General features: G+C 42.0%; 1 protein-coding gene across 1 annotated transcript; it reads left to right on the forward strand.

Annotated features, from left to right (window-relative positions):
* Positions 1 to 15,105: 15,105 nt before the first annotated feature.
* On the forward strand, positions 15,106 to 87,740 carry LOC311241748 (uncharacterized protein). Its single transcript, XM_084330644.1, has 3 exons — positions 15,106 to 15,349; positions 87,073 to 87,258; positions 87,567 to 87,740. Exons 1-3 carry the CDS (start codon positions 15,160 to 15,162, stop codon positions 87,593 to 87,595), a joined length of 405 nt encoding a protein of 134 aa, XP_084186770.1. The 5' UTR covers positions 15,106 to 15,159; the 3' UTR covers positions 87,596 to 87,740.
* The last annotated feature ends 56,439 nt before the right edge of the window (positions 87,741 to 144,179 follow it).

The following is a 144,179-nucleotide window of genomic DNA, read 5'->3' on the forward strand; positions in this document are numbered from 1 at the left end:
GGCTGTCCTAACTGGGGTGGGTAGTTCATTCCACCATTGTGGGGCAAGGACTGAGAATAGGCGACTTCTCTTTGATGACCCTCCCGGAGCTTGGATAGGAGTAGGTCTGAGGCGGCCAGAAGATGCAGAGCGTAGGGGTCTTGAGGGTGTGTAGTTAGAGACCATTGACCGGAGGTAGGCGGGAGCAGTTCCCTTTGCCGCACGGTATGCTAGGTCGAGGGCCTTGAAGCGGATTCGTGCAGCAATGGGGAGCCAGTGCAGGTCCCTAAGAAGTGGGGTGACATGGGCCGACTTCGGTAGGTTTGAGATCAGGCGGGCCGCTGCATTCTGAATGAGTTGAAGAGGCTTAGTGGCAGTGGCCGGGAGGCCAGCGAACAGTGCGTTGCAGTAGTCGAGGCGGGAGATGACTGTTGATTGGACGAGGAGTTGGGTGGCTTCTTTTGTCAGGAAGGGGCGTATCCTTCTGACGTTGCTCAGGAGGAATCGGCAGGTTCTGGTTGTCGTGTTACCTTGTAGCCAAATAATAACAGTTAGTAATAGGGTTGGTTGGGTAGTGGGTACCTTTCACATTTGAATCGATACCGGTACCCAGTGATGTACCTGAACGCGTTCAATGAACGATCGATCGTTCATGAACCCGTTCATATTTTGGGCGAACGTGAACTGAGCGTACGGTATTTCCGCTAGATAAACGTAATTGAGAACGCGTTCATTCTCAGCGCTGTATAACGCCGTTCAAAAGTGCGTTAATTCTCAGCACTGTATTATACCGGCGTTCAAAAGTGTGCCAGATTTCATATGCCTTACAGCCGAAAACCCAGTTAAAACACACCGTAAATAGGCTTCAAAATAATGCGGAAAACCACCCAATCTGACAACAGCAAGCTGCCTGTGACGCAGGTGATGCAGACCAGAGAAAGACTTTCATCTTGTTTACATCAGGGTCCCCCATTTTCAATTCAAAACTACAACATACAAGCAAAACTGTACATTGGAATATCGATAACCTTACTTGGTCCCAAGAAGCGGGTCTCGTGTATTATTGGGTTAGGACATTTACTGTGCATTTACAGGGGCCAGTTTCGAATTGCAGTCTCCCGTAGGTGCTCTTTGAGAGTGGTTTTGAAAGTGGGTAGTGATTCACATTCCTTTACAGCTTTGGGTAGGGCGTTCCACATTGATGTGGCATAATTGCGTGTTTAGTCCCTTGTGTTTAGTCCCTTGTTTGAGCCGAATCTGGGTTTAACATGATTTGTTGAGCTCCCTCTGGTGTTGTGGTCGTGGTATTCACTGACTTTTGGGAAGTATTTTGACATGTACATGGGTACCTTAGTCGTATAGTGTATCTTGTAGACCAGGCCCATTGCAAGTTGCTGTACTCTGTCGTCTACTCTAAGCCATCCTAGGTAGTCAAAGTGGGCAGGGGTGAGGTGGGTTCTAGGAGTAAGGTCCAGTAGTAGTCTGACCAGTTTGTTTTGTGATGTTTGTAATCTTGTTTTTAGTGCCTTTGAGGTGCTTTGGTACCATGAGGTGCAAGCATAGTCGTAGTACCCTTGAATGAGTGCTCCTGCCAGAGTCTTCAGGGTATTCTTGTTTACCAGAGAGGAGATCCGGTACAGGAATCTAGTTCGTTGGTTGACTTTTTTTTATTATATTGGATGCCATTTTGTCACAGGAAAGAGAGTCAGAGTCAGACTGTACGGCGTCGGCGTATGAGCATTTAAAAGAGTTTAACGTTAAAGGGGAACTCCAACATTTTGGGAAATTAGCTTATTTAACATCTTCCCTGGAGTTAGACAAGAAGATACATACCTTTTTGTCTCTGTGCGTGCATTTAGCTTTGGGAACAGACGCTCCGTTAGCATAGCTTAGCTTCATCACTGGAAGTGAGGCAGATCCGGAGCCTTACAGTGTATAGTTTGATTGATTGATTGAAAAGTTTATTAACAGATTGCAGAATACACTGCAAATACAACTCCAAAACATTCATGTAAACATGTTGTGACCTGTGTATGCACCACGTGGAGAAATAAAAAATTATTGAATTAGACAATTACGTTTTATAAGCAAATATACTCTGAACTATTTTTTTGACCAACCACTACTCTATGAGCGCAGCCAGTGATTTCAACGTGACGCCGTGTGTGTTTACATTCTCATTCATTCAAAAGATCCAAACCGATTGAAGTTTATGGATACCATGACTTGAAATCCTCTTACCTTGATGATTAAAAGCCTCCCCAATTTAGAAAACAGTAATCCAATGGCTGGTATTGTTATATACCGGACGCTCTGAGCTAACCGGAGCTAACACAGACCAGGATCGCAAAGCATATATAATGACTTCCTTTCTGGGGTTGTCAAAATAAAAGTGCAACGTTTATAGCAGCGGAAAACGTTTATTTTGTACATTATCTAACGTTAACACGAACCTAAACTAACGTTACAACTAACCTAAAGTTAGTTTAGGTTTGTGTTAACGTTAGATAATGTACAAAATAAACTTCTTTATATTTTTTTGATTTTTTAGTTGACTTTGCTAAGGTTAAAATATTATTGTATCTGTGAGGTGTACGACCAGTTTGATTGAGAAATTACTATGGGCATATGTGTGTATAGAAACCCACAACGGGGGACTGTGGTATAATTTCAGTTTCAAACTGCTATGAGTCTTGATTTCCCACAAGGTCGACCGCTACAGGGAGAATTGAACTGTAAGAATCAGTGCACACACCCTAGCCAGACTCATGCTGTTCTTAAAATATAGTGTTAAGTAATTATAAATTGGCAAAGCTAAAGACAAGATACCAATAAGAATCTATAAAGTAAGCAAAACCCATACCAGGGACTGGATAATTGGTCATGACATTTGTTAGTGAATACTGCTGTGGGCCTCTGGTCCTCTGAAAACAACAGGTTACCATAGGGCACACTGTATTTAAATATAGGCAGTGATTCTGGCCTTCCTGAGACAAAAGGAATACCGCCTTCAGGCTGCCTTGGGCTTGCCAGGTAAACAATAAAAGACAGTAGACTATTGATTAACTATTCTCCCCCGCTCTCTGTTACAGTCAGAGCTATAGAAATCTTTGGAGCCCTTTGGTTAGTTGAACAATGGGGCTGTCACGGACTCCTAACATTAGAAGTGATTACTTCCCCCAGCTGCAGAAAACACATTCCAAGCAGACCATCTACTCCAGGGCTTCAAAGAGCTACTGGTGGCTGAAATCACAGAGCAAAATGTCTGTAAGATGGCCCCTCCTAGCCTGGCAAAAGCCAGGAAACTAGTTCTGGTTTAAAACGTAGTTATAATGGTATTAGACATTTGAACTATACAGGAAAATAACCATAAAGTAGATATCTTTTACTTCTGGTCAGTTGAAAACAACGTAGGCTGTTTTTAGACCCTTTAAAGTATATGTTAGATAAAATAACCAAATTGGAGTAAAGACAGAATGGTGGAAATAAACTAAACATAAGAGAAATAGTAAAATAACCTTTTACTTGAAATATAGAAAGATAGATTCCTTTGTTCTTGTTAAAACTAGAGAATGGGGCTAAATTAGGTATTTAGAAAGCCACAGACTTCTGGAAAAGACTTGAATTAACTGTTTAAGTTAAGTATTAACTAATCCTTAATCTTTTAGTTAGTAAAATCAAATGCTGTATACTTTAACGCTAAAACTCCAGAACAGTACTTTTGTTCTTAAAAATAGAAGGACTGCCTCTTTAAGAAGCAAGATGGCCGCCGACCCTAATTCAAAATGGCCGCTATGAGCTTTAGCCAATCAGGACGTAGAGCTCCGCCCCCTGACGAACTAGGCCGGCGTTCGCTCAGGGGCGGGATTTAACCTTTAAAAACCGGCTGCACAAGGGCAGACAGGAAGAAGCTCTTGGAAACATTGTATGCACAAGTCAACCGGAGGAAGGACCTGCCTGAAGACGCTGAGGACGAGAACAAGAATTCCTTTGTTGCCCTGACAACAAAGAAATCAACAACCTACGCCATTGAAGATTATTATTCTTTAACTACTTTTTATTAGTCTATCAGTGGCTGGTGGCATAGTACCGGGTACACTAATATCATTGCACATTCATTTGATTGAACCAGAGTATTCGTGTACTTTTTGACTTTGAAATAAACCAGCTCTGGGAAATAGAAACCTCTCATTTGATTCCTTTCCTCCGCCGTGCAACAACAGTGATTTTGGTAACAGACTTAGGGCTATAGAACACAACGCAATAGAGTAGATTATATGATCAGGAAGCTCTATTTCTGATACGCTAGCATAGCCACAAGCTAGCGGCAACATTAATTCATTTACACTAACACACAGTGCACATAAATATTATCTGCAGGCTGCATTAGCAGCCAGCAGCCAACGTGATGCATTACATTGTGTTTATAATGTGACATAGCCAAGTTAACAACGTTGCAATCCCTTAATTAAGTCTCTAAACAATTCGACTAGCTAACGTTAGCCATTAGCAAAGAACACTAGCCTAGCCACAAGCTAGCGGCAACAATAATTCATTTACACTAACACAATGCACATAAATATTATCTGCAGGCTGCATTAGCAGCCAACGTGATACATTACATTGTGTTTATAATGTGACATAGCCAAGTTAACAACGTTGCAATCCCTTAATTAAGTCTCTAAACAATTCGACTAGCTAACGTTAGCCATTAGCAAAGAACGCTAGCCTAGCCACAAGCTAGCGGCAACAATAATTAATTTACACTAACACACCGTGCACATAAATATTATCTGCAGGCTGCATTAGCAGCCAGCAGCCAACGTGATACATTACATTGTGTTTATAATGTGACATAGCCAAGTTAACAACGTTGCAATCCCTTAATCAAGTCTACTACAAGTATGTATTGTTCTCTAAACAGTTAGCTAACGTTAGCATCCAGGCTAATCAGGCTTTCGTTTTACAAACACTACAACTTACTTTTTTCTGATCCAGGTGCATAAGTCCACTTCTTCATGTTGCTCAGTTGCTGGTTTATACTTTGGTCATAATGTTGGCGCAAAGTTTAATTTAGCCTACTGTGTGTTGTACTAGCTACAAGTTAGCTTGCCTTCACTGTCCAAGAAGGCATGTTCACGTCAACTACAACTACACTAGTCTTCAACTGAGATAATAAAAAAGGAGATATCATCCAGTTCACAACAATAAGTGAACAAGTGAATAAAGATCTTAAAATATGAATGATATTGACCATTATCTTCTGAGAGAAAGGTCAAGTCAGGCGAGTGAAGCTCGGCGGCAGGATTTAACCCACAGTCCACCGAGCATCAGTACCCCGGCTGAAAGTAATTCAAGCACATCAGAGAACTTGGAACCAAGTCAATTGCAACCTTCTTTGGAGCTGAAAGAAGAGCATCGAGGGGTAAAAGCAGAGGGGGGCACACCTGGGACGCCAGGTGTTGCCGTTGAGCCCTTCGGAGGTGTCGTGGGCCTGTCAACGAAACACCAATGAAGGAGGGTGCCCACCTGAAGACCCCAGTGAAGCTTTTACCCCTACCCCATTCAAAAAAGTGCTGATTATCTAAGGGATTGTAATATCTAGTCCTATAAGCTCAACTGATAAACTGGAGAAATCCAGTGACTGCTGTGAAAGTGCAGCTGACAACAAGGGAAAGACCATGTGACGGCTTGGAAAGACAGCTGACAGGAAGGAAAGACCCCAACGGGGCTGTCATGGACTAGCTATCCATGATGGCAGGCTCCGTCGCTTAATTAAGTGCACAAAAGCCACCCCTCATTGCTACGAAAAGTCTAAAGAGAAAAACACCCCTAGAGTCTGCGAGAGCGGGGGCGGAAGATGACTCATCGGCTGACCACCCGGTAACTGACTCTGGAACGACGACGAACCAGATAATTGGCACATCAACTGAAGGACAGGAGCACAGAGTATGTAGCTGTGGCTGGTCCAAGGTAACATCCATCAGAGGCCTACGAATACATCAAGGCCGGATGAAGTGCTTGAAGAAAGTGAGGCCGGGATCTCGCATTGACCATTATCTTCTGAGAGAAAGGTCAAGTCAGGCGAGTGAAGCTCGGCGGCAGGATTTAACCCACAGTCCACCGAGCATCAGTACCCCGGCTGAAAGTAATTCAAGCACATCAGAGAACTTGGAACCAAGTCAATTGCAACCTTCTTTGGAGCTGAAAGAAGAGCATCGAGGGGTAAAAGCAGAGGGGGGCACACCTGGGACGCCAGGTGTTGCCGTTGAGCCCTTCGGAGGTGTCGTGGGCCTGTCAACGAAACACCAATGAAGGAGGGTGCCCACCTGAAGACCCCAGTGAAGCTTTTACCCCTACCCCATTCAAAAAAGTGCTGATTATCTAAGGGATTGTAATATCTAGTCCTATAAGCTCAACATTAGGCAAATTAATGTTCTTCTTCAGGCAAAATGCACACATGAGATGATGGAACACAACTTTGACTAGAACACTGACGCCAGCCCAGCTGCAGTTCTGCATGTATTTTACCAGGCAGACTCTGATTGGATTTGCAAGGCTGCCAATCATTCAACCTCTGTGTATTGGATGTCAAGGGCTGTCAATCATTAAATCCTCCATTCAATGGCAAGAGTTTAACTGCACAGTCCGTGCTTAGATGAAGTTAATAGCCTATTTTGATTGGCTGTTATTTATTATTTATTTAACAATGGGTCAACCTGTGAAGTATTCTGCACGAATAATTACTGCAGGCAATACGGCAGTGCAGGCCTGCTCAGAGCTGTCAATTTTGGCCATTTTTGAAGAAAAAAAATCACTGGAATTTTTTTTACAGAGGAAAACATTTATAATAAAAAAATAATAATAATAATAAAAAAAAAAATATATATATATATATATAGGTATATGTAAATTAATAATAATTATGAATTATGAGTGAATTTGTATTTCACGTGTTGTCATCAAGTGTGGTCACCAACCCGTCGATCTTGATCGACTGGTCGATCTTTGAGACTGTCCCTGTAGATCTTTCCATGAAAATTAATTTTTTTTTTTTTTTTTTTTTAGATCTTACCCTGAGAGTCCACATTACAGTTCTACCTTTGTTTTGATGTGAAAAGTGATGCTGCACTTAGCACTGACTGAGAAAGTACACATACAGTTCTACTTTTGTTTTGATGTGAAAATGATGCTGCACTTAGCACTGACTGCACTTAGCACTGACTGCACTTAGCACTGACTGAGAAAGTACACATTACAGTTCTACTTTTGTTTTGATGGGAAAAGTGATGCTGCAATTAGCACTGACTGAGAAAGTAAACATTACAGTTCTACTTTATAAAATGCTAATTGTAAATATGTTTGTCAATGTTAATAATATGAGAAAGTCCACATTACAGTTCTACTTTTGTTTTGATGTGAAAAGTGATGCTGCATAAGATGACTGCAATTAGCACTGACTGAGAAAGTACATAATAGTTCTACTTTGACGTTTTAATGTTGGACCAAAGCATTGCATGTAATTAGAATACAGGCAAATAAAAGTAATTTAGTTTAAAGTACAATCTTGGCTGTCTTTTTCTCTCAACGCTTCAATAGGTAGATCTTGCCTTCACCAAAAAAAAAAGGGTGATCTTGGGCTTAAAAAGGTTGGTGACCACTGTCATAGAGAAACCTCCACTGGTATGTCGTGTATGTCATAAATGTCATGATGAATTGAAAATGGGGGACCCTGATGTAAACAAGATGAAAGTCTTTCTCTGGGCCTCGTTCCCCATACCTGGCTAACTGAGTTAGCCGGATAATTTTCAGCATAGCTTGACTTAAGCCAGACATTTCCATTCCCCGACGTCGGATTTTCTAAATCGCCATGGTAACAGATCAGAAAGTTTGAACCTGGTCGAGGGCAGGGTTAAGTTCAGTTAGCTGGATGAACCATGGCCACCAGGGGCGTTTTTAGGGTTAGAAAACATTGGGGGCTTCAGCCCAGGGGGGTGGAGCCCCCCCCCCCCTTTATTTTTATTTTTTTCACACAGAAATACGCAATTTTAGAGTAATTAGAGACGAATACTGAAGAACTAGATCCGAGTTTTTTAAAGTGAGGTCCAGGTCCATGAGAGGGATATGGGCAGTCCCCATAGAAAATTCAAAGTTAACACGACCAAATCATCAGTTTCTTATTTATTTATTTATTTATTTAACCTTTATTTAGCCAGATAAAACATTGATATGGTCCAAGAGGCCCCAATGAGGGTACAAATATACATATATACACATATATATACATACATACATACATACATACATACATACATACATACATACATACATACATACATACATACATACATACATACATACATATATATATATATATACATATATATACATATACATACATTACATACACACATATATACCAATAACAAAATAAAAACACAGTTAAGAATCATACACATAAGCAAATAAACAAACAAACATTATGCACAGCCTATGTACAAAAGAAATAAACAGTTAATCTCTAGAGGTAAACGGTACTCTATCCCCCCTCCCTCACAGTGAGCTGTGGTGTTCCACAAGGAAGCATACTAGGACCGCTACTCTTCCTAATTTATGCAAATGACATGTCGTCAGCCTGTGACTGCAACTTGTTCCTGTTTGCGGACGACTCAGCCCTGCTGGTCTCTGACAAGAACAAATTGCAGGTTGAAAAAACCCTCAGCACGGAACTAGGCAAAATCTGCATATGGCTCGCTGATAACAAACTATCATTACACATGGGCAAAACAGAGTCCATTCTCTTCGGTTCAAATAACAAACTCAGCAAGACCGACGGATTCTCAGTTACAGTGGGTGACAATATTGTCACAAGGAAAGACGAAATTACCTACCTGGGTTCCATCCTAGAGGCAAATCTTTCCTGTGACAAAATGGCATCCAATGTAATAAAAAAAGTCAACCAACGAACTAGATTCTTGTACCGGATCTCCTCTCTGGTAAACAAGAATACCCTGAAGACTCTGGCAGGAGCACTCATTCAAGGGTACTATGACTATGCGTGCACCTCATGGTACCAAAGCACCTCAAAGGCGCTTAAAACAAAATTACAAACATCACAAAACAAACTGGTCAGACTACTACTTGACCTGAACCCCAGAACCCACCTCACCCCTGCCCACTTTGCCAACCTAGGATGGCTTAGAGTAGACGACAGAGTACAGCAACTTGCAATGGGCCTGGTCTACAAGATACACTATACGACCGGGGTGCCCATGTACATGTCAAAATACTTCCCAAAGGTCAGTGAATACCACAACCAATACCACAACCACTACTACTACCACTACTCCTAGAACCCACCTCACCCCTGCCCACTTCGACAACCTAGGATGGCTTAGAGTAGACGACAGAGTACAACAACTTGCAATGGGCCTGGTCTACAAGATACACTACACGACCAAGGTACCCATGTACATGTCAAAATACTTCCCAAAGGTCAGTGAATACCACGATCACAACACCAGAGGGAGCTCCACAAATCATGTCAAACCCAGATTCGGCTCAAATAAGGGACTAAACACGTTTCGCAATTATGCCACATCAATGTGGAACGCCCTACCCAAAGCTGTAAAGGAATGTGGATCACTACCCACTTTCAAAACCTCTCTCAAGGGACACCTACGGGAGACTGCAATTCAACACTGGCCCCTGTAAATATCCTAACCCAATCATTCCAACCCCCTCCAATGTACAGTCATTTACCTAGTATGGTTTTGTCAATAGTTCAATGTACAATTGTGTTTGTTTGTACAGTGTCTCCTCCCCCCCCCCCTCAATGTACAGTGTTACTTGTTTATACAGTGTGCCCCCCGCCCCCCCCCCAACCACCTCCAATGTAAATTACCCAGTATGGTTGTCAATATCCCAATGTACCCAACCCCCCCCACCCAACCTCCAATGTACAGTTTCTACGTCAAATGTATATACTCCCTTTTCTTGACTCCTTCTGTATCACAAACAGTACTGTATTTGCAAATCTGGTATGTCATAAATGTATAGATGTAGCAGTACTGACTATCTGTATGTCATGTATGTCATATATGTCTATATGAATTGAAAATGGGGGACCCTGATGGAAACAAGACAAACGTCTTTCTCAGGTCTGCATCCCCTTAACAATTGTATGTATTGAGCCGTACTGTATTGTACCCATTCTGCAATCTGTTAAATAAAGTTTTCATTCATTCATTCACCAGAGGAAGCTCAACAAATCATGTTAAACCCAGATTCGGCTCAAACAAGGGACTAAACACGTTTCGCAATTATGCCACAACAATGTGGAACGCCCTACCCAAAGCTGTAAAGGAATGTGAATCCCTGCCCACATTCAAAACCGCTCTTAAAGAGCACCTACGGGAGGCTGCAATTCGAAACTGGCCACCGTAAATGCCCTAAACCCCCACCACCTCCTAATAGACAGTCTCCTCCCCACCGCATGTATATATTCCCTCCCCGCCGTATGTATATTTCCCTCCCACCCACCCACCCCCTCCTAATGTACAGTCCCCTCCCCATCATATGTATATACTCTGTCAGGATCTAGGGGTAACAGTACTGTATATTTGAATACCGCTTATGTCACAAATGTATCAGTACTAAATACCTATATGTCCCTATGCCATAAATGTCATGTATGTTGTGTATGTCATAAATGTCTATATGAATTGAAAATGGGGGACCCTGATGGAAACAAGACAAACGTCTTTCTCAGGTCTGCATCCCCTTAACAATTGTATGTATTGAGCCGTACTGTATTGTACCCATTCTGCAATCTGTTAAATAAAGTTTTCATTCATTCATTCATTCATTCAGTCTTTACAGTTTTCTTCGATTGCATAAACACTCAAATCAAAAGTATTACACAATTATCAAAACCTTACACTCAAGGAGCAAAACATAGGCCCAGATTTGCACCCCTATAAGCACAAAGTCAGCCTCACACTTTTTGCAAAACAATACACACAGTGATTTGCAAAACACTAAACACACTTGCATTACACTACACATAGAATGTCAAATTACCACACATATGAGCCAATTGGTTAAACACAGCAATCAGATGCACAAACACACCATTGCTTAATTGTAGATACACCAATCAGGTTTAAGCACTATAAAAATGCAGCAGGTGAGTTCACCTGCCTTCAACCAAAACGGAAGGAGAGTGAAGTACTGTACAGAGAACGTGAAAATATACAATACATTCACCAAACACTACACAAGACAACCAATGATGCAGACTGATGAAAATATAAATGTTCTCTCCATATACCCAATTCAGTCAACATGTCAACATGGAGAATCGCAACAAAATAATCTCTTGCCAGATCCAGCTAGGCAAAGAGATTATGTCTAGTATTTTCTGTACTCTATTTAAATGTTATCTTTTTTGTTTTTGTTTTACTGTAATTTTAACCTGTACTGGATACAGTATTTTATGTTTGTCTGATATTTACTGAGCTTACTGTGTTATGCACACTGTAGTAGCATGAAAACTGGGACATGTTTTGTTGTGATTCTCCATGTTGAAATGTTGACTGATTTGGTTATATGGAGAGAAAATTGATATTTTTGTCAGTCTGCATCATTGATTTGGGTATATGGAGAGAATATTTTTTTTCATCAGTCTGCATCATTGATTTGGGTATATGTAGATAAATAAATTATATTTTCATCAGTCTACAGCATTGGTCTTGTGTACTGTAGTCACTGAGAAGTAGAATTGCTAAATGTGTTTTAGGTTAAGCACAGCAGTGTGTAACTGGTTCAAACAGAATTAAGTCATATGAAACGTGTGTTTCATATGGTAACAAAGTGTAGTTTTTATAAATTAGTGTATAGTTTGTGTTTAATTTAGCAAAGGATCTGAGGTGTTCTGACAGTGTCACACGTTATTGTGATATTGTAACTGGGATTAAAATATATGAGGAGATGCGCTGTTTGATGGATTTGATGACGTGACGTGACTTGATAAATTGAATGAGCCTTTGACGTTTTTGATGAATGAATTTGAGAAAATGCATTTATCTTTTCAAGCACTGTTATCTGATGATGAACATGAGGTGTCACTGGTATAAACCAAATGGTAATCAATTCAATGCATGTATGGATTAGGTCCGAAACAGATTAAAACCTGATTAATAGTGTAACTGCAAGCCTCTCTTTGGAAACCATGTATTTATATAGTACATAATACCTAAGCACATACAGTACAGATATCCTCATAATATAATTCGTATCAATTAGATATACTATTTGGGCTTGTTTTTATCCTTATTCTGAAAGAGTTGAACTAATTATTTTCGCTAGCAAGATCTCATTTGATTATTCATTCCATAAGCCTACTGCCAGCAGGCACATTTAAAGAAATATAATCTGATTGATTGGGGTAATGAGGGACTTAAAATTAGCCTATAGATTATGCATTTATTCTCCACTTGCACAAACTGAAAGTAGCCATTTCCGGCTGACTTCCGGTTGCCAATGGCACTTCCTGTCCCATCCAAATACATTGGTTTTAGCTACTTTTCTCCCCTTATTTAAACAACTTTGTCGTCACAGAGAGGCAATGAAACGTTTGTATTATTATAGTATAGAATGTATTTAATAAGCAAACGTTTGTCAGCAGGGTTTTTGGGCTGTATTTCATGTAAAAACGTTTACTGTTAGTTTCCTTGCTCAGCCAGCATTAGCTAACCGAAGCTAGTGGTTAAACAGGCCGGATTAGCTTTGAGCTAACTATCTTTCCCGACCCATGTATTCATTCCATTCTAAACATAACGTTAGTTGTTCAAAACATTACCCGTCTATATAATTTGTTCCTCAACGTTATATAGACGGGTCATGTTTTGTAAACTAACGTTATGTTTAGAATGTAATGAATACAAGGAAACTAACAGTAAACGTTTTTACATGAAATACAGCCCAAAAACCATGCTGACAAACGTTTGCTTATTAAATACATTCTATACTATAATAATACAAACGTTTCATTGCCTCTCTGTGACGACAAAGTTGTTTAAATAAGGGGAGAAAAGTAGCTAAAACCAATGTATTTGGATGGGACAGGAAGTGCCATTGGCAACCGGAAGTCAGCCGGAAATGGCTACTTTCAGATTGTGCAAGTGGAGAATTGAGCCGTACTGCATTGTACCCATTCTGCAATCTGTTAATAAAGTTTTAAATCAATCAATCAATCAATGCCGTTAGAAGATCAGGATTTCTGCGATCGACACCTGCTGTCTTTTCAGCTGAGGCGGCCGCGCGCAATTATCCTGAGTCTCAAGTCTGGTTCAAATGAACGAGACTGAATCCACCTTCGAGGAACAGGAACATCCCGGATTCAAACATCGGGTTAATTGAATCTGGATAATGGGACTTTTGATCGACTTAGTTGAACCAGGTACGGGGAATAGGGCCCTGGTCTGCATCCCCTTAACAATTGTGTGTATTGAGCCGTACTGTATTGTACCCATTCTGCAATCTGTTGATAAAGTTTTCAATCAATCAACTGTAATCAGTACTGTTTTTTTGGATCTTTAAACCTAATTTATGTAAAGTAAAACCTAATTTTCAGGTTTTCAAGAAAGAAATTGAGCTATACATTAATACAATAACTTCAACAACAAACTAAAAAGCTATGAAGACTGGAACTATGCTCCCAATTTAATGTTTTCATATAATCTATTTTCGTTTTATCTTGACTCCTGGCGTGGTTGTGTTTATTTTTTCTTTTATGTGTTGATTTGTCTTTTTATTTTCCTATGTGTATGTTTTCTTTTTACTGATACTGTATTGTCCTGTTAAAATAATTTTTATTTTTTAAGTTTTTGAATTACTACTGAATGCACAACATTTTCTGTATCCATGTTGGTGCACCGGTTGAGAGAGTCAACAGCTTTAAGTACCTCGGAGCCTACATATCCGAGGACTTGACATGGACCACACACATTGACAGTGTTGTGAAGAAGGCACGACAACGCCTCTACTTCCTCAGGCGCCTAAGGAAGTTCCAAGTCAGCCAGAAGATCCTTAAGAACTTCTACTCATGTACAATAGAGAGCATCTTGACCGGCAACATCACCTCCTGGTTTGGGAATAGCACTGCACAAGACCGAAGCAGACTACAAAGAGTGACACGTTCAGCCGAACGCACAATTGGAGGGGGGCTCCCCACCCTCCAGAACATTTACTACAAGCGTTGCAAGGGCAAGGCTAAGAGAATCATTAAAGACTCCAGTCACCCGAGCAACTGCCTCTTTGAACTGCTGCGGTCAGGCAAGCGATACCGGAGTCTCAAGGCGAGCACAGAAAGACTCAGAAGAAGCTTCTATCCCCAGGCCATCAGGCTGCTAAACGAACAATGAATGAACACTACACAACACCAACCACCAAACGCACATAGCACACACATCCACACGCACACACTCACTTTAAACAAACACACTGTAGCACCCACTCCACACACTTTATAGCACACACCCACTTTAAACAAACACACTGTAGCACCCACTCCCCACACTTTATATTTATGGATGAAGGATTGCACTACAACTCGTACACCTTACTGTAAATTGTACCTAAAATTGTACCTCATCCCATTTCTGCTTTGCACTAGATAGTACTGTACATTAGTACACTGCATAGTATTGTGTATTGTATATTATATGGTAACTCAGAACATTGTACATATGTCTATACCGAACACTGTGACCTCATTTTTCTTCTTCTAAATTCATGCTATATTATGTTATTATGTTATTTGATACTATCTTGTCTAGCACAGTCTCTGGAGCGTAACAGTAAGAAGCATTTTGTATGAAAGTATTCTGTACTTCTGTATGACAACTATTAAAGAACTTGAACTTGAACTTGAACTTTATTTACTTGGTAATCTAAACGGTTCGTGTTTTACTCCAGTCCAGCAGGCGGCGAGAGCGGCTCCTTCGACACACAGACCCACAGACCAGCACGTGGTCAGAGACCATCTTTGACTTGGCTCTCGTTGATTCGACAGCAAAGAGGCTGGACGAGTTCAAGCAAAGGAACCGTGTGGCTAAACTACAGTCAACAATCATTCATGTCAATACGGCGTCGGTGTGATATATACATGAACTGATCATGTCTAAAACTCGACTCACGTTATTGAGGACACTTGTCACAGAGCGACTATCCGCGGCTGTAGAGCTCATTTTAACTTCTGCAGAAAGAACCACGTTAGGATTCTACAGGGACGTTTCCCCCAAGGAGCACAAACTGCAGACTGCTGTCGAACGGAGACCACTGAACATGCTGCAGTCTGGCGGAACAGGTGAGTCATTTACATGTATTTTAGTTTTATTACACTTCTTTTGTAGATATTACAGCCTGTGAATCGGGAGTGTGAAAATGGGGGACCCTGATGGAAACAAGACAAACGTCTTTCTCAGGTCTGCATCCCCTTAACAATTGTATGTATTGAGCCGTACTGTATTGTACCCATTCTGCAATCTGTTAAATAAAGTTTTCATTCATTCATTCATTCATTCATTCATTCATTCATTCATTCATTCAGTGTGATGCCACAACCCAGCCAGGGCCATACATTACCTACAATTACAGTTTGTTAGCAACGTAGCTCATCTTTTGCTCGACATTACATTAGATTAGATTAAAATGTATTGTCACCATCCAACACAAGTACAGTAGCTACAACGAATCTAACCAGAGTGCAAATGTAATAATAATATAATATAATAAAATAAAAACACAAGATACTCTTAACAGGAGCACTCATTCAAGGGTACTACTACTTGTTCTTGTTCGCGGACGACTCAGCCCTGCTGGTCTCTGACTAGAACAAGTTACAGGTTGAAAAAACCCTCAGCTCAGAACTCGGCAGAATCTGCACCTGGCTTGCTGATAACAAACTATCATTACACCTGGGTAAAACAGAGTCCATTCTCTTCGGATCAAATAACAAACTCAGCAAGACCGAGGCTTCTCAGTTACAGTGGGTGACAATATTGTCACAAGGAAAGACGAAATTACATACCTAGGTTCCATCCTAGAGGCAAATCTTTCCTGTGACAAAATGGCATCCAATGTAATAAAAAAAAAGTCAACCAACAAACTAGATTCTTGTACCGGATCTCCTCTCTGGTAAACAAGAATACCCTGAAGACTCTGGCAGGAGCACTCATTCAAGGGTACTACGACTATGCTTGCACCTCATGGTACCAAAGCACCTCAAAGGCCCTAAAAACAAGATTACAAACTAGAGCTGCCGCGGTATTGATATTTTCCTTACCGCACGAATTTGCGAAATATTTCCTACCGCCGCGGTTATTACCGCACAGTGCGCACAAAAAAAAAAAAAAGTTTGAATGCATTTTTTATTTTTTTTAGTAGTCTACTCTTATAGCCTGCCTCTAGTCTAATGGCGCTTTTCCACTGCATAGTACCTACTCGACTCGACCCGCTTTAGGCACCTGGTACTTCGTTCCTTTTCCACTGCAGCCAGGTACTACTCCGTTTGTCTCCGTGTGGGGATGCAGGCGGGGCCGCTCGCTTGTGTACACTGAAAGCTCCGTGGGCATAGATGTCCGAGGGCTTGCAGCAAGCCAGAGTTTAACACAGTTTCAATCAATCAATCAATCAATCAATCAATAACAACATTAACCAGACTCTCGTTGCGTCTATTCTGCCAAAGCTAACGTTACCTCTCATTGTGTATTCTACCAAGCAAACCCGGGTTTAACGTTACCTCTCGTGTATATCGGCTGACGGTAGTATTAGGCTAATAACAACAACAAACTTAACACATCAGCGATCTTGTTGTGACACTAAACTCTCCGCTCGGTGGTAAATTGGGTTGGGTTTTGTTTCATCAATAAATAAGGCAGAATACACAGTGAATCCATTCTTTTTTGTTTATTGCACTTGGTTCTGTCGCAAACAAATCCTGAATGAAATGCATCCTTAGCGAGGCAGTAAAGATGGCGGCGTTCTGTTTTCGTTCAGAGGCTACAAAGTGTGACGCGTCTCTCTTCTGACCAGTCAGTGGTCTGCAATGTTTCACATGACTTTTCTGGTACCACTTCTACCCAATAGGGTCGCTTGGAACCGAGTAGGGTATATCTGCAGAGCCGCAAGCCAACTTTATTATTATGATAAAAACAGCGGTGACGCGGTATTCAGCCTAACTCTGCGGTGAGCGTGATGCAACAGCGATACCGCGGTAATGCGGTTATCGCGGCAGCTCTATTACAAACATCTCAAAACAAACTGGTCAGACTACTGCTTGATCTGACTCCTAGAACCCACCTCACCCCTGCCCACTTTGACAACCTATGGATAGCTTAGAGTAGACGACAGAGTACAGCAACTTGCAATGGGCCTGGTCTAAGATACACTACACACCACTAAGGTACCCATGTGCATGTCGAAATACTTCCCAAAGGTCAGTGAATACCACAACCACAACACCAGAGGGAGTTCCACAAATTATGTCCAACCCAGATTCGGCTCAAACAAGGGACTAAACACGTTTTGCAATTATGCCACACCAATGTGGAACGCCCTACCCACAGCTGTAATGGAATGTGAATCACTACCTTCAAAACCGCTCTCAAAGAGCACCTACGGGAGGCTGCAATTAGAAACTGGCCCCGTAAAGGTCTGAACCCCCCTCCTAATGTACAGTTCCCTCCCCCTCGTATGATTTTTTTTTTTTTTTTTTTTCGTGTCTTACATACAGGTGTATGCCCAGCTCATATGGGCTTACAAGACACATAACAATAAGTATATAATAATATACTTGACCAATTATTTGACAAATGACATATAGACCAAGATGGCCACAAGAAAAAGAAAATACAAGAAAATACAAGAAAAATTAATAACACAAGCTGTACGCAATGTATGTAAACAAAGAAACAAGAGGAATTCAAATACAATTATATAGGATATAGTGTGTTTTGTCTCAAGTGCCATGCTTTCTCCAAAAATCCTGCAAAACTGAAGATGTCCTCCACAAAAAAACAACTCAACATACAACTCTCAGATTGCCAAAACAAATCTGGATTTACAATTTGAATTTTCTCAAATAAAGCCCTGCTCAAAGCGGTGTACAAAGCGCAATAACACTCCCAGATCACATAGAACACACAACCGCTCCTCCTCAGGTTTACCTTGGAATCTACCCACTTCCACAGCCAATGGCAGGGTGCCAGACCTCAGCTGGGCAGGCAGAGACCTCCGTCTTCTCTTTAAGTTTAACATATGTATATATTTACTGTTAGGATCTGTTTAACAGTACTGTATATTTGCATATCTTGTATGTCCCGACCCAAATGTAACAGTACTGTATATCTGTATGTCCAGGGAGCGAAATTAAATGTTTAATGTTCCTCAAATTAAAGGCGGGCAACGAAATAGTCATGTGAAAACCGATCGAATAACATGATCCAATTCTTAGCGGAGTTCTCACTCGCTGTCTCAAGCACACAGACATGCAACGCGCTGCTCCTCCCTCCTCCAGCCCCTCCCAACCCCATGTAAACAGAGAGGCTAGAGTCGGGCCGGGCAGTCTGCTGACCAGCGTTTCCGTTAGAACATATTCGTGCCGGTCTGGGTGTCCTGCAAGATTTCTATCCCCGGACATATTCGAGAAATTCCGGTCAGCCTGGTTTTCCTTTTTACCGGCTGAATGCCACCATCGGCGCCAATGTTAACGTTAATATCGCCTAATCTATGTTTTAAATTATGGCTATGTGTCTAATCTGCCCATCGCATTATCAAAGACTATTTTCCAGTCAGTGCTGTCAAGGCTGTTTATCGCGTCGTTTCCGTTTCAGAGCAGTTAGAAAAGCCCCCGTTTTCAGATAAAAAAACAGCTCATTCTGGAGCATTCTATGAAAATCGTCTTTTAGTGGAATATTCCACAACGTTGATATTCGTCGGCCTTTTTATGAATCGTTTTCAAATAAACGCTAGATGATCAATATTATACGTGCACGCAAGCACATTCGGGCCGCGCACGGATAATCGCTCCGTTCATTTCCTCTCTGACTTTTACAGTGAAACCGAAAGAAGACATTTCACAAAACAGTTTATAACTTCATCAAACTTACTCTGATTATCCTAACACTGATAACATAGAGTCCTTACCTGACATCAGATGGTATCCAACTGGTATATTCCAATTCCTGATCACCATTCGAAAAAATCGATACGTGTATGGATCCAACGCGATACTGTAGAACTCCATGATCAGCGGGGATCTGAGGTTCCAGAATGAACTGTGGTAACCCCGGCTGGATCAGTGAACTGGAAAATGTGGATATAATGTCGCACCTCAGCCAGGAGAATTAAACTTTCCACTCGGGCCTGAACGCTCGACATTTCTGTTTCTGTTTTCTTTCACCACGGCATCAGCGGTCTCTGTGACTTCAAGTTCAGAAGACTCATCTTCGTTGTCATTATTATTAGACCTGCTTGTGCTTGGTTTCATGAAATATTTGTTAAGCTTAGCTTGTTTGGCCATCTCTCTCTCTCGCTCGTATACCTGTTTGTCGTTATGGTGGCCAGGCAGGCTCAAAAAAAGAAAGAAAAAAAGATTCACATCCGAGCGGCGCCATCCGCGCTTTATCAGAGTGAAGCAACAATGAAACAAAATGTAATGATTGTTTTCGTTCATCGCATAGGCTATTTAATTTTAGCCTATTTTAATACAATTCAAATAATAAAATTGTGCTTAGAGAAATTATTTTCACCGGACATTATGACCGGAGAGATTTAAATATTCGGACTTCAACATATTTTGCCGGTCAAATACCGGTAATTACCGGCTAACGGAAACGCTGCTGCTGACTGCTCTAACGTTAGCTACCGTTACAAAATGACCCAGTCAACTATTCACTTTTAGTTTAATACTGAGGCATTGTCCGTTATCTAGCCGGCTAGCTACTGATAGCTCCCGATATCAACAAATGCTCCAGCAAGTCTAGTAGTGCATAATACCTCCGTTGGATAGGTAGCTACCTAGTACACGTTAGCTCCAGTAGGGTCCAGCTGCAGCGCCGGAGAATCCTTGCTGGAGCTGGAGGCTACTCGAGTATACACACAGACAGTGGAGCTGTTTGCAGATGGCGAGCATTTTGACTTGTTGCGTGGTGGCGATACCGTTAGCTACCGTTACAAAATGACCCAGTCAACTATTCACTTAGTTTAATACATGAGGCATTGTGTAACGTTATCCAGCCGGCTAGCTACTGATAGCTCCCCACATCAACAAATGCTCCAGCAATAGTCCAGTGCATAATACCTCCGTTGGCTAGGTAGCTCACTAGTCACTACGAAATGTCGCAGTAAACTAAATAGTTCACTGAGGCGTTGTCCCAACGCCATCCAGCAGTAGCTACAGAAAGCTCCTGACATCAATGTCCTACAACAACAACATGCGTATTCGAGTCCCTGGCTTACATCGCATGAATAGGGTCCAGCTGTAGCTCAGGAGAATCCTTTTGCATGCTGAATGTAGCGTTTAGGGTCCAGCTGCAGCGCCGGAGAATCCTTGCTGGAGCTGGAGGCCACTCGAGTATACACACAGACAGTGGAGCTGTTTGCAGACAGCGAGGTGGTGATGTCTCGCAGATAACACAATCACAAGTATGATTATATAATATATATATTTTATTAAAAAAAAAGTTTTTTATATAAAATGATAATACTTTTTTTTTATCAAAAAAAGTTGGCAGGTAAGAAATATGCTTGGCGGGTAGATTCTTCCCATCTACCCGCCACTGGCCGGTGAGTCAAAAAGTAAATTTCGCTCCCTGTGTATGTCATGTATATGTCATAAATGTCATGATTAGATTAGATGATTAGATTAGATTATTATATCTGTATGTTGTGTGTCATAAATGTGGGGACCCTGATGTAAACAAGACGAAAGTCTTTCTCTGGTCTGCATCCCCTTAACAATTGTGTGTATTGAGCTGTACTGTACTCTGTACCCATTCTGCAATCTGTTAAATTAAAGTTTTCTATTCAATCAAATTCAATCAACCCAATCTGCTTACCAAACAGTGCAAACACCTATGCTACTCATAGTGGTCAAATAAAAAGATCACGTGTGTGTGTGCTCAACAGTTAGTTCCAGCGTCCAAGACCCACCCCCTAGGGATGGGAATTGATAGGATTTTATCGATTCGATTATTTATCGATACCTGATCAATTTATAATTTAAATAAATAAATTGGAAATGCAACAGAACTAAGCTGGTTAGAATAACAACATGCAACTTGACATTTCTGATTGTCATTTATTGTTGAGCCCCCATGTCAGGGGCGACAGTGGCTCGGGAGGTAGAGCAGTCGTCTGGCAATCCGGAGGTTCCCGGTTCGATTCCCGCTCCTCCCGGGCAGTGTGTCCTTGAGCAAGACACTTAACCCCTAACTGCTCCCGATGAGTAGGTTAGCACCTTGCATGGTTGCCTCCGCCATCGTTGTGTGAATGTGAGTGATTGGGTAAAATGTAAGGAACAAATTGTAAAGCGCTTTGGATAAAAGCGCTATATAAAAAAGCAGCCATTTACCATGTCAGAAAAATACAAAAACTGTAAAAAATAAAACATTAACTATAGCCTACACTTAAATAAAATAATGTATTTGAGATTCTCTTAAAATGTTTTTTTTTTTTATTCTTAAACTAATTTAATCTATTGAATAACAGGTCGTTATTCCTCTGACTTCTGTCTCACACACACACACACCAGGGTTTCCGTTAGAAAAAATTGTTGCCGGTCTCCGTGACCTGCAAGATTTCAATCTACCGGACAAATGAGATTAATTCCGGTCATAGTTTATTGAGCTTTAAAACAATTGATAGGCAGGCTATATAAAGAATGTCATGTAGATTTATAATATTATTACTTAAAACTAGACTACTTTTGCGTATACAGTCATTAATATATTCCAAATAAAATAAGTCCCTCGATACTCCGTGCTGCTGCTGACTTGAAATAAAATAGACCGTGTATGTGGGCAGTCGGTCCGACACTAAACAGCAGTCTGTTATAATCACATTTTTATGAGCTAACAAATTCCGTTATATTGGACATTTGTATTAATTATATCAAGCGAAGAACTGAGAAATTTGGCAGAGAGACGGCAACATTATCGTGGGTTTGCGTGATGTATATCTCCACCTCCCAACGACTTGGTGCTGGTCATAATGTCCGGTGAAAACAACTCCCTCCAAGCACAACTTGACCACCCGAACCGTACCAAAACAGGCCAAAATTAAATAGCCCATGCGACGAACGATTCATTACATTCGTTTCATCGTTGCTCCACCAAGCAGCCGGTCCAACAATATCAGCGCGAGCCGGCCGCAGTTAGTTTGCAAGAAGCATCCAGCTGCAGACCCGCAGAGCAGCTTTCCAGGTCTGGGGACCGCACTGTGCCAGCAAAGCTGGTGGGTTCTGTGGGTCTGCAGCTGCATGCCTTCCGCAAATCCAGCAGCAAGCTCTCACTGACACAGCGTCGTCATTACCAGACCGGCTGCTTGGCGATGCAACGACAACAAACGCAATGATTGTTTCGTTCATCGCATAGGCCACCCAACTCCAGCCCATCCAAATACAATTCAAATAATCAAACTGTGCCCAGAGGGAACTATTTTCACCGGACACTATGACCGGAGAGATTAAATTTGTCGGACTTCAACAGATTTTGCCAGTCAAATACCGGTAATTACCGGCTAACGGAAACGCTGACACACACACACAAACACACAACACACAACACACACACACAGAGCTCCCTCCCCGGGCCCCTGATCTGTAAGGTTTTGGCTTGTGTTGCTACACGGACACATTTGTATGTTGCACCATGGTACTTCCTGTCTCACAGAGTAGACTAGTAAACAAACACTCCGTCTCTTATTATATGTGAACTAAAGAGTACAAGGTTTACACAACAGCCCCCACCCGCTGTTTTATTGTATTTGTACCTGTACTGTCCGCTGTCGGCTGTTTATCTCTCTCTGAGAGCTTGATTAACTAGCGTTAGCTCCGCGGCTAATTTTAGCTCACCCTGAACTAAATCAATGACTAGGTTCTAAAGCATTCAAGTAGTTTTCACTGCACATAGAAGTAGCCAAACAGCGGGAGCATTTCGGGAACATATTACCAAAACCCAGGCAATTTCGAGCCCTTAAGGAATCAAATAGAGTCTGCCATGGCTACATTAGCTAGCGTTAGCTCACGTTACCTAGCGTTAGCTCCGCGGCAAATTTTAGCTCACCCTGAACTAAATCAATGACTAGGTTCTAAAGCATTCAAGTAGTTTTCACTGCACATAGAAGTAGAGCTGCCGCGATTACCGCATTACCGCGGTATCGCTGTTACATCACGGCCACCGCAGAGTAGGCTGAATACCGCGTCACCGCTGTTTTTTATAATAATAATAATAAATTACCCTCCTCTCGTTGGGCTTGCGGCTCTGCAGATATACCCTACTTCTCTATCGAGGTTCCAAGCGACCCTATTGGGTACCAGAAAAGTCACGTGAAACATTGCAGACCACTGATTGGTCAGAAGAGAGACGCGTCACACGTTTTTTACGTCCTGAATGTCAGCTCATCACAACACTGCTAATAACGTTAGCTTTAACTCTCCGCCGGAGTGGACTACCATCGCTCTTCAGGAGTACTAAACGAGACAATGATTTTACTGTCTGCAACGAATGTTATAATAAAAGCCCTTCGTTCTATACACTTGTCTGATTGAAAACTTTATTAACAGACAACTCAGCACGCTCTGAGCAAAGAAAGGAACTGAGATATGAATAGAGTATTGCTTGCCTTGCTATCGTCCGGTAAATACGCTGATGTTATTGAACGTATAACTATATAATGTTAATGCCACAAAACGAATGCCTTTATTATAAAGTAGTAACTTTATAGTAATAATAATAAGAAAGGGTCGGGGGGGTAACCAGCCCTGCCCGCGACACCGAGTGAACTGCGCACGACCAGAGTTTCACTTTCAATAACTAATGCGTGCTTGCCGAATCCCAAACAATATTCATGCTGCAAAGTCATCCTCTAAAGATAGACATTTAGACTAGAGGCAGGCTATATGCTATAAAGAGTAGACTACTACTAAAAAAAAATGCATTCAAATTTTTTTTTTACATTTTTTGTGTGCGTGCGGTAATAACCGCGCGGTAGGAAATATTTTGCAAATTTGTGCGGTAAGGAAAACAGCAATACCGCGGCAGCTCTACATAGAAGTAGCCAAACAGCGGGAGCATTTCGGGAGCATATGACCAAAACCCAGGCAATTTCGAGCCCTTAAGGAATCAAATAGAGTCTGCCATGGCTACATGCTAACGTTATTGCGCAACTGTAGGAAAAACCTGGCAGCGATAAGGGAATCGAAAGTCATGGGAGCCACACGGTTCCAGGCATCGGCCAATTAGGTTTTCGATTCCCATCCCTACCACCCCCTCCATGCTAGCTCCCCCTTTCCCATGATATCCACATGTCGAACCTATGTTATCATTATGTAAAAAATAAAACAATTCCTAATACCAATGTCACACATGAAACGGCAACAACGGAGAAGAAAAGGAATACTCTTAGTCTTAGCCTTAGTTTACTTTGGCCCCCAGCTGACATTATTTCTCCTCAACCAAATCCACTGACTGCCTTTCAATGCTTCTTCTGACATCTCAGAATCCCCAACTTCCACCTGACAACTAGGGATGCACCGATATGAAAATTTGCCACCGATACCGATTGTTCAACTAACACCGATACCGATATCTGTGGCAATTTTCTTTTTTAATTTTTTTATTTTTTTTTTTTATTCTTTTTCCCCCTCCATTTTCCTCCGATTTTCTCCCATCCCAATGTTAGTCGTATGCCAATTCCCAATCCCCTTCCTGGTCGCTGCGCACTTACCCCCCACAGTCAGATCATCTGGGAGAGTGGAGGCTATCACGTGCTTCCTCCGACACACGTCCAGCCAATCAACCGCTTCTTTTCACCTGGCAGCGCGGATCCTCCCTGAGAGGGCGTAGCGTGTGGAAGGATCACACTATCCCACTCGGGTCCTATCCGCGCTTAGCAGGCGCCCCGACCGAACTGTAGGAGTCGCTGTTTACAACGACCCGGACCCACCCCGCCAGTTTCTCCCACCCTCTAATACAGCCAATTGTATTAGTGTGAACGGCCAGCCAAGCTGGTGACAACCCCGGAGCTGTGAGCTGGATTCGAACAGGTGAATCCAGCTCACAGCTCCGGGGTTGGTGTCGAACGCAATCTCCCCTACGCCACCTAACCGCCCACTTTTTAAATATCTTTTAAATATATATATTTTTTTGTAATATATATATATATTTTTTATGAAACTACTGTATATTTGTCTTACAAATTGTGCTCACCGATATGAACATAGGCCTCTTTACTTACTTAAAAAAAGGAAACATCAAGAAATAGCACTATCTCTCTCCCAGTATGTTTCGCAGGGCTGCAGCTAGATACTAGTTCTCCCAGCATGGTCTACCTGCTGGGCTGCAGCTAGATACTATTGTCTCAACCAATGCCAATTACGTCACACACCGCTTGCACCCGCCTCTGCTGTTACCACCAATCGGCAAGCTCGTATACGTTTTTTTTTTTTTTTTTTTAACTTTGACCAGTCAGCTGGTTCTTTTAGCGTTTATCGCTTTTTCTGGTCAAGCATGACCGACAGAAACAGGTTGAATGGGGTATAGATCGGGGGAAAGACACTCTGAGAAAATACGGCGAGTCCGGGAGTCGAACTCGTGTACCCCAGATCCGTGACGCGCACGGTTGTCCCCAACGCCGAAATAGCGTCCGAGGTACGCGGTGAGCTACTGGAGCTCCCCAGTCGTATACATTTTTTACTTCTGCTTTTGTCCGCCATTGATTTTGACGAGAGGTTTTCTAGAACAACAACACGGCGCGGCCGACGTTTAGCTTTTAGCTCCACAGGATGACTTAAATGAGGCATAATGATTTTACTGCAACTAATGTTATAATAAAACAAAGCCTTTCTATACATGTGTCTGATTGAAAACGTTATTAACAGATTGCAGAATGGGTAAAACTCAGGGCTCTGTGAGCAACGGAAGGAACTGAGCTAGTATGAACGCTTGCTACGTTCGGTAAATAATATGCTGATGTTATTGAACGTGTAACACTAACTATATAACGTTAATGCCACAAAACGAATGCCTTGTTAATCATAAGTAGTAACTTTGATGCAGTAGCTTGTGTGTGTGTGTGTGTGTGTGTGGGGGGGACTGGGGACGGCGTTGTGCAGGTCGCAAGTGAACTTTTTTTTGTCTTGACTTGACGCTACACAAATTGATGGATATTTATCGGCTACTGCCATCGGCATATTCGAGCTGATAGGCCGATTGCAGTCAACAAGGCACTTAGTCAGATTGCAGTCAACAAGGCCGATACCGATACCCGACCGATGCATCGGTGCACCCCTACTGACAACCCCTGTCTTTCCATCCTCACTGTTCAGTTTCTGCTGCTAAGTCTGCATATCTCATTTTCTCCATTTCATATGCTTCCTCCACTGAATCCTACCAAGGCATGGTCAATTCTATGAAATACCGCTGCACTGATAATGGTAATATACAATGTACAGGTGATTAAACTGGATCTAAAATATATAAATGAGTAATAGTGCTAATTAGATGTACAGAGTTGTAGTATTATGTACAGTGATACCTGTATAAAGACACTATGCTAGTAAGCAGGGCTGGGCGATATGACGATATTATATAAATATCGGGTACAGTTCATTAACGATACACTTTTTAAACGTATCGTGGATATCGTGATGTTTTGCCCAAGAGGATTGTGTCGCGTCAATCTGGTCCACACGTTGAAACTTTTGAACAGCGCCGCCCCACACACACTACTGCATCAAAGTTACTACTTATGATAACAAAGGCATTCGTTTTGTGGCATTAACGTTACACGTTACACGTTCAATAATAACATCAGCGTATTTACATAGCAACGTCAGAGGTCGACCTAGATATAGCAAGCATTAGTCGTTCATATCTCAGCCCGTGCTGACTCAGTTGTGCCCATTCTGTGGTCTGTTAATAAAGTTTTCAATCAGACCGATGTATGGAAAGGCTTTTATTATAACATCCGTTGCAGTAAAATCATTATGCCTCCAGTCGTTTAGTCGTCCTGCGGAGCTAAAAGCTAAACGTCGGCCGCGGGGCGGGGGAGCTACCATTGTTGTTGTCATTGAGCTCTCCAATGGCGGAAGTAAAAAATTTATATGCGCTTGCCGATTGGTGCTAAGAACAGCAGGGCGGGTGCAAGCCGTGTGACGTAATTGGCAGACTCGACTGTCAATCAAAATGATTCTGTTTGCCGTCTGAATGAATGAAAACGTTATTAACAGATTGCAGCATGGGTACAATACAGTACAGCTCAATACAACAACAGTGGACTGGAGGATTCAGACCAGAGAGACTTTCGTCTTGTTTACATCAGGGTCCCCCATTTTCAATTTATCATATTTCATATCTAAATCATATAATATCTCATTGCTAAATATATGCAATATATAATCTAATAATCCAATAATCTTTTTTTTTGGATCAAATTTTTATTATTATTCACATGAAACAAGACAACACATTAACCACAATCACAATACATAGAACTTCACAAGAAAATAACAAAAACAATAATAATAATACAGACTAACAATTATACAGACAAGAGAAAAGAAAACAGAGTTCAACCTTCTAAATTTTAATTCCAAGGGGTACTATCTAATAAATGGTCTTTCCCAGTGTTCAGCCCTGATTCCCGGCCGTGTGATCCTATATTAATAAAACGTACATCTCCAATCCACCACAAGGACCATTTTTTGCGAACACGACCCGAAAACAGAGCAATGAACCTTCATGAAAAAACAAAAACCTGTAGAGGTGTTCCATAGACTCGCAGAGACCGTGTAAAAGTGGCCAAACAGTGAAGAAATAGTTAAATAGTTAAATAGCTGCCCCCCCATAATATCCCCAGCTAAACTCAAGATGACAAGACAAAAGACAAGACAGACAAAAACATTTCCTCCTCCCCCTCCCAAGAGACCGCCGGACTCACCCGAACACGCACCCCAACCCCGCTCAGCCGCACACTGCGGTCTTTACCTTCTCAGCTGCTGCGAACCACAGGTCAATTCCAGCCTGCCCCACCCCAATCACCCGGGCTGTGGATATCTCAAGATAAATCACATCCAATAGAGTTAGGGACCAGTTAATCATTGTAAGTTTCTCAGGCTCCTTCCATCTCATTGCTATTAGCTTCTTCGCTGCTGTGACGCCCGCTAGGACAACCCTTTTCAGTTGTACGGACGCGGGTAGTGTCGTTATATCGTTCAGGAGTAGCGTAACAGCTGTGAATGGGATAGTTAAGCCACACAGATCTGAAAGTTTGTCCGTTATTGACCTCCAGAAGCGGGCCACTGGTGGGCAATCCCAATACATATGCATATAAGTGCCAGTGGCCTTTTGAGAGCACAAAGTACACCGAGAGTCGGTTATCAGTCCCATAGCATACAGCTTCCTAGGTGTAAGATAGGTCCTATGAATATAATTAAAATTAATTTGCTGGTGATTGGGGTTGCGGGAAGATAATGCCACATTTGCCCAAACATCATCCCAGTCAAACTCGGGGTCCAACTCCGGGATATCCACACGCCAGATTGTATCCAATGATACATTTTTATACGTGGATTGAATTAAGAGCGTATAAAAGTCGGAGACAAACCCTCTGGATGTCGTCCTGTCCACTATGAGCCTGAGGAAGGGGTGTGGGTGCAAGGCTTGAGCCCACGGTACGCCATGCGCCCTCAGTGCTGACCTTAGTTGAAGGTAAAGAAAGAAGGACTCGCCGGGAAGATCATAAAATTCTCTTAAGTCCTGAAACGCACGGAGGCCGTTCTTATCATAAATATCCTCCAGAGTATGCACTCCCCTCCTTTGCCATTGAGGAATATTAACCGGCTTGTGTCCAACAAGTAATTGCTGGTTATTAAAAATTGGAGAGTCCAGGTGCCAAGGGCATTTAACCCCACACGACCTCTGTACATTACGCCACGTTTGGATCACGTGAGTTATGATCGGTCCATACCTCAGCCGGCATTTCGAAATAGAGACAGTGGAGTACACTACATCCTGCAATCTTAGCGGAGATACCGCCGCCGCTTCTAAGGAGCGCCACGATACAGCCTCTACAGGGTCTAGCCAGCACATCAGAGGTCTCAGTGAAAAGGACCAGAAATAAAGTTTAAAATCAGGGATTGCGAGGCCCCCATCTTGTTTTCTACGTTGAGTAGTAGCCCTTTTGATTCTCGGGCGTTTGTTATTCCGGATAAACTTAGATACCATCGATTGTACCTTGCGCCAGTGGTCTATTGGAGGGGGCAGGGGGAGCATTGAGCTAATAAAATTTATCCTAGGCAGGATGTTCATTTTGATTATGGAAGCCCGGGCTTGTAAGGAGTTAGGAAGGGACGACCACCTGTCTAGATCCTGGCGTATTTTATCATAAGTACCTGTGAAGTTGTACTTAGTAGTTTGGTTCAGCGTGGGGAATATCTCTATGCCCAAGTATTTAAAATGTTCTACTATGGGGATATCAGCTGGTAGTCGTACCGCCTTGGCCAGTTCATTAAGAGGTAGGCAGGCTGATTTGTTCCAGTTAATCTTAAAACCTGACAATTTACTTTATTTCCTCAATAATTTTGTGGCCGACCGGGAGGGGTCGTCCATGAAAATCAGCAGGTCATCCGCATAGAGAGCAATTTTGTGTGGAGTATTGTTGACCATTATGGGGACGATGTCCTCCGATTGCCTAATAAATTGGGCCAAAGGTTCGAGGGAAAGCGCGAACAGTCCCGGGCTCAGAGGGCACCCCTGTCTAGAAGATCTGGAGACTGGAAAGAGTGTGGAACAGTATCATCGCAGACGGCGAGGCATACAGGACTTTAATCATATGAATAAAACTCTTTCCAAGACCCATGACCTCAAGTACCTTCCACAGGTATGACCACTCAAGTCTGTCAAACGCCTTCATGGCATCCAAAGACAGAACTGTGGACGGAGTTGTATTGTCTTTACTGTTATCGATTACATGCAACAGCCTCCTAAGATTATCTGCAGCCAGACGCCCCGGGATAAAACCAGTTTGATCGCAGTGTACCAATACAGACATAAATCTCTGCAGGCGACGGGCCAGCACCTTGGCAAACACCTTTAAATCGGCCCCGAGAAGACTCAAGGGTCTATAGCTACCACAATCATTGGGATCTTTGTCCTTCTTGAGAAGTAAAGAAATCAACGCCATATTGACATCTCTTGAGAACTCCCCTTGTTCGATAGCGTAATTGATCATATCGAGCATCAATGGACCCAGTTGGTCCCAGAAAGCTAAATACACTTCGGGTGGAATACCATCCCAGCCTGGTGCCTTACCCCTCTGCATTTCAACAATCGTCTCCCTCAATTCTACGAGAGTAATCGGTCTCCCCAGTTCCTTGGCCTCTTCCTCAGAAATGTGGGGTATCTCAAGCCCGCCAATGAACGATTCAAATTTAGAGTCATCAAGATTACCCTCTGAGCTATATAACTGTGAGTAAAACTCTTTAAAAGTGTCATTGATCTTCTTCGAATCAGTAGTGACTGCACCCTGGCTCGTTCTAATCGAGGGGATATCCGAGAAATGATCATTTGAGCGTATTTTCATTGCCAATAGATGGCTAGGTCTGGAGCCGTGAAAATAGCAATTTTGTCTTGTCCTATGTATCAAGAACTCAGACTGTTGTTTAAGTATGGAGTTTATTTCTTTTTTGACTATCTTACGTTGTGTGTTTAGTCGTTCATTATAGTTAGTTTGCAAGGATGCGTATAGGTCCGCATATAATGATTCCAGTCCTTCTAGCTTTTTTGACCGGGATTTTCGCAAATTGGAGGCAAATAGTGTGACATGACCCCTGATAAATCCTTTCAATGCGTTCCACAGGACCCTGGGGTCTTCTACTGTGCCAACGTTGATCTGCAAAAATTCAGCTAGTTTAATCCTGAACTCAGAACAGAAGTCATCGTTCTTTAGCAAGGTCGAATTAAAACGCCATCTGGGAGCTCTTGCGGAGAGCCTGCCAAAGGTTGCCGTAAGGAAAATCCCCTTGTGGTCTGAGAGCCAAGGGAACCAATGAGACATCGAAACTATCAAACATATTAGGGGACGCGAATGCATAGTCAATTCGAGAGAAGCTTTTGTGTCTGGCTGACAGGTGAGAGTAATCTTTGAGGGTGGGGTTGCATAAGCGCCAAAGGTCTGTGAGCCCTGTGTCTTTGGCCCACATCCTAAGGGCCTTAGAGGCCCGTTTTTGGTCGCTCGTTTCAGAGGGCCCGGACCTATCCATCTCCGCATCCCAGCACGCATTAAAATCGCCACCCACAATGAGAGCGTATCCATTAAGTTCCAACATATTCTTCGTGATTGTATTATAGAACGCTGAATCAAATGTGTTAGGAGCATACAATGCTATTATAGCCATCTTCCTATGCAAGAATTCAACTTTTGCTATAGTAATCCTTCCCTCCGTGTCCGACCATACATCCAAGATTTTGATATCAAGGTTACGTCTTGTAACTATGACTACTCCTTTCGTCTTATCATCGGCTGAGGATGAGGAGATAACGTGATATTGCCGATTTGCCAGTCTTGACACGTCACCTACCAATAAATGCGTCTCGCTAAGGAGAGCAAGGTCAATATTTCTCCTCTTCAATAGCCAAAGGACACTGGCACGCTTGTGTGGGGCGTTAAGCCCTCCTGCGTTCCAAATTAAAATATTCAATTTAGCCATGGTCGAGCTTGTATAAATGCGTAGAGAACATACCAGTGCAGCCAGGCTGAGTACAGAGGTGCTGATCCCGGCGGGCCCGGACGGTCAATCCCAGGAGTTCAGAGGAGGAACAATTACACACATTTAAGACAACAGTACATAAAACACATAAAAATACCACCCCAGCTACAACCCCCCCTCCTTCTACTCTAAACCCTACCCCACCCGTCCTATTATAAGGCCCCCTATACCCACTCTCCAATCCCCACCCTATGCCCCATCCACTGAGGATGGTCATCTTCCTATCACTTCCCACTAGAGACATGGATCAATAAGACGCTCCCCACTCCAACCCCCCTCTAAATAAACCCCTGAGTAAACCCCCACTAGTCCAATAAACACAAATAATAATAAAAATAAAATTCAATAAAGATATCGGTCGAAACCCACCTGAGCCCTGGCCCCAACATGAGACAACCATAATGGTAAAAATAGCCATTATTAAATAATAACTCCACATCAACCTGCAACCATCTATTTCCGAATCTGCGCTTCAACGTCGCATTGTAATAGCCCAAAAGGGTATAGGAAAATTCAAAACAAAATTAAATTAAAGCATCCCAGCCGATAGTCTAAGGCAGGATCGGGTCACAGGTTAATTGTGCAAAATTGTGTGAACAATGTCAATTAAACAATGACAAAAAAAAAAAGGAAGGGAAAAAAAGGGTTGTTATGGTCAAAGTGCACCCCTTTAGCTGTCCCTCTGATCAGGCACAACGGCTGAAATGACATAACCTATGTAAGAATAGAATTAAACACATTCATTAATTAATTAATTAATCCGGGGATGGTAATAGGCAACACCTGACACCACCTGTTATCATACATTGTTTCAATAAAGATATCGGTCGGAGCAGTTAGTCCAAGGTAGGATCGAATCACAGTTAAATTGCTCATTCAAATGCCATTAAAACAGCGACAATAATTATTATATAATTACTCAGCATCAACCCTGTAACCATCTACCTTGGAGTCTGCATATTAATGTCGCAACGTTATAGCATAAATGGATCACGGAAAATTCAAAACAAAATTAAGGCAAACCAGCAGTTAGTCCAAGATAGAATCGGATCACATTTAAATCGCGCATACAGATGACATAAAAACAGCGACAATAAGAAAGAAAAAAGAAAGGAAAAGAGGGGCATGGCTAAAGTGCAAGCCATATAACCATATAGCCATGAAGTGCAAGCCATACCCGACCCAACCTGTTATCATACATTGTATATGCATATTCAACCGACCTTGGCTTCTACTATGGATCCCAAAGTTCAAAACAACCTGGATATAAAAATAAAAGCATACCAGTAGTTAGGGATTCGATCACTCTTGAATTGTGCAAACCAATGTCCCTTTGAACAGCAACAGCAACTAAAATACGTAACCATTAACGGGTCTCGAATGTCTCAGCGCAGACTATAGACGAAGCCCGCTGGTTAGCCCGAGGCTAGCGCGTAAGCTAGTGATGAATCCGGATAGCACGTTAGCCTATTATGTACATTGTTCAGCTAGCTCGTTAGCTTCCAAAGAGGCGATACACAAGTACGACCATGAGGTCAGCTTTAGCAAGTAACAGAAGTCATTGGGAAGCACCGCCAGTTGGATGGGCATTGGGCAGTCAGCATGTCTGGGCATGACAGCAAGTATTTGTGAACAGTCGGCCTAATCAATGTATATACTGTAGGCCCAAACCGCCAAGTCACTCACCCGCCATAGATATCAAGCAACAGACTCGGGTGTCTCCGCGAGATATTCCTTCGCTTTAGCCAACGACCAAAACAAACGCTGACCACCGACCTTCTCCAACACAGATAATTTCGCGGGAGCGAATAACGTGGGCCTCAGGCCTAGTTTCCATAGCTTAGTCAGGACCACCTTGTATTCGGCTCTCTGTGCTTGAACCTCCGGTGTAAAGTCCTCGAAAATGGCCACTTTGTGATCGCCAAGCCTCAGATTACCCCTTCTGGTACGAGCCGACCGCATGATGAGATCTCTCTGCTGGAGTCTGTTCAGCTTGACTATGATGGGCCTCGGCTCTTTGTTCACGCCGGGAGAAAACCTGCCCGCTCTGTAGGCCGATTCGCAGATAGGAGGCAAAGGGAGGACGTCCGTCCCTAGTATCTTCTGCAGCAGTTCGGGCACGGTCTCAGAGAGACGGCCTTCACCGCTGGTCTCCGGTACTCCAACAATCCTGACGTTGTGGCGTCTATCCCGGGACTGCATCTCCTCCATTGCCGACTGTAGTTTGTTGACTTCAGCCTGCCTAGCCAGCAGGGCGGATTCGAGACCCGCCATCTTCTCGCACTGTAATGATACCTCCGTCGTTAGCATGGCTATTTCGTTAGCATTAGCCGATGAGGCAGCGTGAATCGTCTCCATCTTGTCTGTCAGCGGGACTACCGCCAGCCGTATTTCTTCTGATATCTCACGACGGAGGCTGACACAGAAATCCACCAACACTTTCTTCTGTGCTTCAGTGATGCGTGTCTCAGAGTCTGCGTGTAGCTTGGTCATGACCAAGAGCACAGCTTCGCTTAACTCCCCGACAGCGGGAGACGGTGTGGCTAGGCCCGGCGGTGACGGCTTGCTGGTTGTGGCGCATGGTTTCATGGCTCTGGTTTCCACCCCCGTCATCGTAGAAAGTCGAAAAAAGTCGATGAATGTATACTGTTACAAAGTATCAGATTAAACCGAATATATATATTTATTTATTGATATATATTGCATAGTATTTGTATATCGTTTGATATCCCCTGTATATTCCTTGTACATATACACGGAATATCCCTTTAGCCCAGACCATAATAGTTCATTCTCCTATTGGACAGCGGTCCACCGGCGCCAGGGACCGGCCTCCGGAGCCAGGTTCAAAGTCACCGTCAAGATGTGTCTGGACATGCCCGGCCTTGCCCAGGGATACGCGACAGAAGTGAGAGTGGAACTAGTTTGTTCACCGTGCGTATAAATACGGCGCAGGTGAATGTAGAAGCCCCTTACCTCCGTACCCTTCGTCCTTAGTATGTTACCGATAAGTTGAAGCCTCACCCACGATACAACGTGCGGTGAAGTATGGCCTGTTTGGCCTCAGAATAGAGCATCGAGACCGCGTGCGAATTAATAACTGAATTGTCAGAGTTTGGCGCTATACCGTCGAGTGCGACATATTTCTATTAAGTCTTTAATAGTCTATTTGTGTATAGTGTATCGTGCGGTTATAATTCTACAGTGACCAGCATCTCCAACGCTTTCTAGTATTAGCTAGAGTTCTTATCCAGGCTGGGCCGACCGCATGGCGCTTTCACCCGAGGAGACCTAGACGAGAGCCGTATGGACATGTACACTGGATTAATCTACCCGACGACTACATAGCCCTTTGCGGCTGGAATATATTTGCTTTGGTCCTGTGATTTATGGAGCGGATAATCGCAGACGCCTGCACGTGTTGGATTTACCCCGAGAGGAGTCAAGTCGAGTCGGCGCCCAGAGAGCCTGAGGCCGACTAGCTTTCTTCCCTGTGGAGCTACAGTCTACAAGAGAACCAAGCTGTATTCGTCTGTGGATCAAGAGGCTACTGCACCGGCTTCTGTACCTGAAGTCTCCCTAGTCATCGTTGACCAGACGTCCTACTACCGACAGATCTTCTACCCCCCCTGCTGGCTTACAACCAGTGGGAACCCCTTCCAGTATCTTCCGCTATATTACTAGTGCACCATAGATATAATTCTCTCAGATTCAGGTTGTATAATTACCTCCTGCGTAACCAGAGAATGGACATTCGTTATTGATTTGCCTACGCATACTCCTTTGCCTTACAAGTGCATTCAAAGAATAATGTAAAGTATCCTATGTACCTTTTGCTCCATTAAATACTTGATTAATACCTTTGACTGGAACCGATTTCATTGTGGGAAGTGTTCATCATATTCATATATCGTGTACTGTATGGCCAGTAATTAAAGTACATAAAGCGGTAGTGGTTTAATGATACCATACTTATCAATACAGTCAGGGAATTGTACCCCTCAGTTACATATACTAAACACGACGACTTAGCAAACAAATAAAAAAACAAATAAAAATAAAATAAAGACTAATGGGGAGAAACGTATATTCAGCACGGTAGAAGGGAGCTCATGTGAAACACGTCTACTCCATGATCGCTCAGCTCCGCCCCCCAATAATCCAATAATCTAAATCTAATATATAATATAAAAATGCTAAATGCATGGGTATTTTATTTTGTCTTTAATGTTAGCTTGCAAACTCAAATACTGTCTTGGTAAGCCTCATAATGAATTGTTTGGGGTAAAAAAGAAAAACATCGTGATGCTTGCTGATGCGTATCGTGTATCGCCGAAAGGTCAGAAAATATCGTGATATCATATTTAGGCCATATCGCCCAGCCCTACTAGTAAGTCATACTGGCCAGCGGTATGACTAGTAAGAGTAGGTAAGGATGTAGTATCTACAGATATGTAAAAAGGATTATATGCAGGTATGTACAGACGGATGTAGATACATGTATATATACAGTTATACACAGCATTATTGTATATGCTATCATACAGAATTATATGGGTTAGGCTATATGCAGGTGTATAAGTAGGTATATAGAAAGGATGGATTAGGATTAGGCTAGATGGAGCCAAAGAGGTTAGATAGAGGAAGCCATTTGAACATTTATTAGCTAGACTGGATATTTATGACTGATATCTGCAGCGTCATTTTACCAAAATCTTTGCCAAAAGCTCCAATTCAAGATATCTGTAAATTATATTTTTACTAGTCAAAGCTCCAATTCAAGATATCTGTACAAATGTCTAAGATATCTACAACTGATTTATGACCAGTTGTAATTCCAGTTTCAGATATTTACAATTTCTGACTAGTCATAATTCCAGTTAAATATCTTTAATAGAGACCTTGCACGGGATATTTGTGTAGGCTAGTTATTTTCTTCCAGCATGGCTGCCTGTAACCAGTGGTAACCACAGAAAATGCCTAATTTCTGTGCATTGGTAGAGCAGGTAAAACACTCAAAAAGCATGATATTACTGTAATACTGTGACCTGTTTTACAAGATCCAGTAATAAGACACCCATTTCTTTTTTTAATATATATAATGTCTCATAAATAAACTCATAGCAACCTATGTTTTGCACATGGCAACCGTTGTCTCTTGCACAAAATAATGGTTGTTAATGTTACAGGCAGCCATCCTGGAAGAAAGAGACCTAGATAAACATTCAGTGCAATGCCTCTATTCAAGATATGTACATAGGTTGGAATATAGGAAGAGGGAAGGCAGGCGGGACAATCAATAGGCTGGAAAATCAAATGTGAAAACGCACGTTATGTTGACTTGTGCAATAGGTTTCAACTCCTTAAATATCAGGAATGTCAATTTCAATATTGTAAACTAGCCAAATAGTTAGCCTAGTTTACCCTTGTTTGTAAATCATCGAAAAAAGGTCAAATACTGGGCGGCTAAGTGGCGCAGTGGGCAAGGCGCTCGCCACTAACACAGGAGATGCTGGGTTAGAGCCCAGCTCTCTGCGTTGCTTCCGGCTTGGCTGGTCGTTCATACTAATACAATTGGCAGTATTAGGGGGTGGGAAAGCCGGTGGGTGGGGATCGGACATTGTGGCCAGCGACTCCTATAGGTCGGTTGGTGTGCCTGTACAGCAGAATCAGGAAGCAACGGGGGCAGCGTGAGCCTCCCACGCGTTACTCCTCGCCGCTGAGAGATCACGCTGTACAGGTGAAAATATGCGACAGCTGCCTCATCGTGTACCGGAGGGGACACGTGATGCAAGGCTTGGTCCACATTGCAGCCGACCAGTGGGAGGCTTGGTCTAACAACATTCGAGACAGGGGAGGGTAGAATTGGATAATACGAAATTGGGATGGGAGAAAAATAGAAAATGGGGAGAAAAAGTAGATAAAAAAAAAAAGAGTCAAATACGTCATCAGTATGCACCTGAAATATAACGAAAATCCCTTTTAATAAACACAGGCATTAAAGCGCTCCGTCTTGAGACTGATTTCCATCAATCTGATTCGGAGTCGTGATGGATTTTCCGTCAATTGGCTACCTGGTATAATATGATTTGTAGATGCATACAGATTTAAACTAAATTGAGCCAATCAGAGGTGTCAAATATCATGAAAAAGGGAATTTTCTTAGGCGGCTACGTGGCGTAGTGGGCAAGGCGCTTGCCACGAATGCGGAGACGCTGGGCTCGCCTGTTCGAGCCCAGCGCTCCACATTGCTTTCAGTTTAGCTGGTCGTTCATACTAATACACATTGGCCGTATTAGGGGGTGGGAAACTGATGGGTGGGGATCGGGCGTTGTGGACAGCGACTCCTACAGGTCGGTTGGTGCGCCTGCGCAGTAGAATCAGGAAGTGTCGGGGGCAGCGTGAGCCTCCCACGCGTTACTCCTCGCCACTGAGAGATCGAGCTGCGCAGGTGAAAAGATGCGACTGCTGTTACCTCAAGTACCGGAGGGGACTTGTGCTATGTATGACTTAGTCCACATTGCAGCCGGCTTGTGGGAGGCAAGAAACAGCGTTCGTGACAGGGGAGGGTTGAATTGGATGATACGAAATTGGGATGGGAGAAAATATAGAAAAAATGGGAGAAAAAGTGGATTAAAAAAAAAGGGAATTTTCTTCTGCCGCGGCAAGCAGTCATTAGCAAGCAATAATGGCAGGACGCAGCGACTCGAGAGACAGGATTGCGCTAATAGTTTGTCGTCGGAAATGTATAATAATCGCAAGATACATTCAGACAGTGTTGAATCTAACTAAATGGATTTATGGACACATTTATGCCCGGACCACAAAGCTTATTGAAGGGTTAGCGGCGGCGCGACGGCTCTACCGGTGAGTCCGTCAGCCTGTTATATGAAAATGTAATTGTAGTGCTGTCAGACCCTGATACGGGTTGTCTTTTCCTTTTAGCTGACACTATTAACACTTTGAATGCCCATCACGAGATTTCTCGGGATATCAGCCCATCACGAGAATTCTCTGATATTTTTTTTATTAGCGATCTGAATTCATATTTCATCAACCGAGTCTACCGTTGGTAATCCTGCCCCGCCAGGCGCTCAGATGTGAAAGCGCCCCCTATCGTCTCCCAGATGGTAATGCACCATTTTGGATTGGACTCGATGAAAATGGATGAGAAAAAAAAACTCCGGAATCCACATTTTACTTCTCACGCATGTAACCGGAGCCGATCAGCTTCATTCTGGACCCTCAGCACAGCGTGTATGTCAGGGTTTCCGTTAGAAAAAATTGTTGCCGGTCTCCGTGACCTGCAAGATTTCAATCTACCGGACAAATGAGATTAATTCCGGTCATAGTTTATTGAGCTTTAAAACAATTGATAGGCAGGCTATATAAAGAATGTCATCCTCAAGGCATGTAGATTTATAATATTATTACTTAAAACTAGGCTACTTTTGCGTATACAGTCATTAATATATTCCAAATAAAATAAGTCCCTCGACTGATTGCTGCTGACTTGAAATAAAATAGACCGCGTATGTGGGCAGTCGGTCCGACACTAAACAGCAGTCTGTTATAATCACATTTTTATGAGCTAACGAATTCCGTTATATTGGACATTTGTATTAATTATATCAAGCGAAGAACTGAGAAATTTGGCAGAGAGAGACGGCAACATTATCGTGGGTTTGCGTGATGTATATCTCCACCTCCCAACGACTTGGTGCTGGTCATAATGTCCGGTGAAAACAACTCCCTCCAAGCACAACTTGACCACCCGAACCGTACCAAAACAGGCCAAAATTAAATAGCCCATGCGACGAACGATTCATTACATTCGTTTCATCGTTGCTCCACCAAGCAGCCGGTCCAACAATGAAAGCTGTTGTCAGCGCGAGCCGGCCGCAGTTAGTTTGCAAGAAGCATCCAGCTGCAGACCCGCAGAGCAGCCTTCCAGGTCTGGGGACCGCACTGTGCCAGCAAAGCTGGTGGGTTCTGTGGGTCTGCAGCTGCATGCCTTCCGCAAATCCAGCAGCAAGCTCTCGCTGACACAGCGTCGTCATTACCAGACCGGCTGCTTGGCGAAGCAACGACAACAAACGCAATGATTGTTTCGTTCATCGCATAGGCCACCCAACTCCAGCCCATCCAAATACAATTCAAATAATCAAACTGTGCCCAGAGGGAACTATTTTCACCGGACACTATGACCGGAGAGATTAAATATGTCGGACTTCAACAGATTTTGCCGGTCAAATACCGGTAATTACCGGCTAACGGAAACGCTGGTGTATGTGTTTTACAGTATACGCGTGGGATCAATAAAAGGATCGATTTTTGGAATGGCGATCAGGTAGGGCTGGGCGATATGGAAAAAAATCATATCGCGATAACGACATGATAATGTTATCATATTTCTCTATCGATAATTATCGAAATTGTTATAAGTATATAAAAAAAACAAATTTTTTTTTAAACAGATATATGTTTATTTTGCAGCAATTCTTTGTCATTGCCGCCATCTTTAGTGTTACATCCCCTCACACTCCAGTTCTCAGGCTGCAGCCGAAAGTAAACCGGCTTCTCTGCTGGCTGTGGCTCCAGGGGAGTTGAACAGTTCTGGCTCTGCTAGTTTATTTTCGATCTTTTGGCGCTTTTTTGGTGGACAAACCACCGCACATGTGCACCGTGACTCGTGACTGGAGTCTAGTTCTGCTAGCACACATAGCCTACTGTGTACAGACGGTTTCAAACTGTATTTAAAATTGGAAAGCAAACAAAATAAATGGACAAGAGAAAAATAAATCTCAATTTGGTCAGTATTGTCATTTGGACAAGCAAAGCAGGCAAGAAAGACAAGTCTGTCCACTGTCTCTGGTTTTAAAACTGCCCTGTTGCAGGTCACAAAAAAAAAAAAAAAAAAAAAAAATTATTTCGATATTCGATAACTATTATTAAAATATATCGCGATATTTATCGTTATTGTTATATCGCCCAGCCCTACGATCAGGAATTGGAATAATCCATTTGGATACCATCTGATCTCAGGTAAGGAATCTATTTTACCAGTCTTAGGATAATCGGACCCGTTTTCACGGAGATATAAGCTTTTCCCCTATAATGTGATATGGCTGTTTGACTGTAAGAGCGATCAGGAACTGAGAGAATCGATTTTCAGCGCGCGGCACCAGCGTGCACACGTACACATATACTATCGATAATCTAGCGTTTATTAAACGATTCATAAATAGGCCGAAAAATGACAACGTTCTAGAATATTACAGTACAGGGCGTACATTTTTCCGTGAAAACGAGGGCTTTTCAAAATGCTATAAAACGGAAATGAACCGATAAAAAAAACAATCCGCTTCGACAATGTTAACTGGAAATGAGTCATTGCTAATGTGACGGGGCAGATTAGACACATAATTTAAGCCATAATTTAAAACATAGATTAGGCGATATTAATGCTAACATTGAAGTGGATGGCTGGGCATTCAAGCACTAGGGCTGGGCGATATGGCCTAAATATGATATCACGATATTTTCTGACCTTTCGGCGATACACGATACACATCACAATGTTTTTCCTTTTTTCCCCAAACAATTCATTATGAGGCTTACCAAGACAGTATTTGTGTTTGCAAGCGAACATTAAAGACAAAAGACTCATGCATTTAGCATTTTTATATTATATATTAGATTTAGATTATTGGATTCTTAGATTATATATTTAGCATTTTAGCCTTTCGTTTTTTAGATTATATATTAGATTTAGATGATTAGATTACATATTGTAACTATTTATTTATTTACATGTATGTATACATTTATTATTTGAACGGCTTAAGGCTATATCTGTACTTGATGTTTGTTTGTTGTGTTGCATACTTGAAATAAACTTCAATCAAATCAAACCCCCCCCCCCCTTAAAAACAAAAACCTGTGTTTAACCTAGCCATCTATAAAACATCATGCTAAAACTGTGAAACAAATGTCCTACTCCCCTAAAGAAAGAAATACATAGCAATGCAAACATGACTCAGTTATCCAATAGTGCTGCTGCTTTTTATTTTGTTAAAATATTTTAGTTAATAAGACTAAAAGACTACAATATATATGACTACAAGGGCCAGAAGCCGACTTCATGACGGCTTCCTGTCCTCTCATTCCATTTCCGGTTTTCCGGTTAACGTTACATTTTCAACAGATTGCTGCTAATTAAACACTTCATGGAAACGGAGTAACGTTAACGTTATGTCGAGTTCATACGTGTAGTGTAGTATGAACTCGACATAACGTTAACATTACTCCGTGTCCACTGTTGCTGCCACTGTTGCGTCGCAGATGGATGGTACACTCTGTTAGCTCCGTAGCTAATCCGCTCATAGACTAATTTACCGATAGCAGTACCGTTAACGTCGGAGCTTACTCCTGGGTTTCAGGGGGCATCCCTAGCACCGAGCCACCGCCTCTCTGTCTCTGGCTAGGTGTGTGCGCTTGCGTGCGTGTATGTGCATGTAGATGACGTAATTTGGGCAAGTGTGTGTGTGACTGACTTTTTTTTCTGCAAGAGGGAGAGGCGAGAGGGAGAGGAAAGCATTTAGCACTGCGCTTGTAAGTCTCATCTCAGCCGCGGCGGCCTCTAACGCGAGGGCAAAACATCACGATATCCACGATACGTTTAAAAAGTGTATCGTTAATGAACTGTACCCGATATTTATATAATATCGTCATATCGCCCAGCCCTAGTGCGCACCCTGCTGGGCACTGAAAGTGTTCCAGTCAGGCTTTCGCTCATCCCACAGCACGGACACTGCTCTGCTCAGGGTGACGAATGACCTCCTAATGACCGCTGACGCAGGATCACCATCACTCCTCATCCTCCTCGATCTGACAGCGGCGTTTGACACTGTGGACCACACCATCCTCCTGGAGCGCCTCCACAACACTGATGGACTGTCGGACCATGCACTACAGTGGTTCCAGTCCTACCTCTTAGGCAGGACTGAATATGTCTCACTGGGAGGACACAAGTCCAGGCTGCTCGAGGTCACCTGTGGTGTTCCGCAGGGGTCGGTTCTTGGTCCCATTCTATTCATCACCTACATGCTCCCCCTCGGTCATGTCATCGGCAGACATGGAATGTCTTTCCACTGTTATGCCGATGATGCAAAACTCTACATAAAAACGGCTTCAAACCCCTCTGCAGCTCTGTCATGCCTCACCACCTGTCTTGGGGAGATAAAGGCATGGATGAACAGCAACTTCCTCCAACTAAACAGCAAAAAAACCGAGGCACTTCTAATTGGCACCCCTCACCAGGTTCAGTCTTCATCCATATCACATCTCACCTTTGACGGCCAGGTAATTCCCCCTCTCCCCCTCAGTCACAAATCTGGGGGTTCGATTTGACCCCCACCTGACCTTCAACATCCACATAAAACACCTCTGCAAGACCTCATTCTATCACCTAAAAAATATATCAAAACTCCATCCCATTCTAACCCTGTCAGATGCAGAGAAGCTTGTCCATGCCTTTATCTCCTCAAGACTGGACTACTGTAACGGACTCTTCATCGGGATTCCTGGCAAGAGCATCCAAAAGCTGCAATACATCCAGAACAGCGCTGCCAGGATCCTGATGAGAGTCCGTAAACACGATCACATAACCCCCATCCTCCACTCACTACACTGGCTCCCCGTCTCATCCCGGATCAACTACAAAATCCTGACGATCACCCATAACTGCATAAACGGACACGCACCCCTCTACCTTCAGGAACTCATCACTCCACAATCCTTCACCCGCACCCTCAGATCCGCAGGTAGCCTGCTCCTTCAGGTCCCCAATACCCGGCTCTGCACCATGGGTGACCGAGCCTTCTGCACGGCTGCACCACGCCTGTGGAACAGCCTCCCCATCCAGCTGAGGGCACCACAGAGCCTGGACTCTTTTAAAACAGGCTTGAAAACCTACCTATTCAAAAAGGCCTTTGACTGTTAGCTTTTTATTTAAATTTTCTTGCGCTCTTGTTTTAAAATTGTCTGTTTATACTATGTTTTTAATTAACTATGTTCTATTTTTATCTTACTTTTATTCTGTATTTTATTTTATTTGTTTTACTAATAACTATTTTATTTTTATTTTTTTAACTATGTTCTAACCCTGTAGTGTAGCACTTTGGGATCCCAGCGAACAAAAAGTGCATTACAAATCCAATCTATTATTATTATTATTATTATTATTATTATTATTATTATTATTATTATTATTATTAATATTATTATTATTATTATTATTATTATTATTATTATTATTATTATTATTATTATTATTATTATTATTATTTATTATTATTATTAAATAAAAATATACAGTGGAGGTTAAAATAAGAGTGACTTTGCCTGAAAAAAAAAGTTCAGTAATGAGATGACGCACCCCAGCGGGAATAAACGTTACCATAAATCATAGGCTGATCTACACTACATTCTCTTTAAACATATAAATGTTACCGGACAAAAGTAATAGATTTAATCACTTTTATTCTTTTAAACTTCAGCATACATAGACCATGAACAGGCAGTAGATCCAGTAGTAGAAACGCATGTCAGAAAACACGAGTGCTCCTATTGTCCGAAATGTTACAGGACAGTTTTAAAATGCTATTGTTTTACTGTATTTGCCCTATACACAATACATAGTTTCAACTATACACAATACATAATTTGCCCTATACACAATACATAATTTGAACTATACACAATACATAATTTGAACTATACACAATAGGGGTGTAACGGTACACAAAAACCACGGTACGTTACGTACCTCGGTTTTGAAGTCAAGGTTCGGTACGGGTTTTCGGTGTAGTGGGGGAAAGTTTGGCTTTCCATGTTCCACTCAGGGGTGATGTAGTGTGCAGTAACAAATTGTACTTGTAGGGCTGTCAACGAATATTCTATACTGAAATTAATAATCGACTTGTAAAAAAAAATCTAAAATAATAATAATTAATTATTTATAATAAAAACAGCCCCCGGTGGGCGGTTCAACATACCGTTGTATTCGTTCGGTACACTACACAGCCGTTCGGTACGGTACACACTGAAACGGTTCGGTTCGGTACGGATATGTGTACCTTTACACCCCTAATACATAATTTGAACTATACACAATTAGGGATGGGTACCTTTCACATTTGAACCGATACCGGTACCGGTACCTGTGAATCGATACCGGTACCCAACGGTACCTTTTTTCGGTACTTTAGTCTCAAGAAATTTTATTTACCTACCTCAGTCGTAAAAAAAAATCCAAACTTCAAATAACTACAATTTCGACAGTTTTCGGCTTGTCATTGCTCCGACTGCTTTGTTGTTGAATCAAGTCAAATCCCAGGTAAGCATATATTGTGCGTGTGAACGTTGACATGAAAAGAAAAAAGTAAAAAAAAAAGTAATTTTTTTTTTTTTTTCTCTCGGTTTCTCACTTGATTCGATACTCGGTAGTACCGACGTGTTTCGGTTCGGTGCCTCAAAAGTACCGAATTCGGTACCCATCCCTATACACAATACATAATTTCAACTATACACAATACATAATTTGCATTCAACACCTTACACTGTAAAACCCAATAAGTTTCCAGAACTTAAAAAAAATTACGTAATCTCCTGCCTCAAATTTTTTAAGTTGATCAACTCAAATGTTTTCAGTTGGCTAAGACTTACAATTCTCAGTTAAGTCAAATCAAATATGGTCAGTTACTGTGACTTACAGTTCTCAAGTGGAGTCGACTCAAATATGTTCAGTTACTGTGACTTACAGTTCTCAGTTAAGGCAATTCAAATATGTTCAGTTACTGTGACTTAAGGTTCTCAAGTGGAGTCACCTCAAAATGTTCAGTTACTGTGACTTACAGTTCTCAGTTAAGGCAATTCAAATATGTTCAGTTACTGTGACTTAAGGTTCTCAAGTGGTGTCAACTCAAATATGTTCAGTTACTGTGACTTACAGTTCTCAGTTAAGGCAGTTCAAATATGTTCAGTTACTGTGACTTAAAGTTCTCTAGTGGAGGCAACTCAAATATATTCAGTTACTGTGACTTAAGGTTCAACCTTAAATCCATGTGATTAAGTTAACAGAACTCAAAGAAATTGAGTCATTCTTATGCCTCATTTCTTTTAAGTTAATCATCTAAAAAATTTTAGTTAATCAACTCAAATATTTGCAGTTACTATAACTTAAGGTTCAGTTTTAAAATCCATGTGAATAAGTTAACAGAAAAATAACTACACAAGCACATTATATCAACTTCAAACTCTTTATTTTTTTCTATTCAAAGAGTATACATATATAATATATAAACTGTATGTTAGCAATGTACAATAACACTGTAAACACCGTATACACTGTTTTTGGACTATATTACACGTATGTTAACAATACCGACCAGGTATTAGTGCCTCGCAAAGTGCAGATATGAAGTTTTCCCCTTTTTTGTATGCATTTAGGAGGTTTTGTTCTTCATCGAAACTATTTATCTTACAAAAACATTGTGTTACAACTTCAAACTCTTTATATTTATTTCTATTCAAAGAGTATACATCTATTTATCTTACAAAAACATTGTGTTGCCCTCTCCAACATTATGGCAATGTTAAAATTGAAAATATATATATATAGAAAATATATATAGAAAATAAATACATGCATGTTGTTGTGAAGGATCAGATTAAACCGAATATATATATTTATTTATGGATATATATTTAATAGTATTTGTATATCGTTTGATATCCCTTGTATATTCCTTGTACATATACACGGAATATCCCTTTATTCTACTACAGCCCATAATAGTTCATTCTCTTATTGGACAAAAGGACCAGGCGCCAGGGACCAGCCCCTGGCGTTCAAGTTCAAAGGTACCGACGAGACATGCCCTTACTAGCCCCAGCTCCGCGCAGGAATACGGCTACCGAAAGCAGAGCGGCACTACTTGTCCACCGTGCATATAAATATGGCGCAAGAAATGTAGAATTCCTCTTAGTCCTTTACCCTTCTACCCAACTAAGTAACAAGACGTGAAGCCTCACCCCACGATACCGCGTGCGGTGTAGTACGGCCTGTTTGGCCTTAGAATAGCAGTGAGACCTCGTGCGAATTAATAGCTGAATTGCCAGAGTTTGGCACCGTATTTCTATTAAGTAATAATAGTCTATTATGTATGGTGCATCGTACGGTTAGAGTTCTAAAGTGAGCAGCACCCCCATCGCTTCCTCGCGTTATCTAGAGTCTTAACCAGGTTGGGCAGAACCAGGGTTCGAAATTAACGGGGGCTCGGGGCAAAATGCCCTTGAAAATGGACAAAATGCCCCCGAATATCAGTTAAGGGGGGCAGAAAATGCCCCCGACAGTTTACTAATTATATATATAATTATATATATGATCTACAGTGCGAGCATTTCCCTTGTATTTGGCCCTAATAATATGTGTGTGCGCGCCACCCGGAAAAATCATTTACTCGAGACGAGTGACGATTACAAAACAGCTCCGCTGTTATAATAGTCCCACATTACACAAGGCGCATAAACGTCCAATCACAGTAGCGCCCGAAAACAAAGTCACGTTACCGGCTTAGGCAAGTTATACATTCAGAATCAGACAACGCAAAAAAATCAGCCAGCCATGAAGCCCATTCATTTTTATTTTGAGCAAAAGAGAGACGAGGAGAAAGAGAGGAATCCGGCTGACATGGCTTTTGAAGTGATATTCGCACGTGTTTTTGCGGGTCCAGTCCCCACGGTATGTTGACAGAATTCGCAAAACACCTTATCGACTGAAGCATAAAAGTCATTAGGATACTGCTCTGCTCTGAATTTAGGGCTTAGTGGGGAATTTCTTCCGACGTTAACGTTAACGACGCACCGAAGCAGCTAGACCATTTCTCCGTGTTGTGTGTAACACGCAGCGGTCCCCGCCTCCTCCCTCCTTGCAACAAACGTTCCACCCAAAAACGGAATTTCTATTTCATAATGAATTAAATAATTGTATAAAGAATTTTCAATGTTCTGTCATCTAATAATATATTCCATTACCTTTCCTATCTGTATCAAAGTCAAAATGTTGGTATCATAACAACACTACAACATACAAAAGCAGCTTGACAACCGATATCCTTTGCGTTTGATTGATTGAAAACTTTATTAACAGATTGCAGAATGGGTACAATACAGTACAGCTCAATACACACAAGTTAAGGGGATGCAGACCAGAGAAAGACTTTGGTCTTGTTTACATCAGGGTCCCCCATTTTCAATTCATAGTGTGCACACGCACAGTATAATAATGCATGAGATAAATAGTTAATAAACTCTGTTACTTGAACAATTTTCACTGTGCTCCTAAATTTCTTTGTGTGCTCCTAAATTTTTATTTAGATTTTATTTATTAACATTTTATTTAGGAGCACATGTGCTCCTTGGGAAAAAGGTTAGCGTAGAGCCCTATATATGGAGACATTAACATTACATTATCAAACATAGGGACGAAGACTGTAAAAAAAAGTGTCAACAATGTTTTATAATCCTTATGTTAATTTTCATCATAAAAATTCAGTGCCCCCGAAATACAAAAAAAAGCCCCCGAAAATCAATTAAGGGGGGCAAAAAAAAACCTTGAAAAAAAATGTTAATTTCTAACCCTGGGCAGAACACACATGGTGCTTTCATCCGAGGAGTTCTAGGCGAGGACGAGTGGACCTGCACATTGGATTACCTACCCCGACGACTGCTGAGCCCTATACGGCATGGAATATCTATTTGCTTTGGTGCTTTGATTTGTGGAGCGGATAATCGCCAACACCGGTGAGTGTTGGATTTACCCCGAGAGGAGCCAAGGTGAGACGGCGCTCAGACCAGACTGAGGTCGCCTCGCTTCTCCTTCGTTGTGGACCTACAGCTACAGCTACAGCTATCGTCTACAAGAGAGCCCAAGTGTATTCATCTGTGGATCAAGGTTCTACGGGCACTGTTTTCTGTACCTGAACTCTCCCTAGAAATCGTTGACCAGACGGGATACAGCCGACGGCTCTCCTACCCCCCCTACTGGCTTACAACCGGCAGGACCCCTTTACAGTATATCCCGCTATAATCATTAAGTGCCATCGTTATAATTCCCTAAGAGCCAGGTTGTATACTTGCTTCCTGTGTAACCAGAGATTGGACATTCAGTGTTGATTTGCATACGAGTACTCATTTGCCTTACAAGAGCATTCAATTCAAATCATAAATGTAATAAGTAACTATTATATGTACCCTTTGCTATATATTAAATATTTGACTATTACCTTTGTGTGGACCTGATTTCATATGTGGGAAAGTGTTCATCATACTTAGATATCGTGTACTGTATGGCCAGTAATTAAAGTACATAAAGCGGTAGTGGTTTAATGATACCATACTTATCAATACAGTCAGGGAATTGTACCCCTCAGTTACACATGTTATAACATGTACATAAAATGTAATGTATATTACACATTTAATCCCACTGGTCACAATAGTGTAATAATGTTTGTTATAAGGCTCTGAAAATGTTACTGAATGATGTATCAATGTATTTCCAGCAAATATTGAAATAATAAAGGGTCTCAATATGTGCAGTGCACATGACCAGAGCTGTTTACATCCTGGTTGAATTACTCAAATTTGTATAGTGTGGTCATAGAATGAGCAAACATGTTGACGGCAACTATTGTGACCGTTGGGATAACACAGTGCATCTATGTACAGTACAGAATAAAATGTATAGATTATCTGAAAATTGTCAATCCGCTTGGCACATGTAAAATTCACAAACGTTGTGCTGTATATTGGGTCCTGCCAATGTGGAACCAAAATACCAATCCACATTACATGCTATACAGCTGGCAATACTGTTAATAGTGCACATACCTACATATGGAAATGCAGCTGTACTTGCTCCATGATGTATCATGGAACAAGATGGTGTTTTCATTGAAAGAGTTAGTCAGAATGTCAGAGGCACCATCCGTCATTTAGAGCAGGCTATGTTTGCAGAATGATAACTATAGAACACTACAGTACTCTGTACTGAGAACACTATACAGTACACTAACTATTATACTACTGCCAGTGCCTACAAGGTCTCAACGATACAGTCCCACTCTCAGCATACAAGATCGATGGTCTGCTGCTGCTGACTCCCAAGCGATTCATTAAAGTGAAACGGAACTGAGTCCAGCTAATGGTGAATAGTTATTTTATTAATCAATTATTGTGTCTTTATTCACTCGTTGTGTAATTGACCAGTTCATATTCTGTATAAGTTCATATTCTGTATATGTTAATAATGACACTTCTGTGTTGTGTTTATGACTCCTGGTATATCGCCTTGTACTCTGTACTGAGAACACTAACTCTACCACTGCCTACAAGCAATGGAAGCAGTCGGAGCAGAGTGGCATTTATGCCCATTGCCTCCTATTGTTCCTCGAGAAACAAACGTTTGGGACTTGGATGTTGCCTTTGAGATTCTGATAAACTCTTTCAACTCTAAAACTTACTTGGATGAAATTACAATAATGCTATAGACGGTTAAGAAAATTCTAACTGTAAAACTCTCAAATGTAAACATATTACATAAAATGATTGCATCATCAAGTCATTCTTGAGAGTCTGCAACCTGGGCGACAGTTTACCAGCTTCTAGACCTAGTAAAATCTTCTGAATGAATTCAAAAGTGTTGGTAAGTCCCTTGGGGTAGCTGAGGTGTAGTGCATAGATTAGTCCAAACATTACCAGGAAGGAATCACCAAATCTGGGGAGCCTGATCATGATGTGACTTTCAATGACAACAGAGATTGTCACAGGCTGGTAGTGAACTGGACTTGTGTCATGGTCACTGATGACAGTAAGGAGGGCCACTGCAACACCCTGAAGCTCTGGCTCATCAGGCGTGTCCTGAAGGAATGAAAGAGACATAATAATCACAAATAAATCCATGGTTTCTACAAAGTGTAGAGCTGCCGCGATTACCGCATTACCGCGGTATCGCGGTTACATCACGCTCACCGCAAGAGTAGGCTGAATACCGCATCACCGCTGGTTTTTTATAATAATAATAAAGTACCCTCTCGTTGGGCTTGCGGCTCTGCAGATATACCCTACTCCTCTATCGAGGTTCCAAGCGACCCTATTGGGTACCAGAAAAGTCACGTGAAACATTGCAGACCACTGATTGGTCAGAAGAGAGACGCGTCACACGTTGGATCAGAGCTCATCACAACACGGCTAATAACGTTAGCTTTAGCTCCCCGCCGGAGTGGACTACCATCGCTCCTCAGGAGTACTAAACGAGACATAATGATTTTACTGTCTGCAACGAATGTTATAATAAAAGCCCTTCGTTCTATACACTTGTCTGATTGAAAACTTTATTAACAGACCGCAGAATGGGACAACTCAGCACGCTCTGAGCAAAGAAAGGAACTGAGATATGAATTGAGTATTTCTTGCCTTGCTATGGTCCGGTAAATACGCTGATGTTATTGAACGTGTAACTATATAACGTTAATGCCACAAAACGAATGCCTTTATTATAAAGTAGTAACTTTATAATAATAATAATAAGAAAGGGTCGGGGGGGTAACCACCCCTGCCCGCGACACCGAGTGAACAGCGCACGACCAGAGGGGAAACTTCGAATCCGTGTTTCACTTTCAATAACGAATGCGTGCTTGCCGAATCCCAAACAATATTCATCCTCTAAAGATAGACATTTAGACTAGAGGCAGGCTATATGCTATAAAGAGTAGACTACAAAAAAAAAATGCATTCAAACCTTTTTTAAAAAAAATTTGTGTGCGTGCGGTAATAACCGCGGCTGTAGGAAATATTTCGCAAACATCAACACCACATCAATACCGCGGCAGCTCTAAGTGCAGCACAAAGCTAAGTATATGGAGTTGTGTTTGTAAGTTGTTTATATTTTAGTTAGAAAGATTTTTTTGGTGAGAAGGTTATTTTTATTTAACCAGGTTAGTCCCGTCGAGATCAAATATCTCTTTCACAAGGGAGACCTGGAAGGAAGGAAGACTGATACTTAGCATTTTGATTAACTGTTCACTTAATATACAGTTGTACTGTAAATTATTTTCACTCGGACTCACTGTGCAGGTTTTGAAAAATCCAGAGACTTCCTCATGCAGATACACAGGCAGGGCATGGAGAACAGTGGTACGCCTGGTGTGAACGTCATGGATTTCCTATTAAGATGTAAGATTAAGAAGAAAAAAAGAATTGTATTATATGGAAATGTTTACTGAACAAAGCGGATTTTAAACAGTCCAATCAGATATGTCCACAAATAACATGTTCACATCTTTAATGCAATCAGAAAAATGGCAAACACAATGGTGGTCTAATTGTAAAATTCAAAAGCTCATTTGAATCATTGAACCTGTTCAATGTTACAGAGGTTCGACCTATGACATGTATAATAATCTATTCACCTGTTCATCGTGGATTTTTAAAATGTGAGCCAAAGCATCTGCTGTGTTCCCAGTTTTGGACGCCTTCTGTCTGAATAACGTCATCAGTCGAGGAAGATGGCGGTCAAGCTCAGCGTAGAATGTGTTGGGCAGGTTCTGGTTGGTAATCAGCTGGAACTCTGCATACACCTATATTTAAAAACAGCAGGACAATATAGTATATCAACATCAATTAGTCACTTCAACTTGGTGGATCTCTTACTTTGTTTGGTTTGGGCTTCAGAGCATGACTGCGGGATTTCTGGTCAACCATGTCATTACATGCTTTGCGGAATCGGTCGCTGATGACTAGCTCGCGGGGGCGCACAGAACACACACGCAGATGCGCCGCTAGAGTATATAAACCAGGCTTAAGAATCACAAGTTTCACTTTAAAACACACAGAATGTGCCAAATGTTAACACGGGAAAGAGAGAGCTGATCTATATTACCTCAGACTCCATTTTGAGAGCAGGCCAGAGGTCCATGAGCTCGTTCACTGGTGGGCTGGACTTCACTATGGTCTGTCGGCGCAGGGCAAATGTGGTCTGCATCAGCTTTCTAATGAGGGGCAGGTTCTTCTCAGTCTTCTTGACTTCTTCAGCAATTGTCTGCCTCAACTGCTCAAGCCTCAAGGAATCCTCTCCTTGGGGATAGTTGGGTAGGAAGTTTACTTCTGCTCGCTTGGGTCTTTTAATGTTGGAATGTGAAGGTTCGCCATCAGGATTGCTTCTACCTCTTTTTCCAGCATTTACATTGACCTCCTCACATCCTGCCCGTCTCAGCTTGTTCCTGAAATTGCCCATCTTGAATTTGATGCTGTTCTTCCATCCATTGCAGCCGGTCTCAGATCCTGCTTCCTTCAAGCAGGGATGTTTGGCGACAAGAGCCGCAGAAGCCACTGCTATCTCTTTATCACTTGGATAAGCCTTGAAAGCATACATTGTAGATGCAAGCTTTTCTAAGATGTCGTGCTTTAGGTCTCTTGTCAACTTAAGGTGTCTCTTGTTCTCAAATTCGTTGTTTCCGTCTCTAAGTTTCAGCTCAACATCGAATGCAAATGTAGGAACTGGAAAAGGACCTGGAGGCCATCTGCTTAGACGTTCTGGAGATGACATATCTGAAAGTATATCAGTAGATGCGTAGGGCTGACCTTCAATTTTTTTTTGGCAATCGAAGCTTCGGGGCCAAGCTTCGATTTTAATTCGAAGCTTCGAATAAAAAAAATAATAATTAATTCTTTTTTTTTATAATTTTTTTTTTTTTATCTTATGTTGTGGGACTTGTACAGCACTTTGGTAAACTTTGTTGTTTTTAAATGTGCTCTATAAATAAAGTGGATTGGATTCATGAATTAAGTAGCCCCTTTCGTGACTGTGACGCAGCCAACACATGTGATTTAATTCAAGGTGGATCGCTGTTGTCGTTTGAACAACTTCAGATTTGATGGGAACTACCAATCCCCCAAATCAAGAATGTTTAAGATGAATGAAGTAAGATTTTGATTGTTTGAAATATGGCCTGTGTAGACTAAACTATGCACAGAATTATGTCAGTCTACAAGGTCCGGATTCTACATGGTCCGGCAATGTAGACCTTGTAGACTCCACTACAGACCAATTATCAGTGAATGTTCATGCATTTTTAAGAAGGGCTACTTCCACAAAAAAACAAAGAACTCACCAAAACATCTCAGTAGCACCTTATCTAAATGTTCTATTTCATATATGGAGATTCATATTTATTTATGTATTGCATGCATTTCTACATTTTATTTCCTATTTTGTTTATTCATCCCAGTATCTTTCTTTCTTATGTGTGGAATTCTACCAGGCATTTACATTCACATTTACATTTAGTCATTTAGCTGACGCTTTTATCCAAAGCGACTTACAAGTTCTGTACGACAGGTCATCAGGAAGGATACAACTCTTATCAGCTGAGTAACAATATTCATCAAAGTGTTGCATGTTACAGTGTAGGTTAGTTTATTAGGACAAGTGCATGACGGTAAGGTTAGTTAGGGTTAGATTTTTTTTATTTTTTAAATTTTATTTCGGATAATGGTTGAAGAAGTGCGTCTTTAGTTGACGGCGAAAGATTGGATGGGATTCGGCTGTCCTAACTGGGGTGGGTAGTTCATTCCACCATTGTGGGGCAAGAACTGAGAATAGGCGTGTAGGTGGTGTATATGTGTTTGAGGATGATATCCTTCAAACAGGCAATAGTGATGATATAATTTGGGCAGTGCTGAGCTGGGTTACTTTCCTCCAGTGTATTTGTCCCCTGGCCCCACCCAATGGCCCCATGCACACACACACACACACACACACACCGAAGTAAAAATAAAAATTAAATAAAAAATTTGAAAAAGAAATTGAGAAAAAATTAATTTTTATTTAAACATTTTTTTAACTTCGATTTTTTTTTAATGTTCGAAGCTTGTGCCATCGAACGAAGCTTAGAATATTCGAAGTATTTAAGACAGCCCTATAGATGCGAGAGAGCTGGAGTTGAGCGAAAGTGAAATGTGCACAACAGCTTTTTGTGGCAATTCCGTAATGTCATCATCAAGGGAAGTATGTTTCCCATCAAAGTCTGGATCTTCATACAGCAAACTGAAGTCAAGGTCTATTTCCAACTGTTCTTTTATAATCTTGATCAGTGCATCAACAGGCGGGTCGTGAACTGAGTTTTAATTTTCTAGCCCGGTCTGTCTCAACAACACGAAGGATCATGGGTTGTGGGGAGGCAGTTGCCATTGTGCTATGGAAACTTGAATGAATTGCTTGGGAGTCAGCAGCAGCAGCAGACCATCGATCTTGTATGCTGAGAGTGGGACTGTATCGTTGAGACCAGACTGTAGATGGACAGTGGACAGATGTGGTCGACAGACAGCAGCTCAAGGACCTAAGGAGGAGTCAGAAACACAACACGGAAAGCGTCATTATTAACATATACAGAATATGAACTTATACAGAATATGAACTGGTCAATTACACAACGAGTGAATAAAGACACAATAATTGATTAATAAAATAACTATTCACCTTCCGTTTCACTTGAATGAATCGCTTGGGAGTCAGCAGCAGCAGCAGACCATCGATCTTGTATGCTGAGAGTGGGACTGTCTGTATCGTTGAGACCAGACTGTAGATGGACAGTGGACAGATGTGGTCGACAGACAGCAGCTCAAGGACCTAAGGAGGAGTCAGAAACACAACACAGAAAGCGTCATTATTAACAGAATATGAACTTATACAGAATATGAACTGGTCAATTACACAACGAGTGAATAAAGACACAATAATTGATTAATAAAATAACTATTCACCATTAGCTGGACTCAGTTCCGTTTCACTTTAATGAATCGCTTGGGAGTCAGCAGCAGCAGACCATCGATCTTGTATGCTGAGAGTGGGACTGTATCGTTGAGACCAGACTGTAGGTAGATGGACAGATGTGGTTGTGTGGTTGACAGCTCATAGGACCTAAGATGTTCTTTATTGTTCTATATACCAGGAGTCATAGTCTCGACACAGAAAAGAAACCTCGTTATTCACAAGGTAGATCTGTTCTATTTGGCTAAATGTAGACAGTCCACCACTGACTCTGACGGAGAGAAACATTCCACAGACATAGTCTGTGCCATCAATGGTTACCTTTGATGTCTGGTAGATTGTGTCACTAACTGTGTGTCCACTAATGTGTACCTGAGCTACTGCTGGTAGAGATGAAACCAGAACAGAGTCAACCCTGGATGCCTGGGTTTTTGGCTTGAAATATGATGGTGAAGCAAGATGATATGCCAGTTGGTGTCTGATTGCCATCGTCTTCAAGATATTTTTGAAGTTTTGAGTGTCATGCACCACTCTTTTGAAAAAGCGGTGCTTGGCCTCAAATCGCATGGTCCAAACATGCAGCAGGGGTCCAAAGCACTTAACTAGAGCGGGATAATGCTCCACAAAGTGATGTTTAGGACGGAGTCTAACTGCAGGGAAAACCTCTAATAGTACCTGTCTATGATCACTGATCAGTATATGAAGGGCACAATGCTAACTCTAGCACCTCTTTCAGCTCCATCTAAACTGCCCATGCTGCATCACCCGCTGGTACTACACTGCCTACAAGTAATGGAAGCAGTCGGAGCAGAGTGGCATTTTCATGCCCATTGCCTCCTATTGTTCCTCGAGAAACAAATGTTTGGGGAATTGGGTTTGTTTATCCACTATATCAGCGTGCTGATACGGGAATGATGCAATCTTTTGGTTCAAATACTCTAAAGTGAAGTACTTTCGCCGAATCATCTCTTTAACACAGAGAGAAAGCTCCACGGGAACCATACCTTCCAGAAGATCGTGAAGTATATCTGGAGGAAACCCTGTGATTGTATGAAAGTAATTCAGGGATTCACGTAAGACACCTTTAACACCAAAATGGCTGCTTGAAGTGTCATGTGCAGTTTGTACATGCAGGTCATGGCTGACTTTGGTTCTCTGAGAAAACTCTCCCTCTCTGACTTCAGTTGTTTGAAACTGTTCACTTGTGGCCTGACAGAATCTGCAAACATAGCCTGCTCTAAATGACTCCACAAAGCCACCGAATCCATGAGCGCCCAGATTGTCGGCAGAAACACACCAGATTGTGCCTTTGACATTCTGACCAACTCTTTCAATGAAAACACCATCTTGTTACAGAGTATGAACATCACGCAGCAATGGAGCAAGTACAGCTGCATATCCATACCTACGGAGGTCTGTCACTTTTACCAGCATTGCCAGCTGTATAGCGTGTAATGCTGATCGGTATTTTGGTGGCACATTGGCGAGGACCCAATATATAGCACAAAGTTTGTGAATTTTACGTGATGTGCCAAGCGGATTGGCAATTTCCAGATCTATATATAGCTGAAGTGGTAGGATGAGATTCCCTGTTGACAGTAACTCATTTTCAAGGAAATGGGAGCCATCAGAGCATGACACATATTGACCAGATGTAGTATTTGGTTCTGTAATCTTGTCAAGGATGTCTGTTTTTAAACAACTCTTGAATCATTGAAAGGATGGGAACATACATGCTGGTATGTCCTGGTTGCTCCAACTGATACTCTACTCGCATTACACATGGATAGTTGCGCTCCATAAAGCTTTTTCTGCGCTTGGTTGAGCACAACTCTGCACCTTCAGAGGTAGATGTAGACAGAACATTGCAGTTCATGACAGCGCCAACAACTTCATCCAGTGTAGGTTCTGCAATATTGTGACCATTTCTCTGCAATATGTCATTAACTGCCTCCTTGATCAATGGCTGAGATAAGGAGAAGACCTGATTCAAGTGGTCTACTATTTCTTGAATAGCTGTGTTTGAGACATGGAGGATAGCCTGCATCTTTAGGAACAAGGAAGATACTAGAGCCATATGAAATCCGCGATCACGGAATCGCGGACGGAATCGCGGAATTGAGCAATAAAAATGGAATCAACTGTAAAAAAAAAAGAAATTATATATTTTTTTTCTTTTATGTTGTGGGACTTGTACAGCACTTTGTTCAACTTTGTCAGTGCTGTAAAGTTTAAACCTTTTTAAATCTTAGACAAACAAAACACTTTGCTTTCATGAAATATTGTAAGCCGTCATTTGAGGCTTTATAAAAGCAGCACAATGAACACAAATCTCTCAGTGCCGAGTCCGACCTCATCTTAAATAACAAACAGCATTGCTTGTTGTAATTAACAAAGAGAGGCAGAGTTGATTTTGCAAAAAAATATATATATATCATTTATATTTTTATATTCTTTAATAATAAAATTTTATTTTCATATTCGAATCCCATGCCCATCGAACGAAGCTTCGAAGTATTTAAGACAGCCCTATTAAATGGACTGTTATATCTTATTAAATTGTGTACATTTATTCATTCCCACTTATTAGACACTATTTCTGATGGTAAAATGAGCGTACAAAGCAAAATACAGAATTCTGAAATATTAAAACGGAAGAAACGGAATTTGGAAAAAAATAAAACGGATTTCATATGGCTCTAGAAGATACGTTCATTTTAAGTTGATTTCTTAGATTGTCAGTGTCACATTGATCATCATCCACCACTTCTATGCTTTGGCCTGGACATTCTTCATGCAAATCACTAGTGACCTCAGAAATCCTGTCTTGGGGATCCTCAACAACGACAGCTTTTAAGTCTGATGCAAGACTTAATTGGTGTTCTCTGCTTTTATGGCAATTGAATGAAGAGTAAACATTTGTGCTATAGCTACAATCCTTATATGGGCATGTCACTGTTTCATGATTTTTTAAATGCTTTCTGAGATGACTTAAGAAAATTGATTCAGAAAAGGGTTCCCGAAATGCGCACAAAGGGCATTTTATTACCACAGGGCTCTGACTCTGTTCTGGTCTACTGCTAAGTTGTGCAGTATGATATCTTGACAAATGAGTACTCAATGCATTTAGCGTCTTAATTTACAGATACAATCAGTATAGAGGCATGGAAGAGGACTGACTCTGGAAAAGTGGCTGTGTTGCAGTCTGTAGTGTTTAAATAACTGTATTCTAGAAGTCAAAGAAGCTGCACACAATTTACACTGCCAGACTACCATATTGGAACTATGAGAAAAAACTGAGCTCTGTGGAAACAGATTAATAAACTATGTTCTGGTCTCAACGATAGTCCCACTCTCACAAATATGTTTTTATATTTACAAATAATCAGCTTACTGTTTGGCTCATTTGAATATTTCCCAGCAGCACTTGCTACCTGAAAGGCAAGGGAAAAAATACAACGTTTAGACCTCCATGAAACATATACCAGAATAACTTACAACTCAATATAACAAGTTCATACTATTAGCTTACAAAAACATGATCATAATTTTCACAGTTTGAATGTTTAACCATCAATCAGAAGGAGAGAGAGAGAGAGAGCGGGAGATAGCGGGAGGGAGAGTGAGAGTGAGAGAGAGAGAGAGTGCGAGAGAGGAGAGCGAGAGAGGGAGAAAGGAGATAGAGAGAGAGAGAGATGAATGAGAGCGTGAATTAATCTCCATCTCTCTCAAACCTCCTTTTGTCATGTACAAAAATATATCTATTACCAAACATCAATTTACAAGCTCAAAGAAATGGAGATATGTGGCTTCGACCATGCATGCCATGAGGACGCGACGCCTGCATGACACTCAACCAATATAACCAAATTAAGGCGAGACACTGCAGGTGAATAGGCAAATATACTTTTTTTGTTGATTTTGAGATTTTGTTATATTTTGCTTCCTAAACACGTCTTCTATGAAACTAGTGACAATAAAACGTCAATAACACACATTTAGTTGTTTATTTTACTTCATTTTGCCTTATTGCATCCATAAATGTGCACATATTTAATGGGGAAGTGCCTCATTTGCATATATAAACATAAATTTCAGAAAACTTGCAATATATTTTTTCTTAGTTTATATGTACATAACAAACTGGGAAAGTTTCATAGTGATATCTATTTAAATATTTTTTGCCTATTAGGGGGTACTACACTGTTTGTAGCCTGTGTGTAGTTCTGTTCAGTTCAATAACATCATTATTATTATTATTCAGTTATCAGGCATGTGTTTAGGTTGTCTATTACTAATAGTTTGATTAGATATTGTGTTTGTAATTATCTGTTTAAAAAAAAAGTGTGGCATTTTACAATACAGAACTTTGAAGACGTTTTCCCAAAAATGAGTTTTAAGAGTTTTTCCTCATACTCTGAGCCAGAAATCTCCACTTCAGTAGCAGTCACATACACCAAACCTTCCAGTTCTATTCATATCTATGTTCTGAAGGTATTTACAGAAGGGTTTGTTGTAGGGCTGGGCGATAAAACGATAACGATAACTATCGCGATAAATTATTTCCTCGAAATAAACATGAAACGTGGTCGCAAAGTTTCGATATATCGATTTTCCAAGCTTGGATATGAGCACGCACTAACAACCAATCGGTGAAGGAGATGGCCGAGAGCGAAGGAGACCCGGAAGGAGACCCAGAGGTAGGACTAACTCAACAACAAGGCTTGCTAGGCTAATTAGCTTGCACGGCAATGTTTTATATATTTACGTGCCAAGTATGTGTGTGGCGTGAATTCTGAGGCCACGTTTATAGTAGTGTGGGTATACAGTGGACGTCGTTTCAATATATTGTTACGGAAGAGAGTATTTTAGTGTCATATTTAGCACATTGTCATGGAATACACCGCTTAGAAGTAACAGGCTGGCTAGGATAACTAGCTTGCACGGCGATGTTTTATATATTTACGTGTCGAGTGTGTGTGGCGTGAATTCTGAGGCCACGTTTATAGTAGTGTGGGTATACAGTGGACGTCGTTTCAATATATTGTGGCGGAAGAGAGTATTTTAGTGTCATATTTATTACATTGTCATGAGATATTCCGCTTGTCGGCTAACTGCTAACGTGCGCGGACTGATGACGACATAAACTCGACTCGAGACATTCGCTTAGAAACAACAGGCTGGCTAGGATAACTAGCTTGCACGGCGATGTTTTATATATTTACGTGCCGAGTATGTGTGTGGCGTGAATTCTGAGGCCACGTTTATAGTAGTGTGGGTATACAGTGGACGTCGTTTCAATATATTGTGGCGGAAGAGAGTATTTTAGTGTCATATTTATTACATTGTCATGAGATATTCCGCTTGTCGGCTAACTGCTAACGTGCGCGGACTGATGACGACATCAACTCGACTCGAGACATTCGCAGCAGCATAAGAAGTTAATTAAACTTGACAGACATTATATCGACGATAATTATCGATATCGAATTATATGAAAATAATTTTATAATTTTATCGCGATAACGTTTTTGGTCATATCGCCCAGCCCTAGTTTGTTGATATCGCATTCATACCCTGATTTATATCACATTTTATTCCTAAAAACATGGCGAAATATGGAATTTTACCATAAAATGGACTGAATGGAGTATTTTCTGATTTATGGAGTGATAAAAAGAGATATCCAAAATCCCCTATGTAATAACCTTTGGCTCTAATATGTCAACAAAATGAAACTATAATTTTGAAAATGGCTTTATCCAATGTTCAGATTTCTGTCCTGGAATTATATGCAAATTAGTGCATATTTAAGTAGATAATGCCTCGTTTGCATATTTAAACATACAATTTCAGAAAACTTGTTATACAAAAAAGTCTTGTCTTAATATAAGTAATCAACTGGGGAAGTTTCATTGTGATATCTATTAGTAATTTTTTTTACCCTATTCACCTGTAGTGTCTCCCCTTAATCTCCCTCAAACCCGTCTTTAACATGATAATAGGACAGAATGTACTAGCAAACAAACCTAAAATGGAGATGCGGCTTGACATACACTTACGACGCCATCTTTACCTATTATTCACTATAACTTGCACTTGACCCAAAGGTATCGAACTCTTAATATTTTGCATGAAACAACCATGCATCATTTCGGTGTGCCATAATGTTTTAATTGGAACACAGCATGCAGGCAGTTGTTTAAGAAGACAATGGAGACCGAGTTAGCTATATTAATTATACTGAACAGCCATGCAATTAACTAAACTAAACTATTAAAAGATGCGCTAGCAGCTCACGCAATTTGCATCTACAAATTGCATATCCGAACAGATGACCACAGATAACCGCAAATTGGCAAATTTACATATATATTTATACTCTCTTATGAAAGAAACTTGACGTGCACCTTGCTGCTGCTGCATCTCATGTGAGGCACGACATGCGGGTGCAGGTATCATCCCAGAATTCCTCCGCAGCTGCGCACAACACAACAGTGGTTTCCTGTTGCTTGCAGAAATATTATTTTCACATGTGCCGTTATTTCTCACTTCTCAGAGCTGAGCTAATTCTCTAAACGAATTCTTTAATATAATTGCCTCATCCAGTGCTGCACATAAACATGCAGGTTGCATGTTCTCATCATCACACTAATGTTACTGCATCAGACAGTAATGTTGAAACATAGAAATTAGTGGAAAATATATTTTTTTATTAGATAAGATAAGATATTCCTATTTGTCAAGCCAGTGAAGACACCATCGCGCCAAGTTTACTTTGAGTTTGTATACCTCAAGTCCCGTGAGATCTTCTAGGTCTCGCGAGTTGCTTAGGACTCCCCTCTCGAAGGGGAGGGGGAGGAGGGGAGGGGAAATCTATACTAAATTGATTCAATTTATCTGTAAATAATATATTGAATCAACATAGCTTTTTCAACCTCAACCAAAAATAACCAATCTGACCAAAATTTTATTAATGTCTTTTGCTATCTGGGAAACATGCAGGTTGCATGTTTTCACATCATCACACTAATGTTACTGCATCAGACAGTAATGTTGAAACATAGAAATTAGTGGAAAATATATTTTTTATAAGATAAGATAAGATATTCCTTTATTGAATTCATGGGTACAGTGACCGTGACAGGCCCGGATTGATTGTTTGATTGAAAACTTTATTAACAGATTGCAGAATGGGTACAGTGACTTCACAGGCCCGGATTGATTGATTGATTGAAAACTTTATTAACATCTCTCTCACTCTCTCTTTTTCTCTCGGTCTCTCTCTCTGTCTCTCTCTCTGTCTCTCTCTCTCTGTCTCTCTGTCTCTCTCTCTCGCTCTCTCTCTCTCTCTGTCTCTCTCTGTCCCACAACATAAGTTTTTTTTTATGAATAATATATATATAATATATAGAAGCTTCGAAGGCCAAAAAAAGATTTGAAGGTCAGCCCTACTATTAACCAGACATGATGGTTAGCTGAGAGATGTCTTCTTTTCATGTTGAGAACGTTAGGAGAGAACACACTGTCTTCATGTTGAGAACATTAGAGAACATTATGTCTTCATGTTGAGAACATGCTATGTATATGCAACTATGCATGTATGCCTGTATGACTCCTGTATGAGCTGGTGACTCCTGTATGACGCGTCACCGTATCCGCTAGACAGGAGGCATGACAGCATGGAGAGGTATGCTGATGCAGGCTGTGTTTTTCCACCTGCTTTTGTTTCAGGTTATCAGCAGCCCGGAGGTTCACATGCCAAGAGAGGGGGGAGGAGGAGGGGGAAGAGGAAGAGGAGTCTGGCCTGAGCTGCTGCAGGGCCTGGCCTGGTGGTAGCTGGATGCTGCTGGAGCCTGGGCCTGGCCTGGTGGCTGTTAGCTGGTAGGCTGGGGCTGGCCTGGTGGTGATGGCTGGTAGCAGCTAGGCTACTAGCCCAGTTGGCCTGAGCTGCTGCAGGGCCTGGCCTGGTGGTAGCTGGCTGCTGCTGGAGCCTGGGCCTGGCCTGGTGGCTGGTAGCTGGTAGGCTGGGGCTGGCCTGGTGGTGATGGCTGGTAGCAGCTAGGCTACTACTAGCCCGTTAGGCCTGAGCTGCTGCAGGGCCTGGCCTGGTGGTAGCTGGCTGCTGCTGGAGCCTGGGCCTGGCCTGGTGGCTGGTAGCTGGTAGGCTGGGGCTGGCCTGGTGGTGATGGCTGGTAGCAGCTAGGCTACTACTAGCCCGGTTGGCCTGAGCTGCTGCAGGGCCTGGCCTGGTGGTAGCTGGCTGCTGCTGGAGCCTGGGCCTGGCCTGGTGGCTGGTAGCTGGTAGGCTGGGGCTGGCCTGGTGCTGATGGCTGGTAGCAGCTAGGCTACTACTAGCCCGTTTGGCCTGAGCCTGGCCTGGTGGCGTGTATCACTTCCGCAACGGAATTCTGTTTCCGGGTTCCTCTGATTGGCCGCGACCCCCACGTGACACACCCCCCTATCCACCGCTCTCCGCGCCGCTGCCACGCGCGGCAGTCGGCAGAGCGAGCGGCCGCGGACGCGCTCGCTCGCTTCCTCAATTTATACGAGCGGAAGTATTGACTGAATGAATGAATGAATGAATGAATGAGAACTTTATTTAACAGATTGCAGAATGGGTACAATACAGTACGGCTCAATACACACAATTGTTAAGGGGATGCAGACCTGAGAAAGACGTTTGTCTTGTTTACATCAGGGTCCCCCATTTTCAATTCATATAGAACGACTACGCCGTAACAAATCATTAAAAAAATATACCGTTAACTGGAATATGTTGTGCCTTTACACATATGTTGGATTATGTAATTGGTTTGTCATGACAAACAAATAAAAAAATCGCGATTTACCCGCTGGCTACAGCAACACAACACTCAGTGACTGCATGTAGTCAGAGCCAGAGCTCAGCAATGCCGCTCTCGGCAGCACATTCTCGCCGCGGGCTGAGCTCTGGTGTCCGCTGGAGCAAGCCAGAGACAGCCGGCGGATGCGATATTTTATTTGTTTGTCATGACAAACCTTACATAATCCAACATATGTGTAAAGGCACAACATATTCCAGTTAACGGTATCTTTTTTTAATGATTTGTTGCGGTGCAATCAATACTTCCATGCATTCGGGACCTCCATGTTTGGGGGGTATTCAGCAGACAAATCGGTTGCAGGGATTAGGCTCCCATCAGGCGGGCAAGAACAGCTTGAGGGGAGCTTAGTATTCCTGCCGTGGAGGAGGTGGCTACAACATCAACACACATGTTGTAGCCAGCTGGTAAATCGCGATTTCTTTATTTGTTTGTCATGACAAACCAATTACATAATCCAACATATGTGTAAAGGCACAACATATTCCAGTTAACGGTATATTTTTTTAATGATTTGTTACGGCGTAGTCGTTCTATATGAATTGAAAATGGGGAACCCTGATGTAAACAATCGCGCTGCCGCGGCAGCGGTGGATAGGGGGGGCGGGTCACGTGGGGGTCGCGGCCAATCGGAGGAACCCGGAAACCGAATTCCGTTGCGTAAGTGATACACGCGGCCTGGTGGTAGCTGGCTGCTGCTGGAGCCTGGGCCTGGCCTGGTGGCTGGTAGCTGGTAGGCTGGGGCTGGCCTGGTGGTGATGGCTGGTAGCAGCTAGGCTACTACTAGCCCGTGTTAGCTGGCTGCTCCTAGCAGGCTTGTTTGTTTATCCAAGCAGGTAATCCAAGCAGATTTCCAGACTAAATCCAGTCAGTATATCACTAAAGGCAATATCAAGCAAGCTTTAGCAAGAAAACCCATAAAAAGCTAATACCTCTTACACCTATCACACCGATCCCACCTATCACACCTCTCACACCTCTCACACCTTCACACCTCTCACACCTATCGCACCTATCGCACCTATCGCACCTATCGCACCTATCACACCTATCACACCTATCACACCTATCACATCTCTCACACCTCTCACACCTCTCACACCTATCACACCTATCACACCTCTCGCACCTCTCGCACCTATCACACCTCTCACACCTCTCACACCTCTCACACCTCTCACACCAATCTCACCTATCACACCTATCGCACCTCTCACACCTCTCACACCTATCCCACCTCTCACACCTCTCACACCTCTCACACCTATCACACCTCTATACCCATTCTGCAATCTGTTAATAAAGTTTTCAATCAATCAATCAATCAATCCCGCAGTGCAACGTGACCCAAATCAGCCAATGCCCGCAGTGCAACACTCCAATTCAGCCATTGGGTGGGACGGTCACGTGACCCAAATCAGCCAATGGAAGCGTGAGGGGCCTCAGCCTGCGGGACCCCAGCCTGTGGCTGTGGTTCTGCATCAAGTGCTCACAAAAACATGCTGGTTGCATGTTCTCATGCACACATCATCACACTAATGTTACTGCATCAGACAGTAATGTTGAAACATAGAAATTAGTGGAAAATATATATTTTTATAAGATAAGATAAGATATTCCTTTATTGCATTCTACCACTGAACCGCAATACTCTGTATTTACTTAATTATTTTAAGTTGTACATGGGTGCTGCCGAGTACAGACGGCTCTGCTCTCATCATGGCGGACAGAACGAAACGTTCAAAAGTCTGGGTCTATTTTACTAAAGTCGATGCTGACAACTAGGGCTGACCTTCGAAGCTTTTTTTGGCAATCGTAGCTTCGGGGCCGAGCTTCGATTTTAATTCGAAGCTTCGAAAAAAAATAAAAAAAAAATATTTTTTTTAATATATATATATTATTTTTATCTTATGTTGTGGGACTTGTACAGCACTTTCGTAAACTTTGTTGTTTTTAAATGTGCTCTATAAATAAAGTGGGTTGGATTAATTAATTAAGTAGCCCCTTTCGTGACTGTGACGCAGCATCCAACAAGGTTTCACTCGGCTGTGTGATTTAATTCCAGGTGGATCGCTGTTGTCGTTTGAACAACTTCAGATTTCATGGGAACTACCAATCCCCCAAATCAAGAATGTTTAAGATGAATGAAGTAAGATTTTGATTATTTGAAATATGGCCTGTGTAGACTAAACTATGCACATAATTATGTCAGTCTACAAGGTCCGGATTCTACATGGTCCGGCAATGTAGACCTTGTAGACTCCACTACAGACCAATTATCAGTGAATGTTCATGCATTTTTAAGAAGGGCAACTTCCACAAAAAAACAAAGAACTCACCAAAACATCTCAGTAGCACCTTATCTAAATGTTATATTTCATATATGGAGATTCATATTTATTTATGTATTGCACAGCGTTTCCGTTAGCCGGTAATTACCTGTATTTGTCCGGCAAAATCTGTTGAAGTCCGACATATTTAATCTCTCCGGTTCTCCGGTCTTAATGTCCGGTGAAAATAATTCCCTCTAAGCACAATTTGATTATTTTAATTGTATTAACACTTTGGTTGCCTAAGGTTAAATTAATGATATACCATAGATTGCCAGCGCTATTTGTCTATGGAGAAAGTCCCCTTCTTTGCAGGGCTATAACTTTTTAAATTCTATTGCTACATTGCCATTATTAGGGCCCATTCAAAGTCCTATATGTATTGTTCATTGTGTAGCAACGTTAAACTTTTTCATTCACATATTCATAGTAAAATATGGTCTAATGTATAAGTATGTTTTCATCTCTTTCTGCAGCTTTCTCCAGAACGTGATATATAGCCCCAAATGCATTATATTGATGATGAAATACAGTTTGATGGCAATCAGCGCGATATAAAAAATTCCAACTAGACGTACTTCTAGAAGTTACTACACGTCATCTGATGTTGACCGGATGGGCGAGGGGGCGTTTATAATTCCGTGGGCAGCGTTATACCAATCATCTAATGTGGGTCAAATGTTGATAATATCAGTTATTATCGAAGACGGTAACGTTACACGCTGAAACTCACCCCAGTCTCCGCGCGCCGTTGGGCGATCATCGTCGAGTAGAAATTTTATCATTATGGGATATATTATTACCCGGTCCATCTCCAGCTTGTATAATGGTATATACGTCCAAATCATGTTGTTTATCGAGTTATTGGCAATCGATCGCTATGTAGTGTGACGAGCTAGAGTGCCGGAACCTATACCGAGTGCCCGGAAGTAATATGGCCGACCAGCAAAACCTCTACTGCGCTTCCTGTTAAGCGGTTGCGCCGATCGGCCACATAATTGAGACTATTGAGAGATGGCGCTGCTCCGACCGGCTGCCTTTCTGTTCGCTCCGTCGAGACTGTGTTTACTTTTGTTAATATTTATAGTTTTTAGAGTTTTGTTCGTACCAACTGTTGGTGCATTTAATGTATATGACCGTCAGTCACTCATAGACATTGGATTACGGGAAACTTACCAACTGGATTACTCACTGGATCAGCTTTCAGAACCGCATCAATGGCCTGAAGAAATTCTCCGGAGATTAGGACCAGATCCTTTGTTCCCAGAGCCCAGGAAAAGACGACGAGGAAAGAGGGCTGGGATCCGTAACAGGCTGAGATCCAGACGCCACCGTACACCACTGCCCAGTATATTGCTAGCCAATGTACAATCAATTGACAATAAACTGGATGACATCCGAGCAAGGATTCAATATCAAAGAGACGTTAGGGACTGCAATGTCCTCTGCTTCACCGAAACATGGCTCACACCGGAGGTTCCAGATCACGCAATTCAACCAGCGGATCACTTCTTTATCCATCGCAAGGATCGGTCATCAGAGTCCGGTAAACAACGTGGAGGAGGTATTGCCTTCATGTTTAACAAAAATTGGAGCGATCCAACTAACGTGAAGGAATTATCCAACCACTGCTCCCCAGAACTGGAATATATAACCATCAAGTGTCGTCCTTTCTTCCTCCCGAGGGAGTTAACGGCGATCGTCCTGATCGGAGTGTATATTCCACCGCAAGCCAGCAACAAGGTTGCGCTCTCCAGACTACACGACGAGGTAAATAGAATACAAGTGGCTAATGTTAACGCCGCCATTTTAGTGCTGGGAGATTTCAATAGCGCCAATCTGAGAAAGGTATTGCCTGACTTCTATCAGCATGTGACTTGCAACACCAGAGGCGGTAACATCCTAGATCACTGTTACACGCAATTTAAAGGTGGCTACAAGGCTCATTCTGATAGTGGCTTTGGTAAATCAGATCACGCGTCCATTTTTCTTTCACCAAAGTACAAACAGAGAATTAAAAGTACTCCCGTAGTCTCGCGAGAGGTGCAGAAATGGGATTTGACGTCAGAAGAGACGATCCGGTCAGTGTTTCACTACACAGACTGGAATGTGTTCCGCGACACAGATAACATTAATGTCTACACGGAGACAGTGCTGGACTATGTTTGTACTAGGGTGAAAGAAACAATCCCCACTACCAAAATGAAAGTTTACCCAAATCAAAAACCCTGGGTAGACAAATCCGTCCGTGAAGCTCTGAGAGAGCGCACCAAAGCATACAATGACGGCCTAGTGGCAGGCAACATGAATGACCACAAGGTGGCGCGACACAACGTAAGGAGGACAGTGTCGGAGGCCAAAAGGCGCTACAGGGATAAAATTGAACTCCAGTTTGAACAAGCTGACTCTAGAGCTATGTGGCAGGGGCTCAAAACGATGACAGACTACAAAGGCGCCTCCCTCAAACTGAACAGTGACATCTCCTTAGCAAATGACCTCAATACCTTCTATGCGAGGTTTGATGCTGGTAATAACAACACCAGCTCACAAGCCTCGGCAATGGGGGGGGGGGGTCGGCTGCTGATGGAGGCGCAGTGTTCAGGGTAACAGAGCATGAGGTGAGGCGGACCTTTAAAAAAGTGAATATCAGGAAGGCAGCAGGTCCGGACGGCATCCCCGGCCGCGTCCTAAAAGTCTGTGCCGACCAACTGGCCCCAGTATTCACTGACATATTTAACCTGTCCTTAGAACAGGCTGTCATCCCCACCTGCCTGAAGAAGTCCACTATTATCCCTGTACCCAAAAAATCCAAGCCTGCTTGCCTCAACGACTACCGCCCTGTAGCTCTCACCTCCATAGCCATGAAGTGCTTTGAGAAGCTAGTAAAGGGCTACATCTGCTCCTCCCTCCCCATCAACATGGACCCCCTGCAATTTGCATACCGCCCCAACAGGTCCACGGAGGACGCCATATCCCATGTGCTGCACACAGCAGCATCACACCTGGACAAGAGGCAGGGGAACTATGTGAGAATGCTATTCATCGACTACAGCTCGGCATTCAATACCATAGTCCCCTCCATACTCATAGCCAAGCTCAGGGACCTGGGCTTGGGCTATGACCTCTGCCAGTGGGTCTTGGACTTCCTGACTGGCAGACCCCAGGTGGTGAGAGCAGGCAACTGCACCTCCTCATCCATCACCCTCAACATAGGGGCCCCCCAGGGCTGTGTTCTGAGTCCCCTCCTCTACTCCCTGTACACACACGACTGTGTGGCTCAGCGGAGTAGCAATACAATCGTCAAATTTGCTGACGACACAGTGGTGGTGGGCCTGATCTCTGCCAACGACGAGAGGGCCTACCTGGAAGAGGTCAAGGTCCTGGCGGGATGGTGCCAGGAAAACAGCCTCTCCCTGAACGTCAGCAAAACAAAGGAGATGATTGTGGACTTCAGGAGGTCGGGGGTCAAGGACTACAGCCCCCTCAGCATCGACGGGGCACCGGTTGAGAGAGTCAACAGCTTTAAGTACCTCGGAGCCTACATATCCGAGGACTTGACATGGACCACACACATTAACAGTGTGGTGAAGAAGGCACGACAACGCCTCTACTTCCTCAGGCGCCTAAGGAAGTTCCAAGTCAGCCAGAAGATCCTTAAGAACTTCTACTCATGTACAATAGAGAGCATCTTGACCGGCAACATCACCTCCTGGTTTGGGAATAGCACTGCACAAGACCGAAGCAGACTACAAAGAGTGACACGTTCAGCCGAACGCACAATTGGAGGGGGGCTCCCCACCCTCCAGAACATTTACTACAAGCGTTGCAAGGGCAAGGCTAAGAGAATCATTAAAGACTCCAGTCACCCGAACAACTGCCTCTTTGAACTGCTGCGGTCAGGCAAGCGATACCGGAGTCTCAAGGCGAGCACAGAAAGACTCAGAAGTAGCTTCTATCCCCAGGCCATCAGGCTGCTAAACGAACAATGAATGAACACTACACAACAACAACCACCAAACGCACATAGCACACACATCCACACGCACACACTCACTTTAAACAAACACACTGTAGCACCCACTCCACACACTTTATAGCACACACCCACTTTAAACAAACACACTGTAGCACCCACTCCCCACACTTTATATTTATGGATGAAGGATTGCACTACAACTCGTACACCTTACTGTAAATTGTACCTAAAATTGTACCTCATCCCATTTCTGCTTTGCACTAGATAGTACTGTACATTAGTACACTGCATAGTATTGTGTATTGTATATTATATGGTAACTCAGAACATTGTACATATGTCTATACCGAACACTGTGACCTCATTTTCTTCTTCTAAATTCATGCTATATTATGTTATTTGATACTATCTTGTCTAGCACAGTCTCTGGAGCGTAACAGTAAGAAGCATTTTGTATGAAAGTATTCTGTACTTCTGTATGACAACTATTAAAGAACTTGAACTTGAACAGATGGCGCTCCTGAACCGCCAGAGAGCTCAGTGGGTCCTGCTGGTGGATCTCAGGCCAGCGGAGGGACATTATGAATCCGATCGCAGATTTTTGAAATATTGATATAAGGACGCTGTACAGCTTCCCCCGGCAACTTTAGCATGGCCAGCAAAGACGTGAGAAGACGTGTCCCGGCACTCAAAGTGTTAAATTAGGCTAAAATTAAATAGCCTATGCGATGAACGAAACAATCATTACATTTGTTTCATTGTTGCTTCACCAAGCAGGTATAATAATGACACCGCTGTGTCAGCGGGAACTTGCTGCTAGATTTGCGACTGCATGCAGCTGCAGAGCCGCAGAATCCACTATAACCCACCCATCTGTACCGGCAGAGTGCAGTACTCCAATTCAGCCATTGGCAATTCAGCTGTTGGGTGGGGGGCGCTGTTGAGCGGTCCCAAGATAGAGCCTGAATACAGCTGAATCTGCTGCTCTGCAGCGCCATACTCCCGCAAATAAGTTGTTGGGAGGTGGAGAGAGTCATCAAGCAACCACGAAAATGTTGCCGTCTCTCTCTGCCAAATTTCTCAGTTCTTCGCTTGATATAATTAATACAAATGTCCAATATAACGGAATTCGTTGGCTCATAAAAATGTGATTATAACAGACTGCTGTTCATTAATGTCGTGCGACTGCCCAGAGACACCTATTTGATTTAAAGTCGGCAGCAGCACAGAGTCTCGGGACTTATTTTATTTGGAATATAATGACTGTATAGGCAAAAGTAGCCTAGTTTTAAGTTAAAATATTATAAATCTTGAAGATGTCATTCTTTATATAGCCTACCTATCAATTGTTTTTAAGCTCAATAAACTCTGACCGGAATTTCTCTTATTTGACCGGTAGATTTAAATCTACCGGACCCTGAGACCGGCAACAATTTTTTCTAACGGAAACCCTGGTATTGCATGCATTTCTACATTTTATTTCCTATTTTGTTTATTCATCCCAGTATCTTTCTTTCTTATGTGTGGAATTCTACAAGGCGCGCGCACACACACACACACACACACACACACACACACACACCTACACACACACCTACACACACACTTACATTTAGTCATTTAGCTGACGCTTTTATCCAAAGCGACTTACAAGTTCTGTACGACAAGACAGCAAGAAGGGTACAATTCTATCAGCTGAGTAACAATGTTCATCAAAGTGTTGCGTGTTACAGTGTAGGTTAGTTTATTAGGACAAGTGCATGACAGTAAGGTTAGTCATGGTTAGATTTTTTTTTTATCATTTCAGATAATGGTTGAAGAAGTGTCTTTAGTCGATTTTTTTTTTTTCTACTTCGATTTTTTTTAATGTTAGAAGCTTGTGCCATCGAACGAAGCTTCGAAGTATTTAAGACAGCCCTACTGACAACGCTCGTTGCCACAAGTGCAACAAGACATTTGCCAGTAATGTATAAGCGCTGGTACTTGTTAATGTGGCTGGCGGGGAGATAACGTTAGCTCCGAGTAGAATAATGGCTGACAATCCGGAAGTAAATAAACTAATGAGAGCTTCCGATTGGTGGTAAGAAGAAGAGGTGGGTGCAAGCGGTGGGACGTAATTGGCAGATCGACTGTCTGCCTCCGAATGTAACGTGACTACGTCACAGCCAAGAAAGGGAGCGCTGGATTTGTGAAAAACTCCCTGTTCCTAAACCACACGCTATCGGTCGTACCACAGTATTGGCAAAACGGGAGGAGGCTATAATAAAAACAAGCGCCCTTCATCCAAATCCACCCACACCGGATTTCTTTTAACCAAAAGATTTATTATATATTATCGGAGCTATCAATAACGTTATCGGGTTTATCGGGATGACGTCATAATTGCTGATATCGGCCCGATAATTATCGGCCCGATAATTATCGTGCATCCCTACTTTTACATTATACTTACTTAATACGTGAATAGTTCCAAGGCAATCAAAAACGATGAGTTTAATTTAATCAAAACATAAGAACAAGTCACACAAACTCAACATATGTAAGTTAGGTGAACTTCCATAGAATATTGAGTATATCCTACTCAAACTAATTGATTATTTTGAACATGCCGTTTACAGTCTGTATCTACTTAATTATCTTAAGTTGTACTTAAGTTATGCTTTTACATTATACTTACTTAATAAGTGAATAGTTCCAAGTCAATCAAAAACTATGAGTTTTATTTACTCAAAACATAAGAACACGTCACACGAACTCAAGACATTCAAGTTAGTAGAACTTTCATAGAATATTGAGTATATCCTACTCAAACTAATTGATTATTTTGAACATGCAGGTTTACTAGAGCCATATGGAATCCGCGATCACGGAATCGCGGACGGAATCGCGGAATTGAGCAATAAAAATGGAATCAACTATACTATAAAAAAAAATATATTAAAAAATTTTTTTTTTTTTTTTTTATTATTATTATTATTATTTTTTTATGTTGTGGTACTTGTACAGCACTTTGTTCAACTTTGTCAGTGCTGTAAAGTTGAAACCTTTTTAAATATTAGACAAACAAAGCACTTTGCTTTCATGAAATATTGTAAGCAGTCATTTGAGGCTTCATAAAAGCAGCACAATGAACACAAATCTGTCAGTGCAGAGTCCGACCTCATCTTAAATAACAAACAGCATTGCTTGTTGTAGTTAACAAAGAGAGGCAGAGTTGATTTTGCAAAAATATATATACCTTTTTATTTTTTTTATTTTTTTAATAATCGAATTTTATTTTCATATTCGAATCCCATGCCCATCGAACGAAGCTTCGAAGTATTTAAGACAGCCCTATTAAATGGACTGTTATATCTTATTAAATTGTGGACATTTATTCATTCCCACTTATTAGACACTATTTCTGATGGTAAAATGAGCGTACAAAGCAAAATACAGAATTCTGAAATATTAAAACGGAAAAAACGGAATTTGGAAAAAAATTAAATGGAATTTGGAAAAAAATAAAACGGATTTCATATGGCTCTAAGGTTTACAGTGTAGCCAAGTCCTTACCAAATGCAGTGAGATCTGAGGAGCTTGGTCAACTGAATGAAGAGGTCCGACTCCGAGCCTACCAGATTTAGGAGCACAGGCCAAACACTTTGAGGAGAATACTGAACGAATCGATGTTGACTGGTGGAGTAAGATCTTGGCCATGAAGACGCCAGAAGGAGGGATGATATTCCCCATCTTAGGGAAGTTGGTAAAGGCCCTTCTGTCATTGTTCACTGGCCCTCTTGTCGAAGGATCATTTAACATCATGGATGACATCATTGAAAAAGACAGGGCCAGGCTGAACATTGAGACATAATTATGAAGGCTTAGCCAGCCCATTATCAAGTCCCACATGAAGGCAACAGAGAAAAACGCCTCCAAAATGGATCAGCCCTGCACTGAGGAGCATGAGCATGTGCCTGTCTTCTTATGAGAGAAACCAAAGTCATCTGAAGAAGGGAATCGACTTTACCATAAATCATAGGCTGATCTACGCTACATTCTCTTTAAACATATAAAATGTTATAGGACAGCGTTTTAAAATGCTATTGTTTTACTGTATTTGCCCTATACACAATACATAATTTTAACTATAGACAATACTGAATTTGAACTATACACAATACTGAATTTGAACTATACACAATACTGAATTTGAACTATACACAATACATAATTTGAACTATACACAATACTGAATTTTAACTATAGACAATAAATACTGAATTTGAACTATACACAATACTGAAAAGTTACAGTATGTAGATTTGTTTATTTGTATGACAAAGTCATTCAACCCTCAGTTTCATTTAATGAATTGAAAACAGCATTGATATTACGTAAAAGAAAACTGGCAATAGAAAATATGTTCAAAATGATCTAGTTCCCTTAAAACGCTAACGCTATTAAATAAAAAGTGGAGGTTAAAATAAGAATATGACTTGGCCTGAAGATTTCTTTTGCTTTAATCCCTGTAAACATCAGCTGAATGACATTCAGGGTTTAAATGTCAATACGTTTCTAAGACCCAAAACTTGGCTAATCTGTTGCTCAATCAAATAGGCCTCCTCTACCTTTACTGGTATAAGCAATTTTCCGTCTCACTCTTAATTTCACAAGAGTCGCCAGGTCTGCTTTTCTTCCCAGAGCTGGAGACCGAGTCCCACTTCTCGGATGAAGCTCTTTAAGACTAACCTTAAGGCTTAAAGTGAGTTGCCCCCTGGTCTGGTCTGGTCTGTATACTGTATGAGCTGCGAGATACCCTGAATTTCCCCAAGGGGATTAATAGAGTATCCTATCTATCTATCTATCTATCTATCTATCTATCTATCTATCTATCTATCTATCTATCTATCTATCTATCTATCTATCTATCTATCTATCTATCTATCTATCTATCTATCTATCTATCTATCTACCCCCTTATTCAGTTGAATTGATGCATAATAAAAAGTCATATCTAAATTATGTTATTGATGATCCTTTGGGCACAATATATTCAGTTGTCCTGTCCATTTATTTAATGATGAACTGTAAACAATGTAGTATGGCTGGGCGATAAAATGACAACGATAATTTATTGCGATATATTTTAACACTTTGATCGCCATGGTTAAATTCATAATTTACCATCCCTCGCCATCTCTATTTGTCTATGGAGAAGTTCCCCTTCTTTGCAGGGCTATAACTTTTAAAATTGTATTGCTAAATTGACATTATTATGGCCCATTCAATGTCCTATATCTATTGTTCAGGGTGTAGCAACGTTATACCTTTTCATTCACATATTCATACTAAAATATGGTCTAAAGTATAAGTATGTTTTTATCGTTTTCTGCAGCTTTCTTCAGAACTTGATTTATAGCCCCAAATGCATTATATTGATGATCAAATACAGTTTGGTAGCGATCGGTGCCAGATAAAAAATTGCAACTGGAGGTACTTCTAGAAGTTACTACGTATCATCTGATGTTGACCGGATGGGCGGGGGGTCGTTTATAATTCCGTGGGCAACGTTATATCATTCACCTAGTGTGGGTCATATGATCATCAGAGCAGTTTATATGGAACACGTTAGAAAATAACGCTGAAACTCACCGTGGCTTCCTCGCGCCATTGGGGGATGAGCGTGGAACAGAATTTTTTCTATTATGGGATGGAGAAATACCGGATCCATTTCCAGGTTGTATAATAGTATATACGTCCAAATCATGTTGTTTATTGAGTTAGGGTGAGCGATCGATTATCCAGTGTGTCAAGATGGAGTCCCGGGAGCTATAGCTAGTGGTTGGGCCGAATTTGGATGAGCACCAGTTTCCTGTTTCCGGTTTGCTGTTTGGGCGATCTGCCGATCGGCCACCAGATGGCGCTCTTGAACCGTTAGAGAGTTGAGTGGAGATCAGCAGTATATCTCAGGTCCCCGGAGGAGAAATATGATTTCGATCACAGATTTTTGAAATATTGATATCAAAGACGAGTTACGGCGTTTTCGGCAGAATGAGCATGGCGGGGAAAGACGAGTTCCAGCGTTTTCGGCGATTAAAGTGTTAATAATCTATATTGATCGATAATTAAAAGAAATATCAATAAAAAAAAAATTATATTTATTTTTGTGTGACCTGCAACAGGGCCGTTTTAAAACCAGAGACGGTGGACAGACCTGCAACTTAAAGTAATGGCTTTGCTTGTCCAAATGACAATACTGACCAAATTGAGATTTATTTTTCTCTTGTCTGTTTATTTTGTTTGCTTTCTATTTAAAATACAGTTTGAAACCGTCTGTACACAGTAGCAGGCTATGTGTGCTAGCAGAGCTAGTCTCCAGTCACGGTGCACATGTGCGGTGGTTTGTCCACCAAAAAAGCGCCAAAAGATAGAAAAGAAACTAGCAGAGCCAGAACTATTTAACTCCCCTGGAGCCACAGCCAGCAGAGAAGCCTGTTTACTTTCGCTTTCAAACCAGCTGCAGCCTGAGAACTGGAGTGTGAGGGGCTGTAACACTAAAGATGGCGGCAACGACAAAGAATTGCTGCAAAATAGACATACATCTGTTAAAAAAAAAATCTTTTTAATACTTAGAACAATATCGATAATTATCGATATCGAGTGATATAGATAACATTATCATATCGTTATCGTGATATCATTTTTGGCCATATTGCCCAGCCCTACAATGTAGTGGTAGTGGTAGTAGTGGTGGTAGTAGACTAGTGGCCTGTCACGATAACACATTTAGCTGGTCGATTAATTGTCCCAGAAAATTATTGCGATAAGCGATATTATTGCGGTTTTGAGAATTTTGTTTGAGAAATGTTTCCCAAAAGTTTTCAATTAACCTTTTTATTTTTTTTACTAATATAATAGCATAATAATGCAAGGAAACCGTTTCAAAGTGCAATAAACCTTTATTTAACATTGGAAGTGTAGAGTTCCGTGTTCCTTCGCTCTCCATGTTCAATGTAGCGGGTTCTGTTTCTTCGTCATCAGTGTTGTTCAATGTAGAGGGTTCTGTTTCTTTGTCATCATGACTCATATCTTATCATATGTATTTATTTAAGTACAAGAACAAAACACAATACTTAGAATAGAGTTGCACCACATTTCCAATACAACACATGCATATGAACATCTAGGCTACTCACTACAAAACATAACCATAACATATGATGATCCCATTTTCAACATATGAGAACATATATCGCAACTAGGGATGGGTACCTTTCACATTTGAACCGATACTGGTACCGGTACCTGTGAATCGATACCGGTACCCAACGGTACCTTTTTTCGGTACTTTAGTCTCAAGAAATTTAATTTACCTACCTCAGTCGTAAAAAAAAAATCCGAACTTCAAATAACTACAATTTCGACAGTTTTCGGCTTGTCATTGCTCCGACTGCTTTGTTGTTGAATCAAGTCAAATCCTAGGTAAGCATATATTGTGCGTGTGAACGTTGACATTTTTTTTTTTTTTTTTTTTTGGTTTCTCACTTGATTCGATACTTGGTAGTACCGACGTGTTTCGGTTCGGTACCTCAAAAGTATCGAATTCGGTACCCATCCCTAATGTCAACAGGAAGACATTTTAAATATCCTAAATAAAAAAAATGCTCAGTTTGATTGTTTATTATAAAACAAACTGAAACTGGAAACAAGCCCTCTGTCTGGCTTTTTGTGTCATCCTTTTAACATGTACATGTATTATTAATGTACCTTGCGGTACCATGTACAAAATGTTAATAAAGTATGAGGAAAAAACTGTGGAAACATAATAAATAAAAAGGCAGTGAAACAATAATCAAATAAACACCAAAATATATACTATCTCTATTGGAATGGAGACTTCAGCACAGGATAAACTAGGGATGGGCAAAAATAATCCAGATCGATTGATCACATGATGTACTCGAGTACTCGTGGAGAAAAACGCTGTACAAAATAAACGTCTTTTCCGGTGTTTTAGACTTTTATTTTGAAACCCACCGACCGGAGCGGAAGTATTGTTGTTATTATCCTAGCAGAACCTGTGAGCGGGCAACTTGTCTCGTCCGGTTCTGTGTTTTTGAGCTAATGATAAAACAAATGTTGAGATTGTTGGTGAACAACTAACTTTAGGTTAGTTTTAACGTTAGCTACTAACGTTAGATGCAGCTACTACAGGCAATCAACGATGAGGAGGAATCGTCAAAGCCGTATAGAATAGCTAGGGATGGGTACCTTTCACATTTGAACCGATACCGGTACCGGTACCTGTGAATCGATACCGGTACCCAACGGTACCCTTTTTCGGTACTTTAGTCTCAAGAAATTTAATTTACCTACCTCAGTCGTAAAAAAAATATCCAAACTTCAAATAACTACAATTTCGACAGTTTTCGGCTTGTCATTGCTCCGACTGCTTTGTTGTTGAATCAAGTCAAATCCTAGGTAAGCATATATTGTGCGTGTGAACGTTGACATGAAAAGAAAAAAGTTAAAAAAAAAAGTAAAAAAAAAGAATTAATAATTTTTTTTTTTTTTTTTTTTTTTTTTTTTTTTTGGTTTCTCACTTGATTCGATACTCGGTAGTACCGACGTGTTTCGGTTCGGTACCTCAAAAGTACCGAATTCGGTACCCATCCCTAAGAATAGCCCTGTGGTGCGTAGGCACGGGAGCGCAACTCGAAACTACCTGTTATAATAAATTAATTCATGTTTAACTTGTCCCCGTGTCCAGTCCTTTGACTAGCCCCACCCGTTCATTGTAAACAATGATGCATGTAATTGTATTAACGTTATTGTGTGTTGTAGCTATGCTATACATTGTATTTCGTTTGTTAGCTATTTAGCTAATGTTGATAGCATTGAATAGCATCAACGCTAGATCTTTAATCTTTATTTAGCAGTCCAGTTTCTCCGGGCAGTAGCGAGTAACTACTTGGGTCTAAAAATAGCTACACTACAAAGAACGCTACTTGGTTAAAAGGAGCAACGCTACTCTGTAGTAACGCCAGCGGCCCCCCACACGGAGAGTGACTGACGAGAGGTACTGGTTCCGCCTCATTAAAACAAACGCGCAAATAGCAATTAATCGCGCCCGTCAAAATCATTGCATTCATTTTAATTATCGCACAGATTAATTGATTTATTGATTATCGTGGCAGGCCTGTAGTTGTTTTATTCAGTCATCAGACACAATACAATATGCACAATCATTCCACAATCTTTGATTTGGCAGTGACTAGGGGTGCACCGATATATCGGTCGGGTATCGGTATCGGCCGATAAGTGCCTTGTTGACTGCTATCGGCCGATAAGCTCAAATGTGCCGATAGCAGTCGCCGATAAATAACCATCAATTTGTGTAGCGTCAAAAGGCAAAAAAATAAAAAATGCACTCGCAACCTACCTGCACAACGCCCGCCGTCCCCCCCCCACACACACACACAAGCTACTGCATCAAAGTTACTACTTATGATTAACAAGGCATTCGTTTTGTGGCATTAACGTTATATAGTTAGTGTTACACGGACAATAACATCAGCATATTATTATTACCCATAGCAGCAAGGCATTACTCCGAGTCCGTTCATAGCTCAGTTCCATTCCGTTGCTCATTCCGTACCCAACTACCCCCACACACACACACAAGCTACTGCATCAAAGTTACTACTAAATATTCAACATTCTCTTTTGAGACTCCGCTTCAGACTCTTATCATTTGGCACTAAAAGCTAAACATTGTCACCGATATGGCTGTCCGCAACATGTCATTAATTGTGTACGCGAGGTGGTTGCTCAGTGACGACGCTAACATGAGCTAGCATGAGCTACCGGGAGGCAGAAGACTAACGTTACTGGTGAAAATGTGATTTACGTTGGAATACTCCTTTGCCAACTTGCTGTACTTTGCTTGCAGGTCTGCAGCCATTATTGCTGGATTATGAATAGCCCCAACTTTAGCCAACGTAACGTTATGGCTAAACCTTTAACATTAGTTAACGCTAGCTTTCGGTTAGCTGTTCAATGCTAATAACACAACCAAGCGAACCCATCAGAGCTCCCCATCAACACCGCTCTGTCGGGAGGATGGCATTTAAGAAAGTATCTGCTGTTAAAATGACACAAACATTCGTTTTGTGGCATTAACGTTATATAGTTAGTTACACGTTCAATTACATCAGCATAGTATATTTACCCGAAGATAGCAAGCAAGCCGTTCATAGCTCGGTTCCATTCCGTACCCAACTACCCATTCTGCAATCTGTTAATAAAGTTTTCAACCAGACAAATGTATAGAAAGGCTTTGTTTTATTATAACATTTGTTGCAGTAAAATCATTGTGTCTCGTTTGGCCATCCTGTGGAGCGCGCTGGTCGGCGGGCACTGCCGGGCAGCTAACGTATTAGCTTGTTGTGGTTCTGAGTTTGACTCGCATTCTCGCAAGCAGATCAATGGCGGCATGCCCCGAAGTAGAAAAATGAATAAACGCTTGCCGATTGGTGGTAAGAACAGCAGGAGGTGGGTGCTAGCAGTGTGGCGTAATTGGCCGAATCGACTGTCAATCAAAATGGTTCCATTGCATTGGTTGAAAGCTCTGGTTGAGAGAATAGTATCCCGCTGCAGGCCGCCAGAATGGTTCCATTGCATTGGTTGAAAGCTCTGGTTGAGAAAATAGTATCCCTCTGCAGGCCGCCAGACGATACTGGGAGAGGGATAGTGATACCATAAACATATTTCTTGATGTTTCCTTTTTTTAACTAAGTAAAGAGGCCTACAAATACAAACATACACATACAAATATACAGTAGTTTCATTAAAAAAATTAAAAAAAATATATTAAAAAAAATTACAAATACTTATTTTTTGCCACAAGTATCGGTATCGGTATCGGCCGATTGTGTTAGTTGAACAATCGGTATCGGTGGCCAATTTTCATATCGGTGCACCCCTAGCAGTGACTGAAAAGGTACAGACTGAAGCATAATGCTTATACATGCCTGTCCTATATTATTAACAAAATTAAGACTCAAACAGTATTCTAAAAGAAAATTACAAAAAAAATATTCACATTTGTAATCTTTAAAAATAGCTATACAAACCATTTTCTTAAAAACCAAAAGTGAATGACTCATTCTTAAATGTATCAGCATTGTTCCATACGGTCCCCTCCCCTAAAAATGGATCATGTGTGTTCAGCACATCCTCTTAAAGTCGTAAATGTACAGTATCATGTGACCAACTGGTAAATACGAGGTGATGGCATTCGAGTGCGCTAGTTGGAACCAATCAGATGCAAGGCAGCAGATTCAGCCAGATTATTCAACCTTTCTTTCTTGATGGTATCATGAAACTTGCTACTGTAGTTAATATTTACCACTTGGTTGTAGTGTTGTCACGAATCACGATACCAACATTTTGACTTCGATACTGATACCAGCCCAAGTATCACGATACCGGTTCTAAAATGATACCACGGCAAAAATCTCAAATATCAGGAAAAGTAATGGAATGGAATGTAATATTGGAACAGACAGAACATGGACAATTCTTTGTAAAATAATTGTAATGAATGATATCTTGATGCTGTTGAAACTATCAAAAATAATAAAATCATTGATACAGCTGCTGAGCTATATAGCTCCATTTGTTATTATGCGTTATCTCTCCACTCCACATTATATATATATATACATATGTAAATCAATATCTTCCTTTTGAATAAAATAGGCTTCAGGATTGTTAGTCTAATTCATGTCAAAAAGAGTAGCCTATAGCAAATGTACACACACACACACACGTACAGTACAGTACAGTACAGTACAGCTCAATACATACAATTGTTAAGGGGATGCAGACCAGAGAAAGACTTTCGTCTTGTTTACATCAGGGTCCCCCATTTTCAATTCATCATAACATATATGACACATACGACATACAGATAGACAGTACTGCTACATCTATACATTTATGACATAACAGATTTGCAAATACAGTACTGTTTGTGATACAAAAAGAGTCCAGAAAAGAGAGTAGACATAGAAACTGTACATTGGATGTAGGTTGGGTGGGTGGGGGGGAACTGTACATTGGAGGTGGTTGGGTAGGGGGTGGGTGGGGGACACTGTACACTGTACATTGGAATATTGACAAAGCCATACATGGTCATACATTTACTGTACATTGGAGGGGGTTGGGTTAGGACATTTGCAGGGGCCAGTTTCGAATTGCAGTCTCCCGTAGGTGTTCTTTGAGAGTGTTTTTGAACGTGGGTAGTGATTCACATTCCTTTACAGCTTTGGGTAGGGCGTTCCACATTGATGTGGCATAATTGCTAAACATGTTTAGTCCCTTGTTTGAGCCAAATCTGGGTTTAACATGATTTGGGGAGCTCCCTCTGGTGTTGTGATCGTGGTATTCACTGACCTTTGGGAAGTATTTTGACATGTACATGGGTACCTTGGTCCTGTAGTGTATCTTGTAGACCAGGCCCATTGCAAGTTGCTGTACTCTGTCGTCTACTCTAAGCCATCCTATGTTGTCAAAGTGGGCAGGGGTGAGGTGGGTTCTAGGAGTCGGGTCAAGCAGTAGTCTGACCAGTTTGTTTTGAGATGTTTGTAATTTTGTTTTTAGTGCCTTTGAGGTGCTTTGGTACCATGAGGTGCAAGCATAGTCGTAGTACCCTTGAATGAGTGCTCCTGCTGCCAGAGTCTTCAGGGTATTCTTGTTTACCAGAGAGGAGATCCGGCTTATAGCAGACTTACTGATTTTACTTGAACTTGGTGTGTGACACGCCCACTATGCAAAGCGTGCGCTCTCTCCCTCACACACACACACACACTGCTCCGGTCATGCATCCACTCAACTGAGGCATCAGGCTATTATTCTAAAAGTATCAATAATACTAAGGCTAGCCATTAACACTGAAGAACGAACACCTGTTCTGAAACATGTCTGTTGTATCCGGCTGCGATTAAAATTGTCGAAACCTGAGAGTGCTGGTCCGGCTTCCTGCTTTTTTCTACTTAAATCTTCGGGATTGCAGCACCCAGTGTCAATTATTGTGAGCACGGTCTAACTTGACTTTCAATAATACTAATAAAATGGGAGTATTGAACCATTTTTAACAGCTAGCGTTCGCAATACTTTTCTAGTATCTGTGTATCGTGCAACCCTACTTGGTTAGCCGTTGGAGTGCAAGGTCTTGGTGGTAAACATGGACCTGCCGAACGCATGATTAGTGCACTTTGCATAGTAAAGGACCTGGGAAGGGGGAGGGGACTGGGGAGTTGAGGTGCATTCCATTGAAGTCAAGAGTCATCTCCCGCCTCAACTACTGCAACGCACTGCTTGCTGGCCTCCCGGCCACTGCCACCAAGCCTCTTCAACTCATTCAGAACGCAGCGGCCCGCCTGATCTCAAACCTACCGAAGTCGGCCCATGTCACCCCACTTCTTAGGGACCTGCACTGGCTCCCCATTGCTGCACGAATCCGCTTCAAGGCCCTTGACCTGGCATACCATGCGGCAAAGGGAACCGCTCCCGCCTACCTCCGGTCAATGGTCTCTAACTACACACCCTCAAGACCCCTACGCTCTGCATCTTCTGGCCGCCTCAGACCTACTCCTATCCGAGCTCTGGGAGGGTCATCAAAGAGAAGTCGCCTATTCTCAGTCCTTGCCCCACAATGGTGGAATGAAATACCCACCCCAGTTAGGACAGCAGAAACCCATCCAATCTTTCGCCGTCGACTAAAGACGCACTCCTTCATCCATTATCTAAAAAAATAATAATAATATTTAACCCTAACTAACCTTACTGTCATGCACTTGTCCTAATAAACTAACCTACACTGTAGCACTCAACACTTTGATGAACATTGTTACATCATTTGTACATCATTTTGAAGTGTGTGACTAAGAATTGTGTTGTGGAAATCGTTAAATGTAAAGTAATTTCACCCAACTGACAGAGACTGGAGGCGTGGCCATTGTGCATGTGGCTTTTGTGTAGTTGAGTGGGCACTTGAGACAGGTTTTTCTGTTAAATACCAGCTTTTTCTGTGTTTAAATCATTCTGATGACAAACAGCAGAGAGGGTAGGATCATTTAACTGAATAATACTTGTGTACATAATTTTGAAGTGTGTGACTAAGTCATTAACAATTATCTGGACAAAAAAATCTAACCCTAACTAACCTTACTGTCATGCACTTGTCCTAATAAACTAACCTAAACTGTAACACTTTGATGAACATTGTTACTCAGCTGATAGAGTTGTGCCCTTCCTGATGACTTGTCGTACAGAACTTGTAAGTCGCTTTGGATAAAAGCGTCAGCTAAATTACTAAATTTAAATGAAGTGGGAATTAGGACAAATCCAACCTCCTACTAGGAAAAATGCAATGGAACGGCCCTCGAAAGTGGATATTCCAAGTAGGGGAATACCCAGGGTTGGTCTCTCTATGACCCCTGCAGCTTTTCCGAGATGCAGTTATCTCAAGTCATTTCAACATGGCCGCTGCATACACTATAACTGTAAACAACATTGTTTTGATCTTTAGAAGACGACTGAAGCTGGATTACTACCAATACCTGTGTTGTAGCCAAATAATAACAGTTAGTAAACATATTTGTGGTGCTCAGAACCAGCCACACAAACACCAGCTGCTTCTGGGGTCACATGCTTCTCCCTTAGACACATTACATATTTTACATCGTCTATGGTTTATTTCCCAGTTGGGGACTGGATTACAATGAGGTTGTAATTCCCATTTTCCAACTGGGATCTTCTGATCTCCGATTTTGAAAAGATTGTGGCGTTACACCTGGTTGCTATGCATTACCTATTATCTATCCACATCTGTCCCTGTACATACCTGTACTGTACATAATCCTTTTTACATATCTGTAGATATTAGTATGTCTGGTTGCTATGTGTTACCAATGCCATAAGGCCTAATACATTTGGTTGATGATATGCGTTACCTAATGCCATAAGGCCTAACAAAATAAATTGTTTGGTTCCTGTTGGTTGTCAGTTAAGGCCATGGGTAGGTAGGGAATTTATTAAATTTTTTCCCACAGCGACTATGGATAGGGAATTTCTTTATTTAATTAAAATGTTCACGACAACATGGATGCATGTACTCTGCCAGCATGTTTAATATCCATAATACTAAAGGTTTGACTAAGATTTTTATGAAACTTTATTGTAAAAAAGGGAAAGAATAAAATAAAATAAATTCCCTATCTACCCATGGCCTTAACTGACAACCAACAGGAAACAAACAATATTTTCTTTTATGCCCTAGTAGTGCCTAAATGACTAATGACTAATGTGGCAATTCCAGGTGTAGGGGTGGCAGAATAAACAACACACAGACAGGTTGCAGTTCCCAAAATCATGCTCTTTATTTTCTACTAAATAATAATCGCTTTCGGGCATTAATCTGTCGGCCGGGCGGCGTCTCCGCTCTGTGGCCTGTCGCCTTGCGCTGCTACGGGCGAGTGAGAGGGGGCTCCTCGGCTCCATTAAGTCCCCCCTCCTCAACAGGCTCACCGCGCCGTGATTCGATAATCACTCCTGATGATCCTCTAGCGACAGGTGCGTCCGGAAGCGGACGCCCAAACATGGCCAGCACCCAGCCATTGGGTCGCTACGTAACGTCCATCAATCACCAAGCCCAGGGGTGGCTTGGGGTTGCCACACTAAGGAAAATGTTGGGTCCCAAGGCTAGACCAGTTGAGAACCACTGATTTAAAGAACATTTTCATGAGTCATTCTTAGGCAGGCCCAACATGTTTTACAACAGGGACAGGTTTATTACGGCTTCTATGGGTGATTTAATGTAAAAGGCTTAATGAAAAAATGCTGATTTAATGAACACTCAATAATCGGACCGCTATCCTGTATAAAGTATAATGTGCTAATGATTTAAATAACAACGTTCCTTTTTCCAGAAGTGCCGCTGCAGAGGGTGGTGGTGACGGAGCAGCTGAGGGCGGCGGCGGAGGAGATCATGGTGCTGGTGGAGAGAGTGATGGCAGAGTTCCAGGAGGAAGCCCTACGGTCAAAGCAGGAGGTCGACCGCCAGCGCAAGCTGCTGGATATCATTCTGCAACCACAGATCAAGTTACACAGAGCAGGTATGTGAATCGGATTATTCGCAATTATAATAATAATAACTTTATTTGTATAGCACCTTCATACAGGGGATTGCGGTTCAAAGTGCTTCACATCATGTCACGATCAGAGCTCGTGTCTGCCAGATGAGGAGCAATCAGCACGGCTGCAAGAGATCACCTCATCAAGCATTCCCTACTTCAACTGGCAGAACCCGTCATCCAACGTCGCAGTGTTAAACTGCCTACCGAGGTACGACGACGCTACCTGAAGACCAGCTGTAACTACCCCTGTTTATGCTTGCCCTAACCTTCTGTTTCTTGTGCCCCAGGACTCCGCTCCAGCGCCCTTCCACCCTGACGTCTCGAGCCCCAGCGTCCTTCCACCCTGACGTCTCGAGCCCCGCAAAAAGGACTCCTGCTCGCTCTCAGGCGCAAGACCTGCGTCCTCTCTCTCTCGCTGCCGACAGCTGCACTGAAGTGCACCTGCTCTCATTCTTCTTCCCCCCAAGAACATTATAACCTCTGTGTTGTTCACATTCCTGTTTCACATTCCTGTCATACTCTGCTTGGTTGGGAAGAATAATTTAAGAACCCTAAACCGCTCCATTCTCTCCTCCTGTGTTTTGCTATTGGGCTCCGCAAGAACCCCCCATCCGCACAGAACACTGCGACCATGATGTCGGACTCAGCAGCACAGGAGGCCGGTGAATGGAGCACCAGCATCCAGGCCGCCGTCAACGGACACGCCAGTCTGGTAAATCAACACTCACAGATACTGGATGAGACTATTGCCCAACTCAGCGCTCTCACTCTCAGCGCCGCGGAGCGAGACAAACGATTAGAGCGTTTCGAAGCATATTTAACAGCCCAGCCAATTCCGCCTACTGTCTCTCCACTCATGGTATCCCCACCTGTAGTATCCCAGTCCCGGGAACCTCACGTACCCTCGCCAGAGCGTTACGACGGAAACGTTGCCAAATGTCGTGCCTTCCTCTTCCAATGCTCTTTAGTGTTTGGGCAACAACCTCTAACATTCCAGAGCGACAAATCCAAATTATCCTACCTGTCTGTTTTGCTGACGGGGCCCGCGTTAGAATGGGCGACAGCCCTCCACTTCAGTAATTCCCCCCTCTGCAATTCGTACTCCGGGTACATCGCCGACATGCAAAAGGTCTTCGACCATCCTCCCGGTGGTTCGGATAGAACGGCCGCCTTGTTTACCATCCACCAAGGACACCGTAGTGTGAGCGAGTACGCTATTGAATTCCGTATTCTGGCAGCGGGTTCCCAGTGGAATGATGAACCATTACGCGGAGCCTTTCGCCAGGGCCTCAGCGAAGTTCTAAAGGACTAATTGGCGTCGAAAGAGAGGCCTACTTCCCTTGACAACTTGATTAACTTAGCCAGAGAGCTGGACACGCGTCTCCGGGAACGCCGCCGTGAAAAGGCCAGCACCGTCAACAGCGTCCCGCTGCAGAGCCGCAGGGCCGCTGAGCAAGAGCGTCCCGTTAATAGTGTCCCGCTGCAGCACCGACGATTCGGAGCCCATGGACCTCGACCGCTCTCGCCTTCCTCTCCGCAAACGCCGTCACAGACTCAGGTCAGGGGCATGTCTGTACTGCGGGCAACTAGGCCACTCCATCGCCTCATGTTCGGTTCGCCCAAACGACGGGGCGAGGCTGTGACGCTGGGCACATGCACGGGCCTTAAATTGGTTCCCAGTTCCGGTCCGAATATGCAATTCAGTGCCACGCTTTACCACAACGGTCAATCCCTCCCTCTGTCCGCGCTGGTCAACTCCGGCGCAGACGAAAACATCATCGACGCTGGGGTAGTGTCCCACTACCACATTGCCACCGACGCCTTACCCATTCCCCGAGATGCCCAAGGCCTAAGCGGAAAGTTGCTCTCGCAAATAACGCGCCACACCACGCCTCTCTGCCTTCAACTCTCCGGGAATCATAGCGAGGAGATCCGTTTTCACGTCACTGATTCCCCCCATAACCCAATTGTTCTCGGCATGCCTTGGCTAAAGCTACACAACTCTGTAATAAATTGGCCAACGGGCTCAGTCACGAGCTGGAGTGCTCACTGTCACGCCTCTTGTCTCCGGTCGGCGCGGTCACCACTGGGGGCCACTGGTTCTCCCGTTCCAAACGAACGTGTTGACCTTTCGACTGTTCCTCCAATTTACCACGACCTAGAGGCTGTGTTTAGCAAACAACAAGCTCTCTCCCTACCTCCTCATCGCCAGTACGACTGTGCTATAGACCTGCTCCCGGGAGCCCCGCTAGCCGCCTGTTTAACCTCTCACGCCCAGAGAGAGAGTCTATGGAGAAGTACGTCCACGAGTCCCTGGCCTCGGGCATTATTACCCCCTCCTCCTCTCCTGTCGGCGCGGGCTTCTTTTTTGTGTCCAAGAAGGACCATTCCCTTCGCCCCTGTATTGACTACCGGGGTCTCAATAACATCACGGTTAAGAACAAGTACCCCCTGCCTTTGATTAACTCTGCTTTCGAACCCCTGCAACGCGCCACCATTTTCTCAAAGTTGGATCTCAGAAATGCCTATCATCTGGTCCTCATCCGGGAGGGAGACGAATGGAAGACGGCCTTCAAGACCCCGCTCGGCCACTTTGAGTACAAGGTGATGCCTTTTGGGTTGACCAACGCCCCTGCTGTCTTCCAGGCCCTTGTCAATGACGTTCTCCGTGATGTCCTGAACCGCTCTGTCTTTGTCTACCTGGACGACATTCTGATTTTCTCCCGCTCCATGGAGGAGCACTTCCAGCATGTCCGCCGGGTCCTCCAGCGCCTACTAGAGAACAAGCTGTTCGTCAAGGCGGAGAAATGTGAGTTCCACGTCTCCTCCATCGGGTTCCTCGGCTACATCATCGAGGGCGGCAAGATCCGGGCGGACCCAGAGAAGATCAAGGCGGTGACCGACTGGCCCCGTCCCACCAACGTCAAGCAGCTCCAACGCTTCCTGGGGTTTGCTAACTTCTACCGGCGTTTCGTCAGGGACTACAGCCGGGTCGCGGCACCCCTTACTCAACTCACCTCGCCTTCCGTGCCCTTCGTCTGGTCGGACAGAGTGGACTCCGCCTTCGCCGAGCTACGCCAGCGCTTCACCTCCGCGCCCATCCTCGTTCAGCCGGACATGTCCTGCCAGTTCGTGGTGGAGGTAGACGCCTCAAGTACCGGAGTGGGGGCGGTCCTTTCCCAACGCTCCGCCCTCGACCAGAAACTGCACCCCTGTGCCTTCTTCTCTCGCCGCCTGACCCCGGCAGAGGTCAATTACGATATCGGGAACCTGGAGCTCCTGGCAGTCAAACTGGCACTGGAGGAGTGGAGGCACTGGCTGGAGGGATCGGAGACCCCCTTCCTGGTCTGGACCGACCACAAGAACCTCGCCTACGTCCAGACGGCCAAGCGCCTGAACTCCCGCCAGGCATGCTGGGCACTGTTCTTCACCAGGTTCAATTTCACCCTGACCTACAGGCCTGGCTCCAAGAACACCAAGCCAGACGCCCTCTCCAGGCAGTTCGTCCCCGAGGAGGGTTCCGCACACCCGGACACCATCCTTCCTTCCTTCCTCCTGCCTGGTGGCTGCCGCCCCCTGGGAGATCCAGTCTGTCGTCCGGGAGGCCCAGCGCGTCCAGCCTGATCCAGGTAACGGCCCACCTAACCGGCTTTTTGTCCCCGACCTTTTCCGCTCCCAGGTGCTCCAGTGGGTCCACGCCTCCCGGTTCGCCTGTCATCCTGGGATCAACCGTACCCTGTCCCTGCTGAAGCGACACTTCTGGTGGGTCACCATGAGGGATGACACCCGCGACTTCGTCCTTGCGTGCACCGTCTGTGCCCGTGGAAAGGCTTCCCACCAACCACCAGCCGGGCTCCTCGGGCCGCTCCCTGTTCCCGGTCGGCCTTGGTCGCACGTCGCCCTGGACTTCGTCACCGGACTGCCTCCTTCACACGGTAACAGTCATTCTCACCATCGTGCACCGGTTTTCAAAGGCAGTGCATTTTGTCGCTCTCATTTTGTCGAACTCCCCTCAGCTACAGAAACCGCGGACCTGATGGTGCTCCACGTCTTCCGTCTCCACGGGATCCCGGTAGACATCGTCTCCGACAGGGGCTCGCAGTTTATCTCCCAAGTATGGAAGGCTTTCTGCCGGTCCCTGGGGGCCACGGTCAGCCTCTCCGGGTTCCACCCGCAGACCAATGGTCAATCGGAGCGGGCCAACCAGGACCTGGGATCCGCCCTCCGCTGCGTGACCACCCGGGACCCCTCCGGCTGGAGTACGTTCCTGCCGTGGATCGAGTACGCCCACAACTCGCTGTCCTCCGCGGCCACAGGTCAGTCTCCCTTTGAGTCCTCCCTGGGCTACCAACCCCCACTGTTCCCTGCACAGGAAGAGGAGATCGCCGTGCCTTCGGTGCAGGACCACCTTCGCCGCTGCAGGAGGATATGGGAGGACACGAGGGCTGGGCTGCTCTGCACCGCTGAGCAGAACCGTCGCTTCGCCGACCGCCACCGGACTCCGGCTCCCGACTACCAACCAGGTCAGATGGTTTGGCTCTCGTCCCGAGACCTTCCACTCAAGTCCTTGTCCCGCAAACTCACCCCCCGTTTTGTTGGTCCGTATAAAATCCTGTCCGTTATCAACCCCTCGGTCGTTAAGCTCCAGCTCCCCGCCATCATGCGCATTCACCCCTCCTTCCATGTGTCGCAGCTGAAGCCGGTTCTCTCCAGTCCCCTGTCTCCTCCTGCTCCAGAGCCTCCTCCTCCGCTGATCATCGATGACCACCCGGCCTACATCGTCCACCAGCTGCTGGACGTGCGTCCCCGTGGTCGTGGGTACCAATACCTCGTGGACTGGGAGGGCTACGGCCCAGAGGAGCGCAGCTGGGTCTCCCAAGGGATGATCCTGGACCCTGAGGTCGTCCGGGATTTCCATCGCCGTCACCCGGACAAGCCTGGGGGTCTGCCAGGAGGCGCCCGTCGAGGGGGGTGTCCTGTCATGATCAGAGCTCGTGTCTGCCAGATGAGGAGCAATCAGCGCGGCTGCAAGAGATCACCTCATCAAGCGTTCCCTACTTCAACTGGCAGAACCCGTCATCCAACGTCGCAGTGTTAAACTGCCTACCGAGGTACGACGACGCTACCTGAAGACCAGCTGTAACTACCCCTGTTTATGCTTGCCCTAACCTTCTGTTTCTTGTGCCCCAGGACTCCGCTCCAGCGCCCTTCCACCCTGACGTCTCGAGCCCCAGCGTCCTTCCACCCTGACGTCTCGAGCCCCGCAAAGAGGACTCCTGCTCGCTCTCAGGCGCAAGACCTGCGTCCTCTCTCTCTCGCTGCCGACAGCTGCACTGAAGTGCACCTGCTCTCATTCTTCTTTCCCCCAAGAACATTATAACCTCCGTGTTGTTCACATTCCTGTTTCACATTCCTGTCATACTCTGCTTGGTTGGGAAGAATAATTAAAGAACCCTAAACCGCTCCATTCTCTCCTCCTGTGTTTTGCTATTGGGCTACGCAAGAACCCCCCATCCTCACACATCAGTAAGAAATTAGGTATAAAATCAGTGTAAAACAAGCAGCAAGAGCAAAGCATAAAGTGGGATAAAATTATGCGGATATATTAATCAAATATCAAAACCTCACCTTCCAATAGGCTTCTTGGATTTCTGTAATCTGTTTCAAAACATGATAAAGGTTATAGTATGCACCTAGCGGATAGTGCGGCGTAAAGATAAAAGTAAAAATTATATATTTGTGGCCGAGAACAGAGAGCCAGCAGTGGCAGTAGCCACCGTTACAGGTATGGCTAACGTCATTAGCGACAGCAACATGGCTATCTCTAGTATCGTTAGCACTGAGTCTGCAGATGCCGACGTTACTAGCGAAGAAGATGAAGATGAAGATGGCGAGATAGCTGCATCCGCCACCACTGTCACAACTAAAAAGGTCTACAAGTTCAGGTCGGATTGGCTGAAACTATTCCCCTGGCTAGTATTTGAGAATGACCTTATGTTTTGAAAATACTGCAAGGGACAGAAGCAGGCGGGGAAAACTGCGTTTGTAATGGGAAATCCCAACTTTAAAAAAGATGTCTTAACTAAACACTATGTCCTATGGCACACAGCCTGCAGAGACAGCTACATGATGCAAACCAATACATCGTCGTCTACGGTGACAGCAGCCTTAGGTAGGCAAGTTCTTATTTCCGAGGCGGATCTTAAGGCAGCTTAAAATAAAAATGAATATCGCCTACTTCATTGCCAAGGAAGAGGAGCCGAGCCGTTCGTGAAGTTTGGGCTACTCATTACTGTTCACAAGAAGAATGGCGTTGATATAAATCCAACCTACGACAACCATGTCAGGTAATATTTGTCCAATAATAGTAATACCTTGCATTTAAATTATTTTAGTTTTTCTAAATGCTACCCAAAACAATGTAATGGCATCTTAGGATGCGAGTGTACCATGATTAGTAATGTAATTGCATGTGATGTGTCATCATGTTATGTGACTATAATATGTACATCATACCATAGTAGGCCTCTCAATTCTTATAAAAAAAAGTCAAACATTAATTGGCATAGATCTCTATAAACGGCCCAACACATTGATCACTTTAGGCACACACTGAAACCAGTAACATCACAAATATGAAGCAGGTAATTGCCCATAAAAATAATAAACCTTTCATGGGGTTATTTACAATAATAATAATTCATTTTATTTCTAAAGCACTTTTCATTGTGAAAGAAAGGTATGCAGAGTTTCTTGTACTCCTGATTAATGCAATGGTGTGTGTTGTGATGATCTCAGTCAAGGAGCACTACAAGCGCGCACACACACACACACATTGTTGTTTTTGTTCTATTAGTGATTTACACACTCTCAGTTGGTTCATTATAAAATATACAAACCTGAAAACAAAAGCACTTCAATGTTAAATAAAAGGACCACAGTAATGAGGCAGGAGGAACATTATATTATTTTGCACTATAATGGTAAAATTGTTATTTAAAAAAAGTGCCCATAAAAAATATTCTGTGGCCCTAAATCTTTCATTTAGGGGCACCTGTGCCCCTAGTGAAAAAGCTTAGCGTACAGCCCTGTATTGTTTTACTGTATTTGCCCTATACACAATACATAATTTGAACTATACACAATACATAATTTGAACTATACACAATACATAATTTCAACTATACATAATTTGAACTATACACAATACATAATTTGAACTATACACAATACATCATTTGAACTATAGACGATACATAATTTGAACTATACACGATACTGAATTTGAACTATACACAATACTGAATTTGAACTATACTGAATTTGAACTATACACAATACTGAAAAGTTACAGTATGTAGATTTGTTTATTTGTATGACAAAGTCAGTCAACCCTTGCAATCAGTTTCATTTAAAGAATTTAAAACAGCATTGATATTACATAAAAGCAAACTGGCAATAGAAAATATGTTCAAAATGATCTAGTTCCCAAACGCTAACGCTATTAAATAAAAATATATAGTGGAGGTTAAAATAAGAATATGACCGCCTGAAAAAAAGTTCAATCAGGAGATAATCCCTGTCTTAGCTATATGTTTCATACTGAACTGTAGTGGCTTCTCCTCACTCCCAGCTAGACGTTTAATATTGAACTTAGTGTCTTCTCCTCACTCTTAGCTAGATGTTTAATATTGAACTGTAGTGTCTTCTCCTCACTATTAGCTAGATGTCAGTGGCGGCTGCTGACCAAATCTTTTGGTGAAGCAAAAATTATATTTTCAAAACATCCCCCACTGTGTGTCAGTGGTGGCTGGGGAGTTAAAAAATTGGGGAGGACGGGAGAGATTAAAATGATTTTTATATAAAGAAGTCCGCATTTATTCATCAATTTTTTTTTTTTATAATATCAAACGGAAGACTGAGTCTGTGCTAACCGAATACAGAAGCCATGTTCGCTGTATTTTGGGGGGGGGGGGGAACTATCTTTGACCTTGGTCCCCTTGATACCACATTTTTGGGTATGGCCTATGACACTTGGCCATAGTGCAGGGCCTTGTGAGGTCAAGCCTTTAGTGGTGGTAGTGATACTGCTGCTTGTAGAGGTGGGTGACACGTCATCTTCATGATGTGCAGGTGTTATGGTCTCACTGAAGGTGGATGTTGACGGACAGGGTTCCTGCAAGTTTCAACAGGTTACATTTAAGACTTTTTAAGACCTTTTTAAGACCACTTTCAATAGAATCTAATACGTATTTCATTGCCATACCAGCAAAGAACTATTAAGGAAAATTACTAAGAAGTAATTCCATATGTATTGCTTACTTTGCAGCCCGGACATTTCCCTCCAAAACACATGTAAACACGGTACAGAGAAGTTATCGCAACATAGAAGTAATTTCCTAATCCAATATAATTTTAAGACCCATCTGATTTTAAGGCCTAAAATTCTGATTATTAAATGTAAGACTTTAAGAATCCTGGACAAACTGTTATGAATATCAGCACTTTGAAAGTGTACCTTGGCTAGTGTGTCCTCCTGAGCTTGGTCAATATACACCTGGGCTGGTGTATCCTCTTGCACATTATAGGCAGGAGGTGGGGTGCCAAAATACTTCAATAATGACCCTAGGAGAGATAAGAAAATTATATAATTATAGTAAAAAGCAGTGCATTCATCATAGCTTAAAATGACAAGAACAGCTACAGTAGCTAAGTTAATAATATGCTCAAGTCACCAACAGTGTTTATGAGCTTTTGAAAAGCAAATATATTACAAAGTGCATTTTTCACAAAATGAAACAATGAGACACTAGACCAGGGGTCTCAAACTCTCGCAGGATGATATTTTGCGGCCCCCTACTTGACATCAAAGTTTAGTGTTAATGCGGCCCGCGCGCAACTGTTTGCCGAGTCCTTGCGCGAGAGTTGGACGTTTTATTTATTTTATCATTTGTAGGCTACCATAGCGCAGGCTCATGACAGCAACGTTACGTTAGTGACTTGGTTGAAACGTCATTCCGGAGTGATACCAAGAGTGGAAGGCAAATGCATCCTCGCTATCTCCTCTGACTGCGAGCAGTGCTCTGCATGTCCGGCTGCACTGCCACCGTTTGTCTGTGTACGGGTCTGGTCCAATCACATTCAGTGTCCCGTCAGCGTTTTTCCCCCTCACCCACAGTCTGCAAATCAGATGCAGAGTAGGGGAGTAGGGCGGGTCTTCACGGACTGCATGTCGTCTCTCTCTTTCAGTCCGAGCGCATCTACAGTAGCCTCGCTCCCAGTTTTATCTCCGTGAGATAAATGTAGCTACTAGCCTATTTTCGCCAGCAGGCAGCCAACAGAAAAATATGGCATTTTCAAAGATGGTCAGTAAAAAAAAAGTCGACTGCAATTCAAAGGTGAATGGACTGAAAAATATGCGTTCATCCTGAGTCCCAGCACCAAACCAATGTGACTATGCCAAGAAACGCTAGCTCTTGTGAAGGGTGGCAATTTGAAAATAATGTATGACTGAAGTGATGGAGACCATGTTTGAAGGCAAACAAAAGCAAATCCTCCTCAGATCGCACAGCAACCAGAATAACTGAAATACTGGCTGGTGATTTGATTAAACAGCTTTGTAATAGAATAAAAAAAATGCACAGTGCATTTCCATAGCTGTGGATGAGTCCACTGACACCACTGAGAAGCCTATGTTCTGAAGAACCGTTCATGTTCTGAAGAACTGGTCATGTTCTGAAATGTTATTGCTAAAGATTGAGAAGATTGGATCAGTTGTACTTTTTTTTGGAATACTTGAAACCCTTTTTTTGTGGAATATTTGATGCGGCCCAGCCTCACCCAGACTCTACCTCCAGCGGCCCCCAGGTAAATTGAGTTTGAGACCCCTGCACTAGACGATTGTATGTTAGTGTGAAAAACATGACAATTGAGTGTTCCTGTCCTTTACATTTAGCTAGCTAGGATACCTAACAAAATAACGTGAGACCTAGCTAGATTACTAACGTTAGCTGGAGAGTTTTAAAGTATCTCACCCATGAATTAAACAATGTGTCAAGTTAGCTTGGTGTATTGAATTTACCATCTCTCATTAATAGGATGCACCGAATATTCAGCCACCGAAAATTATCGGACGAAAATTGTTAAAAAGGGCACTTTCGGCCGAAAGGGTTTTAGCACCGAAAATATATCACTGAATGTCAAATAACAGGGTTACGTTCGTAACCTAACGTGTTGTTGTGATGATGTAATTAAAACGTGGCAGCTCTTCCTGCGTTCTACAGCCTGTGATAACTCTTTCTTGGGAGCCGTGCTGTTTCTATGTAAACTCCGCGAGCAACGCATCCAATAAATGCATCTTTAACATGCTTTATATCCTCGCCATTACTATACCCGTCGCGGTTAAAAACCTTTTTAACTAACATTAGCGTTAAGCTAGCTAACAACGCTTCCATTCCTCTTTCACTAGTCTCTCTTAAGCTACTGTACATCATCCCCCGCTAATAGTCACGGGAGATGTAGTAAATACAACAGTCCTTCCATGTAGGCTAGAAGCCGTGAATTATGACTCGGTAACCACTACAGTAACATCATTAAGTCTGCTATAAGCTATTCTCCCTTGCATGTGTGTGTGTGTCTTTATGCAGATCTTTATGCAGTTTTAAAGCACCTTGGCTTTGTTCTGAATGCACTTTGTTGTACTTATCCTACAGAGAAAAGAAAATGCACTTGACTTTAACACTTTGAGTGCCAGCGACGTGTATTGTTGTCTTATCATGCCCCCCGTTGAGTGCCGACGACGCGAATTGTCGTTTTTTTTATATTAGCGATCTGAATTCATATTTCATCAACAGAGTCTCCCGTTGGTACAGCAGACCCTCGGAGCTCAGATGGGAAAATACCGCCCCCTATCGTCTATCCCTGTGTAACTGCAGACCCTTTGATTATACTGCTGGATCCCTGTGGGGCGAGCCAACTGGCTCCATTATGCTGGCGAGGGATCTGATGAGGGAAGTGATCGCGAGTTGGAAAGCAGCGTGGAATATATATTTACAGCAGCCAATAATCAATCAATAAACGCGATCGATATTTGGAATGGCGATCAGTAATTGGAATAATCTTTTTGGAGAACATCTGATCTAAGGTAAGGAGTCTATGTTACCAGTTTTAGGATAATCAGAGCTGTATTCACTGAGATAACAGCATGTCCTGTGTGTGTGATGTTGAGGAAATGAGAGAATTGATTTCTCAGCTCGCTTCTATAGCGTGCATAAGTACACATATACTATCGATAATCTAGCGTTTATTTGAAAACGATTCATAAATAGGCCGACAAATGACAACGTGTCTAGTGTATTAGAGAATATTCCAATAAATGGCGTTTATGGGGGAATCTTTCTATTTTCCGGAAATTTGAGAGAGCGATAGCTTTTCGAAAGGATATGAACCGATTAAAAAAAACAATCTGTTTCGACAATGTTGACTGCAAACAAGTCATTGATAAGCGACGGGCATATTAGACACATATTCATAATTTAAAACATAGATTATTCGTTTTTAACTAGCGATGTCCGATATTATCGGCCGATATCGGCATTATCGGCCGATATCGGCATTCAAATGTGATATCGGAAATTATCGGTATTGGTTTTAAATTTATTATTATTTTTTATTTTACATTTCTATAACCTTTATTTACCCAGGCAAGCAAGTAAGAACAAATTCTGATTTTATTTATTGTCAAAAGTATGCATAATGTTGTGTTAATTCCACAACAAGATATGTAATGTTAATTACCTGAAATTATTCCATTTTTTGGGGGGGAAACCCTGCATATATCGGTATCGGTTGATATTCATATTCAGATTCAGATTCAGATTCCTTTATTGAGCCATTTGTGTAAAACACATTGGTAATTGTTGCAGCAATACAGTGTATGCATTCTTTCTTTTTTCACAGTAAACAAACACCAACACAGACAAGAAACGAAAACAGTGCAGTGGGGGATTAATCAATAAATAAAATACATATATATATATATATATATATAAAGTGAAGTGTGCAGAGATCCAGTACGGACTAGTGCAGTGCAGTCAATGTCATTGTGCCAGTGTCACTTGGGGGCAGAGGGGGGGGGGGGGGCTGAGGCATTGATCAGCCTGGCGGCTGAGGGGAAGAAGCTCAGTCTGTGTCGAGCTTTCACAGCCTTTGGGATCCTCAGCCTTCTCCCAGAGGGGAGCAGGGTGAAGAGGCTGTGACCGGGGTGGGATGGGTCGGCCATGATCTTTCTCGCCCTCGATATCGGTTGATATCGGAAATTAAGAGTTGGACTATATCGGTATCGGTATCGGTAAAAAAGCCAATATCGAGCATCCCTATTTTTAACGCTAACATTGAAGTGGGTGGCGGCATTCAAGGGGGTAAAAAGGAAAACACAGCCGGCATCGAAAGTGTTAATGCACATTTTGTTGTATGCAAAGAGAAAATGTTTAAATTGTACAATCTTTCAGTCAGTCTGGAATTAATGTATGCATTCAAAAGTGCTGAATAAATGTTTTATGGGCCCATAATAGTGATTATTAATATTATTTAAGTTTAGCCATAATCATGTCTTTTGCCATAATCGGGTAGCTGAAAAAAATATACATTATATATATATATTTATAATTAATAATTTTCTGCCTTTCGGCATTCGGTTTTCGGCCAACTGTTTCCTATTTTCGGTATAGGTTTCGGCCAAGGATTTCCCATTCGGTGCATCCCTACTCATCAAGTTAGCTTGGTGTATTGAATCTACCATCTCTCATTAAACACTGTACAGTTAGCTTGGTGTATTGAATCTACCATCTCTCATTAAACACTGTCAAGTTAGCTTGGTGTATTCAATCTACCATCACTCATTAAAGACTCTGTAAAGTTAGCTTGGTGTATTGAATCTACTAGGGGTGGAACGGTACGCATTCAAACCGTACACCGTTCGGTACGACCTTCACGGTTTGGGGCATGTGTGTATTGTTCGGTTCAGGGGATGCACGCAAAAAGAATCATTCATTTGGCACGGAGGCGGGAGAGGTAAAGCGCCGGCTGCTGGTGCTAGTTAGTTTGTAGAAAGTTCGTGGAAATGGCAAGCGCAATATAAATCAATCTTCATTACGACTTTAAAAACATAGGCATTAACATTACATAGCAGGGTTAGAAATTTACGTTTTTTCTGTTTTTTTTGCCCCCCTTAATTGATTTTCGGGGGCTTTTTTTGTATTTCGGGGGCACCGAATTTTTATGATGAAAATTAACATAAAGATTATAAAACATTGTCGACACTTTTTTTTACAGTCTTCGTCCCTATGTTTGATAACGTATTGTTATTGTCTCCATATATAGGGCTCTACGCTAACCTTTTTCCCAAGGAGCACATGTGCTCCTAAATAAAATTTAAATGAATTAAATCTAAATAAAAACTTAGGAGCACAGTGAAAATTGTTCAAGTAACGGAGTTTTACCCTTTAGAGTCTGGGCTGGTGGCCCCTCCTCCCTCAGAATTTTCTAAAAGATTTTTTTACATAATATGAACCTTCAGGTTCATACCTTCAAAATAAGCCATCAATTGTAAAATTCAAGCCGATAGTTTTCAATCAATGTCCTATGAAACATTTTGGTAACATTCTAACAAAATCTCAGTACAGGGCTTTGAAAGGAAAAAAGTCAATTCAGCTATTTGATGAAAGGACTACACTCCAACCGCTTCCAGTCTGTCGTTCCTTTGTTATTCCAATGACTGGACCCAAGAGGCCTAGAGCCTAGAGCGACACACAAGCTAGAGCTTTAGATTAGGGATGCACCGATATGAAAATGTGCGGCCTATACCGATACGATTGTTCAACTAACACAATCGGGGGGGGGGGCAGGTGGCGCACGGAGATTACGTTCGTCACCAACACCGGGAGACACTAGGATTCGCCTGTTCGAATCCAGCTCCCGGCGTTGCTATCAGCTTGGCTGGCCTCTCACACTGATACAATTGGCTGTATCAGGGGGTGGGAAAGCTGAAGGGTGGGTCCTGGGCGTTGTGGACAGCGACCCCTACAGTTCGGTCGGGGCGCCTGCTCAGCGAGGGTTGGAACTGAGGAGAGATAGTGTGGCCTCCCACACGCTACACTCTCCCCGGTGAGAACCTGCGCGGCCAGGTTGGCCTGCCCCAGGCTGCACATGCGTCGGAGGAAAGCATGTGACAGTCTCCGGTCTCCCGGACCAACAGTAGGGGAAAGTACGCAACAACCAGGAAGGGTGGGATGGGAGAAAAATCGGGAAAAAGGAGGGGAAGAAAGATACAAAAAAAAAAAACTAACACAATCGGCCGATACCGATATTTGTGGCAAAATGTTTATTTTTATATTTTTTTTATGAGACTACTGTATTTTTATGTCTCTAAATGTTTTGATGAATTGAAAATGGAGGACCCTTATGTAAAAAAGCCGAAAGTCTTATTCTGGTCTTCATCCTCCAGTCTTAGCACTGTTGTTGTATTGAGCTGTACTGTATTGTACCCATTCTGCAATATGTTAATACATTTTTCAATCAATCAGACAAATGTATAGAAAAGCTTTTATTATAACCATATAACAATTTTTTGTATTGTTTATGAAAAAAAAATGCCCTATGCTTGACTATTATTTTAGGCATGGCAACAAATAAAATAATAATAATAATAAAATGAATAAATAAAATATTAAATAAATAAATAAATAGGCTACACGTCTCTCTTTTTGGGTTACAAATTGTGCTCACCGATATGAACATAGGCCTCTTTACTTACTTAAAAAAGGAAACATCAAGAAATATGTTTATGGTATTCCACCATGCCATGTGTGTTTTATTTTATAATGCTCATGATTATTGCTGAAGTCTGAGTCATACAATACCCACTGGCTTTCATAACCTAACAGACTAACTTGACTAAAAAGACTAAAACGTTTGAGTTTTAAGAGTTTAAGAGACAGCACTCACTGTATCTCTCTCAAACAAAGCTCCATGTTCTCCAGTAATATCTCCATAAACTGAGTTTGCAATGCATGTGTCGTGTCAGGTACAACAGAACAATTTTGATTGACAGTCGATTCTGCCAATTACTTCACACCGCTTGCACCCACCTCTGCTGTTCTTACCACCAAACTGACCTGAGGAAAAGGCTGCAGGGAGACCATCTGGCCGCTTGTATGCGTCTCAGCATCAATGGGCCCCCTACCAGTGAATTCCCCTACCAAAGAGCCCTGGAGCTTTTCTTTCAAAAGCCCAGGAAAATGAAATGCTTTAAGGCAGAATGTAGCCTATGCCACTGAGACTTCTTAGGTATAAAGTGCTGTTGTAGTGTTATGATTTGTGTATGTTAGACAGTTAGTATGTTAGTATTTATATTATCTATTAAATCATCTATATCTATGTTCAATACAAATAGTGTAGAAGTGTTGAGGCATGTCATTAATCTGGACATTTACTTTGATTACAACTACACTGCATAAAAAAGGTATCTTATCAAGTGAACATATCTTGTATTTGGTACAATAAGTCTATATTGAGTAGAATTATCTTGAATTAACTTATCCCACTGGCAGATAATTTAGCTTTTTCTGATGTTGGTCAATTTAATCTTGTGTTCTTAAAACAAGATTAAATTTACCAAAGTCAAGAAAGAAATAAGAAAGATTATCTGTGGAATAAGATAATTCAAGATAATTCTACTCAATATTGGACTTATTGTACCAAATACAAGATATTGTCACTTGATAAGATTTCTTTTTTTGCATTGTACAAATATGCAGCTATCTGGGCCTCCAAAGCACTTCTAGTGTCAGCGGACACACCAAAAACATCCTAGCAAATTCACACGCACATAACTCCATGAACATGAATAAAAGCTATGGGATATGTACAGATATAGTAACTAGAAAGAGTAGGCTAAGGATATGTACAGATAGATATAGTAACTAATAGTAAGAGTAGGTAAGGGATATGTACAGATAGATATAGTAACTAATAGTAAGAGTAGGTAAGGGATATGTACAGATAGTAACTAGAAAGAGTAGGCTAGGGATATGTACAGATAGTAACTAGAAAGAGTAGGCTAGGGATATGTACAGATATAGATATAGTAACTAGAATTGATTGATTGATTGAATAGTTTATTAGTTTAGAATGGAAAATCACACATATACATTTGATCACAATATGAAACAGGTATACATTTTCTCCATTTACCAATAGGATTTCATAAAACACAATAAAGCCATAGGCTTGTTTCCATTGTGGTCCTTCATCATTGGTGTCAGTGGATTTATGTACTGGTGTGTGGATGTGGGTGTTTGTAGTGTGTATGTCAGGATGTGTGGTATAAAAACAAAAAAATACATACAATAATATTCCATTTTATAGACAATAAAAGAATAAAAAAGGAACAACACATATTAAAAACTAGGGATGTCCGATATTATCGGCCGATATCGGCATTAAAATGTGATATCGGAAAATATCGGTATCGTTAATTTTTTTTTTTTTTTTTTACATTTCTATAGAAATGATGTTTGATATTATCGGCCGATATCGGCATTAAAATGTGATATCGGTTGATATCGGTATCGGAAATTAAGAGTTGGACAATATCGGTATATCGGTATCGGTAAAAAAGCCAATATCGAGCATCCCTATTAAAAACCCTTTGTTCACTACTCCCAGCTTCTGCTACTTATGATCCACCTCTTTATAGCCAATTTAAAAGTGGAGAAGGGGCTTATGGTCTTCAACTCCATTGGTAGGCTATTCCATTGTACTGCTGCTGAATATAGGAATGCGTTTTGGCCTATTTTCCTATTGCATCTCACTGGGACGATGTCTGTAGGGCTCCCCCTGGTGGCGTGTCCGTGTACATCCCTTACCATGTTAAAATATCCACTGAGGTACTGAGGGACAGTATTCCCGAGTATCCTATGTGTTATGTTGAGTTTTATTTGAGAGACCCTCTCCTCAACCCTGAGCCATTTGAGGCTGTTAAAATGTGTCTGTGTAAGGTGAGTCCTGGGATGGAGTTTTAAAATCATTCTAACTAATTTGTTCTGAGCTGTCTGTAGCCTACCTTTCAGTGCTACTGTGATGCCAGTGTACCAGGAGGAGCATGCATAGTCATAATGACATTGGATCAGAAAGAGTAGGCTAGGGATAGAAAGCTATGGGATATGTACAGATATAGTAACTACTAGTAAGAGTAGGCTAGGGATATGTACAGATATAGTAACTACTAGTAAGAGTAGGTAAGGGATATGTACAGATAGATATAGTAACTAGTAGTAAGAGTAGGTAAGGGATATGTACAGATGCATGTGATGTCTTGGGCATTATCACGTTAGCCTAGCTTAGCACAATGAATGGAACCGGACAGTGCCGGTTAGCTAGTCTAATAACGAAGCCAGATAGCTTTCTACTGAATGGACAGAGACACACACACAGCCAGCATGTGGGTGTTATTTATTTCTAGAGTCATTCATTCATTGACCCATTCTGTAGAAAGCTATCTGGCTGACTTCTCCAAAGTCATTATTATTATTAGCCTAGCTTAGCACAATGAATGGAAGCGGACAGTGCCGGTTAGCTAGGCGACGTCATCGTTGGATTCACTCTCGCTATCGCTCGGCTCAGTCTTCATTGAGACCGAGACAAAATAATAATAATAATGGCCTAATATCTGTCCTCTTCACCGTGAACACAGAATTCTCCAATACGATTGATAGCTGCTGCCAACGCTAATGCTGTGTAATGCTGTGTTGTCGATAGCTTTTCAGCTCAGAGCTCAGTCAGTGTTTACTTATGGAGATCACCGTCAGTGATCACCGACACTTAAATCAGCCCCTCCCCTCGACATTGTAGTTCTTTCAACTATTGCGGGGAAAAACAGCCTTGCAATCTAATAACAATTAACGTATTTACAAGTCGTATTAAGTTTTGCAAATAAGGAGACATATATATAACATCTCAAAGCACAAAAAAATGCCATATTTGTATCGATTTCTGAAATGCATGACTTTCTGGCCATTTCTGAGAAATTCTCAATGCCTTTGTTACCCGCGGGCGGGTGCAAACAGCGTGAGCCGACTCGAAAGGGTAACAAACTATTTATTACATGCATATTATACTGTACATACCACCAAAATCACAAATTGCCCATGCCTACTAGACGCAAAGGATATCGGTTGTCAAGCTGCTTTTGTATGTTGTAGTCTTGTCACGATACCAACATTTTGACTTTGATAGAGATAGGAAAGGCAATGGAATATATTATTAGATGACAGAACATGGAAAATTCTTTATACAATTATTGAATTCATTATAATTGAAACGCTATTGAATAATAGTTAATTAATAGTTAATACAATTATTCTGTTAAAGCTACAACTGAGCTATAATTGATACGTATAGCTACTGTCCATCAATGTCTTCCTTTTGAATGAAATAGGTTCAGGAGAGAGAGATGTAGAGAGGGAGAGAGAGCGAGACACACACACAGATAGACAGATATTCTCAGCCCCCCTTTCCTCTGAGCGTTCCCAGTATGTGCGTGTATGTGTGTGCAAACGGGAACGGGACACACATATGTGCAATAGCACACACCACCAAAGTCACTGGCAGGCCCACAATGTGCGTGTATGTGCGTGTGCTAACTTCGCTAACGTTATCCGCCTCAGTAAGATTAGCTGCCTCGCCGGATTCCTCTTTCTCCTCGTCTCTCTTTTGCTCAAAATAAAAATTAATGGGCTTCATGGCTGGCTGAATTTTTTGCGTTGTCTGATTCTGAATGTATAACTTGCCTATGCCGGTACCGTGAGTTTATTTTCCAGTGCGTACTGTGTTATCGTTTCATTTCACATGAAACCAGCCGCGTCACCGCAGGAAACTCTACTGTGATTGGACGTTTATGCGCCTTGTGGAATGTGGGACTTGTCGTTTCTGAACTATTAAAGGAAAACTCCAATATTTTGGGAAATTAGCCTATTTGCCATCTACCCTGGAGTTAGACAAGAAGATGCATACATTTTTCTTCTCTGTGCATGCAGTAGGAGTAGGAAGACGTTGGGAACTAGGCTAATGGAGGAACCTACTTCCAGTGACTGACGCTAAGCTAGGCTAACAGTGCGCGTGTTCCTACTCCTACTGCATGCACAGAGAAGAAAAAAGGTATGTATCTTTTTGTCTAACTCCAGGGTAGATGGCAAATAAGCAAATTTCCCAAAATGTTGGAGTTTTTCTTTAACACTTTGCCGCCCGACCAGGAGTTAATACGGGTTTCGAATCCATGCGTTGTGGACAGAATCACGTATAAAGCCGTGGCAAGTTGTTATTGCTTTTATTCCAATATAATAACGGGGTCAAGGTCGCGGAGCGGCACTGCATATACCCTAGTCTGTGAATTCGAGGATGTGCAATACCGGCCAGATCCTCTTAGGGGCGCCATCACTCCACTGCAGTATGCCCTGTGGGCGAATGGATCACTTATTTTTTTCCCTTTCAATGGAGATATTTAGTACCCGGATTCTGAATCAGCATCCTGTACCGTGCATTACGTTTAGAATCGCAGCCAATGGACATATCGATCTACCAGATGCCGATCGATAACGGGGAAATGCTCGGGGTATCCCACCACTCATGGTAAGATCTTTTTCACGTAAATTACAGCCGGATCAGAGCTTGCTATGATACGCAACCAGCCGATCGGCGTATGTGGCTAGTTAGACGAACACTGCTATTGGTAATCAATAATAATAAACGACGTCCCCAGCCCCCCCCCCTTTCATGCATACATGCTTTGGGACATTTCCGATGATATGCAGTTTGAGTTATTTCTTTAGCATCTGTAAAACGGAAATGCCGTTTGATATAACGTTAGCAGCTATTAGCCATTTATCTAGACTCTCAGAAAATATACGAGACAAAATCCGCTAAAATGCTTATATTCACGGCACTATAAAATGACAACCTATTGATGCATTTTTTTCCCCTTTAAGCCATTTTGAAGGGACTGTTTATGAACTCAATTGACAATGAGAATGGACAGATAGCAATACTATAAAGTATAGATTTAGCTCTACAAAAAGACACCGGTCTGTTTACAAAAGCTGGTCCTCAACCACTATATTAGACGGGTCCCAGCGGTCGCCAATGTAATCGTCACTCGCACACTGCGAGTAAATAATTTTTCCGGTTCGCACACACATATTATTAGGGGCAAATACGAGTGAAATGCTTGCACTGTAGAGCATATATAATTAGTAAACTGTCGGGATTTTCTTGCCCCCCTTAACTGATTTTCGAGGGCATTTGGTAAATTTTCGAGGGCATTTTGCCCCAAGCCCCCCTTAATTTCGAACCCTGTTACATAGGCCTACACACATCTTGCCATAACGTTAGCATGGTTTGTGATGCTACAAGCAGGGGCGTAGCTGGGGGGGGGGGTAGCTTAGGATGATTCCAAGGGCCCAGCACTGGGGGGGGGGGGGGGGCCCAATTTTTTTTTCTTTTTTTTACTAGACATCACTCGGGTGTATTATTGATGTTCTCATTGATACTATGTTTGTTTCTGAAGTGTGTGTGAGATATATAGAGAGAGGGGGGGCTTTGGTAGACTATTGCATTGGTCCATTCATTGAAGATTAACGCAATGCGACATCCTTTACTAGGCTCACCCACCAACAGTGCAGGTGCTGAACTGCTGATCCGAATGTATAGGTAAAAACCATATTATGTGTTTGCATCAATAAAAAAATGGCCAAAAGAAATTCCGCTTACGCGCGCTCGCATTCACTGGGGGCCTACAAATACATTCTTTCATGGGGCCCAGAATCTGGAGCTACACCCTTGGCTACAAGTACAATGCACGTTTAACTATGGTAGCCCGCCAGCTCTAATACAGCCAGTGAAATCATTATCAGACATCAATGAAATGTTACCGTAGCTTAGGGCTGGGCGATATGGCCTAAATATGATATCACGATATTTTCTGACCTGCGATACACAATACACATCACGATGTTTTTCCTTTTTTCCCCAAACAATTCATTATGAGGTTTACCAAGACAGTATTTGAGTTTGCAAGCTAACATTAGAGACAAAAGACTCATGCATTTAGCATTTTTTTTTTAAACTTTATTTTTTAGCGTTTATCGCTTTTCTGGTCAAGCATGACCGACAGAAACAGGTTGAAATGGGATGTAGAGCAGGGGAAGACATTCTGAGAAATGACGGCGGGTCCGGGAATCGAACTCGTGTCCCCCAGATCCGTGACGAGCACGGTTTTCCCCGACGCAGAAATAGCGCCGAGATATGCGGTGAGCTACGGGAGCTCCCGCATTTAGCATTTTTATATTATATATTAGATTTAGATTGATTCTTAGATTATATATTTAGCATTTTAGCCTTTCTTTTTTTTTAGATTATATATTAGATTTAGATTATTAGATTATATATTGTAACTATTTATTTATGTATACATTTATTATTTGAACGGCTTAAGGCTATATCTGTACTTGATGTTTGTTTGTTGTGTTGCATACTTGAAATAAACTTCAATCAAATCAAACCCCCCCCCTCTTAAAAACTAAAATCTGTGTTTAACCTAGCCATCTATAAAACATCATGCTAAAACTGTGAAACAAATGTCCTACTCCCCTAAAGAAAGAAATACATAGCAAACATGACTCAGTTATCCAATAGTGCTGCTGCTTTTTATTTTGTTAAAATCTTTTAGTTAAGACTAAAAGACTACAATATGACTACAACGATTTAATGACGGCTTCCTGTCCTCTCATTCCATTTCCGGTTTTCCGGTTAACGTTAAATTTTCAACAGATTGCTGCTAATTAAACACTTCATGGAAACGGAGTAGGGTTAACGTTGTTGAGTTCATATGTGTAGTGTAGTATGAACTCGACATAACGTTAACATTACTCCGTGTCCACTGTTGCGTTGCAGATGGATGGTACACTAGTCTGTTCGCTCCGTAGCTAATCCGCTCATAGACTACCGATAGCAGTACCGTTAACGTTGGAGTTTATCAATACTCCTGGGTTTCGGGGGGCATCCCTAGCACCGAGCCACCGCCTCTCTGGCTAGGTGTGTGCGCTTGCGTGCGTGTATGTGCGTGTAGATGACGTAATTTGGGCAAGTGTGTGTGTGACTGACTTTTTTTTCTGCGAGAGGGAGAGGAGAGGGAGAGGAAAGCATTTAGCACTGCGCTTGTAAGTCTCAGCTCAGCCGCAGCGGCCTCTAACGCGAGGGCAAAACATCACGATATACACGATACGTTTAAAAAGTGTATCGTTAATGAACTGTACCCAATATTTATATAATATCGTCATATCGCCCTGCCGTAGCTAGCAGAGGAGAAAATGGGAGTCTGAGGCGGGGCGTTGAAAGATAATGCTAGGCGTTTATTCAACATCCAAGAAGGCTAACATACAACTGTGTTTACTAACTCCAACCGGGACTATTGCCGCTTTTATAGAGTCGAGAAGGTACGAAGGTACCACATGCTAAATTGTCCATGCGGACCCCCCAACCCATAGACAGTTCCGTGGGTGAATTACATTAATCCACCACAGTTTCACAATTACTGTGTTGCACTCAATATTTAAAGGTCCTGTGTCTTATAAATGGCCTTTTCCAGTGTTTAGCATTGTTTAGGGGGCAGCGGTGGCCTAATGGCTAGAGAAGCGGGTTTGTGACCGGAAGGTCGCCGGTTCGATCCCCGGGACCGGCAGGACAAATCTGCCGCTGAAGTGCCCTTGAGCAAGGCACTTAACCCCCAACTGCTCCAGTGGAGTTGCTCAGTGGCCAATGGTGACTGTGGTTGTACTGGGCAGCTCCCAGGTATGAATGGAACTGTGTGAATGTGAAGCAGGGCGTAGCTGAAAAAGAGCATCTGTGCTCAGCGAACCTACCCTGGGTAAATAAAGGTTAAACAAACAAACACACACACAACCTGACCGGCGAGCGGGGAAACACAAACACACGCATTTTACACACAACCTGACCGGCCCGCGTGGAGGGTCTTCTCCCTGGTAGAGAGAGAGAGGGACCGTGCGCAGGAGTGTGTAAATGTGTGTGCGCGCGGCGCTGGTGGAGGGTCTTCTCCCTGGGATATCACTGTCAAAATATCTTTGACTCCCACGCGCACGCCCATATTCCGATCCGTGCAATAATATTCACAGCGGTATATATTGTCATTTGAAACAAGTTACCAATGCATTGTCCCGTGGGATTATGCCCCCCCCCCCCCCGTGGCGAAATTAATTAGTATCCCCCTCAATCTTTCTATCTCTCTCTGTGCCAGTCGCTGACTGTGGGCGACTGTCACTCAAAGCGCTTATGGGCGGAGCCCAGCCCAAACAGCTTGGGATCTTGAAGTCGAAAGAATTAGCTTTTGAGTAATTGATTAAAAATACAAAACAATGAATTTCTTTGAAAAAAACTTTACAGATGTGTTCCATAGACTCACAGGAATTGTGTAAAGTTGCCCAAATAGTGAAAGGAATAGCAATGCATGTCCCCTTTGTTAGTCTAAATCAGGGGTGGCCAACCAGTCAGAGACTAAGAGCCACAAAAAAATGACTGTGGTACCACAAAGAGCCACACCATATACCAGCGTTTCTCAACCTTTTTTTTCAGTCACGGCACCCTTCATGTGTTTATAGGTCTCACCCTCTGGCCTCTGAAGTTGCTAATGTCTTTTTTATTTGGGCCTCACAGGGTTAAAAGTACCCTGTGAGACCCACGGTTGCAAAATTACAAAATCACTTTTAGCCATTTAAAAAAATAATGTTTATTTAAAAAAATGTTAAAGGGGAACTATTTTACTATTTCTTTCACTATTTGGGCACTTTTACACAATTCCTGTGAGTCTATGGAACACCTAGGTTTTTTTCCAAAAAAATGCATTGTTTTGTATTTCTAATCAAGTACTAAAAACCGCATTTTAAGCCGTTTTGAGGCTGAGCTCTAACCACTGTGTGGCCTGGTGCCAACTGCCACATCAACTGCCACATTATTATGCAGCTGAGAAATCTCTGACATCACAGATATGCACATTTTCAGATGACTCAGTTCAGTGAGGGTGAATATTGTGAGAGGAGAATTGGAAGAATTCGCCAATATGAGAATTAGAGACATATATCCTATTAATATAAGTCCACATAGCTAAGAAACAATGGTAAACACTGAAAAAAGCCATTTATAAGATAGTTCCCCTTTAAGCACATGTATAGTCAATTGGTCCTGTTGTTCAGCCTCACAATGCTATTTGATAGTAAATGTGTTTATATGTCCCACCCTCTGGCCTCTGAAGTTGCTAATTTCTTTTTAATTTGGGCCTCACAGGGTTAACCTCTTAAGCCCGAGATATACAGTAAAAGTGTATATTTTCAGCATTATGTTTGTTTACCAATTATTTTAACTGTTATTAGTGAAATATAAGATTATAGAAATCTCAGGGCATTGAGTCGGAAACCGGCGCATATTGACAGGAGGAAGTGGCACAGCCAAAAGTGAGTGTAGTCTTTTGAAGGAAGAGACTCAGGGCTTTCAAATTTCGAAAAACTACCCTACCCAGCTCACACCAGCCCCTGTCAATCATCTGACTTCTGGATTTACTTTTTAATTTCTCTTATTTTTTGGGATTATCTCCCACAAACCTGAACGTTATTGCCATAAAACAGAACGCAGTTAGTTTCTCTACCTTTCTGTGAACGTCTTGCAAAAAACGGTGTTGCAATATGATGAAAAATGGTGGAGAAATTTACATTATAAAAAAGATGGCAGAATTCAGTACTGTATCTACAAAACCTTCTGTTTAATCATCTTCCCTTTATTCATTTGCTTAGATTTTTCAGGTCTGGTCAATTTTAGCATGGTGTTATTTACAGTCAAAGATACATTTTTTTTTTAAATAGAATTGATATTCTCCTTTGGTTCATTACAATTTACTCAAGCCTAGTAACAGACACACTATTTCTGACACTGATCCATATGTCCCTAGATTCAGATACCAAGAACATGCAAATGGACCATTTAAAAAAAAATTGTAAATGTTTATTCTACGTCCTTATGGAATGAGTGACATAAAAAAAAAAAGTAAAAAAAAAGTAAAAAAAAAAAAAAAAAAAATTTTATGGATGGAAGAGCCGCACATTGACGGGCAAAGAGCCGCATGCGGCTCGCGAGCCGCGGGTTGGCCACCCCTGGTCTAAATAAATGTAGACACTCGTATTTTAAAAAGAGAATGAATAGAGCAGTGTTGTTTTGAAACAGTACAGTGTGCGTTAGTTTGATTTAAGCTGCATTTTATATTGATGGCCTTCTAATTTGTTTGTTTATTTTAGTGATGCACCGATGTGAAAATTGTGACCGATAACCGATATTAATATTGCTGTTCTGGCCGATACCGATATTTACCGATGTCGATATCTCTGTATAGAAAACACTTTTTAATGATAATCAAATAAAGAGCTATTTTCCAAAACGCATTTTTTTTTTGTACTTTTGTAACTTATTTTCAGAAATGACTGATATTTTGAAACTATTTAACACTGAGTGCCAACGACGAGAGATCTCTTTTTTTTTGGCGTTTTATCGCTTTATTGCTACTGGGCAGTCCAGTAGAGAGAGACAGAGGAGGAATGGGAGACAGAGTGGGGGGAAGACATTCGGCAAATAACGACGGGTTCGGGAGTCGAACCCGGGTCGGCCGTGTCGCGGCTGAGCGCGCTATGTGGTTCGCCACTGGGGCGCCCTCGTTTTTTTTTATTAGTGATTTCCATTCATATTTCATCAATCTAGCCTCACGTTACCACTGCAAACTCTCATTGAGCTCCATTGGGAAAATACCGCCCCCTATCGTCTCTCCCTGTGGTACTGCACCCCTTTGGATTAGATTGGATTGAATGAAACGCATGAAAAAAAAAATCCTGCTTCCACATTTTACTTCTCAGGCATGTAACTCGAGCCGATCGGATTCATTGTGGACCATCAGAACAGCGTGGAATCGGTGTTTCGACCACCCAGCATTGGATCAATAAACGCGATCGATATTTGGAATGGCGATCAGGAATTGGAATAATCTTTTTGGAGAACATTTGATCTGAGGTAAGGAATCTATTTGACCAGTCTTAGGATAATCGGAGCTTTTTTCACAGAGATATCAACGTGGGCCCTGTGTGTGTGTGCTGATCAGGAAATGGATAATCGATTTTTCAGCCCGCTTCTATAGCGTGCATAAGTACACATATACTATCGATAATCTAGCGTTTATTTGAAAACGATTCATAAATACTAAATAGGCCGAAAAATGACATTTTTTTGTGTATTCCAGTATATTTCAGTAAAGGGCGATTATCACAGAATCATTATATTTTCCTGAAACTTTAAAAAAAACTAGTTTTTCAAAATGGTATAAAACGGAAATTAACCGATTAAAAAAATAAACAATACGTTTCGACAATGTTGACTGCAAACAAGTCATTGATAAGCGACGGCCATATTATACACATAATTTAAGATATAGTTTATGCGTTCGCAAATATGAGAGCTCTACCATTGAAGTGGGCGTTGGCACGCAACAGGGTTCCGGGGCACCGGATCCACGGCACGGAAAGTGTTAAGGCCATATCGGTTCATATCGGCACTATCTTGATATCGGACCGATACCGACGGCGATGTGTAAAACAAAAAAAATTAAAAAATATTATATCGGCGGCTGATATATCGTGCATCACTAGTTTATTTATTTCTTTTAAATAACACAGTGACACTTTTCCTTTTGATAAGAAATCCAGCCATATTACTTTCATTGTATTTCAAATACTGCACTTTAAATTCAAGTGGAAAACGAATCTTTCCATTAACTGTTTCAGCGCCAATCATGAAAAAAGTCGGGTTATCTCGCCAGCGGTTGAGCGCCAATCACGAGAAAAGTCGGGTTTTAATCGTTATTTCTTTTATTCGCTATATCCATAAATTTTTCATTCATCCAGCCTGACGTTATCATTGGGAATGGGTCTGAGCTCGCAAAAGGCCAATACCGCAACCTAACGCCTTGCGGCCGGTATTGCACATCATTGGAATCCCTCTGGCTGGAGCTGTGCATCATTCTAATAAGTCCGGTCCAGGTTTTCCTTCTCGGGCAAGAGTAACATTATAACACACTGATTGGGGGACACTGGAGCAGCGTGGATTCATGTGTTTTGGTTGAGAAACGTTGGATCAATAAACACGATCAATATTTGGAATGGCGATCAGGAATTGGATTATTCTTTTTGCAGTATGTCAGATGTGAGGTAAGGACTCTATGTTACCAATCTTGGGTTAATCCGATGTTTCTTTTGTAACGATCACAACGTGTCTGTGTGTGCGTGCTGTTGGCGCCGACCAAAGCACGGAGGGGCGACTTTTCAGCCCCCGCTTCCGTGCGCACATGATGAAACATATAATACCGATAATCTAGCGTTTATTTCAGAACGATTCATAAATCAAGCGACAAATGGCACGATTTCTAAGGAAATGGATTGAAGCGCCGTTTGCTGGAGTTTATTGGGATTCGACAGGATCACTCACTCACTGACAATCGACGTGTTTATTAGATCCATAGCTATAATATTTAATATAGTTTTAGCACTCGCAAACACTACAGTGCTGGCCTTCTTACCAGACGGTAAACAGCGACCTCTAGGCACTCATTGGGTTAAGAACTGACAATTGGGCAATATAAACATTGTGGACATTGTTTTTTTGTGTTTTATTTTAAAGAAAGGAAAGTCTAGTGCTGTTAAAGCATATGCATACTTTATGTTGATGGCCACAAAATGTGGCCACAAAAATAGAAGGGTTTAATTATTTTGTTTGTTTGCACTAAGGCCCCGTTTAGACGGAAACGCTAGCAGGTGAATCCGCAAAAATATTTTTTCGGATGTGCCTTTCGTTTATACGGAAACGGCGTTTTTACGGGGTGAAACCGCAAAAAAGTGAGACTACCTTCGAGGGTGGAATTCCTAGAAACGCAAAAGCTTTGCGCTCTCGTCTAAACTGTCACACCGTATAAATCTGTTAAAACGATGACGAAAGGGTTGTCACGGCTCTGGTCGCGCGTACTGCTTACGTCACAGGTAGCAGGTATGCGCCAGTAGCCGAGACGTAAACAAAGCAAGTATGTCTGACTATATCAACGGAGATCACCTGAAGGCTACATTGGCAGTACTTTTAACCCTTTCACTGCCACACGACAGAAGGTTAACCCTTTACTATCACACAACCGGCTGTCGTGTGGCAGTGAAAGGGTTAAATACACAAGAATCTGTCCCGCGGCGTGAGTGGACCCACTGTCTGTGAGTGACTCTGCTTTGGTCCAATCACATTCCCCATCCACAGTCTGCGAATCAGAGGCAGAGTAGGGCGGGTCTTCACAGCACGTCATGTGACATATGCGCCAATCGTGTGACAGCGGGGCTCCGTCGTTACAGCGTCGTCTGCACGGAGAATTCCACCCCAAAACGCTCGTCTAAACGTAGCCTAAGTTAATACTTTGACAAATGTAGCCTATATTTTTCAGTCAGTTCGGTCTTTGTGTGCCAAACATTATTTAAGGCAAACTGCTGTAAACCTTTATTTTTTTTCAAATAAATGAGAAGCATGTTTAAATCAATAATGCCTCCCCTCTTGCTGTACCAAAATCTCTCCTAGCTCTAACCGGTCACTGTCAAAATGATGTACCTGATGTCAAACTGCCTCATTCTTTCAGTTTTTGCATGACTACGTCCTTGAGAATAACTGAAAAGTTGGATTATTTTTAGGCTATATATCTTATGCTGATGTATGGGAGTGTTACATAAAAATAAAATTTTAAAAAAGGTATACCGAACCGAAAACTGTGACCCCAAAACCGTGATATACGAACCGAATATAATGTTTATATATATCTATGGTGTAGCAGGGCTCCGTCGTATCGAGTCTATTACACTTAGTAAGTAACTTACTCTCTTGCTCGCTCACACACACACACACGCACGCTCTCTCTCACGCTCGAGTCGCACACACACACACACGCTCTCTCACATACTCGCTCTCCGCTCTCATTCCAACTCCGCTTCTCATGCTCGCTCGCACACACACAAGCGAAAAAAGCACTACTGAGTTTGTAATCTTCACTCGTCTCGCACATTATGTGGGTAAATGATTTTTCCTGTTCGCACACATATTTTAGGAGCAAATGCAAGTGAAATGCTCGCACTGTAGAGCATATATATAGTTATATATATAATTAGTAAACTGTCTGGGGCATTTTTTGCCCCCCTTAACTGATTTTCGAGGGCATTTGGTAAAAAAATTTAGGGCATTTTGCCCCAAGCCCCCCTTAATTTCGAACCCCCGTCTGAACTGATTTCACTATGTGTTACCGGATACGATAAGGTGATCCTAAATGGAGACTTGAACATTCATTTTAATAAGAAAACAGACTCCAAAATTATAGAGCTAAAAAATCTACTGGATAGGTTTGATCTAACACAGCATATAACAAATGCAACTCACCGTCTTGGAAATATATTAGACTTAGTCATAACAACAACTGGGCTAAGCATAGGCAATTTCTCTAACTGAATTACCTGTCTCCGACGATCACTGTATATTCTTTGATACTCAAATAACCCTTACTAAAACGAAAAAATAAATCATAGTTCAAAAGAGGCTCCTAAACGACAAGGCTGAATCAAAGTTCATTAATCTTATCAGACTACATGAACCACACAATCATGATGGTAGAAAATCTCAATGATGCACTGTCATCTGTATTAAATTCTGTTGCCCCACTAAAAACGAAAAAGAAGAAAACCAGAGCCTCCCCCTGGTTGAACTATAATGCAGTCAACAAAGAAAAAAGGAAATGTCGTGCAGCTGAGCGAAAATGGAGAAAAACAAAAACCACCATCTGCTGTGATATACACAAAGATGCTTTAATTGCTTATAATAAAACCATCCGCTTAGCAAGGAAAGACTACTTCTCTAAAATCATTACAGAAAATGCTGGAAACAGGCGGTCGGGTGGCGTAGTAGATATTGCGCTCGTCACCAATGCAAGAGGCTGCGGTCTCGACTCCCGGAGTCAACATTGCCTGCGGCTTGGGCCGATCGTCATACTAACTCGTTTGGCTGAGTTAGCAGGAGGAGTTAGTCGTGGGTGGGAATCTGGCATTGTGGACAGCGACGCCTACGGGTCTGGGCGCCTGCTCAGCGAAAGGCAGGAAGTGGTGAAGGCAGCGTGACCTCCCACGCGTTACACTTCACCAATGAGAGTCCGCGCTGCCAGGTGAAAAGATAGCCGCTGGCTGTCTCTGCATGTGTCGGAGGAAGCATGTGGTAGACTTCAGGGTTCCCTTGTACCGACCAGTAGGGGGAACATGCGCACAACAACCAGGTAGGGGAGGGGGGGAATTGGCATAACGACTAAATTGGGATGGGGAGAAAAGCATAGAAAATCAGGCGGAGAAAAAGAGGATTAAAAAATAATAATAATAAAAACGCTGGAAACTCCAGAATCCTTTTTTCCACTATTAATCTACTACTCAACACTGCCCCTACACCTCCTCAGTCATCAACGGTTAAGTGTGAAGAACGTGCACTATTCTTTAACAACTAAATAACCTTGATCAGGGCCAGCATTACTCATGATGGAAATAAAGCTGATTACAGCAAACCGCGCAATGTAACCATGAGAAGATTCACATGCATCACATTAGATGTACTCTGCAAAACTGTCTCAGAATGTAACTCCTCCACCTCAGACATTGATCCTATACCTACAGCTTTCTTCAAACCGGTGTTTAATAGTGTTTCAAGCCCTGTGCTATATCATCAACACTTCCCTTAGAACTGGTATTTTCCCAGATGCCTTTAACACTTTGATCGCCGGGGTTAAATTCATAATTTACCATCCCTCGCCAGCCCTATTTAACATGGAGAAGTTCCCCTTCTTTGCAGGGCTATAACTTTTTAAATTGTATTGCTAAATTGACATTACCATGGCCCATTCAAAGTCCTATATCTATTGTTCAGGGTGTAGCAACGTTATACTTTTTCATTCACATATTCATACTAAAATACGGTCTAAAGTATAAGTATGTTTTTATCGTTTTCTGCATCTTTCTCCAGAACGTGATTTATAGCCCTAAAAAATGCATTATATTGATGATTGTATACAGTTTGATAGCAATCGGCGCGAGATAAAAAAATATTGATATCAAAGACGCTGTCCAGCGTCAACGGCAGAATGAGCATGGCGGGGAATGACGTGTTTCAGCGTCAACGGCGATTAAAGGGTTAAAACAGCAGTTGTAAAGCCATTACTAAAAAAACCTAACTTGGATAGTAATGTAATGGCAAACTATCGACCAATATCTAACCTACCATTCATTGGTAAAGTACTTGAAAAGATAGTTTCAGTTAAAATTGATTCTTTTCTTGAAGAAAACAACATCTTAGAAGAATTTCAGTCGGGATTCAGAAAATATCATAGCACTGAAACTGCCCTCACCAAAATAATCAGTGACCTCAGACTAAACTCTGATGAGAATAAGGTCTCCATCCTTATCCTGCTAGATCTCAGTGCAGCATTTGAATCAATCGATCACGATATCCTAATCGATCGTCTTGAAAACCTTGTCGGTTTCTCAGAACATGTGCTAAGCTGGTTTAAAACATACATCAGAGGGAGGAAATTCTATGTTAGACTAGGAGGCCACATATGAGATATATGACAACAACTATCGAGTTGCACAAGGGAGTTGCTTAGGTCCTTTACTCTTCTCCCTTTACATGTTACCGCTGGGTGATATCATCAGAGAACATAATGTAGGTTTCCATAGTTATGCGGATGATACACAACTGTACATATCTGCTGAACCAAATGATACAGCTATTAACTCCATTACAGACTGCTTATTGGCAATAAATAAATGGATGAGTAAGAACTTCCTGAAACTAAATGAGAACAAAACTGAAATTCTAATTATCGGCCCCAAAACAAAAAAAGAAACTTTAATAAAGAACCTGGGAGGACTAACCCCTTGTATAAAATCTGAGGTCACAAGTCTTGGGGTTATCATAGATTCAGAACTGAACTTCAATTCTCATATTAACAAAGTGACGAAAACATCGTTCTTCCATCTCAGAAATATAGCAAAGGTATGACCATTTATGAATCAAAACGATGCTGAGAAACTAATTCATGCATTCATACAGTATCTAGCCGGTTAGACTACTGTAATGTACTTTTCACAGGTCTCCCTAAGAAAACCACAGAGAGGCTTCAGCTAATCCAAAACTCTGCAGCCCGACTGCTAACAAGAACCAAAAGGAGAGAGCACATTAGTCCAGTCTTAGCTGCTTTACACTGGCTTCCTGTAACATTTAGAATTGATTTTAAAGGTCCCCTGTCTTATAAATTGCCTTTTCCAGTGTTTATCATTGTTTTTTAGCAATGGGGGTTTGTATCAATGGGGTCTGTGTCTCTAATTCTCATTTTGGCTCATCAGTCTAGTCTCGAGTTCACAAGATCCTCCCTCACTCAACTAAGCCATTCTGATTTGACTGTTTTGCTGACGTGAGTATGGCACTGGTTGTAGTTAGGGCTGGGCGATATATCGAGTATACTCGATGTATCGCGGCTTGTTCTACATGAGATGTAGTAAATTACTATATCGTGAACATCGAGTATATGTTGTCACGTTGCGGCTGAGATGAGACTTGCTTTTGCGCAGAGCTGTCCTCATTTCATTATAGACGCATGACCAGCGCGGACCTTAAATTACATGCAATTGTAATTCCATTAGACAGACCAGCGTGGACCTTTAACACATTAACTGCCACGCTTATATCCATCAATGTATGATCTCTGCCACCACTCTAAGCCTATGGAGATGTTCACCTTCTTTACAGGGCTATAACTTTTTAAATTGTATTGCTAAATTGACATTACTATGGCCCATTCAACATCGATTATCTATCGTTCAGGATGTAGGAACAGTAGTCAAAGTGTATATTTTCATTTTTACCGATGTTTTATATGATTTATCGGAAATATTAATTTATCGGAAAATGCTAATTATCGTAAAAACCGCAAGAAATGACTAAATGCAGATTCAACCCTGCCATTGGAAAGAGGAGCATTTTCCCTATCCATAGATGTATGATTTGGCCATAATAAGGTCACGGTCAAGTTCAAGGTCAAATATGAATTTATAATTAAAGTCTATTATCATTAATTACTGTATCTACAAATCCTTCTGTTTAATCATCTTCCCGCGGTTCATTTGCTTAGATTTTTTGTACACATGATCTCAATAAGGTGGTGAATGAGCTCAGTGAGCATTTTCTCCTACCCGTATCAATTTTTGATCATCATCATCAAAATCATAGATCATAATTAATTTATTCATTACAATTGAATAATTACTAGTAACAGACACAATATTTCTGACACTGGAAATACATACCCCCAGGTCCCTAGATGTTCCTAGATACCAAGAACATGCAAATTGACCTTGCAGAAGTGGAGCAATCTTCCATTTACTTAGGCGAAAACGGTCTACAGATTAACTGGTTAATATTGAACTGTCGTGTCTTCTCCTCACTCTTAGCTAGACGTTTCATATTGAACTGTAGTGTCTCTTCACTCCTAGCTAGACATTTAATATTGAACTGAAGTGGCTTCTCCTAACTCCTAGTTAGATGTTTAATATTGAACTGTAGTGGCTTCTCCTAACTCTTGGCTAGATGTTTAATATTGCTGAAGTGGAAGCATGTCTCCCCAACTATTAAGGAAGTCCTACAGGCCACGCACGGACGGATACTTGCAGAGGAGTGATGTGGGCCTGAGCTACAGCTACCCCCCCCCCCCTCCGCCTATACTGTATATATATATATTATATATATAATTTCTTTTACTTGTTTATTTTTGCTTTGTTGCACTACACAGTATTATTTATTTGTAATTCTTTCCTGCTCAATATTGTTTTCTCTTCATGTTTTGGGGAGGTGGTGTGAATGAATGTGGCCGATCAATGCATAGGCACAAAAAGTTTGTGGGCGCCAATCGTGAATGAATGTGGCCGATCAAAGCCGTAATAACTTACTCAGTCGGTGGATCCGGTTAATACAATTTATTAACTCAGAATGAAAGTATCAAATATAAATAACTCAGAGATATATGGCTTGATGAATGGCTCTTACCAAATAACTAGCTGTTGGAATCTGGAAGAAGAGACAGATTTTCATGAGGGAATCCCCTTTATACACAAGAGAGGGGGGGGGGAGAATACAACTGGGGCGAGTTTGGGTGAAATAGCTCATAGGGAGGAGACTAATGTCTTCATCCTCCACAGTGGGTGTCCTGGGATTGGGTGGGGAGGGTAGTTGAGCTGGGCAGTGGTGGAGGGTGAGATGGGGGGCACGAGTGTTGTGGGTTTACGTTTAATTTTCAGTACATTTTCGGTCAAATGCTTAAATTGAAAAATCTTATAATAATAATATAAATATAATAATAATAATATTAATAAAAATAATAAAACTTCCAAGTCAAGTTTCAAGATTATTTATTGTTCCTCTTTTCATCCCTGCATCCAGACTCTCTACGGGACAATGTCTCTGTTTGCGATGAGGACAACCGTGTTGTCCCCGGGCTGTGTTGGAGCCCCGGTCCGAGCCACGAGGAGGAGGGTCCAGACTCCCTTCAGACCGGAGAAGAAATCTGCAGCCGTGACCTCCAGCCCCTCTCTTCAGACTGTTCCATCGCCGACGGTGAAGAGAACAATGGTGAAGAGAGAGAAGGCGGTGGCAGCGATGACGAGTGGAGGGAACAAGGACATCGGTTGACTCTGACGAGGCAGAAAAGAAAAAAGAAAACCGAGAAACTCAAAAAGAAAACGGCGACACAGAGTGACCAGATTAAGAAAGCGGAGAAACTCATAAAGAAAAAAGCGACATCAAGTGAGAAGATAAAGAATCCGACCGAGTCCAAGAGCCACAATACACGCGCTAAAATAAAAAGAGTCCCCACGTTTTGCTGCAAAGTGTGCGGACAGTCTTTCTGCTATGAGGGTCCACTGTGGAAACACGTCCAGAAGCACGACATGGGCACAGACGTCTGCGGTGTGTGTGGGAGACGTTTTGAATCGGTAGAGAGCCTAAGACTTCACTTGAAGACGTACGCGAGAAGGAACGTTTGCGGCGTTTGCGGGGGAGAGTTCAGCAGACACCGGCAACTGGTGACCCACGCGAGGCTTCACACCAAGAAGGAACCCTACGTTTGCACTCACTGCGGCAAAGGATTCCCCTGCAAAGACAGCCTGACCATGCACCTGAGAATTCACACGGAGGAGAAACCCTACGTTTGCACTCACTGTGGCAAAGGATTCCGCCGCAAACGCAACCTGACCATGCACCTGACAATCCACACGAAGGAGAAACCCTACGTTTGCACTCACTGCGGCAAAGGATTCCCCCGCAGACGCTACCTGACCATGCACCTGAGAATCCACATGAAGGAGAAACCCTACGTTTGCACTCACTGCAGCAAAGGATTCTGCCGCAAAGAAAACCTGACCAATCACCTGACAATCCACACGAAGGAGAAACCCTACGTTTGCACTCACTGCGGCAAAGGATTCTCCCGCAGTGACTACCTGACCGATCACCTGAGAATCCACGCGGGGAATCTCCTCTGTTGCAGCCACTGCGGCAGGATGTTCAACACGAACAACAGCCTCAAAGAGCACATGAGAGTGCACTCGGGAGAGAGACCGTACGTCTGCACTGTCTGCGGGAAGGCGTTCGTTCGCCGCAGCAGTCTGGTGGGCCACGCGAGGGTTCACACGCGGGAGAGACCCTACGGCTGCGACGTGTGCGGCAAGAGGTTCTCCCAGAATTTCTCCCTGAAGATCCACACGATGATCCACACGGGGAATAGGCCGCACGGCTGCGCCTTCTGCGGGAAGACCTTTATCAAGGGCGGAGCGCTGAAGGTCCACATCAGGACGCACACGGGGGAGAAACCCCACCTCTGCTACGAGTGCGGCTGCAGCTTCAGCGACCGCAGCGCCTTCAATCGTCACATGATCGTTCACATGCGGAAGCGAGTCTACGGCTGCACGGTCTGTGACAAGAGTTACCCACGAGAAGGCCACCTGAGGAATCACATGAAGAAACACACAGGGGACATAATACCGGTAGATCCGTTAGTACCGGTAGATCCATTAATACCGGTAGATCCATTAATAGTGGTAGATCCATTAACACTTTGAGTCCCGGAGGTCGGGTGCCCCATCGGTTCATTTCCGTTTTATACCATTTTGAAAAACACTCGTTTTTTGAAAGTTTCAGGAAAATATAAAGATTCTGTGATAAACGCCCTTTACTGGAATATTCTGGAATACACAAAAACGTTGTAATTTTTCGGCCTATTTATGAATAGTTTTCAAATAAACGCTAGATTATCGATAGTATATGTGTACTTATGCACGCTATAGAAGCGGGCTGAAAAATCGATTATCTCATTTCCTGATCAGCACACACACGTACACGCACACATAGGGCACACGTTGATATCTCTGTGAAAAAAGCTCTGATTATCCTAAGACTGGTAAAATAGATTCCTTACCTCAGATCAGATGTTCTCCAAAAAGATTATTCCAATTCCTGATCGCCATTCCAAATATCGATCGCGTTTATTGATCCAACGCTGGGTGGTCGAAACACAGATTCCACGCTGTTCTGAGGCTCCACAATGAATCCGATCGTCTCGGGTGACTTGCCTGAGAAGTAAAATGTGGAAGCAGGATTTTTTTTCTTCCCATGCGTTTCATTCAATCCATTCCAAAGGGGTGCAGTACCACAGGGATAGACTATAGGGGACGGTTGTTTCCCAATGGAGCTCAGAGAGAGTTTGCAGTGGTAACGTGAGGCTAGATTGATGAAATATTAATTCAAATCGCTAATAAAAAAAAAACTTGATCTCTCGTCGTTGGCACTGAACGGTCGGCATGAACAAACGAGATATCTCGTCGTTGGCACTCAGTGTTAAATGCTGTTTTCTATAGAGAAAAAAAATCGGATCCAATATTTATGGCTTGAAACTAATTTCCGACAATTAGTTAGACTTTAAATTAAAAAAAAATTTATGTCTTGATTGAGAACAATTTTATCATGGATGAACAAAACTGAATGCGAAAGGTTGATTTTAATTTCAAGGACTTTTTAAGCACCTTGTAAAAAAATTGGTGGTTCCAGGTCTTGACTTTTTTTTCAAAGATCAAGCACTTTAAGCACTTCAAGGACCTTGTGCGAACCTGTGGATGACTGCATAGCACGGGGCGTGGCTATAAAAGAGAATACATGCTAAACAAAAGGGAGAGGAAAACACAAAACAGGCCATTTGAAGTCTTACAACGGGAAGAAACACACGACCGAGTGCCCCAGGATTCTCAGACAAGACGGCGCAGAGTCACTCACAACTAGGAGGTGATGTGGAGGGAGGCTATGCAAGAGAATGGCAATAAAGAAAGACATTTCCTGTCATTTCCTGTAACTCATGAACATAATTTCAATAAAATAGCACACATAGGGGTAAGTTCCTTGCGCCAACACATTGTTATAGCGGAGCTGTGCCCCTATACCATTGTTTAGAGAAAGCCCTGCGCCCTGAAAGTAGCGTCAATGCGAGCAGTTAGCCTGGCTGCGGTTTCAGGGGATCCACAGAAAGATGGGGAAGCATTTCATTTCACCATTTCATTCATTACAAGTTAGTCCAATGAAAGAATATAAGGAGGTGTAGTCTGACGTCACTTTAGTTTCCCCCGCGGTCCACCTGTATAGGGATTTATCATTGGGAAAATGTATTATCGGCTATTGTAATAATTCTGCCTCATGAACATTGGCAAGCTTTCCATTTTTGCACAAAATGAGTTCCCTTCTATCACTAACATTATTGTTTAAGCATTTTTGGTTGAAATAAAATTGTACATAATTATTTTACTATTAATTGCGAATTGTTTCATGTTGAGCTATAGATTGTGGATGAATACACACATTTACATTTACATTTAGTCATTTAGCTGACGCTTTTATCCAAAGCGACTTACAAGTTCTGTACAACAAGCCATCAGGAAGGGCACAACTCTATCAGCTGAGTAACAATGTTCATCAAAGTGATGAGTGCTACAGTGTAGGTTAGTTTATTAGGACAAGTGCATGACAGTATGGTTAGTTAGGGTTAGATTTTTTATTTTATTTTTTAATTCAGATAATGGTTGAAGAAGTGCGTCTTTAGTCGACGGCGAAAGATTGGACGTGTTTCGGCTGTCCTAACTGGGGTGGGTAGTTCATTCCACCATTGTGGGGCAAGGACTGAGAATAGGCGACTTCTCTTTGATGACCCTCCCGGAGCTTGGATAGGAGTAGGTCTGAGGCGGCCAGAAGATGCAGAGCGTAGGGGTCTTGAGGGTGTGTAGTTAGAGACCATTGACCGGAGGTAGGTGGGAGCGGTTCCCTTTGCCGCACGGTATGCTAGGTTGAGGGCCTTGAAGCGGATTCGTGCAGCAATGGGGAGCCAGTGCAGGTCCCTAAGAAGTGGGGTGACATGGGCCGACTTCGGTAGGTTTGAGATCAGGCGGGCCGCTGCGTTATGAATGAGTTGAAGAGGCTTAGTGGCAGTGGCCGGGAGGCCAGCGAGCAGTGCGTTGCAGTAGTCGAGGCGGGAGATGACTGTTGATTGGACGAGGAGTTGGGTGGCTTCTTTTGTCAGGAAGGGGCGGATCCTTCTGACGTTGCTCAGGAGGAATCGGCAGGTTCTGGTTGTCGCTGCGATGTGAGCAGAGAAGTTCAACTGGTCGTCGAGGACAACACCAAGGTTCTTGGCGGTCGGGGACGCGGTCACAGCTGCATTCTCGACTGTGATGGAAAGGTCAGTCAGGGGGGAGGATTTGGCCGGCAGGTGGAGCAATTCTGTTTTGCTTAGGTTCAGTTTGAGGTGGTTGGTCGTCATCCAGGCGGAGATGTCGGACAGACAGGCCGAGATCTGCTCAGAGACGTGGATATCTGAGGGAGGGAAGGAGAGTTGAGTATCGTCGGCATAACAATGGTAGGAGAAGCCATGAGACGTGATAATGTTACCCAGTGATTTAGTGTAGAGGGAGAAGAGAAGAGGTCCTAAAACCGAGCCCTGGGGGACACCCGTCCGCAGGGGGCGGGTGACCGACAGGGTCCCTCTCCATGACACTTGGTAGGAGCGGTCATTGAGGTATGATGACAGCCATGTCAGCGCAGAGCCAGCCACTCCCATTCCTGCGAGGGCCGCGAGGAGGATCTGGTGGTTGACTGTGTCGAAGGCTGCAGATAGATCTAGGAGAATCAGGACAGAGGAGAGGCCTTTCGCTTTTGCTATCTATGCCTCTATGACCGCAATGAGGGCTGTCTCTGTGGAGTGACCAGTCCTGAAGCCTGACTGCTTAGGGTCTAGGAGGTCATTCTGTAAGAGATAAGCAGTAAGTTGGTTGGATACAGCACGTTCAAGTGTTTTAGAAAGGAAGGAGAGAAGAGAGACAGGACGGTAGTTGCCTATGACGGTAGGGTTCAGGGATGGGTTTTTTATGAGGGGCGTGACTCTGGCTTGTTTTAGGGATGTGGGGACCACCCCCGAGTTGAGTGAGGAGTTGATGGTTGCAGTTAGGAATGGGAGGATGTCTGGTGCTATGGTCTGGAGGAGTGGGGAGGGTAGCCGGTCCAGCTGGCATGTAGTCGGACGGTTCGATGTTACCAGTGTCAGGGTCTCGGCTTCTGTAATGGGAGAGAAAGATGACAGAGTGAAGGATGAGGTTCTCGATTCAGCATTTGGAATGGGTGGGGTTTGGGAGAAGGAGCTGCGGATGTTCTCCACTTTTTCCTCAAAGAAGATCGCAAAGTCACAGAAAGGTATACCATGCCAATGTTCATGCTTTATTTGTTTTAAACTAGACGATTTAGAAATGTGTCCATTGGAAATACATTGCAATTTCAAGCGAGGTGGACCGGCCGGAAACAACAATGACGTAACCACTACACCTCCCTATATAATGAATGAATGATCTTTATTGTCATTGTCACAATGGTACAACGAAATTTTAAAAGAGTAAGAGTCTCCCCACCTACAGTATAGAATAGAAAGACAGTTATGGAACTCAGGACTAAGTCATATCCAACAATAAATATCTTTGCAGATGGGGGAATATCTAATAATACCTCCCGTACCTCCTCCGCCTAATGTGTGTCCTAGGGCTGGGCGATATAACGATAACGATAAATATCGCGATATATTTTAATAATCTATATCGAATATCGAAATAAAATTTTTTTTTTATTTTTTTTTTTATTTTTTTTTGACCTGCAACAGGGCAGTTTTAAAACCAGACAGTGGACAGACTTGTCTTTCTTGCCTGAAACTTAAAGTAATGGCTTTGCTTGTCCAAATGACAATACTGACCAAATTGAGATTTATTTTTCTCTTGTCCATTTATTTTGTTTGCTTTCTAATTTAAAATACAGTTTGAAACCGTCTGTACACAGTAGGCTATGTATGCTAGCAGAACTAGACTCCAGTCACGAGTCACGGTGCACATGTGCGGTGGTTTGTCCACCAAAAAAGCGCCAAAAGATCGAAAATAAACTAGCAGAGCCAGAACTGTTCAACTCCCCTGGAGCCACAGCCAGCAGAGAAGCCGGTTTACTTTCGCTTTTAAACCAGCTGCAGCCTGAGAACTGGAGTGTGAGGGGATGTAACACTAAAGATGGCGGCAATGACAAAGAATTGCTGCAAAATAAACATACATCTGTTGTTAAATTTTTTTTTTTATTTAATTTTTAATTTTTTTAATACTTATAACATTTCGATAATTATCGATATCGAGAAATATGATAACATTATCATATCGTTATCGCAATATGATTTTTTTCCATATCGCCCAGCCCTAGTGTGTCCCTCAACACAGAAGCCAAGCCCTGCTCCCCCGCCATAGTTTACCTCCAGCAGTTTGCTGCTGTCAGAGTCGGGAGGCCTGACATGTCGTTTGGCCAGTTCGTCCATTTTACTTCCTGAGCTCTGCGTTCTCCTTCCTGAGCTCTGCCTCTGCCTTAGAGGAGCTGCTGTATTTGAACCCCAGCTTGGAGACGATGGTTTCCTTGGCCCCTTTTGATGTTATGGTGACTGTAGGAGGGACAGAACATTAAAGAAGCCAGCTCAACAGTGGCTTTGGAGATAGTGTTTTGACACTTGGATGACACTATTCCAATTATGCCACCGTCATCCATTTGGCATACCTGTAGTGTTCGTATGGTCCATATGGGTCGCTCCGTGGTCCCTCTGACTTACTGTCAAATTACTGTGTACTGTTACGTGTTAGTTGTTGTGATTTGGTAATTAATGGTGTCGTTTTTTCACAATATGACACTTTTATGACACTATGCCGTTTCAGAAGACACAAAAGTGTCAGAGTAACAGCTCAGTTGGTTAACTAGTATCTACAGTCTGATACATCCCACTCTGCTATTCATTATTGTTTCCTAGCATATTAACACTTTGAGTGCCAGCAGGGGGCGCACGATTTAGCGCTTGAGTGCCAACGCTCTATTCAATGAGAGGGCGAGCACATTTGCGAACGCATAAACTATATCTTAAATTATGGCTATGTGTCTAATACGCCTGTCGCTTATCAATGACTTGCTTGCAGTCAACATTGTCAAAACGGATTGTTTTTTCATTGGTACATTTCCGTTTTATACCATTTTGAAAAAACGCTTGTTTTTGGAAATTTCCAGAAGAAAAATAAATGATTCTGCAGGAATCGCCCTTTACTGTCATTTTTCGGCCTATTTATGAATTGTTTTCAAATAAATGCTAGATTATCGATAGTATATGTGTACTTATGCACGCTATAGAAGCGGGCTGAAAAATCTATTATCTTATTTCCTGATCAGCACACACACATAGGGGACACGTTGATATATCTGTGAAAAGAGCTCTGATTACCCAAAGAGTAAAAAGATTATTCCAATTCCTGATCGCCATTCCAAATATCGATCGCGTTTATTGATCTAATGCTGGGTGCTCAAAAGACATATTCCACGCTGTTCTGAGGGACCACACAGACTGCACTCGGCTCGGAGCACTCGGCTCGGATTACATGCCTGACAAGTAAAATGTGGATTTTCTTTTCCCCATGCGTTTTCATTCAGTCCAATCCAAAGGGTGCATTACCATCCGGGAGACGATAGGGTGCGGCATTTTCCCTGTTCGAGCTCAGAGAGAGTCCCAGTGGTAACTAGAGGCTAGATTGATGAAAAATGAATGGAAATCGCAAATTAAAAAAAAACAAGATTTCTCGTCGTCGGCACTGAACGGTTGGCATGAAATAACGAGAATTCTCGTCGTTGGCACTCAAAGTGTTAAGAGTGACCACGGAGCAACCCCTAGGGGCGTCACAAATAACGAGCCACTGACTCTGAAGACGGTAATGATATTCCAATAATATTGGGAGAGTTGCTTTAAATTAACGTTTTTATCTATAGGCTCAGTTAGTCACCAGACTCACCACCAACCAAATTAAGGTCACTTTTATAATGCGATAAGTGGGTAAAGGTTTACCGTCCGCTAGCAATGTCTAAATGTAACTTACTTTAGCTAACACCAACTAGATACGGTAACGTTGTTATCAGGGGCGTTTTTAGGGTTAGAAAACATTGGGGGCTTCAGCCCGGGGGGGGTGGAGGGGGGGCCACCCCCCCACTTTTTTTTTTCTTTTTTTTTTTTATAACAGAAATACGCAATTTTAGAGTAATTAGAGATGAATACTGAATAACTAGAATCATTAGATGTTCTCAAAGTGAGGTCCAGGTCCATGAGAGGGATCTGGGCAGTCCCCATAGAAAATTCAAAGTTAACAGGACCAAATCATCAGTTTCTTATTTATTTATTTAACCTTTATTTAGCCAGATAAAACATTGATCTGGTCCAAGAAGCCCCAACAGGAGTACAAATATACATATATACACATATATATATACATATATATATAATATATATACTGTACATACATACACACATATACACCAATAACAAAATAAAAACACAGTTAAGAATCATACACATAAGCAAATAAACAAACAAACATATGCACAGCCTATGTACAAAAGAAATAAACAGTTCATCTCTAGTCTTTACAGTTTTCTTCAATTGCATAAACACTCAAATCAAAAGTATTACACAATTATCAAAACCTTACACTCGAGGAGCAAAATATAGGCCCAGATTTGCACCCCTACAATGTCAGCCTCACACTTTTTGCAATACACACAGTGATTTGCAAAACACTAAACACACTTGCATTACATTAGACACAGAATGTCAAATTACCACACATATGAGCCAATTGGTTAAACACAGCCATCAGATGCACAAACACACCATTGCTTAATTGTAGATACACCAATCCGGTTTAAGCACTATAAAAATGCAGCAGGTGAGTTCACCTGTCTTCAACCAAAATGGAAGGAGAGTGAAGTACTGTACACAGAGAATGTGAAAATATACAATACATTCACCAAACACTACACAAGACAACCAATGATGCAGACTGATGAAAATATACATTTTCTCCCATTTTCCCAAATCAGTCAACATGGAGAATCACAACAAATGTCTGTTTAAATTTTTTCAAAAGAAAATTGTTTTACTGTCATTTTAACCTGTACTGGATACAGTATTTTATGTTTGTCTGATATTTGCTGAGCTTACAGTGTTATGCACATAGTAGCATGAAAACTGGGACATGTATTGTTGTGATTCTCCATGTTGAAATGTTGACTGATTTGGTTATATGGAGAGAACATTTATATTTTCATCAGTCTGCATCATTGATTTGGGTATATGTAGATAAATAAATTATATTTTCATCACAGCATTGGTCTTGTGTAGTGTTTGGTGAATTTATTGTATATTTGCACATTCTCTGCATACTTCACTTACAGTACTCTAATCACTGAGAAGTAGAATTGCTAAATGTGTGCAATTAAGCACAGCAGTGTGTGTAACTGGTTCAAACAGAATTAAGTCATATGAAACGTGTGTTTCATATGGTAACAAAATGTAGTTTTTATAAATTAGTGTATGGTTTTGACAAGTGTTTAATTTAGCAAAGGATCTGATGTGTTCTGATAATTGTGTGTGGTTGTGCTAATTGTGTGTTTTGAAACACCGGGCCCCGTTTTCAAAATCATGCTTAGGCAATCGAAAAAAAACTGTATTGTGTGTTTCATTATATACATATGTTTCAGTCTTCTCATAAAAAAAAGATTAGATTTTTGGGTCTTTTCCTGCATTTGGTCCGCTTTGCATTCACATCTCAAATGAACCGCAGCAGGGTTCACTTGCAAGAGTGAATGAGCTTTCACACCACCCCATGACCAACCGGACTATCCGAGGAAATGAACCAGGGTTCGATTAAAGCTTATTATAGGACACTGGACATGGGTATGGATGGCTCCAGGTGCTGCTGCGTTAAAGTGCACATCTTCCATATCTGTACTATTTAAAAGCACAGTGCAGGACACACTCAAAGGTTATCGCACCTCAGAGATGGCAGTGGACATGTATGACAGGACAAAGGCCATATGTAATGGCCTTTGGATTGAGGAACATACTACCAGCCAAAGGAGGAAGCAGAAAAGGATGGACGAGTATGTAGTTGAGTCATCTTGTGGCACAAGCTCAGACCTCAGCTCAGGAGATCAGCTGAGACAGAGACTGTTCTATCCAGTCGTCAACAGAATGCTGCAAGAGCTTGAGAGCAGGTTCTCATGAGTTGGATAACAACTTATGAGAGGCATACAGGCATGTTATCCAGCCTCAGACCAGTTTCTCTCAGTGGAATTGCTGCAACCCCTCGCCACACATTACAATATCCAACTATTGCCAGAGGAGATCACAGTTGCAAAGTGTTTCCTGGTCAGGACAGGCAGAGATGCAGTCCCTACTATCCAAAGTGTCTTTTCCCTCCTGGATGATAATAATAATAATAATAATAATAATAATAATAATAATTATTATTATTATTAATAATTAATAATAATAATAATAATTAATAATAATGCATTTGATTTATAAGGCGCCTTTCAGGACACTAAAAAAAAAGTCCACAAATCGGTGAATGAAAGAATTATAGGATCAAATGAAAACTACTTACTAAAAATGGATGTTTAAAAGTACTAAAAACCAACAAAAAATACCAAACACTAACAAACATTCAGCACAGACAATGGGGATGCTGACATAAAAAAAAAAAAAAAAAGTAAACATTTTTTTTTTTTTAGATCCGGGGCGCGTGTTGCTTTCTAACAGCGGAGGAGTGCAAGAATGTGACAATTTGACCATGTGACCGCGGCAGCGCGAGAGAGCGGCAGTGCGGAAATAGGCTGTCTATTGCCATTCTCTAAGACAAACGCTAACCTTAACCAGCTCCTTAACAGCGCCTAAACTTAACCGTTCTAACCTTATCCAACTCCGAATCAATGCCTAACCTTAACCTTAACCATGCCTAACCTTAACCATAGAAAGAATATTGCCATTCTCTAAGACAAACTCTAACCATAACCAGCTCCTTAACAGCGCCTAAACTTAACCGTTCTAACCTTAACCAACTCCGAAACAATGCCTAACCTTAACCTTAACCATAACCATGCCTAACCTTAACCTTAGAAAGAATATTGCCATTCTCTAAGACAAACTCTAACCTTAACCAGCTCCTTAACAGCGCCTAAACTTAACCGTTCTAACCTTAACCAACTCCGAAACAATGCCTAACCTTAACCTTAACCATGCCTAACCTTAACCGGCGAAAGAATACACGTTAAAAAAAAAAAAATGATGGGATTCGAACTTGTAAACAACGGACCGCAGGACCGCTGCGCTGCCAGGTGAGCTGAGCTTCGAATGAAAATCATGGCGGATTAGGGCTACATAATGCCGCAAGCTCTGCCGCTCCGCTCCGTGGTTGCCGCTCCTGCCGCGGGGCGTGTCGCAGCCAATCAGGGAAAACGCGGAAGCAACGGCAGCACTGCTCCGCTGTTAATAAGCAATAGGCATCCGGGGCTAGGAGAAAAACATCCGGGGCTAAAGCCCCGGAAGCCCAGGGCTAACGACGCCACTGGTTGCTATGCTGATGACGTTTAAATACGATTTCTTCATCTTTATTCTTAATCCACAAGAGTTATTTCTTTCAATGTGTATTTGACGTCTATAGACTATTTTTCACAGCGGATGTACTGTGTTTGTTTGACATAATGAGTGTATCATTAGAGTGTGCTACTAATAAAGGGGACTGGTGTGTCTTTTCAAACTCTGATAATCTTCCTGGACTTTTTACTCTCACACTTACTTTACATTTTCTTTTCTACATTTATTACTGTACATTTACTGTATATTTTGGTCTGTATATTTTAGATTGTATACATATTTATAATGTATATCCCTCAGTCCCATACTGTATTTTTATTCTTATTTGTGATTTTTGATTTAGTTTATTGTGAGTGATCTGTAGTGCTGATTTTCCCTCTGGATCAATAAAGTACTTCTATTCTATTTTCACCAATTTCATACGACTTCCCTTAATCTGTGGAACATGTTTGTTCAGTTAAAAAAAATTCTATATCTAATTTTAACTAGAATAATGTACTCAGTAGAGTGCAGACCTCTGCCAAGGCCTAACAATCTCCCCACTGCTGTTATTTTCACAGCAACATTTTACTGGTTTACTGGATGACAGAAACAAGAGTTGCTGATATTGTCACCAAAATCAACAGGTTTCTCTCTAGTGGCCATGAATAATCACAGCATATTTTCTGACTGTATGAATAGGTTTTTTCTCCATGTCAGACTCTGTGTTCGCGCGCATCAAGATGGAACGCCCTACCCACAGCCGTAAAAGAATGTGGATCCCTACCCACCTTCAAAACCGCTCTCAAAGAGCACCTACGGGAGGCTGCATTTCAAAACTGGCCCCGGTAAATGTCCAACCCCCTCCAATGTACAGTTTCTAACCCCCTCGAATGTATATTATTCTATTTTAGAATCTCTGTCTCTTAAACAGTACTGTATATTTGTATATCTTGTATGTTATAAATGTCTGGATGTAACAGTACTGTATATCTGTATGTCATAAATGTTATGATGAATTCAAAATGGGGGACCCTGATGTAAACAAGACGAAAGTCTTTCTCTGGTCTGCATCCCCTTGTGTGTATTGAGCCGTATTGTATTGTACCCATTCTGCAATCTGTTAATAAAGTTTTCAATCAATCAACTGTAATCAGTACTGTTTTTTTGGATCTTTAAACCTAATTTATGTAAAGTAAAACCTAATTTTCAGGTTTTCAAGAAAGAAATTGAGCTATACATTAATACAATAACTTCAACAACAAACTGAAAAGCTATGAAGACTGTGGAACTATGCTCCCAATTTAATGTTTTCATATAATCTATTTTAGTTTTATCTTGACTCCTGGCATGTTTGTTTCTTTTTTCTTTTATGTGTAGATTTATTTTTATTTATTTGTTACTGATACTGTATTGTCCTGTTAAAATAATAATACAAAAAAGTTTTTGAATTACTACTGAATGCACAACATTTTCTGTATCCATGTTGGTGCTTTTATTTAGTTGGTAATCTAAACGGTTAGTGTTTTACTCCAGTCCAACAGGCGGCGAGAGCGGCTCTTTCGACACACAGACCCACAGACCAGCACGTGGCCAGAGACCATCTTTGACTTGGCTCTCGTTGATTCGACAGCAAAGAGGCTGGACGAGTTCAAGCAAAGGAACCGTGTGGCTAAACTACAGTCAACAATCATTCATGTCAATACGGCGTCGGTGTGATATATACATGAACTGATCATGTCTAAAACTCGGCTCATGTTATTGAGGACACTTGTCACAGAGCGACTATCCGCGGCTGTAGACCTCATTTTAACTTCTGCAGAAAGAACCACGTTAGGATTCAACAGGGACGTTTCCCCCCAGGAGCACAAACTGCAGACTGCTGTCGAACGGAGACCACTGAACATGCTGCAGTCTGGCGGAACAGGTGAGTCATTTACATGTATTTTAGTTTTATTACACTTTTGTAGATATTACAGCCTGTGAATCGGGAGTGTGGTGCCAGACAACCCAGCCAGGGCCATACATTACCTACAATTACAGTTTGTTAGCAACGTAGCTCATCTTTTGCTCGACATTACATGTCATTAGATTAAAATGTATTGTCACCATACAGCACACACAAGTACAGTAGCTACAACGAATCTAACCAGTGTGCAAATTGAATGGTAATATAATAATAAAATATAATAAAAACACAAGATACTTGTGCCTTAATGATAAGCGCGCAATAAAGAAACTGAAACATGTCGTCAGCTTGTGACTGCAGCTTGTTCCTGTTGGACGACTCAGTCCTGCTGGTCTCTGACCAGAACAAGTTACAGGTTGAACAAACCCTCAGTAGATGGGAGGCCGAAGGTCTCTAGAGGCTTCCGTTAATGAAATGGTTGATCTGGTTAAACAGAGTATATGTTATTGTAATATGAACTACATAATATACTATAATAACACATTTCCGTTTGTTGGCAACGGTTTTTGGGTCATATCTTTGTGAAATTAATGTGTTGATAAGATAAAAACTACCTACGTTTGTGAAAAGGGGCGTTGCTGCGGAACCAATCAAAACGCGTTACAACGTCAGGTGACTTGATTTCTCCCAATGACATTCCTCAAGCTCCGGAAACTAGGAAGTAAATTTGCGACTCGTCTGTTGACAACACTGGATTTAACTCTGCATCGGTAAGCTCTCAATACTCATATACATTACTATTGAAATGCATTTTTACTTAACTCTACAGCATTATTCAAACGTGATAGGAAGTTATGAGTCATCAGCTGTTTATATGCAGTCCGTTTTGACTTCCGATTACACATTGGAAAATATTGTAGCCAGCTCACAGACTAACGTTACGTTAGCATTTTAACTTTCTCAGATAGCAATCTAACATTACGTTAGTGTAAATCAAACAACTCTAACCCAATACTAATAATAGTAACTTGTTTCACATTCTTGCTGTGTGTTACACTATGGTATAGCGGTATGTGTTGTTGCCTGTGACGTTGTACTGCTACATCTATTTATGACATACCAGATTTGTAAATACAGTACTGTTTGTCACAAGACGTTGTCACAACAGTTACATATGTACAAAATATACTGTCTCATAAATATACTCTTCCAATATATAAATAATATACATATAAATATATTGTTTTAGATGCTGTTGTCACTATGAATTACAAATGGGGGGCCCTGATGTAAACAAGACAAACGTCTTTCTCTGGTCTGCATCCCCTTAACAATAGTTTGATATTGGATGGTCCCTGTGCTGTTGTTTACTGTCTATCTGTATGTCATGTATGTAATATGTTATGATGAATTGAAAATGGGGGACCCTGATGTAAACAATATGAAAGTCTTTCTCTGGTCTGCATCCCATTAACAATTGTGTGTATTGAGCTGTACTGTACCCATTCTGCAATCTGTTAATATGATGAATAACGTTATCTATTGTAGTAACAATGTTCCAAAATGTATTGATTGTTTTTCTGTTTCCCCAGATGCTCAACCCTGGACCACACGACAGATATATTCTAGGCCTAATTAACCCTAGCCTGAGGGTTCTATAGTAATCAATCATGCAAGCTCAAAGATTGAGCTCTTGAGGTGACTGCTCTATATCAAGAACCATTATCAGAGTGGCAACTGCAGGACCTGTATTTCCCAAAACAATGAATATCATGATTGAATGAGAGGCCATGGTAAACAGCACAGTGAATAAACAATGTGCAGTCCCCTTATATATTGTTCTGGATAGAAGTGGGGCCAGGCTAATCTGCAAGAGCTCAACTTTTGAACAAGGATGGTCATCCTCTCACATAAGCTGTCCGGGGACGACTCACACAGCTCTCTACTCTCTGGGCCCTGGACTGGACACCCCTCCACTGTACTAGTTACACATTACACACATACAAATGACAATAACACTATGTAACAACCATCAAATGCACTCACAGCACACACATCCACACACACACACTCACTTTAAACAAACAACTGACTGCAGCACCCACTTTAGAACACCTAAACACACTTTATATTTATTGGCAAAGAATTTGCACTACAACCCATACCTCATTACACCTTACTGTAAATTGTACCTCATCCCATTTCTGCATTGTACTGTATAGTATATTGTATTGTAACTCAGTTACTTTTCTACTCTGCATTGTACATTGTATGTATATATTGAACACTTGTCTACGTACTTGACTTCTATTTTATACTTATCTATTTTTATCTAGCACAATCTCTGGAGCAAAACAGAAAGAAGCATTTTATATAAAAGTATTCTGTACTTCTGTATGACAACTAATAAAGAAACTTGAACATCAAAAAATCAACATTCTGTTCTCTATGCCAGGCTAGATCTGACCTTGACTCATGTTACAGGATTAATACACACTTTATACACAAATTGCATATAGCATTCTCTTTGGTAGCATTCATTCTGTGTTTATTGTGTCATACTGGGGAATAATATTAATATTATTATGTCCTATTGGGGACATAATTTAAAATTCTGAGCAATTCAATCGTTTTTTTTATGGAGAGGACGTCTGACATTAATTGAAAACTGTATTAACAGATTGCAGAATGGGTACAATACAGTACAGCTCAATACACACAATTGTTAAGGGGATGCAGACCAGAGAAAGACTTTCATCTTGTTTACATCAGGGTCCCCCATTTTCAATTCATCATAACATATATGACATACATGACATACAGATACAGTAGGCCTACTGCTACATCTATACATTTAATTATGACATACCAGATTTGCAAATACAGTACTGTTTATGATACAAAGAGTCCAGAAAAGTATCAAACAATTGCAGATGGGATGCAGACCAGAGAAAGACGTTTGTCTTGTTTACATCAGGGTCCCCCATTTGTAATTCATAGTGACAACAGCATCTAAAACAATATATTTATATGTATATTTATATATTGGAAGAGTATATTTATGAGACAGTATATTTGCAGTCCAGAGAAAGACTTTTGTGAGAGACCAACAAAGTGAGGTATGTAAAAACTTGGAATCAAATTGTGGTCGTAGATCTAACGTTAATATCACGTTAACAATCTAATGGCTAGAAAGCTCACCTGACGTCGATATGGCTTAATACAGTGCGAAATACAATCTTATAGTAAGAAACAAAACACAAGTTGAACATAGTTTTGAACGTTTTATTACAATAGTATTTAGGTCGGACCGTCGGATCTAACGTTAATATCACGTTAACCATCTAAAGCTCATCTGTGACGTCGTTATGGTTAATACAGTGCGAAATACAATCTTATATAGTAACAAAACAATACACAAATTGAACATAGTTTTGAACGTTTTATTACAATAGTATTTACTGTCTCATGTTGTGTATAATCAGCTAGCGTTCCAGTCAGATCCATTCTCCGTTGTTCTTGTTGACAATTTTGGGGTCCCGAAATCCCGTTTCTGTATCCTGATTGGTTTATCAGCTAGAGGTGTCCAAAGATATGCATGAGCAAACATGTAATTTAAATGTAAGATTACGAACACCGATGACCAACAGACGGCTGGCCAACAAACGTATTTTGACTCAACATAATAACTAGATATTACACACAAAGAATTGTGTAGTCTGCCAACATGGATCAATCAAGTTCACTTTAGACTGACTCGGCCTCCCATCTACAGCTCAGACCTGGCTCGCTGATAATTTAACAAACTATCATTACACCTGGGTAAAACAGTCCATTCTCTTCGGATCAAATAACAAACTCAGCAAGGCCAACGGCTTCTCAGTTATAGTCGGTGACAATATTGTCACAAGGAAAGATGAAATGACATACCTGGGTTCCATCCTAGAGGCAAATCTTTCCTGTGACAAGATGGCATCCAATGTAATAAAAAAAAGTCAACCAACGAACAAGATTCTTGTACCGGATCTCCTCTCTGGTAAACAAAAATACCCTGAAGACTCTTAACAGGAGCACTCATTCAAGGGTACTACGACTATACTTGCACCTCATGGTACCAAAGCACCTCAAAGGCCCTAAAAACAAGATTACAAACATCACAAAGCAAACTGGTCAGACTACTGTTTGACCTTACTCCTAGAACCCACCTCACCCCTGCCCATTTTGACAACCTAGGATGGCTTAGATGATCAAATGCAGTTTGATACCGATCAGCGTTATATAAAAAATGTCAACTGTACATGGTCCTAAACGTCATGACTGGTCATCTGCGGGTGAACGGAGGGGGGGGGGGCGGGGGGGTCGTTTATAATTCAATGACCGACGTTAAATGATTCATGTAGTATGGGCAGGGCTCTACAGTGCGACCATATTGCTCGCATATGCCCCTAAAAATATGTGTGCGAACCTGAAAAATCAATTACTCGCACAGCGTGCGAGTGCAGATTACAGCCCCAGTCGTTCTTTTTATTTCTCCGCTGAGAATCGTTAAAAAACTACAAGTCCCACATTGCACTCAAGCCAACGGTCCAATCACAGTAGAGTGACATGGGAAATAAAGCAAATGACCAATCGGAAGCTCTCATTTGGCTTGTTTACTTCCTGCAAGTCGGCCATTGCGATCAGGGCTCTGATTGCGATATGCGAGCGTTTTCCGAGTCACTAACTTATTATAGTCTTACCAATAGCAATAGATTTTAGAACACCTAGATTTAGCGATAGCAATAGTAATATAACGTTAATGCAACAAAACGAATGCCTTGCTTTGTTAATCATAACTTTGCTGCAGTAGCGTATGTTGTTGTGTTGACTAACGGACATGATAACAACATACTGTAACACTGTGTACACATTCAAATTGCGATAATCGATTCTAACATTTTCAAATCGATGCAGTTGAATTTCCCCTTAGGATCGATGCATTGTTACACCCCTACACCAAAGTAACTGGCCCACTGTGTATGTGTGTACAGCTAACTTGGCTAGCGTTATCAACCCAACAGCAGAGGTTGGCAATAGGGTCCAGCTGCAGCGCCGGACGGCCGGAGTGCAAGCGGTGTGACGTAATTGGCAGACGCGACTGTCAATCAATGGTCTACCTGACACGCAAACTCATAAACAATGTTTCTATACTGGAGGTGTACAGTATTTCAATAGGCAACCCTGAAAGGATTATTTTTCTAGAAGAGCAACACAGCCAAAACATAGGCATTGTATGCATAAAAGGGGCTAAAGTTAAGTGACTGTTACTTTTGTAGCAGTAGTTTGATTTGATAGTTTATTTGATAGGGACAGCACATGTTAATGACCATCAAATACAAAATGTAAACATGCAGGGTTGTAGCAAGAGCTAATTTACACACATGCACGCACAGTACAAATATACATACAAAAAAACTCTGTTACTTGAAATATTTTCACTGTGCTCCTAAATATTTTTGGGTGCTCCTAAATTTCTTTGTGTGCTCCTAATTTTTTTCATTTAGGAGCACATGTGCTCCTTGGGAAAAAGGTTAGCGTAGAGCCCTGATGGGTGATATATTGATCAGAGCAGTTTGTATCGAAAATGGTAAAGAAAAACGCTGAAACTCACCCCAGTCTCCTCGTAGCGTTGGGCGATCACACTGGAGCAAAAAGATCGCTATTATGGGATGTTGATCGATGCGATCCATTTCCGGTTTGTATATTACTAATACACGTCCAAATCATGTTGATTATTGAGTTATGGCAAAGATTCATATCGACGGTGTCTGTATTGAGCCCCGGGACGATAAGCGAGTGGCCGGACGAAAATAGGGGACGGACCACTTCCGGTTTGGGCAACTTCCGGTTTGGCAACTCGCCGATCGGCCACCAGGTGGCGGTATTGAAGCGTTGCAGAGTTGTGATGGATCAGACAGCATCACCCAAGACTCTGTGGGTGAAATATGAATGAATACCATGACGAAAATATGAAATATTGATCGCAAAAACGCCTTAAGGAGTTATTGGCAGACAACGCATGGTGAGAAACCCGCCTTAACCCGTTATTGGCGCAGAATGGGTTAACGGTAGGGATGCCCCGATCACGTTTTTTGCCACCGATACCGATCACCGATCGTCGTGAGCCATATCGGCCGATACCGATCCGATATCGATCGTTTTTGATTAAAAAGAAATTAAAAATTATTTTATATAAAAAGTTCTTTTTTTTTTAATAAAATATATATATTATATAATTAGACTTGTACTTGTATTATCTGCGAGACATCGCCACCACGCAACAAGTCAAAATGCTCGCTATCTGCAAACAGCTCCACTGTCTGTGTGTACTCTAGTAGCCTCCAGCTCCAAAAAGGATTCTCCGGCGCTGCAGCGGGACCCTATTGGTAACGTTATGCTTTGGTCATTTCACATTCAGCAAGCCCTCAGCTCGAATACGCATTCAATCAATGTTATAAGACATTGATATCAGGAGCTATCTGTAGCTACTGCTAGCCGGCTAGATGACGTTAAGACAACTATTTAGTTCAATCGGACATTTCGTTTTGAACTGTTAACTAACGTCAGCTAACGCAAGCTAACGGAGATATCAACATGGACTACTAGACTTCCTGGGGCATTTGTTGATATCCGGAGCTATCAGTAGCTAGCCGGCTAAATACCGTTAGACAATGCCTACTAAAAGTGAATAGTTGACTGGGTAATTTTGTTTAAACAGTAACGATAGCTAGGTAGCTAACGTTAGCTCAGGTCGAATGCACTATCTAGACTCAGCAGAGGAGGTCCGCCTCCTCTGTGTTTACAAACTCTACACGGGTACGGGCGGGGCTAGGGAGGAGGAGCAGTTTGCAGGTCCTGTGCGTCTGAGACAAGCGAGTGAGATATCCACTTGATCAGTTTCCGCGATCGGCGAAATTGACTAATTATCGGAATTCCCCGATCGCATATTTATACTGATTATCGGCCGATAACGATCGGTGGCCGATCGATCGGGGCATCCCTAGTTAACGGATAATGGTAATATACAATGTACAGGTGATTAAACTGGATCTAAAATATATAAATGATGTACTACTGAGTATTGTAATAGTGCTATCAGATGTACAGTAAGTACAGAGTTGTATTATGTACAGTGATACAGGTATAAAGACACTATGGTAGTAGTAAGTCATACTGGCCAGCGGTATGACTAGTAAGGGGCAATTCCATGCAAATGTCAACCTCACCATGAAAAAATTAAAATAACATGATCATAACCAAACTAGGGATGCCCCGATCGATCAGCCACCGATCGTTATCGGCTGATAATCAGTATAAATATGTGATCGTGATCGGTGATAATGCTTTATTTTCGCCGATCGTCAAAACCGATCGAAAAACATGATCCAATTCTTAGCGGAGATCTCACTCGCTGAGTTCTGTCTCAGACACACGGAACTGCGGCGTCTGCTCCTTCTCCAGCCCCTCCCGCACCCATGTAAACACAGGTCTAGTCTAGTCTAGTACCTCCGTGAGCTAACGTTAGCTACCGTTACAAAATGACCCAGTCAACTATTCACTTTTAGTTTAATACATGAGGCATTGTTAACGGTATCTAGCCGGCTAGCTACTGATGGCTCCTGATATCAACAAATGCTCCAGCAAGTCTAGTAGTGCATGATAGCTCACGTTAGCTCACGTTAGTTCAAAACGAAACGTCCCATTAAACTAAATAGTTCACTGAGGCGTTGTCTTAACGTTATCTAGCCGGCTAGCAGTAGCTACAGATAGCTCCTGATATAAATTTCTTATAACACTGATTCGATGCGTATTCGAGCTGAGGGCATGTTGAATGTGATGAATAGGGTCCAGCTGCAGCTCCGGAGAATCCTGGCCGTAGCTGGAGGCTACTCGAGTACACACAGATAGCGAGCATTTTGACTTGTTGCGTTGTGGTGATGTCTCGCAGATAATACAACTACAAGTATGATTATATAATATATATATTTTATATAAAAAAAGAAATGTATATAAAATAATAATAATAATTATTTTTAAATAAAAAACGATCGATATCGGTATCGATATGGCTCAAGACGATCGGTGATCGGTATCGGTGGCAAAAACCGTGATCGGGGCATCCCTAAACCAAACCAATTTCAAATGTATCATCAAGGTCTATATTTTGAAGTACAAAATAGATTTGATCGTAATATTTATGAGAATGCATGTTTTTTCACACTACAGGAGGAGACACAATGATGTAAAAAAATATTTTACGATTAACCTAATTGTATGACTTTCTGAATGGCCAGAATGGCAAAGAAAATCAACAGATATTTTTCTAACCTCACCTTTGGTCATGAAGGGCTGTTGTATCAATATGTGAATCAATTATGTACTTTGTGTCTTTCCATTGGCAGGTAAAGCATGCTGTTATAATGCCCCTGTATGGGACAGCGAATGTAACATCCATAACGTTTTCCAGGAAAAGTTGTCATAAAACATGCATCTGGAATGCAATGTCAACCAAACTTCCTAAGCAAAGCTCACTTTTATAAAGATGACATATTAGCAACAATTAGTCATTCTGGTCTTATTTTTTGTATTCTTTACAAGTGTTATGGATGTTACCGTTATGGATGTTACATTGCAAGTGACGGATGTTAC

Source organism: Notolepis coatsorum (genome assembly GCF_963971535.1).
Source record: "Notolepis coatsorum genome assembly, chromosome: 15".
Taxonomy (NCBI): domain Eukaryota; kingdom Metazoa; phylum Chordata; class Actinopteri; order Aulopiformes; family Paralepididae; genus Notolepis; species Notolepis coatsorum.

Bases quoted from the DNA above. Each gene is read 5' to 3' on its own strand.
- LOC311241748 (XM_084330644.1), top strand. From the start codon at position 15,160: ATGTCTAAAACTCGACTCACGTTATTGAGGACACTTGTCACAGAGCGA. The intron at 15,350-87,072 runs GTGAGTCATTTA...TCCTTTTTCCAG, and splicing joins GCTGCAGTCTGGCGGAACAG to AAGTGCCGCTGCAGAGGGTG. The intron at 87,259-87,566 runs GTATGTGAATCG...CTTGTGCCCCAG, and splicing joins GATCAAGTTACACAGAGCAG to GACTCCGCTCCAGCGCCCTT.